This window comes from Ciconia boyciana, chromosome 1 (genome assembly GCF_034638445.1).
Source record: "Ciconia boyciana chromosome 1, ASM3463844v1, whole genome shotgun sequence".
In the NCBI taxonomy this organism is placed as follows: Eukaryota; Metazoa; Chordata; class Aves; order Ciconiiformes; family Ciconiidae; genus Ciconia; species Ciconia boyciana.
Window position 1 is genome coordinate 99,302,971 of NC_132934.1, and position 144,179 is coordinate 99,447,149.

Here is a 144,179-nt window from a genome sequence, read left to right on the forward strand (position 1 = left end):
CCACTAAACAAAAGTAGAAAACTGAATTTTTCTGGAATATTTTTTTCTACTACTTTTTTTAAATGAGAATTATCAATGATTTACTGGATTGATAATTTATGTATTTAAAAAAGAAAACAAAATATCAACATATCTAATGGCCTAAACTAACAACTTAGTGCAGAAACAATTACCATGGATATTTCTCCACACAGATACCATGACTGAGTTCAAAGGGGTAGGGGGGAGGCAGAGAACAAGTGTACCATAAGCATAATAAACCACCTAGCTTGCCAAAATAGCACGGTGAATGCGTAGGTGCTTAACAGCTTTGGTGTTAGCTGGAATGATACCAAGATGAAACATGAAGATAGAAGAGCCTTACTTTCTTCCATTAACTTGAGTGCAAATCATCCGGTGTGTTACGTGCAGCCTGAGACCTAGTACATCCTTCCTTTTCAACTGTGGTGCAAATTTTTAACCAAGAGAGAGCAGAGAGGCTTTACTCAGGCTTTACTACAGCTTGCTGCTGTAAACCTCTGGTGCAAATATCGCTAAGAGTAATTTTTAAGAGCATTATTTTGCAAGAGCAGATGCATGGTATCCAAGCTAGAGCTGAGTAAGTGGTGCAGAAGAAGGGCGTGAGCGTTCTTTTCAAACTTCAAATGGCACTTTGGTCTTTACATCCTTTTATCTTCTTTCCTGCAAACCTGAGCGTGAAGCATAATCACTTTTTTATGCCAGCGTTGGGAGGAAAACTTAGCATGACAAAGTTATACACAGTTATTTGTGAATAAAAATTTATTTCGACTGGGTTCAGTCACTGCTCATCATTTGTTATTTCCATTGATTCATCATGGACAAAAGCAATATACAGTAACTTAGCTAACCAATCATCCCACCAAGAGAAAAACAGTGTGCTATATTTCAATATTTTCTCACACAGTACTTGTGAGAATTCTTTGTAAAAGGAAAACAACCCTCTCCTCCTTCCCTGTCTTCCACAAAACACACACACACACACACACAAGTATTCACTTGATTTTGGTTAATAATAGCTTTAGACATTCATGGTGTTCAAAGAACTCAGCAAGGAGATAAACTGGAATGAAAAACTGAATCCTTGGAAGGATGTTCTTAGAAACTCAGAGGAAAATTCTCACACAAACATTCTTAGCTTTTACAGGGGAGAAATTAATTTGACTCAGTATCATCTTCCTCACAGATTCATTTTACATGTTTCTATCCTAGGAAAACCTTCCCCTTCTCCCCTTTGTCTACATTCAAACCGTAACCAAATCAAAGTCAGGCTAGAAGCAGAATCCTGAAAAAAGGAAAAATAAGAAAGCTGACTGTTTGTTTTTATTCCCCCATGTAAGAGACAAACACACAGTGCAAATACCCACCCATTGACACAGGCTGTGTTTTGAATTCTGGTGTTACAAAGGAGCATCCATAGGTTCTTCTTAACAAAAGGGAAGTTTTCCCAAAAGAGAAAGGAACAACATCCTGGAGGGAAGCTAAAACTGGGACTGCATGCAAAATGGTTGTCTGGAGAAGTCCTTGCCACATTTATTTATTTACATTAATGGAGGCATATTCGGTAAATTCATTTTCTACAGTTAGTTCCCTTCTCTGGCATCTCTCTGCAGAAGCAGAATGATTTAGTGCAGCATATGTGAGGCCATCTGGGCTTTCAAGTAAAACTGGGACGGAAGGAATAACAGGATCATCGCGAGGTGCATTAGGTGCTGTCCTCGGAGCGTTCCAGGGAGGGACACTGTTGTCATAAATTGTGTTGCCGTGCAAGGCCTGCAGTGGGCTAGCCATGGAGCAATAGTAAAGTGAGGAACTTTCTTCTGAAGCTGGAGCTGTCCCAGCAGTGTGGGATGGAGCAGCTGCTGGACTTCTGACCTGCACAAAACAGAACAGGGTACAGCTCTGTGCATATCTGGTTGTTGCCTGTGCTCCTGCTAAATAAGAGGCCTGTAAGATTTTGTTCAAGTTGCTTTATCCCCTTAAAACTGCTTTTGAGCACAGGTGAATTGGTCACTGGAGTTGATACTGATCTTTGAAATAAAATTAGAAACCATTCTTGTATCTCCTGCTTTTCTCCATTTCCCCTCCCAAACTCTCATGTCTTTTCTTGCAAGATGCCAACTTAAGGCAAAACGGATTTATCATTTTCTGAGAGCTCTTCTATGCCACTCATTCAAGGCTTTCCCTTCTCAGTTTATGAAATCTTTCTTATTTTCACCTCCAAACTCCAGACTACCTTTTCCTCACTGCCTTTGTTCTCCCATTTCCTGATCTCTTGCTTCTTACCCTCTTTGTCTTACTATTTTCCAAATAAATCTTTCTCCTTCTCCAAAATCTGCAAATTCCTCTATAAATTCATCTCTCTCTAATGAAGTCCTCTTTTGACATCCATTTTTCTAGCCACTTAGAATATACTGCTTTTAATTTTCTTTCCTCTAAGTTGCCCTTTGGGAGCTCTGCAACCTGTTTGGTGCCCTTTGATCCCCGCCAGCACTACCCCTGTGGTTGATAGCTGTCAGCTCTGGTCATATCTTTTGCGTTCTGCCTTCTGCCCACCTAATTTCTCTGGAACTGGTTGCAAGACCTGTGTGAATTCATGCTAGCCACATATGAAAGTCTTTCTTCTCAATCATTTTCCTTGCTCTGTAGGTCATTTTTTGTCTTACACAGACAGTCTGAACCAGATCAACAGAGGTGCTTTAGGTGCCTAAACTCTTACTGGAATGGTACTTACAAATTAATACATTTTAACAGGAATTTAGATGCCTGAAGTACCTTTGTGGCTAAGACCCTTAGTTCCTTCCCTCAGCTCAGCCATGGTGATATCTCACACCAGGGAAGCCATGCTGTCCAGGCACCAAGAGGGTCACTAAATCTGTCTCTGATCCTACGCCACTTTTTTTACTACACAAAGATTTGTTCTCGGTATGTGGCTATGCAGGATGTGGTCAGATTTTGATGATGGAAAAATTTAAACATACCAGGCTCTTTTGTCTCTGTTGGGTTAATGCAGTTCTCTTTTGCTTTGCTGGGAAAAAGAAAAAAAAGAAGATGTTTCAATAAATCAGCATGGAGAAGGTGCCTTTCTGCTTCTGGAGGGAATATTAATTACTATAGGAGCCCTTGCCTTGTTGAGTGGACCTCAAAGAATAAAAATCTATTCCCAAACTGGATTTGGGAATAGCTATTCTGACAAAAGCTAACCAACACAGAATGATATATTTATAGAGTGAGTTTCTGCGTTCCACAGAACTCCTCTGAACAGGAGCAGAAAAATTCCTAGTGTACTTGTGGCCAGTTTTCTCTGTGTTCAGTGAACTGGGTGGAAAGAAAAAAGCACGGAAAATCCTAAAGCCATCCTATGAGCAAACATGTTAAATTTTATTGGAAGATGAAATGATTTCATTTTCCTAAAATAAGAAAAAATCTATGGGATTATAATAGACAACTGCAAGATCATTTAAATTAAGATATGGGGGACTCCAAGTTCCATTCTTGATACAGGACACGGCAGCTGTGTAAGAGTTCCTGTAACGCAGGAGAGACTAATACTGTAATTATTTGATAATTTAGAGGGAAAACTAGGAATATAAAATGTAACTGGATAGAGCTTGACTGCATTTGCATGGCTAAAACTCCAATTTAGTTCTAACTTAGTTATTTGCAAAACAGGAGAAAAATTTCCAACTATTATAAAGCCTGAGATTTTTATTTGTTCTTACTTTACTTCCATCCCTCTGTCTCTGGAAAGGAACAACACATGGGGCAAATTAAATTCTTAAAGATTCAGTATCCTAACTGGTGCACTTGACAAGGACATCTCAGCAATCAGTTGGGTTTTTTCATAGAGCTTTGAATACAACTTCTGTGAAGCTGTGAAAAGGAGTGGAATCAAATGCATACTAGGCAAAGGTTAGATGGTAAAACTACTTACCATGGTACCTCCTTAGAGACCAAAACAGGCATACGATGATGAATGGACAACATAGACCCACGGATGCTGAAGCATAAATAATGTGCAATATCTTGGGGTTTCCAGATTCTTGGGACCCTTCTGAGATGCTAGTGGTATCTAAAATTGCATTAACATGTATTAGCGTAGATAAATATTTGACTGGCTTTTTTTTTATTTTTTAGCATTAGGTCTTTCTGATGCAACTGGCTTCTTAATATATCTAAACATTCTGTAACTTGGTACAGCATGTCATGAAATACCCTTATCTCCATGGGTGTTCTATGACATATGAAGATACTGGAAGGAAAAGTGCACGGGAAAGTGTAATTGATGAATGATGCATGGCAGAAGGCTGGCAGAAGCAAAGAAAGGGTCAGAATTAGAGCACTGCTCTGAACTTCCAATATATTTTTGCAGTTGTAATTGTGAACAATAACCAACCGTGAGTAAAAACCATACTTCAGGCTACGTTAAAGTGATGTTATAGCATGATTCCTAACACTTTGTAAGTATAAGCCACGTATCACTGGGATATTAAAGAGCATGTCAGAAGTGTAGAGTATACTGCCAGGAAGTAATTTGATTGGCTTTGTGCCTTTTATGCTGAACACTGGACAGTCCTGGCCTTGAAAAGTGTGACCCTGGAGAGACTTTATTTTGTTCAAGTGGGAAGAAAGCAGTTGTAGTTTAGCAATGAGTTTAAATTTGTCTTGACTGCACAAAACACTTTAACCAGAAATTCATAGCAATACAGATTAGTTCCTTTCTCTTAAAGAGGAAATAAGAATCATAACTTACTTTCTGGTGAAATTGTGATAATGTTTGCAGACTTTTCTGAAAGAGAAAAGTAAGACGGGGAAATGAAACAGCAACCTGACATTTTGCACTGCAGCTGTGTTCTCTGCACAGCATACTGAATTTTTCACAAGGCTCCCCTTCAATCTGCTGATGGAAAAGGGAACAAAATGCAACAAGCAAAGGGTAGGGTGTTTTGGAGGGAGGGGGAATGATGTGTTGGTCTCCCACTGCCAACAGAGTAATTCTCTTTCAGACCTCTTTGGCATTCAAATAAATAGATCGGCAGAGCATATTTCAAAGGAAACTTGCATCGTGAGCTGGACATATACTGTGTCTGCTAGCACATTACAGCCATGAATTTTGATGTTGCTCCCTCTGCTGCAGCATTTTGTGTGGCAATAAACAAGGTTTTAAAGTTCATTAACTTACCAGGAGAGGAACTGGCAACAGAACAATGCTACAACTCAGCTGCCTGGGGTCAGTAGGACACTACGGCCACACAGATCGCTTTCTAGCTGCAGAGCAACATTGAGGAGGGCAGATGTGGCTCATCATAATCTGGACTTAGCATCCCAACTGCCTAAGTCAATGTGAAGGCCTCACTTGCCCTTAAGATCATTTAAAGCTATTATAATCTTTCCTGCTCTTGAACTTCTTGGGGTAAAAAATTATACTTTCTCTCTGTTTGTTGCAAGAGAGATCATTCTCAACAAGACTCTTGAATTGCTTTTTCCTCTTTACTGTTGTGTGGCCTCATCGACTGCTATTACACGACCATTTGCATCCTGTCTAGTCCATGTGAAGTATAAGCAGGCTGTCCTCCCACAATCTTTTTTTGTTCCAATGATACTTTTTTATTCTCAAATAGTCCACTAATGGCTGTTTGGTGTTGGCAGCTTTGCTTTTCTCTTCCAGGTCCTCCTGTTATTTCTTTATTTTGTTCTTTCCTTTTGTTTCTATCCTACCAAGAGGCAGGATACAAGCATGAAGAAGATGGTAAGTACCAGCACAACTGTCCTACCAGTCAAACATGTTGGGAGAAGCCATCGTCCAGCCTGCATGAGCTTTTCTGTATGTGGCATCCTTTTGTTTAAAAGGGCTCTTTCATAACACAGGGGCCTCACCTTCAACAATAACCTCTATTCCATGGCTCTCACTGGAAAAGTTTTCCACTATTGCTCGACAACGATAAAGTCCGCTATCATTCTGATGAACTGAGAAAACCTCCAGAGTAAACACGTTGGCCTTCCATTCTGCCTTGCCCTCCTTCAGCTGCACACATGTAGCCGTCTCTATCTTGCACCATTGCATGACTGGCTTTTTCTCGCAGTAACGAACGGGACAGTATATAATCAAAGAGTTTCCAACACTGATTTTGTACCGGGAGTGTCTTTTAACTTGAATTTCAACTGCACAATTGGTGGCATCAGATCCTGGAAGAGAAGAAAAGCACAACAAAAATCATGGTGGTGGGGGTCTGCTATATACTACCCATAACACTCATCACAGCTTCTTTTCTCTCTCATTACTCGAGACTTCCCTGGTCTACTTGCAGCAGATCTGATCTCTATATGGGACAGTGATAGCAGATAACATCAAGACTATCAGTTCTTTCGTTTTTAGAAGGACTGTTAAAATGCATTTTCTCCCTCTGGTATGAATTTTTCCCTTTTTCTATATCTCAGTCAAGTTAGATATTTAACAGTTTAGAAAGAAAATACATAAAATATACATAGCAAGTTTTCCTGCGTCGTCCTTCTCACAGACCTTTTCTGTTACTTTTAGATTTACTTCAGATTATTGTTTACTTCACAATTCTTGTTAACTTGCAGAAGTAAGGGCTTTTCTTTGGTAGAGTTTTTTATAATTGTAATATTGAAAAGAGTTACATTTAATGCAAATATACCTTATCTCTATTTTTTAATTTTTGTTATGTTTTGATAAACTCAGTGTTCAAGCTATGGTATGTCACCTTAACTCTGGGTCTTGGTATTGAATGTCCTGACCATTTATTAAAGATTCATGTTTCTTGTGGTGCTTTATTTCTCTGGCTAGATCAAAGTAACAAAAAATATGTGATACCCACATGCTCCCTACTTCCCTACCCTGTCTTACAGTACGGTGCTTGTGCACTGAAGAAAGTAATTGCTCACAAGTCCGGAGAAAGACATTTTAAGTATGTCTATATCTTCTGGTTGATAGAGGCGAGTAGAAAAAATGGCAAAGTATGTTGAAGGCAAGTTTTGTAGGGAGGAGAAATGTATAGGGGAGGAAAGAGTAGTGCGGAGAGGGGAAGGATCTATCTGTCAGCAGCCAGTGCTGTTTCAAGGGACAGAGCCTCTGAGACCCCGGGCAGCCAATGCACATAACTGCAACACCGAACGCCTCACCTTCACCATCAGCCAGGATTTCTTATGCAGGTGATATAGCAATCCTTGTGAATACCTCAGGAGTATATTCAAGAGTTTGGCATGGCCAGATTAACAGTTTTCATTTATAGCCTCAAGTTTGCAAGCCTTTTCTCTACAAATCTCAGACTACTCCACACCATAAATAAATTGTAGAGCACTCAGTAATAATGAGTTTTAAGCATAAGTGTGTTCATAGCCTTCATTATGGCAGAGCTAATGCTTTGCTGCTCTTGATTTTTCGGTTTACTCTCTTTAAGGTGACTTTGGGAATGGGTGTCTAAAAATTAGGTGGCACTCATCTGCTTCTAAACCTAAATCTTTAATATTGTTCTCATTTTACCCTATCAAATGTGCATGATCTTGCTTGATAATGAGGAAGAGGCTATTCACTCTAAGGCTGTTATTTGCAGCCACTGCAAGAAATTGTGGTCTCTGATATATCTCTGTCATGTGCAATAGACAAACTAATCTGCTCACAGGACTTGGCATCCTGTGAATTTTCTGCTTCGAGGGGTCCAAATCTGAAATAATCCTTGTATACCAACCTTCCCTTAGTCAAGGTGGCTTTAAATGAGGATTGAAGTGGGGTGAGTGGCAAAAGCACGCAGGTAAGCAACTTGGACAAGGACTTTAAAATTGCTCCTTGCGGAAGGGGCAAGTGAAGGAAATTCAGGTAATTTGAGTGGAGATGAGAAAATTAACAAGGAGGACAATAGCTCTGGGTACAAACAATGTCTTTTTACTAATGAAAAAAGTCTGGATGAAAAACAAGGGGAACTAGAAGCCTTAATTCATTCAATATCCCTAAGAAGAGAAGGAAGGAGAGCAGCAGAATAAAAATAGTTGGGTTTGGCAAAGAAAGCTTTAGTAAGTTTGGAGACCTGGGAGATAAGAACTTGTCAGATGTAAATACAAAGGAGAACGACATAAACAGAGCTGGTGATCCATCCAGTAAATGATGAGAGTACAAGCACTAAGCATCTACACTACAGCAGTGCAGTACAAGACTATCTTGGCTAAATCATGAGCAAGCTTTTCACTGAGACAAGAAGGAAGCCTCCAAAAGCATAAAGAAGATCAGGTTATTAAGGAGGGGCATAAAAGAACTGAGCAACATTGGGAAAGTCATGGCAGAGAATGAGATGCGCTTAGGAAAACACATTAAAGGTATGTATATTGATTGTAAAACTAAGAAAGTATTACTTCACTAGTTAGTGGAGAGAGAAAGCTATCAATAGATTACCAGCAGTAAATTAGATTTACCAGATAAATTAGAGAAATTATTTGTAAAACGGCAGGCTTAGTTCAAGAAGATATACAGGGGACATGCGATAACCTTTGTGTTCTGCTAAGGACTGGTAAGTGTACCTAGGTCTTGTCCAGTCTTTTGCACTGCTCTTCAAGAAAGAAGAGGGGCGATGCTTGGAGTCTCTCCAAGTTGGAAAGCAGACAGCAAACACCATGAACATGATAAGAAGGCCATAAAGGAAAGCTTGAAATTCTTGGGGTTGTTTCACTTAAAGAAAAGCAATGAGAGGAAAGGACATAATAAAAACATGTAAAGACATAAAAGAAGAACGAAATAATCTGTTTTTTCATGTTTCTGTGTTGTGGTTTAGCCCCAGTCGGCAATTAAGTACCACGCAGCCGCTCGCTCACCCTCCCCCCCGCTGGTGGGATGGAGGAGAGAATCGGAAGAGCAAAAGTAAGAAAACTTGTGGGTTGAGATAAGAACAGTTTCATAATTGGAACAACAACAACAAAATAATAATAAATTGTAATGAGAAGGAAACCAACGAGAGAGAGAGAGAGGAACAAAATGCAGGGGAAAACAAGTGATACAACTGCTCACCACCGGCCGACCGACGCCCAGCCAGTCCCCGAGCAGTGATCGCTGCCCCACAGCCAACTCCCCCCAGTTTCTATACTGAGCATGGCGTCATATGGTATGGAATAGCCCTTTGGCCAGTTCGGATCAACTGTCCTGGCTGTGCCCCCTCCCAGCTTCTTGTGCACCTGGCAGAGTGTGGGAAGCTGGAAAGTCCTTGACCAGTGTAAGCACTGCTCAGCAGCAACTAAACCATCAGTGTGTTATCAACATTATTCTCATCCTAAATCCAAACCACAGCACTATACCAGCTACTAGGAAGAAAATTAACTCTATCTCAGACAAAACCAGGACATTCCGTTAGGTATGGGGAGAAATAATGGGCTAAAAGTGAAGTAAGGAAGGTTGATTACCTAGTTCAAAAAACTTCCTAACTGTGAAAACACTAATACTGGAACTGGTTTCTGTGGAAGCTTGTAGAGTTTGAATCACTGGTGGCCCTGAGGACTAGCCTACACTGACATCTGTCAGGATAATATAGCTGAATTTACCTTCTAACCTGTGAGTGTATGTGGTCATGTAGACAAGTTCATGGACATTGGGTCCATAAATGGATACTGAAAGGACTTGGGAAAGATGTACCTGCTGATGTCCCCAGTGCAACTGTTCCATTGCGGGGGGGACAGGAGGGCAATGGACCACAGAAAGTGGCCGTGCTCATGTGCTCTGCCTGAACAGCCTTTCTTCTTGCTGCCTCCAGAGACAGAGCACTGGCCTTAGGCAGTATGGCATTTCTTATGTCGTCTCCACTGATATACAAGTTATGCTTATGATCCACTTTCTGGCACAGCATTGACTCAATAGTAGCTCCTGATTATAAATAAATACGTGGTGTACAGGAAGAGATATTCTCCCAGACCATCCATCTGGATGCAGTAGCAATAGTAATATATTTAATACATTTAATACAACATTTAACATATTGTATGATATTTAATGTGAATAAAATAATTAAAGGAAGTATTTAATATACTAAATATACATAAGATATTTTTTTATTGCAATGTATATGATGTAGTAAATATATTGCAACAACAGCTCTAGCATGTAAAGCCTGGCCATGTTCACAAGGTAGCGTTTAGGTGTTAGTTCAGCATGCCCTGCCCAGTCATCTAGTCCCTTTTCTGCTCCCCTGAATAGGATCATTCTGAATTACATATTTTAGTTATGAAGCAGAATCACTTATCTTTCACTGAGACTTTTCCATCTCTGATTGAAAGAAAGCATGATTTGGTTTCAGACAAGTAGGTCATATCTACTTTGGTCATACCACAGTAGCAGCACATGGTTATCAATAGTCTGAAAATGGAAACCAAAAGCTCAAATTAGAAAGCAGAGGTTTCAATTTTTTGAGCAATGATTGCCATGGAAGATAATGCTTCAGGAGGTATCTGTACAGCTCAGATTGTACCCTGATAGCAGCCTTCTTTCTGACATAATCCTATGTAACAGGTGTTTCCAGAAGGATGTGCAGGTCCCTGCAGAACAGATATTTTCTGATGTCCTTCATCTAATTATTTTATCATATAGTTTTATCTTTTTCAAATTCTCTTTTGGAAGAAAACCAAAACAAAACAACAACAAACCCAAAACAAAACCCAAAACTTTTCTAGAAGGTCCAAAAAGTCCAATTCCTCTCAAAGTTTTAAAAGAGATTTCAGTGACACTCCCTCATTCAGCATGATTATTAACCAGGGAGAGGGGCAGGAATTGTTGTACCTCTTTCATTCTTATCTTTTTCCAGTGCAGGGATGTCATGTTTTCCTTGATTTTGAATCATCTGGTGCTTTTACAACAAAGTATACATCACTGCCCACTGTCACTTTTGGAAGAATCACCTGATCAGCACTGAGCAAATTTTGTACATCCAACAGCATTCACTTGGGACAGGGTTACCAATCCTCATGAATTCAGATGAACATGAGTTGTGTAGGTAGTCGGAAAGGAAAATTTCTTATCAATATTAAATATTGCTCTAAAGAAATTATTGTCTTGCACTGGTCAGTGTAACCTAGAGTAACACTCAGTGGCAGAACCTCCCAGAGAGAGGAAACAGGGGTGATACTGGGTGCACAGAAAGTTTTGAATTACCCTGCAGCCACATCCTGAGCAGGAATATATAAATTTCCTGAGCAGAAGCCTTACTGAGGTCTGGATATACTTCTGGAGTAGTTTTTGTGCAGCCCTTGCTCTGTAGGTGAAAGTTATAAGCAGTTCAAGTGTTATATGCTTGCACTGATATCACAACAAGAAACTTCTCTCCATACAACTTCCCACACTGCTACCAATTAAGTCATAAGGAGCTATTCCACTGCTAACAAAGGATTTACTTGGTTACAATTTGGTTTTTTTAAAAAAAAGTTCCAGTGGCATTGATATTACTTGTATTACTTTTGCTCATATAGTGTATTTTTAAGAGTTCAAATAAAATGTGCTAGTATGTCTCTCAGTCAGGTGAGCTTGAATAGTGTTTTTCCTTTTTTCCCAAGTGCCTATGCCAACATGTGCCACAGTTTTGCTCCTTCATCTTCTGGTGGTGATCATTCCCTTTTGGTGGTGATCATTCACTTACTAGTATAATTCCAATACAATCAGGTCTGGTTAAATTATGTTTCCAGAGCAAAATTCCCTGCCATCGAGCGGGCCTGACTCCGACACCCTTGCTTTCTCCAAAAGGTTACCTATGGAATATGCCACTGAGCTTTGGGAATCGCACGTGGGAAAACTTGTAGTGCACTTGCTGCCCAGCCCAATAGTGTCACTGCCTGCCCACAATTTCTGAGCAGCAGAGCCCTCCTGTCCCACTGACCCTCAGAGGCGCTTTCGGGTAGAAGCTTGCGTGACACCGGTCTACACACACCTGCTGGCCTTCATTTCTAGCTGCTGATGCAGGTGAAAGTGTTTGGCAGCCTGCTGTCAATTAACCCTAGGGTATAAATCCTCTTCTTCTTTTCCCTTAAAAAAAAAGTGGGGGTTGAGGTTACTGGGTTTCACTTGGGCTTCCATTTCCTCCAGTTTATAGTGCTTTCCCACCCACCCCCCCCCCAGTTTCTTTCTTCCAGTGTAGCTGTAGATGTGGTGGGAGAAATTTAGCTTACTGAAAATTGATTTAATTTTCTTAGTTATAACGTGTGGATCCCTTGGAAGAAGCCTGTGGGTCCTAGGTAAACACCGCTTTTATTCAGTGATTTTTTTTTTTTTCCTGTCAGTCAAATAGAGCAATCTTTTGAACTTCCTAACCAGGAGCTATACAAGCTACTGCTTGCCTTTCAGCGTGCATGAGAATTTGTAGACTGTCCTCAGAGCCTGCAAAAGGGCCTTCATTTCAGAGGCTTAAAGCAATTGGACTTCAGGTTACCTTTAATTATTTTTTTTAATTGTTACAATGCTTGGAGCATGAAAAATAATCACAATTGCTTTTGTGTGTTTCTGTGACTTGTTAATGACTGATAGCTGAATGACTTGGGCTTTAGGTTTTCAACTTTTTATTAGGAAGAAACCTAGTCCTTGGTAAATGTTATTAGAGTCATCGATTTGGGGACCTTCTAGAACTATATCATCAGAAGAGATGAGTGAATAAGAGTTAAATGTTTTTCTCAGGCTTTGGGAAATTCTTAGTTTGAATTATTTTGAACTTCAATAACTAAAAATCTGGGCTAGAGAAAGCCTTTTCCTGTAATCCAACCTTTTTTTCTCTAGTAATTAAGTAAGTGTGGGAATTAATAATGAACATGCCCTGAAATCTCTAATTAACCTTTCCTCTCTCCCAAATCACACCTCACTTGGCAAGAAACTTTAAGTGCATAAAAAGCAGTGGAGAAAATCTTTTTAAAAACAAAAATATTTTGGACCTTTTTAATATAGAATAAAATATTTAAGGCAAACTTTAAAATTATCTTTCACAGATTTCCTGTAAAGGCCATTTGGCAGGAATAGGTGTCAGTGAAGATTTAGGATTAAATAACAATATAAACCATAATATCCTAGAGAATGAAGGGTGTCTTTTTTTAACAGGGGGGGAAAAATCAACACACCTGATAATGAGAGAGAACCTTTTCTGTTTGTTGGTTGTCATTAGAAAGACAAACATGAAATAAACCTCAATTAATGAGTGAGCACAAACATGGCTTGGTGTACTTTTCCTGTGACAGTGTATCTTAACTTTTTTCTATCTGTTGCCTCCTGTGGCTTATGAGAAGTCAATGGTAGGGACACTGTCTGACAGCTATATTCTATATGTGCAAGCACTTTCCGAGATAAATTTAATTACCCTTTCTTTAACACTGTTATGACCTGAGAACTGAAACTAGTTACAAGGTCTTATGCCGAGTCTTAAGTTTGCAGTGTCACGTATATGGGGGGTCATAATGAATATCTGAATGTGCAGTTTTCACAAGGGTAAAAGAATCTGTAACATATGGAAGCTTTATACATCTGTTTCAAATTTATAGTCCTCGGTAAGATTCAGATTGTCTAAAAGTGCCTTTTCTTTTAGATCACTTGAGTGTAGATCACTTGAGTGTGTTCCTGAACAGGCTGTGGCAAGCCAGGCTCTGTTGCACCAAGAATTGATGTGCACAGGTAAGGAAAATCTTCTGTACAGTGTACTGCCAGGATAAGGATTTCAAATGAAAGCATGTATACCATAACTTGTACAACAGGGAACTACCCATGACAGTACTTTCTTTCATAAAAAACAATTTTAATTTTTTTTTTGCATTCTTATGTTCTAGAAAACATAGTCATGACATGACTCATTAAGCAAACAAAAGAGGTTTAATGGAGATGGCTTTCCATTTACCTAACTCAACCTATTAGTAGAAAAATAATAGCTAAAAATTGAGCCTTCTACTCTTTGAATTATAAATGGTGTCATTCACACCTGGTCATCTAAGAACTCAGAACAACTCCAGTAAACTAAGACTTATTAATTGAAATTTCTGAGGCATTTATTTTCAAAAGGATTTCTCTTTACTTTGTTTTTCCTTCTCTCCTCCCTTTAAAAAAAAAAAGGAACAAGGGATGGGGTAGAATACAAGACATATGTATCATTCCCCGAGGCAGGTAATGGCTGAGGTATAAAATGTCGATTATTCATGAAAAATAAATGTGTACCGTTAGTTTTGAATCCTACGTTTGGGTCTGTCTGTGAACACCGTGAAGCACCAGTAAGGGTTTTAACTCGGGTCCAATGTTCTGGGAAGATTCTGATTACGGCCACAGCACAAAAACTACACCAGAAAGCGCATTATTTGTTGGGGTTTCACATTTAACACCAAGATCTTCATTACTTTGTTAATTTTAACAATGAAAAAGGAAACAGGCTGTAAGGAGAACTCATGGAAAAATATGCTCCCTCCTTGAATTTAGGTAAGGTGTATTTAGAAAGAGAAGCACTTCAGAAGACATAGTTAATGATACCTGGATAGGCCTTTTTCAGACTTCTCCCAGCTTCAGAGAAGGCTTTTCAAGGAATGATGTACAATTGTATTATAGTCATTTTGCTTATTTATATCACAATTTGGATTTTTTGAAGAATGTCATTTTGCTAAGAGAAATTAATTTTAGACCTTTTCACTTAATTTTTCCCATGTCATCTTAAAGATACAGTAATGTACTTTTTCTATTTACTTGGTGTACAATGAAGGATTTTCTGGGTTTCTTGTTGTTTATCTGGGGTTTTTTTCTGGCAATGGTAGTATTTGTAAAGCTGACCTGCTTGCTGAGGTAGCTGATGGGAGTTGCATCATTTTTTAACTATTCCTTGATGAAAGCTGTGTAAGTGCAGAAGACATGCCTTTATATTTTGATGACTGAAACTTCAAGATGGAGCGTTTCTGTCTGGCTGAACGTTAGCACGTGCAGGCTGTCCCACAGGAAGGTCTAACTACAAGGCGTTATTTGAGCCGAGAACCGTGCCCACCATTAGTGAGCATGTGTGCACGTACTTAGTTACTGGCTGGGGCTTCTTGGAGCGAGGGGAGGTTTGCTGGGTTTTATTTTCATTGGGATAAAACGCTTCATTTGCTTTGTGTATGCTGTCCAGACAGCAACAAGCACTCTTTGTGAGACTGGATGGGAATAACCTGTTCTTTGGTGTTACAAGGAGACAGGGTCTAACTGGACTAAAATGACTGGGGTGAAGGGGGAGAAGGTCCTTCTGTTTGTGACTTATCAGAAACAAGCTTACTTCTCCTTTCCTAATTTAGAAAAGATTTGCTGGTTATTGACTTTGTATATGAAATCTGAGTGGTCGACTTTGTTTCTGTTAGGAGTAAGGGAAGCTTTGGATAGATTTGCAACATACAAAGCTTAAATAAGTTGGCTTCAATTTTCAGTTTACTTCAAATCAAAATAAAAACCAAACAAGCTTGGAAAGCATATGGCTAAAATGTAAATACATTAAAAAAAACATTTACATCATGGTTCTGTAGACACTGACTTGTAAAACTTTTCTCTCTGTAATGCTCCTATAAACATGATTCCGCTATTTGTAGTAATATAGGTGTATAGAAGGACATAGTATTGTTCTCAGAGGACCTCAAGTAGTTTTGATGTAGATCAAAAAATGAAACCTAGTAAAATAAGTTATGTGTAAACAAGATACCTGCTCTAAGCAGCATAGCAGAAACTACATTCTGTTTTAAAAACAGTATCTAGGAACCTGGCAGATGAGTATGGAGGGTTCGTCTGTGTATTAATGAACTATACAGGACGATGCAGAGGTGATTGTGTGAGGGACTGATAACACAGTCAGACTTAATGAAGTGAATAGAAACAGTAGTTAACTCTTACATGAAAAGAAGATACTTCTGTTTAGGGTATGAAGGAGGTTATCAGCTCTAGATAAACCCCCTTCAGAAGCATGTTAGTTTATTCATTTGTCAATCAATCAAATGTAAAGCAGTTCAGTAGCCTCCCTGAGCTCAGATCACAGCCTGATTAAGAAACAGCTGCATCTAGCTGACCTGGTAATTCATGTCTTTTAAGCTAAATGTTTGGGTTTCCCTTCCCAGGCAGATGTTCTGAATGCTTGTTTAACCTTTCCTATTAGTATTAATAAAGTGTTTTATTCATAAAAACAAGAAGTGTCAAAAGATGCTATAGATTTGCAGAGTTAGTCACGCATGTCAACTAGGCTTCACATAGGCAATTCAATTTGTTTGTGTAATTTTAGCGGTGCCTTATAACAAATGCTATTTTGATCAATTTATCAGTTGATATATCTGAAATGTATCAACAGTAGCTGAGTGCATCCATTACAGTAGCTATTATCCTTTCTGTATGACTGCCTTCCTTTCAATAGTAAAATTTGTCTCCTGTATGATATTAGCAGGGAAGAACTTGAAACAAAATGATCTCTGGTAAAAATATTAGGAGTATACTGGGCACAGTGTAGTTCACACATCAGTCCAAATTAGGAGAACCTCTCTAGTTAAAAAATGTGGAGGTTCAAAGTTGAAAGCAGGATGAAAATTAGATGGAGTTAAGCTAAATAATTGAAGGTACACTGACTTATCTGGTAAAGACAATTTTCTGGATCCAGTTCAGAGCTAGTAGGATTCCTGGATTTCAAGCAGAGGCTTGAATGCTGCCAAACCCCTTGAAGGCAGAGCCTTTGGCCACAAAGCAAGATGTATTTGGTCCCCAAGTGCTAGGGTTCTGGTCTAGACTGTTACCTAATATTTCTCAATTATTGTCATCATCATCGTCTTTAATCGAATTAGAAGCCTCTGATATGGTAATAAAACAAGGCACAGATTATATCCAAGGTACACTACACACTGCTTTGGTTTCTGTTCTCCCCCCACAATGTTTAATAACTACAGACAAGTTCAATTATAAGACCACATCTTACCGTAAACTTGATAGTTGCTCTGAGCCAGCATTACTAGAAGGATGTACAGTAAGAGCCTTTTTATCAACATGACTGAAGGACCCTTCATTCTCTGGGCATGGTAGAGAGAAGAGGTTCCCGCAGGTTTAAAACGTGCAGTTCAGATGGCCTCTGGCATCCTGTTAGGTTTACCCAGGGCATATGTCTGAGCTGATTCCCTTTTCTAGTTCTTCTGTCAAGACAGTGCAGATAGGGGCGGGAAAGCAACATATCTGCAAAAATCTGACGGGTTACGCAGTTGTCTTTTTTTTTTTGGTGTGGTCGAAATGTGAACTGCTTGATCCTTTCACATCATCTCAGAACTCCTCTGCAATTCAAGGCAAAACATCTTTCACCCTTCGCTGCCTGCCCTTACAGTGTAACAAACATAGCTGCAGATTTTTTTTTTGAAAGATGCTCCTGCAACTGAGGTTTTGATTTTACAAGCAGCAATATAGCAGAGAGAAGGGATGCACAACAGTATTTTAAACTTGTTCAGTCCTTGTGTATTACTCGAATTCAACATTAACAAATTAAGAAGCTGAACAAATTCACTATTCACAAGCTGGTAGATGTCAGAAACATGTCTGAATAGTCTTAATTTGCATTAGATTCATTTACAATAATCTGCACTATAAGAGATGATTGCTTCTGCTATTTAGTCTTAGCATCCTCATAAGGCCAAGTAATCTGGGTTTGGATTTTGTGGGTTCTTTTTCAGCATGTCCTCAACACCTTTTTCCCCTAAATATTTCTAAAACGCTGAACCTTCCCAAAAAATTCTGTCATTGTGGAGCTTCTTCATAGTTAGAACCAAACTAAGGTTGAACAGGAACTTTGTAGATAGCAATTATCACTTCTGCTTAGAATGCAAATACAACAACCACAAATAGAAACCAGGGAAGAAATTAATGCAGTTATGAAATCCTATGTTAAAATGGGAAGGTTTAGACTTGACATTAGGAAACATTTCTTTACCAAGAGGGTGATCAAACACTGGAACAGGCTTCCTAGAGAGGTGGTTGATGTCCCAAGCCTGTCAGTGTTTAAGAGGCATTTGGACGATGCCCCTAACATGCCCTGACTTGCGGTCAGGCAGTTGAACTAGATGATTGTTGTAGGTGCCTTCCAACTGAACTATTCTATTCTAAATATTTCAAGCCTTCTAGAGAAAATATATGCATATTATGCTCTAACAAAAATCTAAATTATCAGGATTTTTTCAAAGTAATATTTTGGAGAAAATAATTGAACAGCTTTCCAAAATTTTGTGGTTGGAAGTGTCTAGCTAAGTATGTGATGATTAGGAGAATCATACTGATGTTTGTGAGAAACTGAAATAGCCTTACAAAAATTACAATCCAGCCTAAATGGAAAATATTTATGAAAGAAAACTCCTTGAGTATAACTGCACACACAGCATGCTTCCACTTGAGACAAAATACTAGTACCGCAGATTGCATTTCTGTATAGTGAAGACATCTAGTGGCTGAATCCATAGCTAGCTTAGATAGTAAAATGGGTCATTAAGGGAAGCGTTTCCTGGCAGTGTAATTTCTGCTTGCGTTCATGCTGAGTTATCCAAAGTTTATGCTAGGAATGCAATATTAGTAGTTGGTACTTAATCTCTGTATTCTTATTAGAAGAACTGTTTTGGGCTGAGTCCTTTGCTACTGACTGATGCTTTTTAGTCAGATAAGGTTTTAGCTGTTCTCTATGGTGTCTTGAGATTGGAGACTGGCTTTCTAGGTGGATAATTCCTTGTTGATAACTTTGTGGAAGTATTCGCAACTGTAAGACAGGTACTGTCATACATTAGCCGTTCGGGAGAGGTGAGGTGGGTCAGAGTGGCAGGAAGGAGCACCTATTTCCTGTACCGCATACTGTATGTGGCTTGTGAGGATTCTTTACTTTGTATTTTCAATAGTAAATATCTTGGACACTCATCTATGTTTTTGGAGCACTTTTCTTAAAAAGGTGTTGGCAAATGTGACTTCTACTATCACTTCTGACACTTCATTATTTTCTTTATCTCCTTTCTGCTTAAGAGTAGGGTTGTGGGGGTTTTTTGAGAATCTGCTGGAAGATGGCAAAGAATCTGAATTTTTCGTGTTTTCTTGTTAAAATTTTATTACCTCCTTGAGACATTCCTGGGAGCTTTTTTATTTTTGTGATATTACTAAGTTATAAATGAGATCCTTTAGATCTCCAAATGGTAACTTATATTTTAATTTTTTAAGAAAATCAGTCCCTGAATTTGAGACAGTAAAATATTCTAGTTTTACTTTAAAAACATGTTTCAAAGCATAGTAAATACTGAGTAAATATAAAATAACTATTTACCAAAGAAAGGAATGAAAGTCCTAATCTAAAACTGCATAACTAGGAGAGGGAGGAGCATTTGCATTTAATTCAAGATGAGATATCATTTGAAGATGGCAGAAAAAGATGTCACTAGATGGCACTGATTTCCACTATCTGCAGTAACTCAGTAACTTATTTGCCATATGCAAATCAGACCTCAGCTGAATCCTAACAGATACCAAGTATTTAAAGAACTAAGAGAACTCAGTGCAATTCAAACACAACGATTAGCACAGTTCTGTGTGTGTTGGATACTATTTTCAGGAAGAGGCTCAAAAAATACGGAGTAAAACTTTTGGATAGTCTTAAACACCTGAGGATTGCTATTAATAGAAACTTTCTTCACTTGATTCAGTCCACTTTGTCATGTCTGCTGCTTCTTTACTGAACGCAAGTGATAAAAAAACCCCCTATGTAATGTTCCTTCTGTTCCACCTCAGTTTTTCTTCTGACAAGACAAGGTGGTGGTTTGGGGTTGCATTTTCTCTGTTTGCAGGTGCTTAGGCATTGGCCTCCAACCACACAGAGATACGGCATTTAGTGGGCTCCGGTAAGTGTGCTGAAAATTACCTTCATTGCACTACATGAAGAAGCTTTAGTATCTTCAAGGAATAACAACAACTTTGTCTCCCATCCAGCTCCTTGCCTGTCACTAGTAATCATGCAGCTTGCAGTAGCATGTGCTGCCGCATGAGCTATGGGTGGCCCCTGCAGCCTGTTCTCATGTCTTACTACGGTAGCTCCCTGTTAAAGTAACTGAGGGATCAGTTACTTCATTTCTATGCAAGTTCTTTCCTTTTTCCACAATATGAGATGCTCTGCATCTCTCTGCTTTTTCCTAAGCAATTCCAGTTTAATGAGATGAGCTAAGCTTTGTTAAATCAACAAACACATCTTGCACCAGCTTCTAAAGTGCAGACTGAGCATGGGCCCGGATGCTCTCACAAGGGCATTCAGTTCATTCATGTAGAATTGGTTAAGAATCTACTCAGGGTTTTGCTGTATATAAAACACTAAGTGTAAGCATGGGTATTGTAGTTATTGGATTTGTCTTGCAGTAATGACAGGCTTCAGAAATAAGGGGAGGGAGGAAGCAATTCAAAGCGAATTACAAAAGAATTAAGGTAAGGTGGTCTCATTTACTGCAGTGGAATCTAATACTGAATTTGGGAGCTATTCTGTACACTGAAGGACAGATTAAAAACATTTGAGGCAAACCAATATATAAAAACCCCCTAGAACCTCTAAAGCTCCCAACTGTTTTTCCTCCAGCTTTGAACGGAACTGCTGAACGATACCCTCTCTCCACTGCATTGCTGTAAGCTACTCTATTGGTTAGGAGAAAATGGAAGATTTCCTTATTTTCCTCGGGAACACAATAATGCTTACTGAACAGAAGGATCAGACAGGAGGAAAAAGTAAAAGTATCCACTGAAAGACAGTAGAAACTGCCTAATGAATGTGTACTCTTATTTTAGTGTGTTCACGGAACACATATAATATGAGAGTACTGGTCACTTCACTGCACTTAAGTAGCCCTCTGCTTTTACTTCCCCTTCCTGTGCACGACTAGACAGAAGACACAGAGAGAGAGCTAGGTAGTTAGATACATCTAAAACATGAATAAATTTACATTGCTTGTGCTTGTTTGGCTCAGCTGAACATGGGCTTTGCATACCAACTGAAACCAGTAATCTTCCTCGTGTCTTCTTCCAGGTCTAGCAGAAATCTTCTATCAAAATAGATGTTCTTTTGCAAGACTAAATCTTCAAATGTTTCTGGCTTCTGAAACCTAAAGTGAGCATGGAGTTGGGACGCTCAAAAGCTAAACTCAAAGGGACTGAAATAACCATTCAGCAATTGTTTATCATTTCTATTTTGTACTTAACTTTCTATTTTATAGAATAGAACTGTATTGGGTATAGTTAATATATAACGTCTAGCTTCAGGGGCAACACTGGTCTTGAGGCTGCCCTCTGTCAAGCCTGAGTAACAGTTGCAGTAGCTCTCTGTATCCTATCTCAGAGCCTGCACCTTGTGCTTTTGCTTGAGATGTGCTATCTGCTTTTGAATATGAAAGAGGTGGCCTCTACCACCAGAAGACCCACAAATTCCAAACCCCTTGTAGAAAGAGAAAAGTGGTGGGATGGGCAAAAAAAAATCCTTACCTGACTCAAGCAGAACTGCCACAGATTGTCTATCCTCCAGTCTCTGCTGCCCAGCCTATGTAAATGACAAATGTCAAACCTAATTATCGGTATAAATGTGGCCTCAAAGCAGTTATGTATACTTCATCCTACTGCATCTTGGATATGGGTTAAACAGCATGATTCACTTAGGAAAGTAAAATGTTATCGTTAGAATTTAGCATGGCCTAATTAATAAACTTTAAATATGTACTTCACCTGATTCTGCATCAGCTTCCACACAAATCCTTACTGATACGTTGATTTCACCAGTATACAGATGCTGTTTCAAAGAGGAATTGTCCACACAAGAAAACTTTACAAAAGGGTATGTTTATTTCTATTCTGCTTTTCCATTTGGTATAAAGGCAACAAAAAGCAATTTGATCTTAATGTGCTGTGACCTCAAAATGAGAAAGTAATGATTAATAAATTCATGAGTCAAGAGGTTGCACAAGTTTATCACTGATCCATCATGAGATGTCAAGCCAGATAAGAATTCAGGAAAAGGAACGTGTAAACAATCAAACCTACACTTGATAATTTTGATGGGCTGATGTTATTTCCTCAATTTTCATGAAGTCCCTAAGGGAAACAGAGATCAAACTGTCACCTTTTTGCAGATAGTTTGGAAAGACCTGACTCTTCCACACTGCAGAAGCCCTTCCTGAAAAGATCTGAAGCATAGGCAGCTGCAAGATTCTATATCTACAAATTGTTTTCTGCAATGTCAAAATGCATAATAATTATTTCACTTGGTGTTCACTTGCAACAGAAGGCATAATTAGGGAATTTCTGTCACCATTAAGAAAGCCACATACTTGACAGGGTTCTGTATAACCAGTCCTGAAACGGGTTCTGCATAACCAGTCCTGAAACAGGTTTCAGTGCGATTGTACAGATACATCAACAAACCGCTTCAACATACAGTCTGATACTACCTTAAGCTAGAAAAACAGCATGTACATTCTTTAATTTTTCCTGTCACCATCCATTTCTACTATCTTACATTACCATTATATGTGAACTACCACATGTGCGTTATCTGCTTTCTTGGCAAAATAAGAGATCATGCATAAATTCTATGAAAAAGGAATTCCTTTATTTTTAAAAAAGGACCATTTTTCCATTACCAAGTGAAAACTTTACAAAGTAAAGTATTTCTCTTCCAATAATATTTTAATATAAAAACTTAAATCACTTACTCTGGTGTTACTGTTCTAACAGGAAGCCTTGTGGCACTGCAGGACCCAGGTATTTTCAGCCTCACTCTAGTATCTAATCACAAGTTCACCACTTGTTTAAATGAAACCATTTCTGTGGCCACTTACCATCAGCAAAACATCCTTACCACCAAACAAAAAAAAAAGCATCTTCACTAGCCCAAAAGAGACTAAACTCTACTAGCATTATTACAATGAGAAGCTCTGTTAAAAAAAATTTATTTTGAAAGTTAGACACAACCTTAAAATTGTACAAAGACAACAAGCACTCAAATTACACAAAGAGTTAGCAGTGAGTACAATGTGAACACAACAACAGTGAGTCTTGCCTCTCTTTATATGTAAATATAGATAGAGATTATCCTTGCCAAACTTTCAGCCTTTCCCCTCCCCCCCTGAAAACCAGCTCATTATGCTGCAAAACCTAGCAGGGAGCATTTCACTGTTGAGTTCAACAGAATTGCTAAAAGGGCTCTGGCTACAAATAGTCCTTCTATCATGAGAATATCCCATACTTTGCAGAACCAAGTTTCTCTCTCAATTGAAAAACAGCTTTCCCTTTCATTATGTCGAATGTTTCACCTCCTCTAGGGACCTGCCAAATTACAGGCTTCAAAATGCTTAAAAATATTAGAACTCGCTCACGCTTTTTCAAGAACATGCAAGCTGAAACTAACATGGTGCATACATGTAAGTAGTCACAAAACAGAGAATGTTCCTGTTTTTATTTTACTCTTTGAAAGTGTTTTTCCAAGAAAAGCACTTCAGAGTAATTTCAGCTGTGAGTTGGCTAAACTAACGTAAGTACATGGTCAGAGAAGAAAATATTTCTTCTTTTTCTTTTTTTTATATTACATTTAGAGCTTCAAATATATTAATAAAACCACCTGGCAAAAAGTATCCCTTATAGCTTGTCCCTACGTATGTACGTAAAATGAAAAGCAGACATTGCTACCATCCTCCCTTTACTTCTGAGCTTACTCTTTACAGGAAATACATGGAAAAAGAATGCAGTGTTCTTGCAGAAAAAAGGAAAACCCCATGGAGACTGTTAAACAACTTAACCACAGCCTCTCTTCTAGGAATTAGTTATTACTTAGTTTTAGATATACCAGATATACCAGAAAACTTCCACTGTAAATCTTCCCCAAGATCAATAGCAATTAAACCAAGGTTACGTTTTATCCAACTATAGCCATACTGGCAAAATTATGCTCTGAACTTGAGTGTTTGCAGGACTCTGTTCCAAGACTGAGTGGAACCATTTTTACTTTTAAAGAAAATAAGTGTAACTGTATTGTTGATGATCTGGGTTATGTACATGAATATAAACTCACTTATTCATTATTCTTTCTAGATTACCTGGAAGTGCTTTATTTTTCATTGTTTTACTCCATTATGAATGTTTGTTGCAACGGATCAGTATCTTGATTTTCAAAAAGCTTGAAAAACGTTGTGGCTTTTTTTTAACAAAAATATCCTATTATTAATTCACCAGTGTCCTACAAACTGCTGTGCATTGGAATTAAGTTAGTTCCATTCAAAATCCTGATGACCAATTTTTGCTTCCAAGTTGTTATGAGTTGGTACCCTATGGATACACTGATAAGGTTCCTCACCAGGCTTGTACCCTCTGCAGTAATTCTGCATAAAAAATAAACTGGTACTAGAATAATTACTGAAAATACTTACAGAATTGTATTAATTCTGTAAATTGAGGCTCTGTACACAGACTGCTTTATAAGTAGAGTAAGTTTTTGAGAAACTAAGTGTTCTAATATTGCTTTGCTTTATTGAAAATGATTGGCTTTCTTTTGTTAACAAAAGCTGTTGATGTTGCTAACTTTTATTTTTATATAAAATTGTGTAAGTGAAAGTAACTTGATTGGGTTTTTTTCAGTTGTGCAAGAACCTATTTAACATTACCATTATGCTTTTCAAAATGTCTGTCAGTTTGCCAGTCAAGGGAAAAACATACAGCATTGAATCCTATATAAAATGGTTATGGGCTGCAGCCTGTGAAATCGCATGTTAGCAAGAACTGAGCTACCTAGTCCAAATTCATACCTTTTAATCATACCATCTTCTCTAGATGCTTTTGTTTAATGGAAGTCTGTTTTCTCAATACTTCCTTGTTTTCTATTTGCTTCAATTCTAAGATAGCATTCATAGGGTTAAAAAAATGTAAAAATTAAAGCAAGGATGTTGTTTCACTGTAATGAAACAGCTGCTGTAAAAGAACACTTTAAATTATTGTCAGGACAGAAAAGGCTATTGGCAGTGTACCTTTCATTTGGCTTAAGAAGATTTATAAAACAGTTCTAGCCCAAGGCAGCTCATGATCTTCAGCTAAACCCAAGCTTGTGCAATAGCAAATGATATTTTGGAAGGCCTATTTTGATATCTAGGATTAAAGAAAAAAATTGCTACTGTTATTTCTGTCTGACGTTCTGAACCAGCAACCAATATCATTGACAGGATTGCCATGACTGCATGGAGTCCTGCTAGCTTCAACAGGGACCAAAGGTGCAGCAGTGTACTGAGTACTTGTGTACTGGTACACATGGATAGGCAGCCCTCTGCTTTTTAGTTTTGTCCACTTATTCAAACGGATCTCATAGCAGAAGGCCACAAGACATGGTTATAATGTAACACAAGTGCATTCCTGTAGAAGCTAATTGCACAAAAACCAGTTGTCACTAAGTATGTAAGTCTCTCTCAATCCAGCAAAAGAGACTGCTCTAGAATAGCTAGGGAAATAGCTACAGAAACAAAATAAGCAGGTTATTTTGTCTCTTTTTAGCAATTACTTAGTATTGCTGTAAATATCTGGAATAAAAGAAATACTGAGAAACAGATACTGTGAAACTCTACTGGGGAAAGGAAGATGAACAGAACAACTGGCTCAACCTGAGGGAGTTAAAGCATGCTTACACCTTTGTATCCACCGAGTGGAGGATTTCCGTGCTGCTAGAAGATGCTTGGCACCTCCCTGAACCCAGAGCATCTCAAGGAAATCTAGAGCAGGCAGAAGTTGGTCGTATTCCAGCACTTTGCACAATGCTCCCTCATCCCATTCAAAAAATTCATAGAGCACTTACATCGAGTGGACTATTTGGCATAATAATTTGGAATAGCTCAGTAACAGTTTACTAGATTTCGGAGAGGGTAACGTTACTGAAAGTCTTCAATTTCCCATTTTACTTTTTGCCAGTCCAATAGATGGGGCCTTGGCACAGAGTAAGAAATACAGCCCAGGTCTGTAATTCCAGTATAGCTTCAAAGTATACACGCTTTCCTATTTGCGCTTACAGGTACTGAATAGCCTTTGCAGTAACTATTTTGAAATCTATTTTAATCACTTCACCTCCTTTGACTAAAAGGCTGAAGACAAGGCCAGGGATGTAGAGGACCTTCAGGGAAAGATGGAGGAGCCCCTTCTCCTGTGCACTGTAAAAAAGCTTTCTCAACTCCACACTTCAGTGCCTCCCCCACCCCCAATTTAGATTTAGCATCCTTTGTCCTGCTAGTAAGAAAAAGGCATTAATCCTCTCTACTAAGATCTTGGTCCAGTATAAGTTTCACTTGCCAGCAGCTGCACTGGAAACCACACTCAGTTAACAGGTTTGTCTACTCAGCTTTCAAAGATTGGCACTGAAACTGAAGGGGACATGGTAAACCGAGACAATGAAACAGTGATTTTAAAAAAGCGGGCATGGTAAACCTGCAGAACTCCTAGCTTCGTGAGAATAGTGGAGTTCAGAGGTCAATACAAGAGACCGGCTATTTAAGCTGATAATGAATACATCCACAGTTGCACCAAATATGATAAGAGAGTATTCTAGAAGAAAAACATTTCCCGTTTTAGAACGTAAACTGAACTTGAACAGGAATTTGCAACAATCCTCCCCCAACAGAGCAGTTATATTTTAACTAACCATTCTACAGCTTCTTGCATTTCAAATGTGCAGCACTTCTTCTTGGTCACTCATGGACAGGATACTGGACAAAGCAATCCACTGACATGATTAACAATCCCTATTGCAACATCTTCCTCGTATATTTAGATGCACAGTTAGGTAAGTGAGGTCCTCCATCCAAGTGCCTTTTCTTAGCGCCAGGTACAGCTGGACTGAACATAGATAAGGTGTATGCCAGGTGCGTTCCCTACATTCATCATGAGTTCTACATCAATGTAGCTCTGAAGTCTACAGCAGGGTTAGCAACAGTCTGTGGCATAGCACTAAGTTCACAAATAGATTGTCATTTCTACAATAATACAAAATAGCTTGTAAAACCAATATGTAACACTGTATATATGCATGAATATAAAAATAAACCACACCATCAATATGTAAAACTTCACAACGATGATGAAAACAGTTTTCTTCTCAACGGTCTTCAGTATTGATGAGTTGGTTCTCATTGTCATACCCATCAGGCAGGTATGCTTTCCGTAGCTGGTCTGACTTAGGTATCGAACTGCCATTCTTGACGTAGCGGGACAGGAAGGCTCGCACAGATGGATGATCAGCCTTCTCAAGTGGAATATTAGCTTCCAGGCACATTTTCACAAAGTCCTGGATGACGCTGGTTTTCTCTGTCTGGGCAGTACTGTTGCACTGAAGGGAGGCAGTCAGAGTCCTTTGCTTCTTCCTGACGTTCTGTTCTTCAAACTCTGCCTTTCGCTTTGTGTGTGTTTTAGACTTGAGGTGGTCATTGATGGCAGACTTGCGAACGTGATTCAGAACCACATTGCAGGAAGTACAGAAGAGTTTTCCTCCGTCTTCGTGCAGCTCACTGCCAAACTCAGTTACACGATCCTGAGGAGTCACATACAAAGCAGTCTTTGAGCGGTTACGTGATGGAGCGGACTTTACTCCAAATCGTTCCATTGTTGCCTTCAATAAACTTTACCTGAAAGCTGAAAAAAAAATTGCTGTTAAAGTGTGCTAATGATTTCAACCAAATAGTTTTGGATGCAGTCTATTCAATATCCCATATACCGCTTATTGACATCTAAAAGATAATTACATGTAAGATACATGTGTGAAACTTATTGAAACTTATCTTCATCTTGAAGTCCAAAGAACTTAGGAGACCAAAGTTCCTCATGGGTCAGAATAAAATACTTTTTAGTTTGTACAACTACAAAGCTCAACAGAACCCTCAAAACTCAATATGTTTGTCACTGAAAGTCAAATAGAAAGGTTTTTTGCTTTTTCTTGAAGACAGTTTTTATCCTTTACCCTTTAGTGTAAAGGGTGCTTTCTTAGTATTTTCGACATATTTGACAATTTCTTAGTTATGTTGAGTCAGTATTTTTCTGTTTACTTCCTGAAAAGGTGTATTAGTTCTGTTAGCAAAAACTTAGCTGTCCAAATATCAGGCAAGAAGGCCATTACTGTCACTTACAAAAGCCAGTAAAAAAACCCAACAAAACAACCAAAACCAAACAAAAACCACCAAACCTGAGCTTTGTCAGCACTCATTTGGGAACACCCCGCACTCTTCCCTCAGCTCAAACCACAACTACTAGATGGAACCTTAACTCAGAGCCAAAAGCACATCTTTTTGTCATTGCAGCTAGAGACTGGTGAAACAGCCTAACATGAACAGAAACTTGCATACATTTCAATTCAAAATAAGAACCTGTATTTTCCAAGATGACAACTTCTCTGAGGAAAGTAACTAAGAGAGTTGGAGACTTTTTAACATCACTCTGAATTACACTATGTTACCAAAGCAGGAAATAACATAGTCAAGTGTACTAAAATCAAAGAGGACCCATTTCTTTTTTTGTTGTTGAGAAACAGGGTAGCTGGTGTAAATCTCAGCCAAGATAATTTAAGCCCTTTTCAAAGTAAAGTTGAAGTCAAGAAACAGCTCTGTTCAGGTTTGAGGTTTTCTGAGCACAATGATCATTCATTACATTAACTACCCACTTCCTTATCAAAAAATAGGGCAACAGATGTTTATTAAAAAATGTATTTTGGCAAATATTTTGAGGAAATATAATAGGCCGCCTGGGCATTTACTTACAAGTATGAATGACTTTGAATAATTTTGTATTGCCTATGCTCACAAGGCAGACTGAGAGATTGGAATACCTTAGATGTATTATTCTCTGTACTTATTTTGTTACATATGCAGAGTCTGCTGTTGCAACATTTTAAAAGATCTGCCTTTAAAAGACCAGAATTTCCAAACTAACTATAAGTTGAGCTTGTCCAGCTCTAAGGACTGAACGGAGTTTCTGCTGTCAAGAATGCCTTTTGCTTGCTCTGGAAATAGAGTAAAGGAACACAGAATTCAGTCTTCAAAATTGTCTTTTTTCTTAAACCACTGCCACACTAAGAGATGACATTCTTTTGAAAAAAAGGAGACCAAGATCTTGCTATCAGCTATTTTCCCAGTTTGGTTTTTTTTTTTTTCACTATTTGCTGCTTTCCAGAACTGTAAGTCTTGACTGATACTGCACGACACTACAGACTAAGATAAACAATCTTTTTTCAGCATCGATGGAACTTTTTTCAGTCTTTCTGTTGCTTTATGCAATTTATCCCCGTGAGTTTCCTAAGTAACCTAAGTTAAACTTTCCTAAGTTTCCTGAAATCAAGCAGAAAACAAGTCTTAACCTATCATAAACTTGTTGCTTAGGCTTCTGAAATGTCAGAACAAATCCCCTAACAAAGTATGTGTTTGCACTTAAGCTTTACCAAAATCCGTGGGAATTCTGTGAGCTACTACTGAAACACAGGATGTTTGGTGGGGTTTTTTTGTCTCAAGTTTTGGCGTGGATTCTTTGACGCCTGCTAACGCCTGAACTACTTCTGGGTTCCCCAGTGCAGGGGAAGGTGTGCGTGCAGACAAGGCATCCGGGACAGACACCCGATCTACCCTCTGCTACCCCTTCGAGGGAGGCAAGCTCTTCCCGAGCGGCGGGAGCCCTGGGGACGGGGGATGCCCTCGCCTGGGATAAAAAGCGTCCGGGCAGTCGGAGCCGCTACGTGTGCGCGGGAGCTGCTGGCCAGCCCGAGGAGTGCTTCAGGTGAGGAGCGAAACAAGCCTGCGTTTCCAGCCGCCGAACTGGTTTCGCTGTGACCGGCAGCCAGAACTCGATGTATTTATTCCCTAGGGTCTGGTCACCGGATTGACGGCGCCATTTAACCCGTGAGGGCCTCCGAGGAGCGGCGGGGTCCGCGCTCCACCGCCCCGCCGGCCGCCTCTCTCCTCTCCCTCCTCCGCCCGGGGGGGCTGCGGGAACGGCCCGGCCCGGCCCCCGGGGGCGGCGGCGGCGGCGGCGCACGCACCCCAGGCCTCGCCGCCCTCCCCCCCCCGCGGCGGCAGGCGGCAGACAGGTGCGGCCCCTCCCGCCCCGGCCCCGCCGCCCCGCCCCGCTCCGCTCCTGCCCCCGCCCGGCACGGCACGGCGGGTGTTTCCATGGCAGAGCCGGGAGGCGCCTCCGCAGGCGCCCCCGCGCCGACCGGCCCCGGGACGCCACAGCCGGCGGAGCGCGGCCCCGGGCGGGCCCCGCTGAGCCAGCGCCGCCCGCCGCGCCGCGCCGCGCCGCGCCCCGCCGGCCCCCGCCCGCCCCTGCCGGGCGCCGTTACCCGCTCCGGCCGCGCGGCCTCCCCACGCCCCGCCGGCCGGCGCCGCGCCGCCGCGGGGCTGCCGCCGCTCCTCCGCGCCGCCGCTGGGCCCCGCGCCGCGGGCCGGACGCGCCCCTCCGCCAACGGCCGCCGCGCAGCCAGCGCCGCGCCGCAGCCAGACGGACCTACCCACCCTGGCGGCCGCGGTAGGCGGGACCTAGCAACCCGCCTAGCAACCGCCGCGCCCGCCCGCCGCCCGCCTCCAGCCCGCCGCCACAGAACGGTCGAGCGGGAGAAGCCCCTCAGTGATTGGTTCCCCCTGGCCCGGGCGCGCGGGGATGGACGGCACTTTTGCCCAATTAGAAGTGGGGGGCGGGCGTCAGCGCCCTGATGGAGGTGTGCTCAGGCCAGTCAGAGTGCGCGAGGGCGACGGTGGCGTCTAGCGGACGGGGGCTTTGGCCAGTCGTCGGCAGGAGGCTGCGGAGGGAGGTGTAACAGACGGGATGCGCAGCCAATGGCAAGGGGGCGACAAAGTAACGAAGAGACTTTTGCTCCAATCGAAGGACGCTTCGGCGGGGCCGGGTGGAAGGGAGGAGCCGGAGGTCAGAGGTCATGAGCGAGTGCTCTCGTCGTTGGCCGTTGATCGGCACGGCGGCTGGCCCAATAGGAGCGCGGCGGGTGGGCGTGGCCGGACGTGAGGCGGCGGGGAGGGGGTCGCCCCTTCCGGCGTGGCGGGGCGGGGGCAGGGGGGTGCTCGGTACGCGCAGGGCGGCCGGAGCAGCATGGCGGAAGACGAGAGCGATCAGGAGTCGGAGCGGCTCAGTGAGGAGCTGGAGGCGCTGGTGACGCCGGGCCTGCCCGCCGGCCTGCCGGCTCTCCTCAACAGCCAGTATTACTGCCGCCGCTTCTGCCAGGTGAGTGCCGCCCCGCCCCCCCGGCCCGCTCCTCGCCCCTCCCCCCCGCGGGCGGGGGTGGGGCGCGGCGGGGCTCGGGCCCCCCCGGCCCCTCGGCGTGGCGGGGGAGCGGGCCGCCGCGGGGCCAGGGCCGCTGCCCCTCAGCCCTCCGCGGGGCGGGGGTCGGGCCGCTCCCCGGCGGCCTGGGGGCAGTGCCAGGGCAGGGCTGGGGGGTTAGCGGGGGAGGGGGCCCGGCCCGGCCCGGCCCGCTCCGCTCCGCTCCCGGGCCTTGAGGCGGAGAAGGGGAACGGAGGCGACGCCTGTCCGCCCGCGGGGGGCGGCCGGGTGCTGGCGCTGGGTGCCCCCGGCCCGGGGGGAGGGTGGAGGCCGGGGCGGGCGGGGGCTGGCAGGGAGGCTTGCGTGGGGGAGGGGCGGGAAGGGGCCTGCCGGCGGGGGGGCGGGAGCGGGCGAGGAAGAGCCGGGGGCGTCTGAGGGCGGCGGGGCCCCGCCGCGGCTGCGAGTCTTTGCCGCTGCTGGGCCCGGCGAAGCGGGACACGTGCGGTCGCGGCGGGGCTGCGGGCAAAGCAATTCCGGGTGGCTTGGCCTGGGCTGGCGAGTTGGGCGGGTGGCGGAGGGAGGGCGCGCCTCGGAAACTGCTCCCGTAGCGGTGGCTGAATTAGACCGAGGGGGTTTTGTTGTTTCTTTGAAAAGCAGCGTTTCTTCGTGCGGGCCCGGAATTCTTGTGCTCTTTGCGACCTCTTTATGTATGCCTTGTAGAGTAACAAGCGACAACAGGTTGCTTTTCCTAGTTGCCTTCATTGGCAGGTGTTGAGGAAACATTTAGGTATATTTCAGCCACACTACTTGCTCTTTTCAGAAACACAGTCTAGAGGGGTTTTGTATGCATTTACTTCGTTTCATCAACTTCTTGGCTGCTTACCTCACTGCTACGATTGTTTTCTTCCCTTTAAATAAATGCGTTTCTGTGTTCTTACTTTGTTCTTCCTGGTTTAGCATTCAATAAAACATCTATTTGAAATATTATTTACTGTAAGATGTGTTTAAAATCATCGCGGGTAGCATACTGCTCTGTAAATCCACAGGTTGCTTTTTGGTTTTATCGATCCCTTTATATTTTCTTCTTTTTAGTGATTTCGCTAAACTTAGTATGTGTGAAAAAAAATTGTGGAGCCAGTAAAAGGAGAAGTGAATGTTTTTGGAAGTATGGCGTAAACGACAATTGTAAGAAATCACAACCATATTTGATTAAGTTGGTAGGTTGGAAAGACATTTGCTTCTGCTGAACACCGAGAGTTTTATCTTAAATTTTTCTAGCTACACTTACTGAGTGTTGAATTCGTTGTATTAAGGAGGAGGTGTGGGCAGGGTGATGGCTTCATGTACTAATGCCAATCCCGTTTTCCAGACAAAGCTAGGAATTAGTAGGGAAGAGAAGAGAGCAAGACCAGGGAAGGAACTTTCCTATAAAATAATCATATCACAGTTAGTAATGGTAGAGTATCTAAATCATTTGACCTTGACTTCTCCTGCAGTTTCTTTTGTGTAGAAAGATTGCCAAGCCCTCTCCCCTACTTTTTGTTTTGTTTTGCTTCAAGTTTATGAACTCTCCACATGGGCAGCCAATGTTCCGAGTGTATAAAAGGCCTTGTTTCTTTTCTCTTAAATTTTCTTTTTAGCAATGCATCGTTTAAATAATCCTGAAGAACGTGAGTTAATATATTAACATTTTGTCTACAGGGATTTTTTTTGTTTGTTTTGTTTAAATTTGACCTGGTGTGATCAGCAGTCATGTGCTCACTCAAAATATAGTCTTCCATGTTTTGTTTAAGCATGTTTTATAGTGATGGATTCTTCTACTGATTTAACTATACAAATACAAGATCTTAACTAGTGTAGTGTACTGGTGTATAAAAAGCTAGTAGCTGTGTGACATTTGTGGTTTGACAACAAACGAAGTTGTGCGTGCTCCACGTTAGCTCATTTGCCCTCATGAGATTGACAGTGGTGTAATTATACTGGTCGATACATACCTGTACATACAGAGGGCTGATAGGCCCTCAGCCTATGTAATAAGTGATGAAGCATATTTATATTTCTTCCTCAGAAAGTATCATGAAGTTTAGGTCACCTCTGTCTCGTAACATTTGTTGTAAAACAAAACTTTTCACTTAAATACTGTGTCACTTTATTAGATTTAGCTGCTTCTTTTTTTCCTCTGGATATGTCTTTTTTTAGTGCAATTTCTCCCTTTGGCTCTAGTTTTTGTCAGAGCCTGTTGCTTTGTACTTTTCTATCCAGATCTTCTGAAGGTCATATTTGGCAGATCAAGCCTTCCCACCTCATTCCACTCCACACTGATAACACAATTTTGCTTGTCTTAATGGTTATTTGGCATTTCTAAGTGTCCTAGTTTGTCTCCTATATTCCTGTTTTTGTGTCGGAAGTTGAACAGCAGTTGTAGAAATAGTTGCTTAGCAATAATACTGTGAGTTTGAACTACCCTAAAGAAACATTTTTATTTTCAGAATAACAACCTATTAAAATATATGTCTGTGCTTCGATCATAGTGATGAAGCTTGGTGTCAGCTGAAAATAATATTGTTTAGACTGCTTATAGTTATGCTGCTGTATGAAGTATACGCACATCCACATCTCTCAGTAAGAGCGATAGGAAAAATGAAGCAAGGTGTAAAGCCTTTTTCGTCGGTAGAGCCATTTTCTGTAGATAGAAGCAAAGACCTCTTGACTGATCTTAAAGAGTAAGAGGGTGGCTTAGACCTTGACAAGCATTGGCATGCACATGTCTTTCATCCTTGAAGTATGTTAGAAAGGTAAAATATTTCTGTAAACAGCCAGGTTCAGTACTCTTGAGGCCTGGAGTATTGCAGCTGAACTTCACTTTCAGATAGTAGATTAAGTAACAGTTACAAAAGATGACTGGATTATCAGAGCGTTTTCCTTAAATATATGTGTAATCACAATTTGATGATACACGATGAAGTCAGAACCTGGAGTCTCTAAACCCATGCGTAGTTTCTGGGATCTCTTTTTGTATTGTAGGTGTGCATGGTCATACAGAGTCATTACAGCCTGAATCTTCCCAGACAAAGTGGAATAAAATGTTTTCTTAGATTGTTATTTGAGATTGATAACATGGGTAAAACAAAAATCAAGATTTCTGTGGTTGGGAATGAAAAGGGACTGTTGGAAGATAAGTGCCCAGCTTATGCATCTCAGCAGCTGTTTCTACGTTACTTTCTAAAAACTACTGATCTGGTATTTCTTCCCGTTTGTGAAGTTTGCCGTGTGTTGAAACCACTTACATGTTGGGAAAAGCAAGTCTACTGTTCCCAACTTTGACAAGCAAAAGAACAAGGCATCTGTAACTACTTTGTAGGTTTAAAGAAATGTGAAGGGTGGTACCTAGCAGAAAGCCCCTCAGTCTAAACATTTGGAAGAGCTTCATGAGTTTCAACTTATGTTATATGCAGAATTTGAAATTCTTTCATGAGATATCTCAGAGACCAGAGCCATTGAGAGGTTCCTGTGTGAGTGCGATACAAATGATGAAGGGCAGAGAAAATAGTGTAGATGGTTGCTTTTTGGTATGAGGGTGGAGGGAGTACTTTTATAATTAGAAGGATGAATTTCCAAATTTACTTGATTTTCAAACAGACCTTAGCAGCGAGCTGGAAAATGGATATAGCTTACTTCATTGCACTTGAAGTGGGTATAGTTTTATCAACTAGCTTGAAATTTTCTCTTCAGAATCTTTTCTCATAACATCAAGTACTATCAAAATATTACAAGTTACTCCCAGCATTTCTGTCGTTGTCCACATGGCTGCGTGACTGTACTAGATGTTATTTTATGTTGTTCGGTACTGACTGAAATAAACACAAGGTGAGTCTGATCTAAAGTAACAGGGTAATACTGTGAGGGGTAAACACTACTCGATCTGTTCTTACTGTGGCATCAGCTTGCGGCCTTCCAGTATGATCTGACTTCCTGAAATAAAGATTACCTAGTTTGCTTACATTAATTGGTGGTATCTTGAGTCACTGCTAGAAAAATAATTCTTGGGTTTATAAACTCAAAAGCTGAGAAGCAAAATTTAGTAACACACTAGAGAAGATAGTGTTTCCTGGATTTATTTTAGTAGGCAAAAAAAATACAGGGGTGTATGACTCAACTGTTGTCTGTCTTGCTTTGTGGGGATGAAGGTAGAAAAAGAGACACGTCTTTGAATGTTTGTTCTTCTGATTTGGGGTTTAATACATTTTCACGCTTTTTGTGATGTGTTTAAATTTGAAAGTACTTGCTTTTGAACTTCAAGCCAACAGTTGTTAAGTTGCTTTTATAGTTTATACCACAAAAAAAAAACCCCACCCCTTTAGGTTATGCCAGACTTTTATTTTACTAGGTTTTGGACTTTTGGGATCCATATTTGATCTCCTTACATCGTTTTAAAGTTTAGCTACACGAATCTTGCTCCCATGGGTACTAGTAGTGGAAAGTGATCTCTTCAATCACTTTGAAGCTTAGTTCTCTGAGAAGGTATAGTTTGTAATTTTTAACCACCTATGTTCTCTTGTAATGATTTCTGGTGTTCTAGGGTGGTTTTTTGTAGCTTCCTGGATAAATATGCTTTATACTTGTTAATGGCTCAAATTTTGAGAACACCATTGAAAGTCTTTGACATTTGCCTTATTTGACTGACGTTTTTCGGGTTGTTTTTAAATGTGTGGCATTGCTAGTTACATGAATGCTTAAAAAAGGGTAAACCATACATTGCAGTAACTAAATTTATCTGTGTATCAAAGAATAACATAACTACTTGAAACCGTTTAAATTTAAAAATTAACCTGTCGTCGTGTTCTCTATTTACTGGGTCTTTTTTCCATGCTTGGCTGGTGAAAACAAGCATATTCAATTTGCTAGTTAGCAGTTTAGTATTGTGCTGCTTGAGATTCAAGTGAAGTCCAGGTTTGGAAGGAAATCCTAACAAAACAGCTGTGGCAAGCACCAGGTCGTGTTTCCTCCCAAACTGAATGCCAAGTGTGAGCATTCAGTTCTGTTGAGGATTACCTGCTTGCAAAGAAGGGTGTCCTGGGTTAGGTGGTGGCACTCTTTCCTTTGACACTTGATGGGAAACCTGATAAGCCACTGTCATGCAAGACTAGGTTGTGGTATATTTAGTGCATTTGGCTGTTTTCAGTCAGCTTCTTGGGAGAATTCACGATGGTATTTGAGTTGCAACCTCTTTATTTGCAGATGGGTAGGCTGAAGTAGTCAGTCTTCAGTGCTCTTGTCTTGTCATTAACATTATAAAGTCTTTTCTTATTCACATACTTCTCTCTCAGTACTGGCTTCTCCTCAGCTTTTGTGCCTGCTGTCCTTTTAGCTTTACCCTGAGAAATTATCTCCCTGTTTTAAAAGTGGAATTAAGGACTTAGTATTTTAAAGAAGGAAACATTGCACAGATGTACAAATATGTTGTATACTTTTGTTGATCTTTGTAACATTTTTCTCTTACCACTTGTTTGGAGCTTTTCTGAGTTTAGCTTGTGTATGAAAATAAGCTTTTGAGTTTTGCTCGGAAAAATATGTCAAGATTGTAACTTATAAAGGAGTTGCAGGTTTTTATACCTAAAAAGAAGGATCTCCATTGAATGATGCTTCTTGTAGCATAGTCTCTCTGATAGCCTTGCTATGCGGACTTTTTCAAGTTAGAAAAGGCACGCTTATTGCGGTAGGTAATGCAAAAATCAAAAAGTTAAGTCCTTTTGGGTAGCAGTAGCTCAGATGAGGGAAAGAAGTAATTGTACTTTTTACATGAAACGCATCTTGAGTTGTGTTTTACTAATATCACTGGTGAACTGGACATATGCATTCATGTGTGCGTTCACAAGATTGTCAGTTCTCTCTTCCATATATAATCAAAACAATTCCTTAAATCAGTTGACACTCACTGGGGGGGGGGGCAAGGCTAATCAAAAGGTGAGGAGGAATATTACTTCTTTTCAATATAAATATTTTCAGTCATAAAATCTTACACAGGCACATTTACTACAGTGCTACAGGTAGCCCAAACTGCTTTTCTAGGATTAATATATAGATTAATATGTAGTTTTCACTGTTGTGCAAGTGACAGACTGTAAATATGTATGGAAACTGGTTCTTTGGGTAGCTAAATGTAATGGGTATATGGAACCCAGTCTTAGATATTGTTCTTGCCTCAAGCAAGCTGAGGAAATGGATGAGATTTCGGTGATGAAGGGTTGGGGGAAGCATTTAGCTTTAAGGGTAGAGCTTTGGCAGAAACTTGTCTCATAGGATGTGTCATGCTGTTGCTGGGTGATGTTTTTTCTTTTGCCAGAAGTGTGATTATGTTTGGTTACTCCTTATGTAATATTCACATGTGAATTGCAGTAAAGCCATTGCTTACGTCCTTTTTTTTTTTTCAGTTACAAGTTTAAAATGGCTTTATAGGGTGTATCTGTTAAGTAATGTTTTATGTTATCTTAAAATCTTAAGGCCTTTTCTACTTTTTATTTGGATAATGGAATCCTTTTTTGTAAGGACACAGTTAGCTTGTTTGTATGCAGAAACAGAACAAAATGCTCGTCATCCACTAAATAGGTTAAAAAGACAGTAAAAAAAAGTGATTATTTCTTGTGATGTTTCCAGGTAGAGTAAATTTAGTGTTACTCAAGTTCTCTTCCAGAACTGAACTTTGCTTTGGTACTTCTGCTGAACAGGGAACCATGGTAGGTGTTGCTTTTAATTATGGTTTTTAATTTTCAGGAAACTCAGTTTTTTTAAACATGCCCCTTTTTTGCTTGGCATTTTAAATCCTTTTTGGTTTGTTCTATTCTGTGACAACCACTATATTTGCTTATTATAACAAATGACAACCACTATATTTGCCATCTAGCTTTCTTTTTCTGAAAACTATAAACAGAAGTGTTTGCAGAACTGTTGTGGTTTTAATCCTGTGGTGACTTCCTTTACTGGTAAATCTCACAAAAAGTTATGGGAATAACTTAATTTAAAATCCTAATCATGACAAAACTTTTAAATCGGTGGGATTTGTTTCTTTTTAGTTTCTTTTTTTGTTGTGGGGAGGGACAGGAAGAGCTGTAGCAACTTCAGGCCTAGCACTGCATAAAACATTTTTTTCTTGTGTCCTGCGTATTTGCAAATCTAGTTATTTGCAATGTTATTTCTCTTAAGTGTCTGGAATATAGTCAAATCACTATATATGTATATTTAATAATTTAAAATATATGTGTATATTTAATCAGTTAAAACATAATATACCAGGAAAAATTATTTTTTTCATTGGTTTAGGTCTTTAATTACTACATTTTTATTTTCAGGGTTGGCTGCTTTATCTGTGTGCTTAGCAACCGCTTATAGGAGACTGATAAGTCTGGTCTTGATTTTGCACTTAATAGGACACGTCTGAATCATGGATTTTCCTCTGAGTTACTCAAACATATTAAAGAAGGGGAAGTAGTGTATTGGTGTGGGAGAAAGGTGGAGTTTAATTGGGAGGGGGGTGTCAGAAAGATGCTTCAGCCTCCCTCTTCAGTATCTGAGTCTGCACTGAATGAGAAAAGCAAGACAAAAGGCCGCAGTTTCTTCATGGGTGGTAGTAATTTAAAAGGTAAATACAGACAGAGGAATGATGCATGGAGAGTCTTTAAGTATATAAAAATTGCACCCTAACAGAATTCTTGCAAGGGAATTGTTGCAGAAAGTCACATAAAAATGTCACCTCCCTTCTGGTTTTCTGCACTGTGTATTGAACAAAGAACAGGCCACTTTGTTTTGACAATGTTATGTGCTTCTTGTTTGGCTGACTTCATTAGTCAGAAATTAGTGTGCTTGTTAAAAATGTGCTGATAAACATAAACTTTATTTAAAGCATTTAGGACTCAAGCAGCGTAATCTATCTGATTTTCTGAAGTGCTCTGGTGATACTTCACAACATGAGGGTGAACATATGCATGTCCCTTTGAACGATGTCAGAAGTGGTAAAGTTTTTTGTGTTTTTTTATTTGTTTTGGGCGTTCTTTTTGGTATAAACCTTTACCTATGTTCTGGTTTACAGTCCTGTTTCAAAGCATGGCATGCTGAGTATTTTGAACAAAAAAAGGTGTTTGTAGTTAATAGAAAAAGCTATTCTATGAGATCACTTAAAAACAGACATTGAAGTATATGTAGAATTGTAAAACAAACATATGTTATTTTCCTCCACCACCACCCCTTCCATATAAAATGTGTGTGGAGTGTGGTTTGGAATTTATTTTGTGCTTAGTTTAGCTTTTTCTCTCCCCATCCCCCGTCCCCCCCCCATCTCTTACTGGTGATTGTTGCAAGTCTGCTGAGAAATGACCAATTTTAGACTCCCCCCCCCCCCCGGACTGACAAATGCATGATTTCAGCTATCCATACTCAGAAAAAGAGTAGGCTATTCATATTCTTCCTGACCAGTTTGGGGTGGGGGGGGGCTGTTGTCGTGAATCTTTCATGGATACATTTGAGTTGCAGACTAACTGCCTAACTAAGGCAATGTTGCTGTTGTGGTGTCTTCCGTTCTGTTCTGCCTCTGGCACTTCTGTGGCAGAGTGGCAGGCCAGTTCAGAGAGCTGATGCAGACAGTGACTGGTGGCTTTTTTTGGGAGAGGAGACTGTTCTCTGCCAGTTAGTTCCTGAACTAGTTTGCTTTGGGTTCAGATGAGTGCTGTAGGTGCAGCAAGGGCAACTAGTAGGACTGTATAGGCCTTTGTAAAGTGTGGGCAGTAGGGCTGCACCTTTCAGAGACTACAGTCTCTGCAGCATTATCGTCAGCATGAGCCTTTGTTGTATTGCTTTTGAATGCTGATTAGTTGCAGAAGCAATACACTGACATTAGGACCAGAATCTTATCAAAAGTTCGTATATGCCTAACCAAAGAGTGAGACGAGCAAATACAGTAACTTTCCCCTCTCTAAGTATTTTCAGTTCAGCTAATTTACTGCAGTTAGTAACTTTTGGTGTATATCTCTTTCAGCTCATGCAGCCTCTTTCAACTCATGTAGCCATTCAGCATCCACAGCATCCCTTTAGTAAGGAGCTCCACAGCTTAATTGCACACTGTGTGAAGAACTACCTCCTGTAATTTATTTTGATCCTGCTTGCCAACCTTGGTGTCCCCCCTGCACTTGTCCTTTCTTTGCAACCTAAAGTGTCCTAGTTAGCTGCATTGATCCTTACGTGAAATTTGTTTTGCTACTTAGCATTTATTGCCTTCCTTCGAAACTTTTTTTAGGCCTTCTGTATTCTCTTTTGAGATAAGAATGGGTAGGTAGCAAACCAGCATGCAATTTTATAGATGTGGGGATGTGCTATGGTTTTGAGCAGTTAACACTGTGCTTTGTTTTATCTTATTACTCTCCTAATACTTAATTTGCTTTCTTGGCCACTGTGGTGAGCATTGAGGTGATTTTTCACTAAAACATCTACCATAGTAACACAGTCTTGCTCTTGGTTGGTAATTGTCAGTTTGAAGGCCTTCATATTACGTGTTAAGATTGTTTTATTCATCAAATATCACTTGTCTATGCTGAATTTCCTCGCTCACTGTCATAGATCCTTTCTACAGTTCTTGACAGTTAGCACTTTATGCTACCAAGAAAAAAAGCCAGTATCATCACAAAATGTTGTCTCATTGCTTGCAATCATTTATGAACGTATCTATACTGTGCCTCTCAGGTCAAAGTGTTGTGAAACACCATAGTGGGAGCTGATGTTTTATTTCTACTTTTGTTTGACCATTTGGAGACTAAAAATCACTAAAGGACGTTCATTCTCTCTGTCTACTTTGTTTCTTCTAAGGCTTTTGTGTTTTCCTATACAAGGGACCTTGTTAAAAGTATTTCAAAGTACTTGCAATAGATGTGTGAGGCGGTACTATTTTATAAAGTGTTTATTCTTCCTTGTAAGAGGAAGAATATTTATCTACAAGTCTGCTAATTCTCTTCCAGTTGACCTAGATATTTGCTGCATTAAGCTAACAGATTTTTCAAATGGGAATTATTAAAATAAATTTGGTGGAAAGTCAAAATCTACTTACAAAATATAAATCAGTCTCAGTTGTTGTTGGTCAGGAGAAAAAATTACCAGTTCCATTATCAGTAACTGCTTTGCTTTGGAGCAGCTATAACCAAACTGTCAGAAATGGGACACGGGCCTGTTCATGTTGCAGAGCCTTAAACAAAGTTAGGCACACAGCTTTGGAACTAAAAATGTAGGCCACTTAACCTGACTTATAAGCCCTTTATTTGGTTCATGGGGAATTAGACAAATCTAAGTGGGATTCACAGACTTTTAAGTCAGAAAGGAATCCTGAAGAGGGATATGTCTGATTTTTGGTTTAGTCTATGCTTTTTTGAGATAGGTGGCCAGGTGTAACTAGGATTGGCACTTTATGGCTTTCTTGAAGCCAGGTACTTGTCTCTTCTGTATGCTATGGAGTGAGCGCTTTACTTTTCTCTTTACAACATGGCTGATGGCATTGTGTTTCCCCACCTGCTTCTCACTTGATCTCAGGACGTAGGAGGTCTCAGTTAGGTTTCCTCAACTGGAGAATAGTGCTCTAGGCCCTGCAGTGCAGCTAGTCCACTCTTCTGCTTATATTGAAGCTGTGCCATTATGATGAAAAAAATAAGGCAAGAGTAAGTGAGCAAAGGGAGCCTGACTGTAGTGCAATGAGATAAGCTATGTGCCAGAGCAAGGAAGAAATACGGTTTTCAGTCTGCTTAGAATACTGCTTATGAGTCACGCCTTAGCTGTTGATTAAAGGAGGAGAGACGACCCAAAGGGCTTGGCCTTCTCCTTGCAGGGGGACTGCGGCATAACGACTAGTCTGTCACAGAATTGGTGGGTGCCTTTAGAGACAACTGTTTTATTGCTGTGCTTTATGCTGAACTTGGTGCTGTGTGTTTTATACATGGAGTACTCTAAATGGACTGGGCCTTTCAGAGGACTTCAGCGTAGGGATACTCCTGTAGAAATATCAGATGGTGTTGGGTTATTGAGCCTCCCAATGTGGGCATAGGCAGTGCCAGAAATTTGCATTTATTAATACAAACAAGATTGACTGTATGACCAGGCAAGGATTTTTCTCCATTTTCTCCATTAAAACACCTATTTTTCACCTTCATGTTTCTCTATAAATAGTGATGCAGTTCTGTAACTGTAGATCATGGCATAACTAGCCTTAGTTCCACCATATGGATCAAAAAGGCCAAATTTACTTATTTGATCAGATAAGAAGGGGTGACTGGTATGTTTGTGCCTTCCTCTGCTGATGTAAAGTCTAGAGAGTGCAGGCTAGTCGTTCCCCTCTTTGAAAGTTTTAAAATGGAATGTCTGGATATTGTTATAGACTCTCTAATTTGTATCCTCTTGCAAAATAAAGACTTGTGTTTAAATGCAGAGTGTAATATCTGCTGTGATACTATGTAAGAAGAATGTATTTCCTGCCTTACCCTCTGAAAAGAATAGTTGAAGGTCCTTTAGTGGTATATCTTTTATAATATAAGTCATAAAGGTTTTGTTTGTTTGTTTTATTTGATAACACAAAATGGTCAGGTGTTTTGGTTACAAATCCTGCTTCTGAGGGAGAAGGAGGGGAGGTAAACTAGGTGCAATATTAAGTAGTTATTATTTCTGACTAAAGAGAATGTTTTCCACTGTAATATATATTTCAATGTTTTTGTTGTTAGGTTGTTGAAGACTATGCTGGAAGATGGCAGGTTCCTTTGCCCCAGCTTCAGGTGCTTCAGACGGCGCTCTGTTGTTTCACGTCTGCCTGTGTATCATTCCCAGCTGAATGTGAGCATGTACAATACGTATTGAGTAGCCTAGCTTTGTAAGTACATCTTTTTTTAATTATTATTATGTTATTACTTCCTTTACAATATAGACTGTCTGTGTTACTCTTATAATAGCAATAGGGTTGCAGAGATCATCAAAGCTTTTAAGAGTGGTTTTGCCAGGTGACGTAGCTATGTGGAACCAAGAATTGCTAACTGAGGATACAAAATCTAGAATTTAGTTTAGTCTTTTTATGTCCTTGTTAAATATTCAAGTCAGGTGTTTCAATGTTGTGTCATAAGGGTTTTCTAGAATAATCTAAAGAAATAAGTGATCACCTTACAGACGTCTTCTTGGAAAATCTTATTTTGGAGTATTTGAAGACCAACCTTTGTCAGTACGTAATTGCAAATAATTTATCTAAAGTTTTTACTGTTGTGCCTCTAGTGATGTAATAAGCTAAGTATTTGTTAAGATAAATTTCTTGTAGTGTTTAAGAAATTAGTCAATTTTAAAATGGATTTTTGTTTGAGTCATCAAAATGCTTATGGGAATGACTTGTTATACAGTTAACTGACCAAAAGTGATATTCAACTTAAAGAACTGCAGAATGTTAGGTCATAAATCTTGCTATAATCTCGATTTTCTTGATGCATTGGTGGTTTTCCCACATGAAGGCTGAAAGTGTCAGGGTAATGATTAGTAGATAAGTAAAAGTCCCATTTCTTTCTTGCTCTAAAAACCTACTTTCAGGTTTCAAAACCTCAATGTTGAATGGAAGCAAAAAAAAAAAAAAATCTTGAAGTGAGTTAGGTATACTTAGCCAAGATGCAATGTACTCTATCTTCGCTCAGCAGATGGGGACAAAAACCTAAAAGCTACCTTTATTGAGAGTTTGGTTTAAGTGAATGAGAGTTATTTGTCCAGCTGGTTAAACTGGTTTCTTGTTGAGCAGTGCTTTCAAATACAGCTCGGTATCTCAGTTCAGAATTTGGTGTGGAAATGTCTTGCTCCTGCCTCATCTAGTCATCAGAAGTGAATGCTCTCTTAGTCTTCCTCTCTTAGTTTACTTGGTCGGGAGGACTGGGTTGCTTATCCTTTCCACTGTTCTTGAGCTATTAGTACTTAGGAGGCAAGGCTTTATTCTGTACACTTAGAGTATATGCTATCTCTAAGTGTTGGTGAAACTTCACCAAAGAGATTTACTGTTTTTTGTGTGTGTGAAACTATTTGACATTGGGACTATTTATGGATTTCTAAGACCACGATTTTTTAAAACTGGAATGCCTAGGTATCAGAGAATGACTAGCAGTTGCATCAAAACATTGTGACCTCTTTTTTTACACTAGTTTTTAGAAAAAACTCATAAAGTTCAAACCACGCTTTTATATACTTTTAAATACCAAAGCTTGGGAGGAAAAAAGATAGAAATTCAGGTATTTGTTGTATGTAGGGTGGTCACTTCCTGGTAATCCAGAAGTGAATTGGTTGCTGAGTTCCTGTCACCCTTGTCTATCTTGGGTTTTGGAGCTGGGGCACTGGGATTTTCTTCCATTCTAGAATGCCAGCTCATTTTTCCTTCTGGAAAAACTATGCATGCTGGTTGCATGTGATATCATAAAGGGATCCTGGGACTTAGTAGTTGCAGTTACCTGGGAAACCTTGCTTGAATCTCTTTTGAAAATTTGGTGTATATTAAGTCTTAGTTCTTGGAGAGCAAAAGTCTGTCTGACTGTATTGTCATACTTGAGTAAGATTTCCTTCGTAACCAGACAATAAACTATTAACAATAATGACTGTTGCATTTCCTATGCTTACTAGCCTTGCTATTCATCACAAATGAAGCAGCATCTGTATTGCCATTAATATCAGGGGGGTTTAATAATGGTGCCATCATACTAGTGTTCTTAGGCAATCTTCTGATGCCAGTAATATCAAAGTAGTGATGTGATAAATCTAGAAGCACCATTATTATAAATGGGTGGATGCAAATGTGGATGTGCAATGCTGCAGACTGGTTTAAGATAACAGGGCCAAGCTGTAATTGACTATAGTAATTTCAACTGAATGGAGACTGGTGATGAGGAAATATAAATATTTTGATAGCTTCCTTTATTAGTCTGATAAGAGTGTGGAGCAGGTCCATTGAAAGGGAAGAAAACTGTAGTTTATACTTGTTCGCTATTAATTTCCAGATTTTTTTTTTTTGGTCAAGATCCTATTGTCTTTATATCAGTCAAAGCAAATAAAAACGGATGCATGCATCATTTGCTATAACTAGTTTTGTCTTATTATTTAAGTTCCAGTTTGGCTGCTTTCCAGATCGTGACATGACTCATGCCTGACCTCTTCTGAGAGTCAAGTATGCTGCAAAATTTTGTTTATCAACATGAAATGAGAGAATGTTTTTCAGAACAAAGTACTTATTTGGGTACTGGTTGTTTTTTCATTCCATATTTGAGTTGAGATTCAAGGACCTAATCTGGAGAAAAATTCTGTCATTGAACATAATGAATGTGTATCTTAAATTTTCTAGGTCTGTCTTTGGCATAGTTTGTCACTAGTTAGGAAAAAAATTACTGCAGCATAATCTAAAGGATTTTTTTATACTTTTGGATTATCCCCATACAAAACTTCATTTTGTTTATGTGAATAAACATATCTTTTAATGCCCAGTATTTCTGAAAATGTTACAGAGAGGAAAAATTGCCTTAAGTCTGCTCTTTAACTTCTTTTGAATTAGCTTTATTAAAAAGGATACATTTTGTAGGAATACTTTGAGTGTTAACTACAAATATATTGAAGTTTGACTTTAAATTTGGGGATAACTGCACTGAATTTAATTGTTCTGCAAAAGAGTTCTTTGTCCAGCTGTTCATGAAAATCTGCCTTTTGTTTTAAGAACTGTCACAACAAAAGACTAAGTGCTGTAGTTGGGAAAGAAGTTGCCATCAGTAAGATCTTGACTCAAAAACCTGTAGGTTGGAAGAGTGCTGGAACCTCTTTCAGGAGTCATTTTCCACCTTCTCCCTCTCTGCGTCCTTATTCTCCCTGTTCATTTGGAAAAAATGTCTAGAATAATCTTAAAGAAAATTATTCATATTTTCTTCTGTTATGAGACCAAAGCCTTTGCCGTTCAGTTCTGTTCCTAAAATGCCCTAGATGCATACTTTTCCTTTCAGTACTCTTTCACTACTATCTTTCCCTCTGAGAGTCACTCAGTTATTGCCTGCTTCTCATGACTTTCTCAACCAGCAATTGCAGATTGTGTTAGTGCAGTGCTTGGTAGTTACCTTTTTCCAAATAGAAATTAAATTTCTCAGAATCTTAAGGCAGAGCAATAGCAGGTGCACTGGAGCTGTCTGCAGATCCATGAGATCCAACTACCTAGTTTTTGGTTGAATTGGCTGAGTTGCAAGTATTATCTGAAAGTATGCTTCTGTAAGTGAAGACCTAAACTGAGGTCTGGAAAGCTACTTTTTACCACCCTCTCTGATTCTGCTATCAGGATTGTTTGTCTCAGTCACTGTGTTAAAAATAAATAAAATGCTAGACAAGTATTTTAAGATGATGGAAAACATGGAGGCCACAAGTCAGTTTGAATCTAGGCTGCTGTTGGAAGAATCAGTCCTGCCTTCTCCCTCATCTGCCACCTCTTTTGAGGTAACACTTGTGAATTCATGTTGCTGCATGTAGACCAGATTTGCTTAAAAACTTGTTGGTGGTAAAACTGAAGTTTTATCAATTACTTTGAATGCCACACGGAAGATGAATGTAGTTCCATTTGCATATTTGCACAAAAGCTCCCCCTTTGAAAATAATCTTCAAAGGCTTTTATTTGGAAATATGAAATTAATAGCACCTTTAAACCTGCATCTTCATAGAGACACTTCAATGGGCATTACAGCAAGACAGGCTGAAATGGAATAAAATGTGTTAGTAGAAAGTGCTTATCATACTTGAAAATATGAAATGTTGGGAATCTGCATTCACATTAAGTTACTATTCCTTGAATGTAACTCCTTATACACTGTGCATACTATAGTAATTTTACAGTTGTCCTCTTTCTTCCTCAAAATTGCTGCATATCTGACAAATGCTTTGGCTTTTGAGGAAGAGTCACTTTTGTAACGGTGAATGGGGAACAGCAGTATGGAGGACATAAGAGTTCTTGAGGGAGAAGATCAGGCAGGTACTGTCAGTCTAAATGTCCTGAACTTATGAAAAAGGTGCGGCAGAAGGGATTTGAAGTTGTGCTTAAGTATAATCTGTTTTATTACTGATTTGGCCTTGTTAGCTTATCTATAGCTGTATTGTATTTGTGACTTGATGCCTGATGAAAAAATGTGTTTGAAGTGTGTGTGTGTAAGTCTAACTGCCAAAATCCAGCACAAAATAACAGACCAACATAAAGTTTTTGAAATATGAGTTGCATTTAGAGAGTGTTGGTGTTAGCCAAACTTTTTAGAGCAACTCTGGCATGGGCACGGGTCTAGAACTTCTGCAAATCCTAATTTTGCTTTTAGTGCTGTGAAAACTAATAGACTTACAGTAGTTTCATTTTTTGAATTAACATTTTTAGTTTGGTTGACTTGTCACTACTTCTGTTTTTTAGGAGTTTTTTTGAATTGCTGCTGTTCTTTGGAAAGGATGAGTTCTATGAAGATCCTTTGAAAGATATTTTAGGTTCAATCCAGGTAGTGTTGCCTACTTTCATAAAAACCTTTAATATTATTTTAGTACATATAAAGACAGTTTTTGTGCATATATAACCTGGAGGAAACATGCCATTATAGTGAAAGAAGGTAGCTGCTTTGCTTACATCTATACCCAAAGGGGAAAAAAGAAGGGGGATATTTGAAGAGAAAGCCATTTATTCTTACATTTATCATCAGTATTGCTCTTTGAATCTACTTGGACTAAGTAAAATATACTTCTCTTTGTCTGTAATACCGCTCTTGTTAAAGGCACATTTTGTGCATTTCCCATGTGGAAGAGGGAAGCTTTGCTTGTTTATATCTAATTAGAACTTAATGTCATCCAGTGTTGCATACCAGTTCATTATGTGAAACCTCAAGTTTCCCTCTGCGGTTTTAAACAGTAAATTTGAAATTGAAGCTCTATCTTAATGAACTCTTCAGGTCAGCATAAACTTGCATTGTTTAAAACTGTTGTACTCTTGGCTAGACTGGGACAAGTTTTTGTATGGCTATATACAAATGCATAAAATAAATTATCCTGGGTTTAAAAAAAACTTACCTTTTTTTGCAGATAAGTCTTTTTGACCTGAACTGATTTTGAGAGTTGAGTTCACTGCAAGGGAACACAAGCACTTGTGCCACAATGAGAGGAGACTTTGTTGTAGGGGAAGAAAGGATTAAAAACAGGCTTGTTTCTCCTGTTAATACAGTCATGGAACTGCAGTTTGAAAAACATCTATCCCTTTGTTATTTTTATGTTGATACCTGTTTGTTACTGCTGCTACAAATTAATGTGTCAGCACTATTTACCTTAATTGTCAAACCAGCAGCAATTACATGCTTGATTAGAATTGGTGGACAAATGGAGTCAAGAAGTGGCTTAGCAGCCTCAGGAATGGGTAGGGTCTCTTGCAGAAGAGTAATGGGACATTTTGGCAGTCCTGCAATAATTGGTTTTCAAAAACAGTCTATGAACAAGAAAGAATTTAGGGAAAAGTGTGATGTATAATGCTTTCTTCTCTGTGCTTTTGTATTACAATTCTCAATTGCCTTGACTTTTAAACAATGAATGTATTAAAATATATCTTTACATAATTTTCTAGATAAAGAATTTCTGAATTGGTTGTGTAACCAAACTAGTAGTGAAAACCATTGTTTCAGTTACTTAACCATTTTTTACCATCAAACACATTCATCTGAATATAAAAGAAAAAAATTGAGTTGAAGCTAAAAGAATGTACAACAAAAAAGCATATGTGAAGTTGATTGTATGTGCATAGAAGCCATTCTTCAACTACATCTTTTTGTTTCAAAATTAGATACCTTTTTCTTGTGATTAAAGTTCTACTGTTGATTAACATTAATGTTGACGCTTTTACCAGCAAATAATGGGGCGGGGAACTTGGTATACATGAAAATCATGGGTGGCTAAAACATTCCAGATTATTTTAGGCAAGCATAATTTCTGTTATGTAGAGATTTGGAGAAAAATGGTTGCTTGAGGGCTGGTGACTCACATGGCTTAATTCACTTTTTACCTTGTAGAATTCAGACACCATCACTGGATCACAAATCCAGCGTCAACATGTCTAAATCTGTGCAGACTAGCATGAGGTGAAGACTTCTCCCACAGTGTGTGCCAGTAATATATCTAATTCAAGGAAAGGCGTTTTTGCATTGTTATGCAAATGAAAAACTCTTGCTGGGTGCCTGTAGAGGACTGAGCATTCTGACTTCCACAGTTCTGTATTACTGTTTTTAGAGAATATAAGTTGTTGCTTTAGGGCTTTGTGTAGGCCTGGTCAATAAAAGACTTTGTAGCTTGAATTGTTGACTGAGGAAATATTTAAACACGCATGAGTTTTCTTGTTTCTTATCTTTTGGATGGCTTAAATTTATTTTTAGACAACATTTTTTTCTTCTTTCTAATTGTTTTTCTTTTTACATATAGGAATGTCAGAACCTTCTAAATAGATACAGAAATATGAACCTGGAGCTAGTGACTCGCATCATCCGAGATGGTGGACCATGGGAGGATCCCGTATTACAAGCAATTCTTAAAGCAAAGCCTGTATCACAGGAATTAGGTATTTCATTTACCACGTTAATTTTTTAGAGTACTGAAAAATGTGTTGAATTATGCTTTTTTCATATTAGGGTCAGGTGTTGTCAGCTGGCGTTGCACAAAATCCAACTATTTTTTCTGTAGTAAAATGTAACGGTCCTTTTTTATTTGAAAGAAAACTACATTTCTTTGCTAGTAGTTTAAGTCTACTTTATAGTGTAGAGATTAGATTATTCAGATACAAGAGGCTACTGAGCAGTTACTTATAAAATGAATTTACCAAATCCAGGTGTTCAACCCCTGAAAGAACATGGAGAGTGACTTGACTTCAGTTAGGCTACTGAAGTAACATAATCGGGGAGGACCTGATGTGTATTTCTGTCTCATGGTACTCTGACTCATTTAATTTTTCTTTTAAATACTTGGGCTTGTGGCTTTTCTTGGTTCTGTTTAGGAATGAGACCTGTGACTACACCTGATAGCTGCTTTCTGATTATGTATGTGTAATTCCTAGAGTTGGGAGTAGGAGAAAGATTTCTGTTCAGGCTGCAGAGTAAACCAGCATTTTTGACAGTGTGTGGAAACAAACATTACCAGAATGTTAATGAAAGTTCATAAGGGGAAAATATCTAATCTACAGTAAAGTCTTTACTAACATGTTATGTGATCTTTGCTATCAGTGTTCACAGAGGACCTCTTATAGGTTGTTTCTATTTCATAGTGATAGAAAATACTAGTTTTTCTCTAGTTATGATGGTGTAATGCATGATTCAAATTCATTGCTGTGTTTACGACGTGTTCATTCTGTAGAGAGAGGAAGAGGACTATAGAGTCAGAACAGCTCAGTGAGCTGCCTCCTTAACCAGAGAAAGTATTTTGATAGCAAATTAACATGATTAAGTGGGTAGTCTTTGTCTCTCTTGTGAAGCAAGCACTTGAGCAATATAGTTTACCCATTATTTTTATTATGTATCTGATAAACTTCTAGTCAAATACCTACAGAAACAAAATGAAAACAAAGGTTATCCTTGTTTTGTTCTGCATTGCATGACAAACTCTAGAAGTTTTGGTGGTTATGATCTGAAGTTAGGTCTCAGTCTCTCCAGCAAAGAATTAGTTTAGTCCTTTGCCTTAATGATTCCCTTGATCATCATGAAGCTTTTATATGATGGGTAACAGTTTGAGGATTTTTACTTAGTTTTAACCTGGCAGAGTAGGAATGAGACTGCCTGTTGTCACTAGATGATCATTTTGTTTCCTTTTGTTGCAGGCCACATCTCCTTCCCCTCTGCTGAGGTATATTCTTCCTCCTTTTATCTTCTGATATCCCCACACACGCCCTTGACATATCTCATCTGTGATGACAAACATTTTATTTTAGATAATATCTTTTGGAAGCTTTTTCTTTCTTGTCTCACTTCCTCTAAAATCTGATTCTTGTGAAGTCTTACACAAAGCAAACATTCTGTGCTGCTTTAGAGGCTGGCAGTGTTTGGTGTATATTTTGAAACTTGGCCATATAGTTCCCTCAGGGATCACTATTTTAAATGAGGAAAACTGCCTATTATTGCTGAATCACCAACCATTACTTGCAAAAGTCAGTCTGATAAATGTGTACTGTGTGAACTACATAATCCTGTCTTGGACGCATTAATTACATGGCGAAGCTTACGCCAAGACAAACCTTGCTGTGTCTGTCTTGCATGACTTGTAATATACTTTGAGATGTTGGGGTCTATTTTGAGATGGCTGGAAAGGAAGGCAGTCTTTGGGTTTAAAGAAAGATAGCAGGGTTGAAACATAGGAGCAATAAACTTCTAATAGATTAGGGAGAATAAAACAGCCTACTGTGAACATCTAGAAGAGTATCGTAGACAGAGGTACACTCAGACGTAAGCAGTTAATTAGTTTCTAAGCTGATGGTTGGTATCTATCGCTCTAAAGCAAAGCACCGCACATGCTGCCTGGACAAGAATAGATGTTTTCCCCAAGCCGTTTTTAATGTATCACAGACTTGGCTAAATGCCACTATAGTTAGCAACTGTCTTTTGCTTGGAGGGTTAGAAGAGCTGTAAATGCTGCCTTGGGAAAAGAGGACATTCCACTACAGGGAGGGAGCACAGTCCTGCCAGTGGTGTAGCTGGAACTCGTAGTCTGTTTAAAAACAGTGATGGAGGGTATAGGAGACCCCCTTCCCTGGGAGCTCATGCTGTCAGAAGTGGGAATCTCATTTATGGAGCAGAGGGGCATACTGACCTAACAGTTCCCCACACAAAAAGTGGGAATGATATAACAGGTTAACCTGTATTGTGGACTGCAGCCTTCCCTCGTTTGAGGGAAAGGGATGTTACAGCCAGTTATATGTGCAGCATTTTCTTAACGTTAGCACATAACAAAAGCTAAGTATTTCTGGCCTAATTTTTCAATGTGAATATTCAGTAGTCTGTTGGGTAATGTTTGCATATGAAACTGATGACTGGGTTTATTATCATAAGTATGTTAATTCAACAGAGGAGAGGCCTAGAGAAATCCTGTTTCTGAGCATAAGGAATGCCTTTCGAACCAGACGTCCTTTAAAAAAAAAGTTCAAATGAAAGTTTGTTCTACAAGTAATCTTTTTATTTTGGGAAAAATTTTTCTCTTAGCTATTCAGATTGTGGTTTTCAGTAACCACTTCTATTTTTTTAATCATTTTAAATGTCACTTTAAGTTGCTTGTAACTTTCTTAATACAGGTTCCTTCTAAGGTATAAACTTCCCATGCTCACTTCTAGCCTTCATTGACTTTAAATTGACAGTATCTTTTCTTTTTTCTTTTTTTAAAATATGAAACACTGTACAGTACTACAGGGTATGCACTAGAAATTGTGGGGTTTTAACTCTTCCTTTTAAGGTAGTTGTTGAGAACATAAGAGGAAGATCAGGCCATACTGTCCAATACATTACAGAAATGTTAACACACTGTTAACACCTCAGAGTGTGCATTTACTTGACAAGATGCAAACAATTCTCAAAATAAAAGCAGCATTATTGCATTTTGTACCCTTGAGTAATTTTTTAATCCTAAGAGACAATAGAATCTGTGTGATCTTTTATAATAGAGATCTAAAGCATGTCTTCTATGTATTTCCCAATAATTTCCCAATTACTTAAATGTTAAGTATTTTGAGTATCTCAGTTGAAACAATTTCATTCAAATGTTAGCTTTAAGATTAGCTTTTAGATCTGAAAAACAGATTTCCAGAAATCAGGACCTAGAATTTAAAGGTATTTAGGGATTTAGAATTGTTCCCAGTAGCACTTTTAGAGGAAGAAAAAGTGTATTTTCCACTTCTCCAAGCAAAATCAAGGTGTTCAAAGCTACTTAAAGCAACAGCATGTGAATTCTAGTTAACTTTTTCACCACTCCAAGCTCTTCCATTTTAATGGATAATGAGTATCCTGAGTTGTTTGAAATATTTGTAATTATAGTGTTGGAAGTGATGTTGTACTTCTGACAATCACCCAGATTCCAGTGCTGAGAAAGGGAATTTTCTTTCTCAAAAATGTTCGTATCTGCTTCTATATAGTGTATATTTTACTGATCCTTTGCAGCACCTTGCGTTGATCTGTTAGAAACAAAATACTGAATTAGATTACTGGTGTAAGAAAAATAACAATTTCTGTTTTCAAGCAGAAGGACAGATTCTTGATGGTATTTAATTTAATATATGATAGCTTCTTTAGCAGAGCCTTTTTTATATTATTTGTTGACATTGCACTATTAAAAACAACATTACAATTAAATATATTTGTTGTTTGGACTTCATATTCTAATTGCCTTTAAATCTTTCTTTTCTGTACAGTTAACAAATATTTAAGCTCTGAAAATCCACTGTTCTTTGAACTACGTGCCAGATACCTTATTGCCTGTGAACGCATCCCTGAGGCAATGGCTCTTATCAAATCTTGCATAAATCATCCAGATATCAGTAAAGATCTGTATTTCCATCAAGCTCTTTTCACCTGTCTTTATATGTCACCATTAGAAGATCAGCTATTCCAGGAGGTATTGTTTGTCAGTATACATTTTTTTTAATGAAGTGGTACATTATACTTACTGTATACAAGTTGTCAAGAGGAGCATATGGAACTCTGTTTTTGTAGAACCAAATGTCATAAAATCAGGCAACTACACTGGTGTTGGTTAACTTAGTGCTGGCTTAAGCTTTGAAAAGTTAAATGTTAAGCACCTACAAATCTTGTTGACCTAAATGCAATTTTTTGGTCAAGTTTACTTGTAGATATATTCCCTAAATAACTTGAGTCATTAATATTTTGTAAGTTCAGTGTATTGACTATTTTACTGTTGACTATTATTCTAGCAAAAGCACTTGAGCCTAATTGATGTCAGTCCAGTGTTTTGTACATTATATAGTTTTGTTAGCTTTAAAGTTTTTTTTAATGATGCCCCAGTATGTAAAATGACACTCTGGCTGTATGTGGCCCTATCTTTACCACTGATAGTGCTTACTAGATAACAATGCTTTTCTTAACCTTGTTTTGATAACAAGCTACCATCATGCAAAAAAGTGCTTTTGTGTAGTCTTTCAATTTCTCAGACAATTACTCTGATTATCGTTACTCTAAGAAATATGAAAGAGATCTAAATATCTCCAAAATCTCTATTTACAGACCTATACAAAAGCTGTTCCAAAGAAATCCTATATTAATAGCAATTCCTGAAGTTTTCAGTAGCTTCTTTAATATAGCAAGGTCTGATAGGTTTTTATTTCATGTTAGCAAATTTATCTAAATTGATTTTATTTTAATTGTATAGCACTTGTTGAGGACTGATTGCAAGAGTGGAATTGAGATCATCTGCAACACTGAAAAAGAAGGGAAGACTACCTTAGCCTTACAGCTATGTGAATCGTTCCTAGTCCCACAGCTTCAAAATGGGGACATGTATTGTATATGGTAAATACTTTATTTCTGGTGAAGCAGCTTAGCAGATAATAAATGCTTATTGCCAAAATGAAACTCATCTAACTTTGAGATGTAGCTCAAGTTTAAAATACCAGATAAAAACATTCTAACATGATTTTTAAACATTCCTAATACATCTGTTATGCCTGTTGCCTTTTTACACACAGTCATGTATAGTGGTAGCCTACACAGTACATAACACTTACTGTTTCAAAGTAACAGAAGGGTGAGCCTTTACATACTTTAGGCTGTAAATACCTATAAACATGGCATTTATTATTAGCAATGTATAACAATATGCAGTCCGTAGACTCTCTGGCAATGCAGATATTTTACTGTTCTGCTAGTTAAATGACACTGCTTATAATAACCAAACTGTAGTATGTCACCAGTGTGTCTAAAAAGAGAATATATGGTTCTGAAAATGTGCTATGTATTATGCAAACTTTTACTTCATAAACAGAGCCATAACATAAATGGCGGTCCTCTAGAAAACATTTAAGTAAGAATGTCTTCATACACACTGAATCAGCTTGATAGTTGGATGTTTTTATGGCTAAGAAATGCTGTCAAAACAAATTTCATCATTCTGAGGACTGAAAGATGGCTAAGGAAGATAATCCTTCTGTTCGGCCTGTATAATTTCTGTACCTAAAGTAACATCTGCATTCCTTGATAAAGTATGCTTAACTTGTTTGTTTGATTATGTAGTTGAAGCAAAAAGGCATAGTCAGGAAGGATTTTATTTTTTTTTTTCCAATCAATAGAGATCAAATTATTAATCTTTGTAACTAATTTTAATATGGAGTTTAGAGTCTGTATAGGATTTCCCTGTTCCCAGATTTCAGGGAATTGAAAAGTAAGATGTGTCCTCTTTTTTTTTTTTCTTGAGGAAGTAATGAAGGCCAGACATGATAATGCTTGGTTTGTTAATAAAATTTTTCCTTAACTATTGAGGAGTAATTGATTGCGTTGAATCAAAACCTTTGGAATTATGATTGTGACATACATTTATAATACAATGTATTGGCATTACCTAGTGGCATTTTTCATTCAGTCTGTCCAGAAAAAGGTGGGCTTGACTGTCCCCATAGGACAGATGAAGAAGTTCAACCAAAAAGGTACATAGTTTATGTGAGCCCAGTGACCAGCTTTGGAATGGAATCTGACTTCGCTGATTCCTGCCCAAATGCTGCATCTCCTGAATTCTTACTCATCAGGAAATTTGCAGATGTAACCTGCACGTATTAGTCACATGATTAGTGCTTTCTGTTTTGGGGATTCAGTCTTTTAAGAAGTGCATTTTAAATATTGGAATTAAACCTACTTTTTATACCATTTGCTGTAGTAACATGTTAACCTTGCTCTTACCCAGTTGATCATTAAGTTTTCCATCATCCATTTTGAAAACTGCTATTCAAAACGTCTGTCCTTATGTTCTGACAAAGTGGGTGTCAAAAATGAAATTCCAGAAGAGACTAAAGTACTGTTTGATATCTGTTTATCAAGGAAGCCATTTTGGCATCTCTCAGTATTTTAATCTTCTGTTCAGAATATAGAACTTGAGGATCTTTGAAAGAATTCAGAGCAGTTATGCCTGTGCAGCTAGAACAGCTGTTTCATTCTTTACAGATGCTGAGCCTTAACAATTACATACCCAACAAGAGAAATCTGTGTAATGCTTAATAGATAATGTAAACTGGAGCCAAGCTTGTGAAGGCATGACTATACTGTAATTCAAATTTTTGAAGAAGTAGGAGCCAGCGTAAATTAACCTACATCATGTATTTTTCCCTGGAGAAGATTTTAGTGTCTTCAGCACAGCATAAATCATCTTGCCTTGTCTGGAATTGAGGACCTTGCAGATCTAGCAGGGATCTAGCAGCAAACACTACTAGCAAAGATAAGATATCAAAATAGATTAGAAAGCTGTAAATAGCAGATACTTGCTATTGCTTCATGTGAAGCAGCCTATTTGAAATCTTCAAGCTGAAACCATTAGCTCTCTTCTCAGAGGAAGATGGACTTTAAGCAGCTCTGTCACAAAACTCTTATTGTTTTCATTGACGTTAAGAATAAATTCTAGATTCAGATGATCTGAATTATTTTTCTGAAGTGAAAGCCCACTTACAAATTAATCACAAAGCAAGCTGTGCTTGGTCTTACTAGAAATATTTGTGTACAAGGTATTGGTAAGAGATCAGTCCATAATGATGTGATTAATGATACTTTCTAGTATCAAAAAGTGATGTCTCTTCCAGAAGACAGCCAAAATTTTGGTGGAACAGGCATAGCAGAATGGCTTGCATTCTCTGCCAGGCAACTTCTAAATGCTGTTTTGGCTATTTTCAAGTGGTTCCTATGCAGTAAATTCAGTAAGTCAAGGAATTTTTCCCACACATTCGATCAGTGTTTGGCCTTTAGGTAATTTTTGTGAATTGGATAACATTTTGGTAAAGTGTGCTATCTGTACCCAAGGAAAGATAGACTTTCTACTTGTCAACAATAGCAAAGGTTTTAGATCTAGCTAAGGTAAGGCGGGCTTAACCATTCATTTATGTTGCTGATGGAGGCACGCAGTGGGTTTGGTATTTTGCAGGGGGTTAACAGGCTGGAATACCTGGTTGCCTCTGGTAAAGAGGTACCGAGTTCTGTGATCTCACAGTAGCAATGTAAAGTGCCCCAACGTGTGTCCGTAATAGTTTAAGCACAGGCCTCAGTGTGAACTAAGTTATACTATCCAAGAAGTAAATGTCATTAAGTACTATACTACTACACCATAATAATCGAGCAAATAGAAAACTACCCCTGCCTACATTATGTCTTATAAGTTTATAATCTGTGCTGTGGTCAGTGACAGAGAAATATCTCAAGTGCTGTTGACTTCAGCATTAAAGTTGGTATCCAAAGCATTTAAGTGATTGAAATAGAGACCAGTCAGCTCTTCAAGAATGCTTTAATCCTTAATGATTATCAAAGTCAGAAATGTGCTTGAGAAGGAGAAGCCTCCATGTCTACATAAGACTAAAACACTATTTCACATCATGGTCTAGTCAAATGGTGGTTAAACTGATTTAACAGCTTGCTCTTTACCCATGGAGCTGTTCCTTTTACTTTCAGTTTTTTCCATTCCTTCTTCAGCTCTTTCCTTGTGCCAGCCGTCACACTTGTCTGAACACATGGCAAGCCACTTTAATCACTAATCTCTCAGAATAATAATTTGAGTTTTCTCAAATTCTCTGTGATTAGTGTTGAAATGGCTTGCTCTGAAGTGGTATGAGACAAAGCAGAGAATAAGTTGTATTATTTAACAGCTGTAATATTTAACAGCAAAAATGTTCAGTTTTCTTTTGTACTTCAGGTTGAGACTTTTACTGAATTTTTATGAATGGTTTGGTGCATGAAGACACTGCTTTCAAACTTGTATGTGAAGCTTGCAAAGACTTTCAAGAATTTAGATTTCCAGCCTGGTAAAGGCAGAGGTGGACAGCTTGTATCTTTAGAAAACCTGTAAGGCTAATTTTTTGTGGGTAGAGCTGCTTATAGAACTCCCTTTTCACAGTTTCCCCCATGTAAGCTTGATCTTTCTTTCGACTTCAGTTTTCTTGGGTTCTGAATGAAGGAAAACAATCAAGATCTCTTGTCTAGCTCTTAAAATGTCAAGCAGAATTGTAGAGCTGTCCTAAATTTAAAAGTGAAGTTGGTGTTTTGTCATAGGCAGTTCTGTCGCTTCCCTTCATGCAGGCACTGACCTCACTAGACAAGCTTAATCTCAAAAGGTCTGTCTGATTTGTATCTGGCACACACTAGAGCCTCTGGAAGATAAACCAAATATTTTGTCAGTAACAGGGTTTATGTTTTCTGAGGGAGGAGGCTGGTGGAATAAAAAAGTGTCTTCCTTCAGAAAATGAAAGTCAATTGATCCCCTGTTTTCACTGTAATGTTATAGTGGGATTTCTGCCTAGTCCTAACTATAGCTACTCCTGTGTAAAATCTTTGTGCTGGCACATTTTCTTATAACCTAAAGTTAAGTCCATTTACCTTTCCGAGTCTCTGAATTAAAGCACATAGACATTACAGGCTGTAAATTTCAATTAGCTATATTTTATAGACTAAACACGTTACCTGTGTAGGAGCTCTGCTGCAGAGTCTAGCAATCTATTCTTACGTTTTCTTGTATCAGTCAGAGATGTTATTTGACTGAAGATCATAGAGATGTATGAATAGCTGTAGAGCCTGACACTTTCATGTAACTGCTATTGGTTAGAAAGACCAGTGACGACAGCAGTAGCAAAAGAAAATTGTGTTGTAATATGCATAACTGGAGAACATCAATATTTCCTGTCAATGGACCATATCAGAAGCTAGCTTTCTACAACGCTCCCATTTTCCACATTCAAACATTTCTTTTCCTGAAGGACTCCTCATCCTTGCACTGAAAGTAACTTAATCCCAAGAGCACACAGAGCTTGCTGTTCAGCCTGACGTTTATTGCCTATGGTGTTAAGGGCTAGATGCTGTAACATCTGATTTTATTATGCAGTTCTCTGATACTAAGCTGAATACATTAATATTTTGTTGAATATTTAATTGGCTCAGTGATAGGAGATACCCTGAATGCTTTAACAAAGTAATTAAGTTGCATTTTCCATTGTGTACAGTTGTGGTGTTAATTAGATTGGCATTATGCCCTCAAATATGATTTTAGTTACAGAATATGCAAATAGTTGTTCTTAGTAATGCATCATGCTTAGTGACAGAGTTCTAAAACTCAATCTAATTAAAATATTTTGTTCTGTACTTATAGGGACCTGATCTTCATTTGGAGTAAGCTGCAGCTTAAATCTAACCCATCAAAACAAGTATTTGTCGACCAGTGCTACCAGCTTTTAAGAATTGCTACAAATGTCAGAGTAATTTTCCCTTTCATGAAAGTCATTAAGGATGAAGTAAGTTTTGTTTGTTTTACCCTACCCCCCATTCTTTTTGTAACTAGTTAAAGTAGAGAGAAGTGATGCTTATATTGTGTAATGGCCACTTTTTGTGGGAAGTTAAGCAGAGGTAGGGAAGGACACAATATTATCTTAAAAATTTTGTCAAGTTCCAGAATGTGCTTCAATATTATGATTGCCCTTGATCTGTTGTGTGTTTTTAAGATTTTTTTTTTTTGACTGAAATCTGAGTTTTTCTTTCTGTCTGCAATAAGTTTGAAGAATGTCATGCTCTATAAATAAATGGGGAAATTAATAATAATACATGGAGTAAATGTGAAAGATGCATCTGTTGTTTGTTTTTTTCAGCCTGGCTCCTTAAGAAAATAGGACTTGTGTAATGCCATTGTATCTGCCTTTCACCCTTGTTGAGTTCTGAGTCCTTAAACCAGTTCTAATCAAACCTGAAGAAGTGCTTAATGTAACATAAAGGAAAAGCTAGACTAAGATAGAAGACAGTTTTGCTTCAGAAAAGTGCACTGTTTCATGCTTCAGACATTAGTGTTATACTGTCCCATACAAACATCTGCAAAAGATGTAACATGCAACGCTTTGCACACAGGAATGCAAGTTGTTTCCAGACAAATGTTTTTTATCATTAACCTGACTGTGAACAGAGCTCCTTCATATTCTATGCCCTAAATGAATTACAAATTATTTTGTCATGGGTGCTGCTGTACAGTTCTAAATGCAATGATTTGCTGCTGTTCAAGATTTTAATTTTATATATTCTAAAATACTTCTGGTGACATGAATAACTTATTTATATTTGCATCTGAATTATCGTATTTTTTAATAACCCGCTACATATGGAGCATTGTATGTATTTGTTAACACACATTTAAATATAGGTAGGTATTAATTATTTCTAAACTTTCTGAAATTCATTTTACTTTAATCTGCTACCTGTTGGGCAGTGTGTTTCTGACCATCCCTCCGAATTTCATGTTGATGGCAGGGCCCCCAGCCTAAAGTGTGGAATAGGAATTCTGCTCATTGAAAGGCTGGTTTGTCAATTCTGAAAAAATCAAGCCTTTTAGAATGCTTGGCCATAGGTTCTTATGTTTTCCCTGATGGTCATTGTTCAAAATTGAGGGCAATATTTTATAGCTTGTATTTTTATGCAATGCAAGTTAAATGAGTTAGAACAGGGACAAAATACAGAGTAACTGTCCAATTATAGTGTGAAACAGCCTAGGTAATGAAGACGCAGACTTCAGAAGATACTGCTAGATCAGATATGATTTGCTACAGTCTTGTTTTATATCCCCAAATAATTAGTTGTCTTTAACTGTAGAACTGCACGTGACAAAAGTATCTGAAGCTTTGTTGACAGTAGCTATACAGCTTTCAGTGCAAACCAGATGTTATTTTTTGAGCATTTTTGTATCTGTATTTTATAGTCTTGTTTAAGCATTATTTTAAAATGTATGTGCCTTTAGGTGAAGTCTACTAGCAGGATGCTTTCTGAACCCCTAACTATTTTGCAAGTAGATGAATATAAATACATGGGATGTTGATGTCTGGGCATTGTTTATACTAGTTCTTTTTTTTTCTCTGGGTCTTTTTTTTTTTTTAATTTTACTTTCAAGCTGTAGACTTCTGTAAGCCCATAAGGAAAATACCATTATGCATACTCTATAATTATGTACACTGTAATTTCCCTTCTGCAGGTTGGTGAAGATGGTCTTCAGATATGTGTTGAGATATGTGGATGTGCCCTACAGTTGGACCTCCGTGAAGATCCCAACATGAAAAGTCTTATTTATAAAGCAATTGCTCATTTTCTGCCAAATGACTTAGAGATCCTCAGAATTTGTGCTCTTTCAATCTTTTTTCTTGAGCGCACCTTGGAATCTTACTACACTGTTGAACATTTATATAAATGTGCAGATGAAGAATACAATGAGTGCACTAGTTCTGTTCAAAACCGTGTACGTTTTGAATTGCTTCCAATTTTGAAAAAAGGTTTGTTTTTTGATCCTGAGTTTTGGAATTTCTTGATGATCAAGCAGAATTGTTTAGCATTATTGGGGGATAAAGCCTTTGTTGGCTTAAGTGAAAGTACACTGGAAAACTCTACTGCAAATACAGAGAAGATAACAGAGTATAATAGGGCTCTGAGTGAGGAATGTGTCTATTTAACAGATGTAAGCAATGGGGAGCTTGACCCTGAAGACCTCTCTGAAGCCCAGTCCAAAGGTAATGCCAAAAAGAACCATGAAGCTCTTGAGGCATCTAAAATGTTAGATCAAACTGTACCAAGGCACCGCTGTGTGATATGCAACAAGGAATTTCTTGGTGGTCACATTGTGAAACATGCACAAGCTCACCAAAAAAAGGGCAGTTTTTCCTGTGTACTTTGCACCAGAAAGTTCAGGCAAAGAGGACTTATGCTGAAGCACTTAAAGAATCATGTCAGGAAGATAGAAAGGCAACATCTTGCTGCAGTTCTTGAGGCTAGTCAGCAGGCTCCTGCTCTTAATGAACTAGAATGTTCTGATGTTTCTCCATCTCTTGAAAACGGGAATTCTGATGGTTCCAAAGATAATGAACCAGAGACTGCAATAGCTCCAAGTGTTGACCAAGTGGTCCAAGTGGAGGAGGAGAATGCAGAACAGATATTTGATGCGGTGGAAAACCATCTAAGTGACCAGGATGATGCTACTGAAAATAGTAGTGACAGCTGTTTTAATAATGTTCCTGATGCTTTAAGTACAGAAAGTTTGCCTGAAGATGACGAGAGCTCCAGTAAAGAGTCCCCTATTCTGCATAAAGTGAATGGAGCTTTTTGCCCTCAAAAAGACATTGATGCTATGGATGAGGAAGGAAGCTTTAAGTGCCCTGCTAATGGTTGTGCTAGAGTGTTTAAAAAGATAAGATTCCTCAATAAACATGCAAGAAAAGCTCATCCAACTGATTTGAAGGTGCAGCAGCATATAATGAAATGGAATAAAGGAAAATGCCGGTTCTGCCAGAGAAAGTTTGCTGATTCCCAACATTTTATAGACCACCTGAAGAGACATGTGTATCCAAATGTTTACTTTTGTTTACACTTTAATTGTAATCAGAGATTTAAGCTGTCAACTGAGCTTGCAGAACATACAAAAAGTCATAGTGTTTTTAAAGCTCAATGCAATTTTGCAGAGTGCTGTGAGCTATTCGAGGAGCTCCCTTTGCTGTATGAACATGAGGCTCAGCATTATTTAAATAAAACACCAGAATGTTCAGAAGATGCAAGTGAAAAAGATTCTTCAGATGATCCTTCAGAACTTTGTAATTACCAAGATGATGATGAATCTATTAATGAAAAAGAAACTGTAGATTTACCTATTCCAACTTGGAAGTCAAGGAAGGATTCTACAGAACCAAAGACATATATTCAAAGTGTTGAGAAGAAAGCAAATAATGTAATTCACAATGGAAATGAAAGTTCATCTGAGGGTAGCGCTACAGTTTTAAGTTTGATAGACCAAAAGACACCTGTGTTACAGCCAAATTCTGAAAACTGTAATGTTGTTAGCGACCAACTAGTCAATGGGCACAGTGACCTAGATCAGACATCATCAAAGTCATCAGAAATACCTTTGGACAGAGTTGCAGATGAAACAAGGACAGAAAATGGGTCAGTGTTACCAGTTTTACAGAATTGTCATGATATACCACAAAATAATGCTGCTGCCTCACAATTACCTTCTAAACCAAATCAGACAACAGAGAATACTTCATATGGTGTCATCTTAACAAAACCATATGTTAGACCATTGCCTCCAAGTTATCTTGATGAACGATACATTAGCATGCCAAAACGTAGAAAAATTTTGACTGATAAAGTAGATGCTCATTCTGAACAAGATCAATTTTGTAGCAAATCGACAGAAAGATTTAGATGTGGCAACTGCTTGACCATCTACTGTAATTCAGAAGCACTTGAGGCTCACCTTGCACAAAAGAAGTGTCAGACGCTCTTTGGATTCGATTCAGATGATGAAAGTAAGTTTTACAGTCCTTCTGGGTTGGTTTGTTTGGAGGTGAATACCAGCCAGAAAATGGTCTTTGAAATTGGGCAACCTGATGGAATAGATGAGACAGACACGACTTCAAAGCAATTGTAGTATGCTAGAACTTAGACGATTAAATCACAATACTGTGCTAAATTGGAAGTTCAAATTGGGCATGCTGTTTAGATTAAGAAAGAGGTGAGAACTGGTAGGCGACTCTAATGGAAAAGACTTCTCATAAAACAGAAGGGGGTAGTTCAGTCTGTCTTTCCTTGCATGTTTGAAACTAAACATGTTGAAAAACACAAGCAGTGTTCTAGATTAGAGTTATTTACATTGGTTAGTCTTCATTTTGATCCCAATGTATTCTCTTTTACAGGTGCCTGATTCAATGTTGTGGGAAAATGTATCAAACAAGGAGTGGTGTAAGAAAACACTACATGAAGAAGCATCAGTTCGTTTCCCAGTTGGCCTTAATCATAAAGCAGTCTCAAATTACTAAAGAAAAACATGACCTTGATAAAGACAAAGCACATTTTCTAGACAAAATTCACAGAGGAATAATAGGAGCTTTGCAGGTCTTGAGTCCAGAAAGGTTGCTACAAAATCCCCAAAGTACCAGTTATCCAAAAAGCCACATTCATTCCAAATGTGTGATTGAAGCTTAGCGGCACAGTCTTTCTAGCACAAAGGTTTAAGGAAAATAAGGCATACAGTTGAGCAAGCAGAGGTGTTAATTTCCTTATGGAAATAAAACCAGCCAATTCTGAAAGCTGCTGTAGTTGGAAAATGTGTGGTTAGAGGATATCCATCCACACAGCTGGGAAGGAATCATTCAAGGTGTTACATTATTATAATATGGGTAAGAAATGTGTAGAGGAACCATGCATTCTTTTATCAAAGTTTGAGTATGTGATTCCATTATCTGCTAAAAAGCATGGAGCTCATTTAATAAACTTATACTCAGAATCCAGAAAGAGGAATGCAGAAAGGAATCTAAGATGGAGGGAATGCTTGAATAGCCAAAAACTTGAAGTACAGAGCATGCAAGGAAAAGTGAGTTCATGTGATACTAAGGGTGAAAGTTATGCACAGTGGAAATCGGATGCATGCAAGAGAAGCCCTTTGCAAGGCTGTGGTAAACGTGTATGCTAAGAGTGTCCTGTAAAACATCTGTTTTAAGTGCAGGAAGACTAATACAAGCAGTACACGCACAGATTGTGTGGATATTAACAGAAGCAGACTGAAACAAATACAGAATGTGAAGGGGGTTAAGCTTGCATTATAGGGCAGAGTTAAACTAATTTTGTGCAAATGCAGAGGTCCTTCAGCTGTTGGTATGACTGAAAAGAACTTGAGATGGCTTCCTGTTTAAAAAAAAAAGTTTGAAAAACAAAAGGCAGACAAAAACAGAGCACATGTCAAGTTGGGAAAAAAAAGATCAGGAAGAGCCTGTTTCACATACGTGATATTGCTTAATGGTGGTAGGTCACAACTCAGTACTGTAACTACTTATTTACTGTCTAGAGGAAGGGAGAAAATATGTATCAACTCAACCTTAAGACACATTAAAACCCTATCTAGTAGCATCTCTTGAAAAGATAGCCTTTCCCAGAAGTTAGCAAAGGAGTTAGACTTAAATGTTAAGCACTTTATCCAAAATTTACTGTTTATACAAACAATCAGAATATGAAGACAGGAAATTTGAGTCATTCAGCTCTATATGTAACATTGAAATACAGGACATTTGGAAACCAAAAAGATGCTGTTGTAGTTTTTGGTCTTCCCACCCCAAACAGAGTTGTGGCAAAGATGCACGTTGTCTAACTACTGTGCTAATTTATCCTCTAATTTATCTTATACTGTCTTGCCACCTAAAAATGTTTTATTTGAGATCCTGTTCTATGCGGGTAGCTGAAAATTTTAATGTGATTGTAGGCATGGAAGGTATAGTGGTGAAAACTGGTGTGTACAGATGGAGTCATCGCAGAAATGCAGGACAGCAAAGACCAACTGTTCCTGCTCAGCTAGTTTGCTTACTAAATAGTTCATCACAGTGCACGTATGGCATAATAAGATCAACTTGCTTAAATCAACAGATATGTAAAAACTAATGGGTAAAAAATCAAGAGGTACATAAAAGATCTGTTCATTGTAGCGATGGCTCACACTTGCAAACCTAAGGGTTTCATTGTAAAATAGGCTGTTAAGTAGTTCTGGAACTTAAACTTAATAGTTCAGTAATGCCTCTGCTAATAATCCTCTGTGAAATTAAACAGATACTTGCATTAATTCTGCTTCCTTTCCCCCTCCTGGGAGGTAAAAAGAACACAAATTCAAAATCGTACTCTTAAATTCTAGAAAATCTTTGCCTTAACTTTGAGTTGGATTAAAGTAAAAGGTTATAAAATTATGATCACAGGTATATGTGCATTACATTAAGACCAATGACTGGCCCACTTTCAGAGATGTCTATGACATTTGAGGCACCAAAGAATTTTTTTTGCAGTGTGCAAAAAAATGGATTTAAATGCATCATTCATTATATATACATATATACACACTATATATATATATATTTACATATATAAATACATTAAAAGTTTTTAAACATAAAATTAATGGGGACCTTATCAGCCAAATGCACTTTCACATTTTTTTGTTTTCAAGTTACCAACTAATTTTTAAGGACCCAGTTATCATCTTGAATGTTCCCAGGCTCCCCTTTCTTTGCTTAACATTGTTAATCTAGTTCAATTTGCTTAAATATATTTGGAAAAAAAGGTTCATTTTAAAGTATTACAGTTCTAAAAATCTGAAAACTCGGTCAATAGATATGACAAAACTGTTTGTGTAAAGTCCTTTAAATGTACCTTTAATCTTTGGTGCTTTTTTGCCTTTTCCTAGAGCTCCATGTGTTTGAAGATGCTTTAAAAACATGATTGAGACTTGTATTTTCTTTGGTTTAAGTGTGTAGATAAATGCATCTATGTACATGCATAAACTGTGACCATAATTTTTTGTACCTGCATTAAACTCATTTTTGTTCAAAGATGCTTTTCTTGGACACTACCATTTGTTTTTAGCATGTGTTCAGTATATACACTTTGGAGAACTGGAAAACTGAATTCTTCCGTAGGTGAACATTAGCATCACATAACACCTATCAGAAATATGCTAAATTGACTTCAAGTAGCAAGTGGGTGGTAACATTTTTCTTTTAAGTAATGATTTTTACTTCAAAAGACATTGCATTTTCTTTAAACTACTCTGATACCTGTTGGTATTCTCAGATAGTTGCAGTATTAAGCAACTTTAATTAGGAGCAAAAAGATACTTGTAATGGGGGGGGGGGGTAACTCTATGTGCTTTTTAAGGATTCTTTAGTATGTTGAGTATTACCCTGTACTAAGCCTGCAACTTCTAGGGCTGAAAAAGGTTCCAAATCTAGAATTGAAAATTTTTTTTCCCAGGCATTAAGCATTGTATGATATAATTGGAAATACTTCTTCAAGATGTATCACTTTGATTCAATAAATACTGAAGTACATGTGTAATGTAAGCATGCAAATATCTTAAAGCTGCCTCAAGTTATACATGCACTTAGGAGCTTTGTTGGATCAAAGTTTGTGCATTTCATTGCTGATAATCATGTTCTAATAACGTTCCTCCAGGTGGCTATAGCTTGGATTTAGACTTTCCTTTTAAGACTGTCTACTCTAACCCGATCACAGTTCACTGTAAAGGTCATGTAAATTCTAATTTTCAAAGAGTTGCCGCTTGGTAGGCACCTTTCACAAAAAAAGAAATACTGAAAGTAGGTTGAAAGTGGTCATATCTGTGGGGAAAGGTCACTGGTACTTTGGTTATTTAGCCATATTCATTAAAACTATATAAATTGTATAGTTTGGATAATTTATAACATTAAACTTTGTGATTTTAATATCACGTTGAAGGTTCAGCTGTACTCATTTCTTTTATTGTTTAACACCAGTGGTATGGACAAAAGACTTAAAGGGGGTGGTAGTGTTACTATTTTCTTAATTTATTTGGTACTGTATAACACCTTTCTGATTAAATGCAGTGTATGCATTTTGGGACTCTGTCAATTTGTAAAATCTGTTACAGGTTCAGCAAGAAAGGAAATTTGTGCTTCCTTGTTGAATGTTAAATTATTTTACTTTGCATTTTATATAAGAGTACAAATTAAAACTGAGCCATCAAACTGCAATAAATCAACAGTAGTGTTTCATTTTAAAAACTTTTTTGTACTGTACATAGATTTGTTCAATAAAACATTGTCTTTGTTGTTGATAGAAATTGATCTTGTCTTTTGGGGAATCACTCTGAAAATACTGCTGCAATGTTTATAGTTATTGTGTTATGTTTGGTATACGATTATTGTTGCACAGCACCTGTGTAAAGCTGCCAGGTCGTGATATTCCAGGTGTGTGGATATTTGGATTTGGACAGACTAAATCTATCCAAGTATATCCAAGAATACCCAGGATTACCAAGGAAATTAAAACAGAATTCCTGTGTGTCTGTCTCTTTTTTTGTTTTGTTTTGGTTTTGTTTGTTTGGTTTCCCCCCCCTCCCCTTTTTCTTCCTTCTAGCTAAATAACTACCTGCTTTGGTAAATTTGGGACCTCTTAGTTAAATAAGTTTTTAAAAAGTCATAGTATTATTACAGATTCTTTGCAAATAGATAACTGCTGAAGAGAGAAGCATGTCTGTGTGTGAGGGAGAGGAATAGCGCTTTTGGTCATCAGTCTGAGACCTGTGAAGAACACGCGTACTGTAGAAAAAGCTTCCATCAGCATTTGAACCTTAGACACTCAGCAATCCACTCCTCAGGTTTGACTGGCTCTAACCATCTTCAAAACACAGGCAACTTTAAGATCATTTATTTAAATAGTCAGCCATGTGCACTGGGACCCAGACTTTGTAATTAGTGCATATACCTATGTAATTTACAAGCATCAAGTATTGTTCAGATGATACTCTCCCTGATAAAGGGAATTGATCAGAACACAAGGGGAAATGGGGCTCTGCTGAGTGATCAGCCCAGATCTTGGGCAGGACGGGCCTGTGAAGTTCCTGACCTGGTCATGGAGGGCTCATGTAGTGGTTTTTAACATGCATGCGGAGAACGGCATAAGGCTGGGGTTGGGAGGAATAAAGCTTGCAAGGAGAAGTTGTATGTGGTGTTTAAAGAAATCAGCAGCCCTATGTTCATTTTAATAGCTTGTATGCTTTTTAATAGCATTGGGGGGCAATGGCTTCAAAATGCGGGGGAGGTTAACCCCTCTGGAGCTATTGTGTAGGGCTTGAAACATGGGGCCACAAAGAGGTCTGGATGCAGCGGTTTTAAGATACCTCTGCTTCTAGCTGTTTGTCTTTCTCCATCATAAAATTGTTAAAGTTCTCTAGCAGCCCTGCGTTACAAGTACCAGTGCCGGCCTAAACCTCTTAGGAAGGTTGGTTGGCACTAATATGCAGAGCTGAGCCTCAGTTTTTGCCATTTATGAGCTTATGTTTGTTTCTGCTACTAATAGAAATAGCAGCTTCTGGTGTGATACACTTGTTTCCATTGCTTTGTTAGTCCCCTTGACTGAATGCTGTAGTCCAGAGATAAAGACGGTGTAATTGCTTTTTTTTTTTTCTTGAAAAAGTTCAGTACCATCATCTGAAAATGCTGGATTATTTAGATTTATTTGCAGTCCTGTAAATTCTTAATGTTCTTTGACCACAGATTTTGACTGTCTTCTGCAAAATTTTGAATGGTCATTTTTTGTGCAACTTTTGACTTCAAACTTACCTTTATTTTCTACCTTGTATAATTTTGACAAGGTTTTTGCCTAAGAAAGTTACTAAGTTTGGGCGTAAGGGTATAGGTTCTCAAATCTCTGGTACTACGGCATATGCACGTTGCAGGCAAAATATTTCTCAAAATGGCAATATATACATAAGCCATTTGATAAATTCATTGCAAAATATATTAACATACCAAATGTAAACTTTTATGCCCTGGATATTGTTTTAATTCCTTTGAAGTGCTAACATTTCAGGCAAAAGTAACAATTTCTCAGTAGAACTGTACCCTAAGTTGGTAGCCTAATGCAGCATTGTAAGTTTTCTCATCGGTGGCCCACTTCACAACAGGTTAGTGTGGCTGGTAAACTGGGCAGGAAAAGTTTGGTGTCCAGTGTGAAACAGCTGGATTGTGAGGAGTAAATATTGACCTTTGAGCCCAAGGGAAGGTTGGGGTGCGTGGATGAATGAAGCACCTAACAATTAGAAGCAGCTGGACTGACCAAAGAGGTGCTCAAGGGTGCTTGAAATAGTCTACATGAGTTTAAGACAAATGCGAACTTTGAGGTTGTTTGGTATACAGATGACTTTAAGTACTTGAATTTTGTATGTTGAAAAGGTCATATTGGGAATGATTTTTTCTGATTTTTCAAATTATGTAAAAAGATGTAAAAATATCAATGATGGCAGGTGGGAGGTATAAAATATCAATTCAAGGTTATGAAATGAAATTGCATGGGAGGTACAGTTAAACTGCATATGCTTCATATGGTAATTAGCTACTGTTGTCCATTATTATAATATATTCTTTCAGGCTGTACATGTCACCTTTGTCTATCAGCATAATCAACACTATATAAGCTAACTTGTTGGAAAATTTAGTGTTGGATAGCAGTGGTAAAATGAGTTAATGCAATGGCCAGTGTCATTTAAGTATGTATGTGAATACCCTTAAGTTGTTATAGTTTATGGCTGTGCCCACCTGTAAAACAGCTACTTCTACAGATGACTGTAAAATTTATAGCTGTGTTTGCTTGTGATGTAGTCAGTAATTTCTCATTTATTTTGCTTAGCTTTCAAAGGAAGGAAAAAGAAGTCTGTAAGTGGCATTTCAGTTAAGTTCAGTTCCTGCCAATCCAAATAACTTCAGATATATTTTGTGCTGTCTTGCTGGTGTCAGAGCAGTGCCTGTGTGACTTAGAGCAGTATCTAGCACTGCCTGAAGCTATAGTTCTATGTATTGGTATCATTAAATCCAGTACTTTCTGTATCAGTGCCTGACTTCTGCACTGTGCTCACAGAAATAAGAAGATGGCTGACTTTTTAGGGATATAATTTGCAGTAAATAAAATTCTGAAGAGGGTGGGGGGACGGGATGGGGGGAGAGGATCACTTGTAGTGACTCCTTGAATTATGACTGCAGTTTAATGTTGCAAGAATTCTATTCACCTTTTCTATATATAGGCTAATCATTTTCCTGTTTCTTCCCCTTCAGGAATGCCAGTTTACATTCCTTGTCAGTGATCAAAGTCAATTTTGAAAGTTTGAATAAAAAGTAGGGAATTCTGAGTTATGGGAAAGACAAAAAAATAAAACCCATTTCTGAGATTTTCCCCTTTCCCCCCACCACATCCAAAGGGGAAGCACTTACAAGGTATAGGTACAATCCTACTAAAAGTGCTGGCCTTTGTTTAAAATAAGGAAGGAAAAAAAAGAAAATAAAATAAGTGAGTTCTGAACATTAAAGAGGCTCTCCAATCTCTGTGATGACAGTGCACCTTTATTCTCTCACGATTCTCTCAACGGGAACATGACCATTCTAAGGCAACCTGCCAAAAAAAAAAACCACCTCACTGAAAACATAGCCAACGTCTCAAAATAATCTAATTTTTAAAAGTCATCTTGATTTTTTTTCCTAAATTCTATAATATTCAGTCAAATATTACTCCCCTGAATTCTGCAAATCTGAATAGGTTTATTGAAACATAAGCAAAATGAATGAAAGGCCATTTGTATTTCTCAGATGCTTTTTCTATTTTTAAGCTTGCAGGATTAATTTTAAGAAATTCAAGATTTTGGCAGCAAAATTACCTTGGTGGCAGGTAGGTTGTCCCATTTTTTGATGAACCAATTTTGCTTTGTAAACTCTAATATAGATATGCAGAATTCTGCACTGCATATTGTGGTGGGAGGTCTTTCTTTTACATGAAGAGCGTGCAAGTAACTGGTCTTACAGAATGTGTAATAGCTGTATGGCAAGGCCATGTATATTATATTATGGAGGCTGATCTTGTCAATAGAAGCTGTTACATACTGCTCTAACTGCTTAAAGAATATTAAATCATTGTACATGTGAGGGGAAATTTGGCACAGCAGACTAAGCATTATTGTGTTGAATCTTTCCAGATGCTATAGGACTGAATTTTTATGTGAAAGTTAGACTTAAAATTCATGAGCAAAATTGGTTCAGCTGGTTTTGGTTTATTTTGCATTCATTGCTATAGCTCAAGAGAATACTTATTACTCTAGCTGAACGTGTGTTGGTTTTCCTTCTGATGAACCTGGGAGATCTGCATGGACAGTTTTTTAGACCTCAAAGAGGAAACAATCATCTAAAACAAATGTATCTGTAACATGGGGGGTAGGGAAATGTTCTGTGTTCATGTAGACGTTCTGTCTTAGGTTTACGACATCTTGAGGGCAGGCATTTGTTACTACAGATCTGAACAGAGCCTACCATAAAGAAGTGTTCAGTTGTTTTGACACCTCTTGGTGCAAAAACATCACCAGTAATTTTTACTCCTGTCTTCAAGCAACGGTCTGCGTATCCTTACAGAATCTAGGTTTTGAAACCACAGGCAACTGTAGCACCAAAAGGTGGCCTCCTTATGCTACCCATATTAAAGCATGGGTTTGATGAGAGTGCCTGCTTTTTCTGCCACAGTCAGGTCAAGGACTCTTTGCACCTGTATTTTTCTCAGCACCAGCCCTCATGTAGCTTATGGTCCTTAGCTCAACTGAAGCTTCTGCTGTCTTCTTTTGCCTTTTTTGTTTATCTTTCCTCCTTTTTTCTCTTCCTAACCCATAAAGTGGCTGTCCCTGGTTATTCTGCCTTTGACTGAGAAAATACTGCCAAGTGGAGGAGCAGCACAAGGTTCAAGCCTTGCACGTAGTAGAAAAGCAGCTTCAGCTTACAGGACTTCATTTCCTCAGGCAGGTGCTGTGCTGTCAGTTTTCCCACTCTTGTGGACATGCTTAACTTGCTTGGCATTAGTTCCCAAGGCACGAGTGGAAGACTTACTCGATGCGACTGTGGCTGCGTCTCGGATCACAGTGGCTGCATCTCAGATACCCAAAGATCGGTCAGCCCAGCTGAAGCGACCACCGTAGACGTTACCACAGCTTAAGGCCTTATTGATAAGACTTCCAAAGGCTGTTTCCCCTGAGAGCATCTGCCTGCCCTCAGCAGGAGCACTGAGCCCTTCCCGAGGAGCCGGTGGTGGCTGCTGTGCACAGCTGGCTCCTGCCGGGAGCCTTGCTCGTGTACGGTCTCCATCTTGGGGCAGATGCGGGAGAGCTGCTTGGAAATGCTGAGGCTGGAGGTGTTGGCTCTGCAGCAAGGATGAAAAAACGTTGTTAAAGTAAACAGTTGTGGGAGATGTGCTTTCTGCTCTCCTTTGCATCCGCTGCTGGGCTTGCAAGTGACAAGGAGGGCAAGTCACTGCACAGCCAGGGGCCAGCGACGTAGGGCAGGCGGGGCAGCAGCACTTTGCAGCAGTACTGCACTGGCTTAAGGGGCGGGGGAGAGAAAATTAGCATGGCAGCTTCACGGTCTGATGGAAGGGAAGGGTGGTAATTATAAACTCTTCACATATATAATATATACATTTAAGTTCACTGTCTTGTGGCTTTCCTCCGCCTGTGGGCCAGGCCACAGCTGTTGGGTCCACCCCGCCTTGGCCCTTGCTCTCCACGGACACCCGCGGGCCGGCCTGGGCCGGGACACGCAACCCGGGGGCGGCTTCTCTCGCTGCCGGGAGGCGGCCGGCGGCCCGGCCTCGCCGCCCTTGCCGCCCTTGCCGCCGCCGACAACGGCTCCCGGACGGAACCTCAGTGCCAGCCGCCATTTCTACCCGGCGTCTATAGGCCGCGGCGCGGCGGCACCGGGGGGGCATCTTAGAGCGCCGTACAGGAAGCTGCCGTTGCTAGGGCTTCAGTTAGGGAAGCGGCGGCGCATCCGGCTCCGCCGGGCCGGGCGATGGCGTCGCTGGGCCTGAACGAGCGGGAGCAGGCCGGGTGCCGCGAGCTCCTGGAGCTTCTGGAGACCGAGGAGCTGATGGCGCTGACGGACACGGTCACCAACCGCCTGGTGCACTCGGAGAGCCGCCAAGGTGCGCGGAGCCCGCGACGGGAACGCTGACTCCTGCGGCGGCCTTCGCGGCCCGACCGCCTCCCGGCCCCGGGGCGGGGATGCTGGAACCTGCCCGTGTGCCCCGCCGGCGGGCGCGGCCGCCCGACCGCTGTGCTCCCCTTCCCCTGTTGGCCGCGGGCCCGGCGGCAGCGCAGACGCAGCCGGGTCGGACGTGGAGGCGGGGCCGGGGGCTGCCGGCGCGTCCCTGCTCCGGTGCCGCTGGCGTGGGGCCGGGCCGGCTTACAGCGGCGGGCTGGGGGGAGGCGAGCTAGGCCGGTGTGCTGGAGTTGCCCAGGAGGATTTTCGGGGCCCTGGAGAGCTGGCAGCGCCCTGCCCCGGTGCGGGGCGGTGGTGAGATGTGCAGCTGCGTTTCGTTGGGTTGTAGCTGTTGGGAGCCTTTTTCTCCAGTGGGCCTGCGTACCTCCGAACAGCACCGGGATTTGGCAGCAGGGAGTTTGGGGTTTGTTTTGGCCAAGGAACTTGCGGCTGCTAGTGGCTTTTAGCAGATTTTCAGATCTCAAGCACTTCTTTTTCTCCCTTAGACCACCCCCCACCTCCACCCCAGCCTCCCCCCGGTGAGCTTCGTGCACTGCTGTGCCCCTGATATGCCCTGTTAGTGTTTAAAAACGTATTTAAAACCCAAATGTCTCTTGCTGTTTGCGTTAATGACACTTGCTTTCAGGTTTTGAAAGGGTAAAACACAAATCAAATATTCAACTTACTTTTTTGTAGAACAGAGCACTTTCAGGTGTGACCATCCCCCATCACTTTGTAGATGTTGAGATTTGTTTTGTAAAATTGAATTTTGTATGTGAGTTACCTGAGGCCACTCAGCACACCGCCCTGAAATATACTAATCCAAAAACCTTGAATATGTTTCATGTGATGTAACTCAGACCTGTAAGATTTGCCAAACACATTTCTTAAAAAGGTCTTATGCCTGTAGTTTTTCTTCTTGCTTTTTTATCTACTTTTTGTAGTGGTTGTAGGTTAAATTAAAATATGTTAATTTTTTTTTACTTCAGCTGTTAGTCTCTTCTTGTTTAAACTTACAGTTTTTATAGGTAACGTGTTAAATACCCAGCCCCAATTCAGGTGAGAACTGGCTACCACAACTACTTTAAAAGTGAATTTCAGTTGATCTAATTTTGCCACAGAGCCTTGTAGCTGATTTTTTTTTTTTTTTAATGTTACATTTCAATACACCGTCATTGTGCTACAATGCATGGTGTTTTCTTATGAACTCAGGAGTAGTAATTTTATTAGTGTGGAAATAAAACAGGTTTAATTCCATTTCCGTCAGTCTTCAGGAACCTGGATGGAACCTCACTTTCACAAACTACTGTGTGTTGTCTGAAAAACTGCAAAATTCTGGTACTAGAATTCTTGTTCAGCATACGAGTAATCGGAGATTACCTTAGTTATCTCTCTCTCTCTGCATTTCTGTCAATTTTCGTTCATGGAAAACACTTGAAAACTTGCACATTCTTCAAAATAACAATGTGTTCTCTGACCGAATCATGTGAACTACCCATTTGATGCAGAAATTAAGATTCACGTTCCATATTCAGAAGAACCATAAAAGATTTGTCTGGTTCTTCTTTCTCTGTGTAATCTTGCTTCCAAGAAGACAGGTGGATGGCTTCTTTAGAAATATCCCAGAGCTTTTCAAATGGAGAATGAAACCAAGCTCAGCTTTTGCTAAGTAAAGGTGCTGTATGGTGACATGAAGCAGGAAGCCCTAAATGGTTTCATGTTAAATGAACTTACTTTGAAGTTAAGGCTAGCTGCATCTCAGGAAGTATAGGTGAAATACATTGTGTGCAAGAATCTTTATACTTCTTGAAGCACTTGGAGTTTCTAAACAGCTTGAAAATACTTGAAAAATATTAGTAATTTCATTTGGAAGAAAAAGTTGCATCCTTTTCATCAAGCTCAAATAATACATAGGAAGTTCCAAGCAGTCATCGGTACTAGAAGTAGGGATTACAACGTAGCAAAGTCTTCAGTAAAAACAGCATTGTTTTTTAAACATGTTCCCAAGTCTTTGGGAATCTTCTGTGTCTAATATGATTAGGTCAGATTTCAGTTTGCAAACAAACTTTTAAGTCTTTGCATGTCATTTAGGCTTGTCTTGTACTGTGTTTGGAGGTGCTGGTCAGGAGTTTAAGAAATGGCGTAGGTTTGGGTTTTAGTCACGAGAGAAGCAACTGCTAACTTAAATTTCTTTACTTGCAGAAGCCATTCATGCCATTTTGGTTTACAGCCAAAGTGTAGAAGAACTTCTGAAACGCAGAAAAGTCTATCGAGAAATAATTTTTAAGTATTTGGCAGCACAAGGAATTCCAGTGCCTCCTTCCTCTGAGAAACGTCTACTCGTTGATCGCGTAAAGCAGTACTGGAATGGGCAGCTCACAACACATGCCTCAGAGTCAGGGGAGAGAAAACCACATGCCGAGGTGAGTGCTGCTTTCTGAAAGACCTGAGGATGCTTAGCATTGCTTTTGTAGGATAACCAGTATAAATGTTCTAATGTACATCCAAGTGTGGCTCTTCACCTGTATTTAGGAAGGTACTGAATCTCTTCAACTCTTGGTTTGTTTGGTTTTGGTTGGGTTTTTTTTGTTTTTTTTAAATTACATCATTTAAAGCTGGCTATGCCAACGTATCACTTGCAGAGCACAGTCTTCTGGTCTGTCTTGCGAAGTATATTAGTGCATTTGAACTCTAATGTGTGGGGTCTTCTCTATGCTTTTAATTTTTAAGTTGTACTGTATGCTAAAATAGACGGTATTCACAAATAATTCTGTGGATTCAAGGACAACTGAAAACAGTGCTAATGGTACAGAAACTCTGCATGGCCCCTTGTCATTTTTTTTAATGTAGTGGATCTTAAATTTTTGGTATAGATCCAGGATTTCCAGTCATCCTCCAGCCAGACCAGGCACTAGCAATATCACTGGTAGGGCACATCCCAGAGCAGAGCAAAGAGATGCTGTCAATAGTAGATCATAGGGTGAAAACGTCTGTCAGACTGTGGTCTAAAATGTTGTGGGGGAGGGAGGGAATGGAGGGAAAACTGCCTTTTTGTAAGTGGCCTTGGTCTACTTCTAGTGACAGTGCAATCGAAGTAGCACTGTCTGTAAGCTGTTTTCCTTTTCACCTCTTGCAGTTGGGGTGCACAATGGATTTTGGCAAATTTTTGTATAGTTGAAATGTGAAGTTTGTAGCAGTGCCAGGTCTGTGTCTTTTTTTTTTCCCTTGATATTGGTAACACTTAATACAGTGTAACTAAAATGTGTTTTGGCAATTACAGGTTATTTTGAAGTTCAAAATTCTGACATTTAGGAAATCCTCGTGGTGTAATGAACTTTCAGTGTTTTGTTAGTCTTGGATCTTTACCATGTAGTTCTAAACAGCCACCTTGCTCTTTCAAGTGTTGTACTTCTGAGACCTAATGGGCAACAGCCCCACCAGCTGGTGTGTTAGAGCTCTGTAGCTGTTGATAACTACTGCATGGAGCTTTCCCTCAGGAATTAACTGATGAGAATTATGATTTAGCTGAGAATTGTTTTCATACCAATATTTTGTGTGTGTACTTTGGGGAAAAAAAAAATGTTACCCTTGCAAGAACACTTCCCAAGTATTACCCCATAGAGAAGTTTTATGATTGAAGGTAAGTAAATTAGATTCTCCAAAGTACTTAAAACACATTCACAAAGAATGAGAAGTTCAACTGGTTTATTTATCACATACATCTTTGTTTTCTCTTCATTCTTGTGGCCTTCACCCTTTTGAAGAAACGGGTAACATGAACCTACATAACAGCATTAGAAATTAATTGCAGTTTCTTGTGAAACACATACAGCATTTCTATATAGAAGTCTCCAAACTTTTCATACTTAATTACTTAATACTTACTTAAAACATACTTAGTTTAATACTTATTAGACTTCAATGTTAGCAACCTTGACATTTGATTTACTTCTAAAAGTCTTGCTATCAAGTTGCAAATACTGAGAAGCTCTACAAAATAACTGTACATTTAATTCTTGTTCAAAAAACACATCACACGTCAAATGTCTTTACATTGGAAAGTTTGGATTTTTCTTAAGTAAAAAATCTTACCTATTGTAAGGGAAAGCGGAGGATAAACAAACTACCTATGTACAAATTAAATAGGCTCACAGGACTGTTACTTGAGCATGCAATTGTTGCCTTTTACAGTGACGCTTCTTTCAGAAAGAACTGTCCTCTAAACCAAATATATTTTTATAATCAACTTAAAAACCTGTCTTAAATATCTAATTGCTAAGCAACTTATTTCCTGGATGTTTGTTCTTAAATTTTGCTGTTCTTCTACGCATAGTTGTAGACATACCAAGAATTCAACTGCAAGGAATAGATGTTTTTTCTTAGCTTGACCCATAATAGTGTCTAAAAATCCTTACTGCTTACTTTGTTGCAGTACATATTTAGTGATACAACACTTGGGAGTGGTTTGTCACCCTCATCTGATGTGGTTTTAATAACATGACCATTGTTTCCTCACTGATACTTGCTTTTGCTACTTACTGTGAATTTGGCTTCAAAACTTTATACCCACCACTCTGTTGTCAGTTTCAGCAACCCATCATTAAATGTAAATATTAGTTTGAAGTATTTCTTATCCCCCTACATCTTAGATGTATTTTAGGAGTGCGTGTGTGTCATTTCCTGTAAAACAAGGGAAAAAGGGCACAAGTGACTTGTCCATAACCTATGGGGAACTAGTGGAAGATGTTTTGTGTAGTTTCATGCTTTCACTGACCCATTCTTCTCTAAGGCTTCTAGACAAGACAAGAATCTTTGACTGAGCCTTTTCAAATTATTCTTTGAAGGTTTAGCTGTATGCTAGCAATGTTTACTTTGTCTCACTACTTAAAAATACTTTCTCGGCAGATTCAGTGTTGAACAAAGGATTTTATGATAGTCTGAAGGAAGAATTTTATGACAGGCAGAACGGAGTCGACTTTATTTCCAGAGTAAGCCTATGCTGCTATGTGAAAGTCCCTGCAGCCCTCCTATTCCAATGTCATATTGTCTTAGTCTGTTTTAAGTGATCAGTTGTACAACTAGAAAAGTAACTGAGATTCCTCAACACTTTTGTCTGTTTTGGAGGAGCAAAGGTAACATAAGTTATGGTTTTCTTTGATTTGGGCTCTTTTCCTATTAGAAATATGGTGGAGACTACAAACATCACTCATGAAAGTGACCAAGCATCTTTTGGATTATTTTTGGCAGTCTTACTGCCAAACAGGGCTAAATTCAGGCAGGTGATTGGTGGAGAAAACGTTCTGGAACACATTAATTCTTTGAATTTCAGTTCTTCCTAGATTAGTTGTGCATTTTGTTAGCGTATTCCACTGACATAGGTAAAATACCCCCATAAATCAGAAGTATTCAGTCAGCTTCAGGTATTAGGATATATTAGGATGAATTAGGATATATTAGGATGTATTTAGGGCCGGAAGGAGGATCCAGGGAACTACAGGCCTGTCAGTCTGACCTTGGTGCCAGGGAAGGTTATGGAGCAGACCATCTTGAGTGCCATCACACAGCACATACAGGACAACCAGGTGATCAGGCCCAATCAGCATGGGTTTATGAAAGGCAGGTCCTGCTTGACCAACCTGTTCTCCTTCTACGACAAGGTTGACCTGTTTAATGGGTGAGGGAAAGGCTGTGGATGTTGTCTCCCTAGACTTTAGTAAAGCCTTTGACACAGTTTCCCACAGCATTCTCCTGGAGAAACTGGCTGCTCATGGCTCGGATAGGAGTACGCTTCGCTGGGTAAAAAACTGGCTGGATGGCCGTGCCCAAAGAGTGGTGGTGAATGGAGTTAACTCCAGTTGGTGGCTGGTCACAAGTGGTGTTCCCCAGGGCTCAGGATTGGGGCCAGTTCTGTTTGATATCTTTATCAATGATCTGGATGAGGGGATGGAGTGCACCCTCAGTAAGTTTGCAGACGACACCAAGTTGTGTGGGAGTGTTGATCTGCTTGAGGGTAGGAAGGCTCTGCAGAGGGATCTGGACGGGCTGGATCGATGGGCCCAGGCGAGCTGTATGAGGTTCAACAAGGCCAAGTGCTGGGTCCTGCACTTGGGTCACAACAACCCCATGCAACGCTACAGGCTTGGGGAAGAGTGGCTGGAAAGCTGCCTGGCAGAGAAGGACCTGGGGAGGTGCTGGTTGATACCTGGCTGAATATGAGCCAGCAGCATGCCCAGGTGGCTGAGAAGGCCAATAGCATCCTGGCTTGTATCAGAAATAGTGTGGCCAGCAGGAGTAGGGAAGTGGTCATCCCCCTGTACTTGGACCAACACAAATCACCAAATTAGAAGGTACCAAAAAGAAGAGACTGAAGGCATGTCCTGGTTTCAGCTGAGATTGAGTTAATTTTCTTTATAGTGGCTGGTATGGGGCTATGTTTTGGATTTGTGCTGAAAACAGTGTTGATAATACAGAGATGTTTTAGTTGTTGCTGCACTAGCCAAGGACTTTTCAGCTTCCCATGCTCTGCCAGGTGCAGAAGCAGCTGGGAGGGGACACAGCCAGGAGAGTTGATCCAAAGTGACCAAAGGGCTATTCCATACCACATGACGTCATGCTCAGTATATAAAGCTGGGGAAGAAGAAGGAAGGGGGGACGTTTGGAGTGATGGCGTTTGTCTTCCCAAGTAACCATTACGCGTGATGGAGCCCTGCTTTCCTGGAGATGGCTGAACACCTGCCTGCCCATGGGAAGTAGTGAAGGAATTCCTTGCTTTGCTTTGTTTGCATGCGCGGCTTTTGCTTTCCCTATTAAACTGTCTTTATCTCAACCCTCGAGTTTTCTTACTTTTGCTCTTCCGATTCTCTCCCCCATCCCACCAGGGGGGAGTGAGCGAGCGGCTGCGTGGTGCTTAGTTCCTGGCTGGGGCTAAACCACGACAAGGCAACATGAAACAGTGTCCTGGTTTCAACTGGGATAGGGTTAATTTTCTTCCTAGTAGCTGGTATAGTGTTGTGGTTTGGATTTAGGATGAGAATAATGTTGATAACACACTGATGGTTTAGTTGCTGCTGAGCCGTGCTTACACTGGTCAAGGACTTTTTAGCTTCCCATGCTCTGCCAGGTGCACAAGAGGCTGGGAGGGGGCATAGCCAAGATAGTTGATGCAAACTGTCCAAAGGGCTATTCCATACCATATGACGCCATGCTCAGTATAGAAACTGGGGGGAGTTGGCCAGAGGGCAGCGATCGCTGCTCAGGGACTGGCTGGGCGTCAGTCGGTGGGTGGTGAGCAGTTGCATCATTTTTTTTTCCCCAGGTTTTGTTCCTCTCTCTCTTTTGTTGTTTTCATTACAATTTATTATTATGAATAATATTAATATTTTGTTGTTGTTGTTCCAATTATGAACCTGTTCTTATCTCAACCCACGAGTTTTCTTACTTTTGCTCTTCCGATTCTCTCCCCCATCCCACTGAGGGTGGGGAGGGTGGGCAAGCGGCTGTGTGGTACTTAGTTGTCAACTGAATCTAAACCACGACAGCCCTTTTTGGCACCCAACGTGGGGCACAAAGGGTTTGAGATAATAACAGATTAACCAGAGCTATTAAGGACTTTAGATCTGTTAATAGTTGCAGGTCATGATATTGATTCATCTGTTCTCGATACTGGTTTGTCTGATCTGCACCATGCTCATTTTTTTGCTGTACATGTTAAAGATCAGTGTTGGGTTTTGCAGTTTGCTGTGCTCTGCAGTGATTAGTGACGTTTTGCCTGGGAGATTTGTTATTAAAACACTGGCCTTGAGCTTAATTTGGTATTTCAGTTTTGTACTGAAGCCATTACTCTACATCGGGTACCACCTCTTGGAGACAATTAGCAATTCTACCTCTTCCTCTGAGAAGTTTTTTATGGAGGAAATACAGAATGGCACCTTCGCTACCTTCTTCTATGATGTTTCCTCCTTTGTTACAGTAACTTTTCAGTATCTTGAACATCTTTGGGTAATTAAGATACATCTGTTGGTATTGCTTGGGAATATTGTTTTGGTTTTGTTTAAGGTTAATAAGCAATTTAAGAATATCATCCAAAGATCTGCCCCAAGGCTGGATAGTTATGAGTGGCAGGGTGTGGGGGATAGCATGGGCAAATGCCTAGGACAGTGGGCACCTCCAGTGTTTTGGAATTTCACCCCTGAACAAGTGCAGAATCCTGAAAAATTAGTAGAATATTTGGAAAAAGTATGCTGTCACCCTGGCAATTCTAGGGAGATACAAATCACTGCAATGTGCTGGGGCCTGGCCCATGCCTACCAAGCCCTGTTCAACACTATTCAGAACCCTCAAGGGGAAGAGAAGGTCTCTGGATCTGACGACAAAACGACAGACACCACAGCTACTCCAGCCCCTGCTGCGACAGATAATGCGGTTGAACCAGGGAACCAACCCATGTTGGTATCAGTTGCCCCTATACACAAGAAAAAATATTGGAAGCGAAAATCAGCTTGTTTAGAAAGAGAAGATGAAAAAGCAGGGCCATCATGAGGAAGAACTCATGAACGAGATGGAAACCACCAGATCCCTATCCCTGAGTGAGCTGTGAGATATGCGAAAAGATTTCAGCCGTCATCGGGGCGAGTATGTTGTCACCTGGCTGCTCCGATGCTGGGATAACGGGGCCAGTAGCCTGGAATTAGAGGGTAAGGAAGCCAAATAGCTTTCTAGGGAAGCGGGCATTGACAAAGCGGTTGGAAAAGGGGCGTAAGTCCTCAGCCTCTGGAGGCGACTCCTGTCAGCTAGGAAGGAAAGATATCCCTTCAAGGAAGATGTTGTATATTGCCCCGGGAAATGGACCACCATGGAGAGAGGTATCCAGTACCTGAGGGAATTAGCCATGCTGGAGGTGATTTATGGTGACCCGAACGACGAGCAGTTATCCAAAGATGCAGATAAAGTCAGGTGCACCCAACCCATGTGGCGGAAGTTGGTACGGAGCACACCATCTGTCGTATGCCAGCTCAATGGCAATACTGACCTGGAAAGACGGAGAGGGTCCAACAGTGGATGCAGTGGCTAGCCAACTCCAGGAATACAATGAAAGTATCTCTTCCTCCCTTGTCTCAGTTGTGGAGAAACTGTCCCGGAAGGTCCAGCAACTTGAAGAGGATAGGTCCTACTTTCCACCTGTGTATCAGTGTTTCAGTATCTCAGCTATTAGGAGTCAGTGTTCCTCTGCTCAAGAGAGAGGATATAGAGCATACACACCACAGGGCACCCTATGGTTTTACCTGCATGACCACAGAGAGGACATGAGGAAGTGGGATGGAAAACCTACCTCGACCCTAGAGTCGTGGGTATGTGAGTTGCAAGGAAAAGCAATCACAAAGAGGAGTTCTTCCAGGAAAATTGCTGCTCCCGTTTCCAGTGGGCTGTTCCCCAGACAGAGTAAAAGGGCTGGTCTTACTCCTGATTTTAATGAAGGAACTCCTGACTCGTATGTACAAGAAGTGGGTAACCAATACTATGACCAGGACTAGAGGGGCCCTTCCTCCAGCCAGGTGGAGGAAAGGGACAACCGGGTTTACTGGACTGTGTGGATTCAATGGCCTGGCACATCAGACCCACAGGAGTATAAAGCTCTTGTAGACACCGGTGCACAGTGTACCCTAATGCCATCAAGCTATATAGGGGCAGAACCCATCTGTATTTCTGGAGTGACAGAGGGATCCCAACAGCTAACTGTATTGGGGGCCGAAGTGAGCCTAACGGAATGAGTAGCAAAAGCACCCCATTGTGACTGGCCCAGAAGCTCTGTGCATCCTTGGCATAGACCACCTCAGGAGAGGGTATTTCAAGGACCCAAAAGGGTACCGGTGGGCTTTTGGTAGAGCTGCCTTGGAGACAGACAAAATTAAACAGCTGTCTACCCTGCCCAGTCTCTCGGAGGACCCTTCTGTTGTGGGGTTGCTGAGGGTTGAAGAACAACAGGTGCCAATTGCTACCACAACGGTGCACCGGAGGCAATATCGCACCAACCGAGACTCCCTGATTCCCATCCATAAGCTGATTCGTCGACTGGAGAGCCAAGGAGTGATCAGTAAGACTTGTTCACCTTGTAACAGGCCAATGCGAAAGCCTAATGGAGAGTGGAGGCTAACAGTAGACTGTTGTGGCCTGAATGAAGTCACGCCGCTGCTGAGTGCTGCTGTGCCGGACATGCTGGAACTTCAATACAAACTGGAGTCAAAAGCAGCCAAGTGGTATGCTACAATTTATATCACTAATGCATTTTTCTCAATTCCTTTGGCAGGAGAGTGCAGGCCACAGTTTGCTTTCACTTGGAGGGGCATTCAGTACACTTGGAATTGACTGCCTCGGGGTGGAAACACAGCCCTACCATTTGCCATGGACTGAGCCAGACTGCACTGGAACAGGGTGAAGCTCTGGAACACCTGCAATACATTGATGACATCGTCACGTGGGGCAACACAGCAGAAGAGGTTTTTGAGAAAGGGAAGAAAATAGTCCAAATCCTCCTGAAAGCCAGTTTTGCCATAAAACAAAGTAAGGTCAAGAGACCTGCACAGGAGATCCAGTTTTTAGGAATCAAATGGCAAGATGGACACCGTCAGATCCCAATGGATGTGATTAACAAAATAACAGCCATGTCTCCACCAACTAGCAAAAAGGAAACACAAGCTTTCTTAGGCGTTGTGGGTTTTTGGAGAATGCATATTCCAAATTACAGTCTGATTGTAAGTCCTCTCTATCAAGTGACCCGGAAGAAGAACGATTTCAAATGGGGCCCTGAGCAACAACAAGCCTTTGAACAAATTAAACGGGAGATAGTTCATGCAGTAGCCCTTGGGCCAGTCTGGGCAGGGCAAGATGTAAAAAATGTGCTCTACACCGCAGCCGGGTAGAATGGCCCTACCTGGAGCCTCTGGCAGAAAGCACTAGGGGAGACTCGAGGTCGACCCTTAGGGTTTTGGAGTTGGGGATACAGAGGATCTGAGGCCCGCTATACTCCAACTGAAAAATAGATATTGGCTGCATATGAAGGGGTTCGAGCTGCTTCGGAAGTGGTTGGTACTGAAGCACAGCTCCTCCTGGCACCCTGACTGCTGGTGCTGGGCTGGATGTTCAAAGGGAGGGTGCCCTGTACACATCATGCAACTGATGCTACGTGGAGTAAGTGGGTCACACTGATTACACAGTGGGCTCGAATAGGAAACCCCAGTTGCCCAGGAATCTTGGAAGTAATTATGGACTGGCCAGAAGGCAAAGATTTCAGAATATCACCAGAGGAGGAAGTGATGCGTGCTGAGGAGGCCCCACTGTACAATAAACTACCAGAAAATGAGAATCAATATGCCCTGTTCACTGATGAGTCCTGTCGTATTGTAGGAAAGCATTGGAGATGGAAAGCTGCTGTATGGAGTCCTATACGACAAGTTGTAGAAACTGCTGAAGGAGACGGTGAATTGAGCCAATTTGCAGAAGTAAAGGCCATCCAGTTGGCTCTAGCCATTGCTGACCGAGAAAAGTGGCCAGTGCTCTGTTTCTATACTGATTCATAGATGGTGGCAAATGTCCTGTGGGGGTGGTTACAGCCATGGAAGCAGAGCAACTGGCAGCGCAGAAGCAAACCCATCTGGGCTGCAGCATTGTGGCAAAATATTGCTGCCTGGGTAGAGAACCTGGTTGTAAAAGTATGTCACATAGATGCTCAGGTACCCAAGAGTCGGGTCGCTAAAGAACATCAAAACAACCAGCAGGTGGATCAGGCTGCTAAGATTGAAGTGGCTCAGGTGGATCTGGACTGGCAACATAAGGGTGAATTATGTATAGCTCAGTGGGCCCATGACACCTCAGACCATCAAGGAAGAAATGCAACATATAGATGGGCTCATGATCGAGGGGTGGACTTGACCATGGACACTATTGCACAGGTTATCTGTGAATGTGAAACATGTGCTGCAGTTAAGCCAAGTGGTCAAAGCCTCTCTGGTATGGAGGACGATGGCTGAAATATAAATATGGGGAGGCCTGGCAGATCGATTATATCACACTCCCACAAACCTGCCAAGGCGAGCGCCATGTGCTTACAATGGAAGTAACCAGTGGAAGCATCCACTGGATGGCTGGAAACATATTCTGTGCCCCATGCCACCACCTGGAACACTATCCTGGGCCTTGAAAAGCAAGTCCTATGGTGATATGGCACCCCAGGGAGAACTGAGTCAGACAACGGGACTCATTTTCGAAACAACCTCATAGACACCTGGGCCAAAGAGCATGGCATTGAGTGGGTAGATCACATCCCCTGTCATGTACCAGCCTCCAGGAAAATCGAACAATACAATGGGCTGTTAAAGACTACACTGAGAGCAAGGGGTGCTGGGACATTTAAACACTGGGATACACATTTAGCAAAGGCCACCTGGTTAGTCAACTCTAGGGGATCTGCCAATTGAGCTGGCTCTGCCTAATCAAAACTTTTATGTACTGTAGAAGGGGATAAAGTCCCTGTAGTGCACATTAAAAATATGCTGGGGAAGGCACTCTAGGTTACTCCTGCCTCGGGCAAAGGAAAACCCATTTGTGGGATTGCTTTTGCTCAAGGACCTGGGTGCACTTGGTAGGTAATGCGAAAGGATGCGGAAGTTCGATGTGTACCTCAAGGGGATTTGATTTTGGGTGAGAATAGCCAATGAACTAAATGATATGATGTTAATTGCTATATAATACTGTATGTCATCACTTTTATGGTTGCTATATGCCATATCAACAGTATTACAGTAAGAATCTCCCAGATTAATGAAGAATGAATTTCGATGAAACCAAGCAAAGTGCAGTGGTGATGGAACCAGAACTGGCTTCAGCATGCAACAATCCAACACCACACACCATCTCTCCTGCCCAGAAGGACTGTTATGGAGCCCAAAGTCATGGACTAAATGAACTCAACGGACATTTTAGAGGGATTGCCCATAGACCAAGGGAATGATATCTGTATGTATATATCAAAAGACAGGGAAAGTGGTGGTGATTAGTTGGAATGTATTAGAAAGGGTAGAACTTGGGCATGACGTAGATGGTATAGAGTAAGGGGTGGATACTGTCCTGGTTTTGGCAGGGATAGAGTTAATTTTCTTCCTAGTAGCTGGTATAGTGCTGTTTTTTGGTTTTTAGTATGAGAATAATGTTGATAACACGCCGATGGTTTAGTTGTTGCTAAGCAGTGCTTACACTGGTCAAGGACTTTTCAGCTTCCCATGCTCTGCCAGGTGCACAAGAAGCTGGGAGGGGGCACAGCCAGGATAGTTGATCCGAACTGGCCAAAGGGCTATTCCATACCATATGACGCCACGCTCAGTATAGAAACTGGGGGGAGTTGGCCGTGGGGCAGCGATCACTGCTCAGGGACTGGCTGGGCGTTGGTCGGCAGGTGGTGAGAGGTTGCATCACTTGTTTTTTTTCCCCTGCATTTTGTTCCTCTGTCTGTCTCTTTTGTTGTTTTCCTTTTCATTACAATTTATTATTATTATTATTATTATTATTATTATCTATTTTTTATTTTTCCCAATTATGAAACTGTTCTTATCTCAACCCACGAGTTTTCTTACTTTTGCTCTTCCGATTCTCTCCCCCATCCCACCGGGAGGGGGGAGGGTGAGCGAGTGGCTGTGTAGTACTTAGTTGCCAACTGAAGCTAAACCACGACAAACAGGAAAAACATGTCAACATAATTGCTTATTTATAACCACTTTTTAGTAAATGGATATGCCTTAACATGAGATTAGCTGTTTAGGTTGGTTCTGTATCCTTCTTGTTTTTCTGTAACCTTCTTTTGGAAATGTAAAGGCCAATGAAAAGTTAGAACCCAGGCACTTTTTACTCAGCAGAAATTTTGTGTCTCTGTGTGAGAATCCTGGTCTCATGGAAGTTGTTCAAAAATTCTTCCCCTGCCCTTTTTCAGTAGAACCAGGATTTTCCTTATTGTTTATAAGTTGTAGACCAAGACAAAACCAAAAGACTATTCTAACTGTAATTCAAAGACTGTACCCTGATTCTCTAGATTATAAGATAATCATTATTTTAAAAATAAATGAGATTTTACTTTGTTGTTTTTCTTCAAGCACTCTGTCTCAGAACACTTGAAGAAGACTTAGAATGTTTAAAATAAGTATTTACATTATTTTATGTTGTTCTAAGTGGTAATCTTGCATGTTAAGGCTAAACAGTTCTAAGAAAAAATATGTGCTTGATTGCAGAGTCATGGAGAGAGGCAAGAGTCACCACAAGATGACATTCATGATCTAGGAGAAAAATTCTGTCAATGGTTCTTTGAACTCCTGAATTCTCAACATCCCTTGGGAGTAAAATCTCAAGAAAGATGGGGACCACAGCATTTTTGGCAGGATGCCAGAATGAAGTTCTGTTACAACACATTAGAAAAAAACATGGAAGAATATGTTGGTGCAGAAATGGTGAGCCTTCGTCTGCTCTCCTTGGTTAAAGAAGAATATCTTCTATTCAACCCTAATTTGCATGCCAATGGACTGAAATGTGCCGTGTCTCGACATGGGTTAATACTGGTAGCAGTGGCTGGCACGGTACATAGAGACAACACTTGTTTGGGCATCTTTGAACAAATTTTTGGACTCATTAGCTGCCTCGTTAGGGAGAATACCTGGAAAATAAAAGTTGTGCATCTTAAAATAGTTGGACAGAATGCTCTGGAGCCTGGGATGCAAATTGAAAAGCCCTCCGTAAAATACGAGTCAAACCAACTGCAAGAGTTGTATGATGGGAGAGAACTGACTGTGTTTGAACCTCAGAAATTCTGAACAATTCTTTCACAACTGAGTGACTGGGTGAGGGGGGAACATACAGCACTTGTAGTGCATAGTTGAATATTGAAATGGTTGCAGCCATGTGATGTTATCTCTTTTTTGAGTCAGATTTGCTGGATGACAAACTGAGATGCAGAGTCTAAAGTATTAATACAGGTAATGCTTTTGGGCACCTTTCCAGAGCTAACAAATGTTTCAGAGAATTTAGATTTTGTACTGTAGTTAGGAATAAAGATAGTTTAGTTATTCTTGGTTACAAAACATGGTTACATTTAAATATGGGTTGGCAGCAGTATGTAATGAACTAGATGACACAGGGTTCAGAAACTGCAGGTTGCTTCTCTTCAGGTCACCAGTTTAAACTCTTATCTGAGTTGTAACAGGAAGCCATTGCTTCTGGCTTTTTGAAATTGAGATTGGTGAGTGTCTAAATGGACATCTAAGTCCCAAGAAAACCATCTGCTTCTGTAGGAGTTTTTGGAGAGAACAGACAAAATAATGTGAATGCTGCCATTTATGTTCTAAATGTGGTTCCATCACTGAACAATGTAAGTAGTTTAATGGGACAATGCAGGGAACTTAGCATCATTAAAGTCTTTTTCTCCTTGGGTTAATAGCTTCCTTTCCTTCTACCTTATGGTTCCAACTTTTAATGAATACAGACAAACTCTCTGTTGTTCTATCTGTGTCCCCAGGCAGACAAATTTGAGATGGTTGCCCAGGCATCCATTTCTAGCACTGACTCTCTTGGATCACATAGTTGATTTCATGACTTACAACAGCACTGTATGAACCAAATGCTTTGATAATTATTTTGTATATACTTACAACAGAGTTTTTAATATAATAGTTGTGATTTTTATATGTTTTCTCAAAATAAGAATTTTATCTACTCTGAGCTGCTTTATTACATTGACTAGAAGTCAATTTAACACTGGGCAGTTACAACAACAGGTGATATTAAATAATCCAATTACTACTTAATAACTGAAATTATTGCCACTGAAGAACTTGACATTTTTTACTTTTTTTAAAATTTATTTATAAGGGATTAGAGGGTGAAACAAGATGAAAACTTCTTTTTCCGCAGCTTGCTTGGATTGTTTGCGAGTTTTGTTTTAATTCTATGGTTTCACCAATACAAGTTGTGAAAATGGAAACATTCCCCGTAACATGGGAACAGTTCTTTTGTTTTTGACATGCTTGTCAAAGACGACAAATGGTAAAATTATGGGTGGGTGAGGGGAAACAAGAAGATCCAGGTATGCACAGAACTGATTTTTATGAACAGTCTCAATCTCGAGTTCTCTCTAAAAATTTCTGAAATAATTTCTTTTCTAAGCAAAAGTTCAAAGACTGTGTTGGAATGTTCTTTCCTAATAAACAGTTGAGTTGTGGCTTCTTCAGCTACTGATGTATAATAAATAAAAATCAACCTGAATTTAAAATTTGGGAGAAGCAATGTCCTCATATGTGTTGAGAATTGCATTCTTCTTCAGGTGAGGACAAAAGCCTACCTAAAGGCCTAAATGGGTACCTTTTCAACATTCAGTATGACAGTCTGTAATCCAACTAAATATTTTGTCATTTGCAGAACTGTACTTTGTAACTGGCAGCATAGCTATTACTTTAATCAGCGTGTTAAACATGAACATGACTAAGGGTGTAGTTTTCATTACTGCTTTAAGCTGATGTGGTGCAGGCAGTCCCCTTCCTCCACTCAGGTACCTGTCCTTGCTTCCCTCTTGTATCAGCATTAATGCTTGTGCTAACTGTGAACAAGAGAGAGTGGGGACTGATCCCAATGAAAACTAACTCATTGTCAGAAACCCTTCAGGCTGATCAGCTCTGTAAGAAGGCTGGCCACACAAGTGCTAGTGTCAGTCTGAGGAACAGAGATGAGAATTTGCTTTTTTGGTGACAACCTGAATTTCTGTGGGATTAAGCAAGTGATCAAATAGCAGTCTTTGTTAATTCTTACATTCCAAATGTTTATGCTTGATAACTTCAAAATATTGAATGCAAGGAGCATTGTGGTAAATCAGCTTTTTACTAAGGCTAATACCTAATTAACTTGCTCTTACTCCTTCAGTTCTCCTACATAAAGCATGCAAGAAAATGTTAAATTGTCACAGCCGTGTGACCTCTGTGTAAATCCCTATTCGGTTGCAGAGTGGAGTAGGTGCTGTATGATTTACTGATGACCTGTTGGTGCAGTTGCTGTTCTTGCATTGTTGATCAGGCTGTTAAGAATCTGCATACATTAGTCTGTGCTCAATAGCTGCTGAATGATAACTGATTTTTGCAGCAGCTAATTTTGGTGTATGCTTATGGGTTACTTCAAATTGCAGTTACCAAGGAGCAGCTGGTATCAGCAGTTGATGAGCAGTTGATGGCTGCTGATGAGCAGCAGTTATCCCAGGCTGCTGCTGCAAAATGCAGGAAATGGTACAGTATCTGCTCATTACAGTCTCACCACCTGAGTATTTGGTAGGTACTGACAGTCAGCTGATGCTGAGTAACTGTGGTTTTGCAGTTATTAACTGGTATGACTTTTTATCCTGTGATACACCTTCCTCTTTTTCTCCCAGGCCTGCATTCTCTCTTTCAAAACCATACTTATCCCTTCTAAGTGCATTTTATTTCCACTTGGAAAAAAGGATTCCAGTTTTATAATGGCTCTTCAGGCTCTCCATCTTGCAAGGAGGCAGAAATCGGTTTTGAAAGCTGCTGCCTGACCAGTCAGCACCGGCTGACCTGTTTACCGTAGGATTGTAGGGGAGGCAGAGAGGTGGTGGTGCCTCTGCTCCTTGACATTTCATGTATGTAGAAGCATGTTCATTTTGTGCCTCATGAGAGTTGTGAGGTCGTAGCTGCAGTACTGCACCACATATTACAGACACTTTGCTGGTGTTCTGATTATTGTTTATAACAAGTATTGTTACTGGGAGTTCAGGATTCAATTTCAAATCATTGTCACATTCAGATTATTTTTTTTAAGAGTAGAAAAACACTAACTGCAGGGTAAATTTGAGAGGGTACTTCTAGCCTTGACTTTAATTAAAAGGTTAGGACTTTTTAAAATGAGGTACAGCCAAAAACTTTGAAATATTTATGGAAGTGATTTCATCGCTCCCTCTGGGTGCTGCTGATCAGAGCTGAAGTAACTTCTAGTGGTTTACCTTTGGAAACAATGGCCATTTTAGTTGCATTTAGGAGATTCAAAAAAATTAAATATAACTTCTTTAAAACTGTTTTCATCAATTTTCCTCTGTACCACTATTTAGTCAAGGCTCAAGACAATATTTTCAGTAACAATTTCTTACATCTATCACTACTACTTAAGCTGAAATGCTAAATTTATATTTTCTAGATCTATCTCTGGAAAGTAATGTGATAGTAAGCAAAATGCTGACTTGCAACAAAACAGGCAGAACTTTCTGAATTGTATAAATGTTAAACAGTGGAAATCGTGACCCTCTGGTTCTAATCAGCCGCACCAGACAGATTTAATTTTTTTGTCTCTGAAGGAGGAAGCTTGAATGTCTTAAAGCAATAAATGAGCAGAACCTCTATGATCATGCAGGCCAGCTACCTTACTGCAGGTTATGCTGTATTGCTTTGGCTGTACTTACTCTCCTTATGCAGAAGAAGAAAAGTAACCACAAGGAGACCTTACACAGAGCATTAAACGAGTTCTGACTTGTGCCTAAGGTCTAAATATCCAGCAGTGCTCAATTGCATGTTATTTTAGCAAACTTGTAATAGTAACAGAATAAACATGTTTTCTTTGGATGCTCACTTCCTCAATGATACTAAATTTTTAAGTGTATTTAGGAATTTGTAAAAGGTGTCTAACATTCATTTATGTCCTGCTTGCTTAGTAATCTAAGGAGGAAATAGAATCATAGAATGGTTTAGGTTGGAAAAGACCTTTAAGATCATCAAGTCCAACCATTAACCTAGCACTGAACCATGGCCCTAAGCACCACATCTACACGTCTTTTAAATGCCTCCAGGGACGGTCGCTCCACCACTTCCTGGGCAGCCTGTTCCAATGCTTAACAACCCCTTTGGTGAAGAAATTTTTCCTAATATCCAATGGAAACCTCCCCTGGCACAACCTGAGGCCGTTTCCTCTCATCCTGTCGCTTGTTACCTGGGAGAAGAGACGGACCCCCTCCTGGCTACAGCCTCCTTTCAGGTGGCTGTAGAGAGCAAGAAGGTCTCCCCTCAGCCTCCTTTTCTTTGGGCTAAACAACCCCAGTTCCCTCAGCTGCTCCTCATCAGACTTGTGCTCTAGACCCTTCACCAGCTTCAGTGCTCTTCTCTGGACATGCTCCAGCACCTCCATGTCTCTCTTGTAGCGAGGGGCCCAAAACTGAACACAGGATTCCAAGTGCGGCCTCACCCATGCCGAGCACAGGGGCACGATCACTTCCCTACTCCTGCTGGCCACACTATTCCTGATGCAAGCCAGGATGCTATTGGCCTTCTTGGCCACCTGGGCACACTGCTGGCTCACATTCAGCTGGCTATCAACCAGCACCTCCCCAGGTCCTTCTCTGCCAGGCAGCTTTCCAGCCACTCTTCCCCAAGCCTGTAGTGTTGCATGGGGTTGCTGTGACCCAAGTGCAGGACCTGGTGCTTGGCCTTGTTCAACCTCATACAGCTGGCCTGGGCCCATCGATCCAGCCTGTCCAGATCCCTCTGCAGAGCCTTCCTGCCCTCAAGCAGATCAACACTCCCACACAACTTGGTGTCGGCTGCCACCCTTCAGAGGCTAAAGACGAAGCGGCCCCATAGCGAAAGACGAATTGGTCCCAGAGTCAGGGAACGCGACTTTTCCTACGAGGAGGTGTATGTGGCTGGGGCGTGCCGAGTCGTGCAGCCCCCCCGCCTCTGGCAGGCAGCCGCAGGACTGGAGCCGCCGCAGGTTTCCCGCTGCGCCCGCAGCCCTCCTTTGCCTTGCTGCTGCCTCGCTTTTCCAGGTCAGCCTTTCCTCTGGCTGGGGTGTGGGGTTGAGCGCGGGCAGCAGGCAGGCGCCCCTGCTGCCTGGGGCTCCCTGCCCTCTCCCGTGGGAGGGGGAGGACAGAGCCAGAGGGCAAGAAGGATGCTGCAGGCTGCGGCTCGTGTCGGGTGAAGGAGGAAAGGCAAAGGTGCCCGTGCGGCGCTAGCCCAGGTGCGGCCGAGGCGATGGCGAGAGGCAGAGCAAGGTGCGCGGGGCCCCCGTGGCGGGCTGCCCGCGGGCAAAAGGTGGTGGTGGGGATCGAACTCGGTGCCCTGCGGACCAGCGTCCCGCGACCTGGCCGCTCGTCTAACGCCGATCCCCACCACCGGGGCGCGCACAGCGACCCCTACAGGCCTCACACCGCCCTGCGCCCCACCGCTCGCACCCGCGCCCCGCGCGCCCGCCCCGCGGACGCGCCGCCGCCCACGGCCGCGGGACCCGACACCGACCGCCTGACACCCCGCTCTGCTCCTCCGCCACACGCACACCCGCCTGCCCCTCCCGCGCACACCCGCCTCTCGCCCCCGCCTCCGTTTCCCCGCTCTCCACAGGCCCCCAGGCCCCGCACCGACCCCACCTGCCCCCGCCTCCAGCTGCAGCCGGGCGGCACCGCCGCGGCCCCTCGCCTTCCTCCCCGCTTCCCTGCCCCTGCTTCCCCTCCGGCCAGCTTCTCCTCTGCTGCCAGAGCGGAAGGCCTCCTGCTGCTGCCGGGTGCCTGCTCGGGGCCTCCCGGTGTCGCCAAACTTTCGCCAACCGGCCCGTGCCGGCCCACGAGAGAGGCGGCGACGCCAAGGACCGCGTGACAAGAGTCGTTCCGTCCTCATGGGCGTGAGGTGGCCCCTTCCCGTCGGGACACCCCGGCTGCGCTTTCACACTTGGTCCTTAGACCTCTGGAGCGCTCAGGTACAACGTGATTCGGCCCCTCGCTGCTCAGCCCGCACGCAGACGCGCACACACACGTCCTGCTGTTTTGCAGAGCACCTCGAGTCTACGGCGTCATCATCCGTCTGCTTCTCTCTTGATCGAAAGGTCCCTGGCGTCGCTCTCGCTACCGTCACTTCTCTGGCATGCCAGCTAACGGGAGGGTTTTGCAGCGGTGTGGCAGGGGCTGGGGTGCTGGCCTTCTCTCGATAGTCCAGGGGTGTCCTTTATTCCTCAGGGTGGGGGCTGTCCTTCTCCTCCTTGCAATCAGCTGGGCTCCTTCAGGCAGGCTTACCTGACCGTGACTACTACACAGGAGACAACGTCAACTCTCTATCTACCTACGCATCTTTATCTTAAGACAGTTCATCCGGGTTAGACTCGTAGGATCATAGAAGCCTTTGGGCTGGAAAAGACCCTTAAGGTCATCGCGTCCAGCCGTAAACCTGACGCTGCCCAGCATGTCCCGAAGCGCCACGTCTACAGGTCCTTTGACTACCTGCGGGGACGGTGGCTCCAGCACTTTCCTGGGCAGCCTCTTCCAGTGCTCGACAGTGCTTCTCCGGTGAAGAAATTTTTCCTAACGTGCCACGGAAACCTCCCCTGGCGCAACCTGAGGCCGTTTCCTCTCGTCCTGTCGCTTGTTACCTGGGAGAAGAGACCGAGCCCCTCCTGGCTACAGCCTCCTTTCAGGTGGCTGTAGAGAGCGAGAAGGTCTCCCCTCAGCCTCCTTTCCTCTGGGCTAAACGACCCCAGTTCCCTCAGCCGCTCCTCATCGGACTTGTGCTCTAGACCCTTCACCAGCTTCGGTGCCCTTCTCTGGACACGCTCCCGCACCTCAGCGTCTTTCTTGTTAGCGAGGGGCCCAAAACGGAACACAGGATTCCAGGTGCGGCCTCACCCGTGCCGAGCACAGGGGGACGATCGCTTCCTCTGCTCCTGCTGGCCACACTATTCCTGATGCAAGCCAGGATGCTGTTAGCCGTCTTGGTCACCTGGGCACACCACCGGCTCGTGTTGAGCCGGCTGTCGACCAACACCCCCGGGGCCTTTTCCGCCGGGCAGCTTTCCAGCCACTCTTCCCCAAGGCCGTAGCGTTGCATAGGGTTGTTGCGACCCAAGGGCGGGAGCCGGTGCTTGGCCTTGTTGAACCTCATACAGCTGGCCTGGGCCCATCGATCCAGCCTGTCCAGATCCCTCTGCAGAGCCGTCCTACCCTCAGGCAGGTCGACACTCCCGCACAACTTGGTGTCGTCTGCAAACTTACTGAGGGTGCACCCAATCCCCCCGTCCAGATCATTGATAAAGATATTAAACAGAACTGGCCCCAACACAGAGTCCTGGGGAACACCGCTTGTGACCAGCCACCAACTGGAGTTAACTCCATTCACCACCACTCTTTGGGCCCAGCCATCCAGCCAGTTTTTTACCCAGGGAAGAGTACACCCATCCAAGCCATGAGCAGCCAGTTTCTCCAGGAGAATGCTGTGGGAATTGGTATCAAATGCTTTACTAAAGTCTAGATAGACAACATCCACAGCCTTTCCCTCATCCACTAAGCAGGGCACCTTGTCGTAGAAGGAGATCAGGTTAGTCAAGCAGGACCAGCCTTTCATAAACCCATGCTGACTGGGCCTGATCCCCTGGTTGTCCTGTACGTGCCACGTGATGGGTACTCAGGATTATCTGCTCCATAACCTTCCCCATCATCGAGGCCAGACTGACAAGCCTGTAGTTCCCCAGATCCTCCTTCCGGCCCTTCTTGTGGATGGGCGTCACACTTGCTAACCTCCAGTCAACTGGGACCTCCCTGGTTAGCCAGGACTGCTGGTAAAGGATTGAACGCACCCTGGTGAGCACTTCTGCCAGCTCCCTCTACCCTTGGGTGGATCCCATCTGGCCCCATAGACCTGTGTGTGTGTCTAAGTGGTGCAGCAGGTCGTAACCATTTCCCCTTGGATTAAGGGGGCTTCATTCTGCTGTCTGTGCCTGTCTTCCGGCTCAGGGGGCTGGGTACCCACAGAACAACTGGTCTTGCTATTAAAGACTGAGGCAAAGAAGGCATTAAGTACCTCAGCCTTTTCCACATCCTTTGCCACTGTTTTTTCCCCCCATGACCAATAAAAGATGGAGATTCTCCTTAGCCCTCCTTTTGTTGCTAATTCATTTATAGAAACATTTTTTATTGTCTTTTATGGCAGCAGCCAGATTAAGTTCTAGTTGGGCTTTGGCCCTTCTCATTTTCTCTCTGCATAACCTCACGACATCCTTGTAGTCCTCCTGAGTTGCCTGCCCCTTCTTCCAAAGGTCATAAACTCTCCTTTTTTTTCCTGAGTTCCAGACAAAACTCTCTGTCCAGCCAGGCCAGCCTTCTTCCCTGCCAACTCATGTTTTGGCCCATGGGGACGGCCTGCTCCTGCACCTTTAAGATTTCCTTCCTGAAGAATGTCCAGCCTTCCTGGACTCCTTTGCCCTTCAGGACTGCCTCCCAAGGGACTCTGTCAACCAGTCTCCTAAACAGGCCAAAGTCTGCCCTCCAGAAGTCTGAGGTAAGCAGTTCTGCTGACCCCCCTCCTTACTTCTCCAAGAATCAAAAGCTCTGTCATTTTGTGATCACTCTGCCCAAGATGGCCTCCAACTGTCACATCGCCCACAAGTCCTTCTCTGTTCACAAACAAGAGGTCCAGCGGGCGCCTTCCCTAGTTGGCTCACTCACCAGCTGTGTCAGGGAGTTATCTGCCACACACTCCAGGAGCCTCCTGGACTGTTTCCTCTCTGCTGTATTGTATGTCCAGCAGACATCTGGTAAGTTGAAGTCCCCCATAAGAATAAGGGCTAGACATTGTGGGACTTCTCCCAGCTGCTTATAGAATATTTCATCTGCCTCTTCATTCTGGGTGGGTGGTCTATAACAGACTCCCACCATGGTATCTGCCTTGCTGGCCTTCCCCCTGATTCTTCTTACCCATGAACGCTCAACCCTATCATCACCATCATTAAGCTCTAGACAATCAAAACACTCCCTAACATACAGGGCTATGCCACCACCTCTCCTTTCTTGCCTGTCCCTTCTGAAGAGTTTATAGCCATCCATTGCAGTGCTCCAGTTGTGCAAGTTATCCCACCATGTTTCTGTGATGGCAACTATATCATAGTTTTCCTGCTGCACAATGGCTTCCAGCTCCTGCTGTTTGTTGCCCATGCTGTGTGCGTTGGTGTAGATGCACTTCAGTTGGGCTACTGACCCCGCCACCTTTTTGGGGGGAGAAATCCTAATTCCTACGTGACCATTCTCAGGCGCTTCCATGGTTTCTAACACATGCATAACCCTTGCATCTTTGCTGCTGCATGGATCTCCATCCCCTGCCTCCACTGAGACAGCAGACCGAAGGACCTTGCTAGCACACCATCCCTCAAACGTTGGTGTGCCTCCCCCAGGCTTGGCTCTAGCGAGCCTGGTTTTATCCCTTTCCCCCTTCAAATCTAGTTTAAAGCTCTTTCAATGAGCCCTGCTAGCTCCTGTGCAAAGATCCTTTTTCCCCCTTTGAGACAGGTGTACCCCATCTGTAGCCAGCAGGCCTGGTGTCGTGCAGACCGAGACATGATCAAAAAATCCAAAATCCTGCCGGTGATACCAGGCTCGGAGCCAGGTATTGGTCTGCTGGCTCTTCCTGTGTCTTCCCTCATCGTTCCCTGCAACTGGAAGGACAGAGGAGAATCTTAAGGTTGATGACTAGTCTTCATCAAAATACTTGCTAGGTTGTATTTTTTCCCCTCATAAATTGCAAAGGTGGATGAACATTGCCTCACTGTCTGTTTTTCTTCATGACTCATAATGCATGTACCATTAAGCAAGCTGTCAGTTTAACTTTGTTTCCTACATCCAGTTCCCTGAACTTAAAAACCCCAATGCTTATTTCAGGTACTATTTCAAAAGGTGTGGATTCTTCATTGCTGCTGGAAAGACTATTTCACATCTCAGATTAGCTCTTGTTTATTAGTTCACAAATTTATTGTAATATACTCTGGTGGTGGCTGCAGAAATAGCTCGGTTGTTAAACCACTGGATTGAGGAAAACAATTTGTTTGGAATTGTGATAGTTTTCTCACCTGAAGTGTTTGCAAGCAATAGCATTTCTCACACTGGCTGCAGAGTACCTACAGTCCTCTTCACGTATCTTAATCGAAATTAGGCAGGATAGAAGTGACCAAGTTTCCCTGCTAAGCACTCTGAAAGTGCAGGCTCTTAATTCTGTAGGGGGTCTGGGTGCCTTCAGAAGCATATAGATCTCCTAATTAGTAGTTGTTATTTTGAAATGGGAAGCTAACAGCACATCGGATGCTAAATGCTGCTAAGGACATTTCTTTGAGCTGAGGGTCATATTGGCTTTGTGGATCAGAAGTAAAGCCTGCTGTAGGAGGTGGGGGCAGGCAGATGTCTGCAGGAGAATCAGCTGTGCTGACCCATCTTCTGCTCTGTTGTTTGACCAGATGCTTCTGCTGTGTTTTTTCAGAACACGCTGTAGGAAACTGTCTTAATCCAGTAAACCTCGTAGGCATGGATTTTATGCTTTTGAAATAGTATGAATTTGACTTTATTTGTAAAATCTCTACTAACATTTTTGGCAGTTAAAATAATTTGCGTAAGTCAAATGCTTTTTGTGGCCTGTAGCTGAAAACTGATTTAGCACTAATTATATAATAGTTTAAAGAGAGCAACAGACCTAAAGATGGTGATGGAATGTGTAGAGTAAGTTTATACTCCAGAGTGATGCCAGGCAATACCTGGTAGCAGAAGAAATTCTAGTGTTAGAAAATGTGAAAGGTGATTGCAGCAGCAAGACCATTGCAGAGTACTGTATCTTTACCCTTTCTGTATATTTTATTAAATGTGAAGATCTAACTTTACATATAATGTGCAAATGCAGCTACTTTGCCAGCATGACGTTACTAGGAACTGCCGTGTTTTCTTGTACCAGTCTTCAAGCACCACCTGCTGCAGTATTTTTTTTAGCTTGTGACTGATTTCTTGATCTCTTCAAACTAAACTGAGAGAACTCGACAGGTTTAACTGTTATGTTTGAAGAACTGGAGGAGAAGAATGTTTGCTTGAAATACTGATTTTTCTCTAATTCCAAGTTATTTTGGACAAATGTCACATACTTTTGACAAATTGGTTTTAAAGAGTCTCAGATATTTATTAAAGTGGAGTCTAAAGATGGGTAAGTAATGCCATGTTCTTGTTAGTTGTTTCCTCTAATGCATGCTCATATTTGAAATTCAGTGTTGAGGCACTTCCAAGACCATGAATGACATAAGCAGCTAAATAAGGCATTCCAAGTGATGAACTTTAGCATTTCTTTATTGTTCTGCTTTTATTTTTCTCCTGTTCTAATTGTCTTCATTATGGCAGGAAATTTTCTATGTTCCCTTGGCACGAGACACTTCTGCTTCTTTTTGCATTGCTTGCTGTGTCTTGCAATCCCTTATCTTTCTTGATAGCTTGTTCTTTTTCCCCTAAGTGTTTGAGAAGGGTAAATTCTGCAAGGTGATCAAGTTCTGTAAAAAGAGAAATATAGGCCTTCAGTAAAGAGACCAAAAATCATAGGATTTGGCCTTTAGCTCATACAATGTACTTCAGCGTTCAAAGGATTTTGTTTTCAAAGACTTACTGCAGATTGAACGTTTCTTTTTTCAGGAAACAAAGTAGAAATCCTTAGTTAAACGTAGTGTTTCTCCCACAGCTTGGAATTAACAGGAACTTCTGTCAACAACTGTTTTCCCAGATACATTTCACTCTGAACCATCAGGCTCTGGTTTTGAGTCTGATGCATTTGCCAACACAGAACATAGGGCTCTCCTACCTTCTGTACAGTGAAGGCATACTTACAGTGCGGTTGGCAATTCAAATACTACAAGTAGCAGGGACCATAGTAGCCAGAAACAGGAAAGCGGTAAACTCATTTAGTCTGCCCATCAGTAAAGACTGATAAAAGATGGGTAAGTAAGGCAATTTATGTGGACCCGTGTGCAGGAAGGTTGGAGGACAAGCAGCTGGCAACTGATCGCTGTGACCACAGCAGTGCTTGCTGGAGTACCTCATTAATCGAGGAGGGGAAGACATTAAAGAGCAGAATTTTTACATATACTGACAACATTTCCACCGGTGTTAAAATCCTTAATCTGAGATTTTGAGTTTCACTTTGTGACTGATGTGAAGTTAAGCCTCTCTCTGGAAAGATTAATTAGCCTGTATGCCATGTAAGTAAACCTGGCATGCACAGTGGTGCCAGTCGATTGCAAGGAATCCTCTTTTTTAAAACTAATTTTCAGCTCTTAGTAGTAGCAAGGAACGACCTCATGTAACTGTAGGGGTAATAACAGTGCTGTAATCATCCCTGCCCTGTCTGCAGGAAATCAGAGGCTGGGTGTCGCCTCAGCAGGCATAATGGCCTTTTGGTGACATCTGGTGGCAGATTCATTGCTTGCCTGTAGTCCTACACTTGATTACACCGGGCACTGATGCAAGCACAGGCACTGGAGGCTTGCTCTGGAGACAGGGAGGAAGTGCCTGCTTTATCCCTTTCGTTGCTGGCAACGAAATGGCCTGACATTGCCTTGGCTCCCTTGCCTTGGTCAAAAGGAAGGCTTGAAGGCAATCCATCAGCCCTTGATAAGGATCTGAAAGATGTTTTAAAGACTTCAGCCCATCAGTGATGTCAAGCTGTGATATGCAGGAAACCTGTTGTTCTAGGGTCGTAGAGGGAAACATTATGGTGATAAGGCAGCTTCCTGGCAATAAAATTTCAGCTGACTTGTTAACAAATGCATTTCTTTTGGCGTCTGCTTCCCTGTTTTTTTTCCAGAATGCCTTGCTCGACTGGCTGGGATCCTGAAGGCAGCACAGTTTCTGTTTCTCAATATTGCTTGTAACTGCAAATCTTAATCACCTCGCAGGCCCAATGGGAAGAGGATCACCCTCATCCAGAGGTAGTCCGTAGCCCTCTGCGTCATGCTGAGTTCAGTGTTCCTTCTGTTTGGTTTTTTTTTCCCGATTCCCCAGTCCTTGTTGAAAATGCCAGGGAAACAGCCAGATTAAATATACTGGAAATTATATTGAAGCAGGGAAGCTAGACATGCCCAGCCCATCACATTTTGCATAGAGTAGAATGAGAAGTAAGAAACTTCCTGTCTTGCTTTGATAAACTTATACAGAGAACAACAAAAAAAAAGAAATTTATTTGGCTTGTTGCCAGTAGTAATTGCCCTTACAGGGGCTTTTTACAGACATGGATTCGAACAGAGCAGAGGGTTTTGTGATAGTCTTCTTTGTGCAGAGAGGCAATGGTTCAAGCTGTACTGGCTTCAGTTGTAAAATTGCAGTAAAAAGCATCCAGAAAGGCACTAACAGTCACTAGCTGTTAAAGCAGCTGTAGTTGTTTTTCATATAGGTAGTTGCGGAGCTTGCCGGGCAGGTTTATGCAGTTAGAAAGGAGAGGGGGAGTAGCATACAGCCCGAGGGTTCCTCCATTCTGCTCTATGGTCTGGTTGGCCCTGCTCTGGAAGAGGCAGGCATCTGCTGGAAGGAGCAAGGGACGTGTAATTCGTGCACACCCGCCTCTTCTCTGCACTCGAGAGCATACTTGCAAGGGGAATAACATCATGGTGTACATGCCACCATAAATCACTCATTTTAAAACCAGTAAAAGCCAAAGCTTCTCATCTAGATGAGGTTTTGGTGCCTTGCCAGCATTTTCCCACATGAGACTACTGAGAGAAAGGAAATGGCAATTTTTAGTAACTTGACCATGATTTAGCAAAACAAAAGAAAAGCTCATCCTCTGTCTCAGAGCTTTCTCCCCCTGAGCTGCTGAAGTCTGCCACAAGCCGGGTGGCTTGTGTCTGAGAGCCTCAAAAGAAGAAAAAAGGTAGTTACTGTCCCTAATAATGGGCAGGAGCAGCTTTCAGGGAAGGAATCAGTGAATAGACTAGGGCTTCTCCACTGGGAGAGGCGGCACCAGGGCAAGGTAACTTCCCACCTGCTCTGCTGTAAGAATTGGGGAACTGAGTAAAACTTGCAGGTGGCAGGTAGAAAACAATGAGGAGATGCTTCTTTCCACTTAGTTAAGTGTCAGGGAAGAGTTTTCAATCTTTGTATTTTTCCTTATCTTTTAACTTGTCTTCTACACTTTTGCCACTTGTTTTCTTTGCCTCTCATATTTAATTGGATCACAGTATCTCAGCTCTCTCGACAAGCATTTTCAGTCTTCAGATGTATTGTGACTTGTCTGAGGAGACCTAGGTGCTCTACATCCTTTCAACTACACAAACAAAGGGGGGGGGGATGTGCGGGGAGCAGCTCCTGTGGTAAAAATAATAATAGATCATCAGTCTATTTATGACAGCTGGTTTTTGCATGTTGGCATTTCCAGCTCCTTCCTCTCTCTCAAGTTACTCCTCAAAGATAACAGGGTGTGACCAGGTCTTCTCTTGTAGTATAGAAAGCTTTAATCTCCTGTGAAGAAGCATGTCCTGTGGCCAGTGCAGATCCCATCATGATGTGAATCTGCTCTTTGTGTTACAACTGAGGCACCAAGAATTCCCTTCTGTAAATTGCCAGATGTAACTAAGGAGCAGTGAAGACATGGATATTGGTGGGATTTGTCTCAGTTTGCATTGGAAGCCTATAGAAAATTTTTGCAAGCATCCATTAAAGCAGCCTGGCTAACTCCAAGTGCGCTATTTGAATAGCCATAATTCCGAAATAGCAAACCAAGTGTTTGATTTTTCCTCTTAGCAAATTGCAGAAGCTCACAAGCATATGGAAGAAGATGTTTTTATGTTCTGTCTCAACAGCTATCACAGCCCTAAAAGGTTATTTTAGATACCCCTCATTGTCATAGGGTCATCTAGGTAATGTAGGTGAGTGTTGTACTTAAATTTCTGCTGTGTCTAGCTAGTTCTGTCCTAGAGTGAACCATCTACAGCGTTCTGAGTGCTTCCACTGTATAAAGCTTTTTAGTCCAGGTCAGGAGGCTGTTTTTGAAGAAAATTTCATGTTTGCTGCCACACACACAATGGATGTGTTTTGATTCACATTACAGAGCACCCTTGGAGCATGCACTCTGGGTTCCCTTCGGATGAAACCAGAGAGATCCTCCAGCCCTGCACCTAAGGTACCCTGCTTACTGCGAGGCAGTCAGTCCACAAGACCAGCCTGGAGCTAGCTGGCAGTAACCCCCAACGTATGTATAGTTTGTGTGCTGGCAGCATCTCAGCAACAGCTGTTTCATGCTCCTGTTGCACAGCACTGTTTGCTAATATAAACACAGCTTAAGGGTGTTGAAAATGCTATTATAGCCTCCTTAGGACTAAATTAAATTAGTTTTCATCATAATACATTTATAAAATGTGTGTATATATGTACATACATATTTTTAACAAGTCTTTCTCTCACTTTCTAGCATTTCCCTTACTAGAATTACATTTCAAATGGAGTAATTGTCAGTCGCTCTTTAACAGCAATGAGCCTAAGACATCATGTCAGTACTTGTGCATCTATTCCTTTTTCTCAGTTCATTAGTATTATTTATTGCATGGCCGGATTTTGAGTATTAATGAATTCTTCTCAAAGCTTGCATTTTTTATTGAAATAAATTGATCTTTTTAATATCTCCTCAGTAATTATGGGTTTAGATATATTTGCACAGTACCCTAGCTCTAACAAGGTTAGTGGCGAGAAAATCCCATTCTGAAGATTAGCGTGATATATTGAGTTGAACTTTAGGATTTTACTCTGGTGTTTTCATTATGGAGGTTAATTACAGAAAACCACTTTGTCTTCAATTACTTGCTAGCTGACATGCATCTGAAATGCTCAGATAAATAGCCTTTTTTTTTCTGAAATGAGAAACTTCAGCTTATGAGATGCAAACACTTTAAACACTGCTATCAGAAATAGTTGTTATGGCACTAAAAGGATCTCAGTATTTTAAATTTACAATTCAGTTTTCAATTTTGTCTGTGGCATGCATTATCACATCTGGGACAGACTGACAGTGACTAACTATGAGCTCTCAGTACTTGCCTGTTGCAAAGGCAGATAATGGTGTGTGTATCCTCATCGGCTACAGTTTCGTCAGAGACCGTGAAATGTATGTGCCCTTTATGCCTCAGCTAGAGGGGTTATAAGGACTGAATTTACCTGTTGCGCCTTAGCCACTGACTACTAAGGTAATGTAAAGGAATGTGAAGTTGAAATACTTTACACACCTGCCTTGTTGATGCCTGAGGTTGTTGTCTAGTACTTTGTGTGTGTTAGATTTGCACCTCTGTAAAAGATTTTATACAATAGGATAAAATAAGCTGGAAGCATTCTAAGGTACGGGCAAATCTAATTCGGGATTATGTGTCATGGGCAAAAGTGTCTTGACTTGAGGAATTTTTATGTGATTGAATTTACTGCCAATGAACACAAAGTTTTAATTGCTGATTTGAGGCTGAGAAGAAAGAAAACAAATGAAAAAATGCACTTAGGGAAACCTCTTTCCTCCCCCTTCCTCAGGGTCAACTTCAGTCAAACACCCTCCTGGTCTCCCCTTTCCTTGCTTTTGCCATGTGTTACCCTCAGTCCCTCAGGGGTGCCCCTGCCCTGGTGTGGGTGGCCAGCGAGCCATGGTCCCTCAAGGCTGTCTCTACCCCAGTGTGGGCTGGCTGCGGTCCCTTGGGGTTGTCCCTGCCCTAGCAGGGGTCCTTCAGCTGTGCCCCCCTTTGGCATGGAGCACCTCCTTCCAAGTGTGTCTCCAGCTGTGTCCCCAACAATGTCTCCTTCCATGGGTCTCCTGTGTCTTCCAGGGTGTTGCCAGCCCCTTGCAGCTGCCACTCTCTGAAATGCGTCTGAGCTGGGGTGCTGTGAGGTCTCCTGGCTGCCTGCGGACCTATTTCTACGTTAAAACTGGTGTTGATGCTGCTGAGCCTGTGACAGAAACTGATAGATATCTAACTGAGTGCTACCATGGCGCATATGACTTCACAACTACTATAATAATCATGAAAGTCTCTTTCCAGCTGTCTTCAACAGCTGCTTCCCCCAGACATAAAGGGAAAGGACTCTGCTGGGGGCAGGAGAATAATATGCAATTTACTGGGATGTCAGTGAAGGGTTAACAGTGAGGACAAGGGCTGTTGGAGGAACAGAAGGGCAAATTCTTCCCCAGGTGAGCTGAATTTCAGTGCTAGTTGGTCTTCCATATTAGTGGCCCAAACTAGAATTTTCTTATGAATCTGTCAGGTTTTATAGTCGGAGCCCAGGACGCCTGGCTCGTGAGCTTGCTGAGTGCTGCAGCACAACTGAGAAGAAAGTGACTGACAAGGCAGCGCTTGCTTCAGCCCAGTGTGACACCCGTTTACAGCCCGCTGGTAAACAAGGACCCGTATGCGTAAGTGGTGTCACTGGTATACTGAGCGGTGACAATAAGACAATTAGATCATAAAAATATTCTGTTAAGGCATTCTAATTAAAACACAGTTAGAGGGTTTTGTATCAGGGAAAACCAACCACAAAAAATTTTGCACTGGGAACGCAAACATCATGTTTGCCCTAATGCTTTTACGTACATAACAGAGGGCTTTGATTCAAACCCAAAGAAAGTTGGATGCTCTCAAGCTATAGCTGACAAACATTGGCAGCCAGCTGACACTGCTAAGTATGATGTATGTAATTTTTTTAAACCCTGTCATGGAAAATATCTGGCTGCAGGCTCTGAGTAATCAAAGGCTCCACAGGGAGAAACTGCCTGTAGATGACTCCTTTTGGTGGTCCTGTGACACAAGCTCCGCAGCTCCCTTGAAAAGACCACCGACCCTGTCCTCCAACAGCCCCAGCCAGAGGTAAGAGTGTCTGGTTATCCTGAAATGTGTTTATCGGACGTGTGACTCCACATGTAGAAAGTTTGCTAAGCAAAAGTGTCCTGCAGCTTGATTGTAACATACTGGTTCCTGCTGCATGGAGAAGTAAGTTGTGATTTCTTGTGTCCTGGAAGGCAGAAGCACTCTATACATTTGGAAGTTTAATTAGTAACTATGCCACGTTGCAATCGCATGGAGATGGTGCAGTTACCTAGGCAGTGTTTTGGGACAGCTACGTGTGTCTAATTCATTTGTACACATAGCACCCTAAATCAACGCTTCACTTCAGAAAGCACGTTATATCCCACCGTGTGCTTCCCTTGGCCTCATGCACCCTGTGGAAGGCCAGAGAGAATTAGAGGCCTTGTATTTTCCTAGCAGCTTACAGTAACTAAAGCATTAAAAATTAGGGAATAGGCTTAGAAGAAAATTATTTTTACTTCCATTTTCTTCTGGTTCTCATCCCTTTAACTTGCATGCTGGATACATTTCCAAGTTGTTCTCCACACTATATGTTTTTTTTCTCCTCAACACAAAGATTTAGGTACAAAAGTAGGATAGATTAACCATTTAATCTTGAAACCCTGAGCTCTTTGCTTCACTTACAGATCCTTTCCACTCCCAGTGTCTCCACAAGTTAGTAATACACTCTGTGTTGACAAATCCCTAACGTTTTCAGTGTGCAAAGGGGAAACGGTAGTCCTGGAAGGTTGTTCCCCTTTCCCCACTCCCAGTGTAGTGGGTTGTTTAAAGTAAGTTTCTGCTTTTCTGAGCTGATTTTGTGTTCCTGTAAGAGGGAAGATGGCTCTGCGCTTCCTCCAGCCGCATCATGGGTGCTTAGAGCAGCATCATTAACATGGAGGGTCCTCTGTTGCACTAAGGACTGTAGTTCATTCCAGTAAGAAAATAGCTTGCCTATCTGACTTGGATCCGTTTGAAAATAAATCCTGTCACCTAAATGGAATATTCTTTTGTGCGGGAGACGGTGGTTGCTCAAGTCACCTGCCACACTTCAAATCTTCAATGCCTATTTTTAATGTGGCAAATCCTAACTAGGTTAGGTAGACTTGCCAGGTACAAAGGTGAGGACTATATGTGCTACTGTCTGTAGAGATATGCTTTTTGTAGTATTACAGTTGTTGAACAGAAGTAAAATTGGGCCGGAAAATTACAGCTTCAGATCCCAGGCCAAAAGTGAAGGGCTGCTAGATTGGATTTCTATTTGTAACTACTTTGTCGTGGTGTAGTTTGATCTCTGCAGGTGGAAGTTATCAGATGAACTTTGTGCTCCTGAATGTATGGTATTTAGTATGTTTGAATTTCAAATTCTCCTTTTCTTGCGTTCATTCTTTTCTTTGGATGTATATGCGGCCTGCTTTCAGGTTTTCTTATTGACTCGCATATTGCCCACTCTCCTACCCTCTAGCTTTGGTGCTCTGTGGAATATCTCAGCAGCTGAGCGCACACCAGGCAATGTCCTCAAGGAACAGTGCCTGACTGAATATTGCAAGCTCATTAGAGTTTTTTGGTTTTGGGTTTTTTTTTTTCCTTTTTGTTTTAAATCCAGAGGTGTATTGCAAAACCTGAGGTGAGCAGAAGGGGAAATAAGTTGTCTCTTGCAGTAGCGCTGGTGATTGCTGTCTTGGTTGTTAAGTCAAATGTTGTGTCTGAATGCGTTTATTCTCATATTTAATGTACAACCAGAAGTTACACTTTTTCTTTTCAATCGAAATTATATTTTGCATTGATCAAGTCACTTTCTTTTTCTAATTTCCCTGCTACTCCTGAACAGTTATTCACACAACTCCTTGCCTGACCTTTTTTCTCAGGGTTGCTGATCCATCTCTGACAGCACTGTTACCTCTGTATTTCCTTGGTGAGTGGGTTAGAGAGCAAAGAAAAACCTCCGTTCCTGTCCTTCAGCAGCATGTGAGTTAGCTATGTCTTGTGTATGCACCCAGGGCAGGAAACACTCTCACAGTGTTCCTAATGATCCTGCAAGATCTTTCTCACTAAGGTGAAGCTGCTTTGTGAAGGATGTCTGTTGATCTGAAAAACACCAGTTTGAATGCTGGAGTGAACCTGACTTTGTGTGACCTGGGCAGTACAAAGAAGTTTATATGCCTGTAATTGTAATATTCATCTAACACTATTACTGTGTCTGCAGATAATGCAGGGAGGTGAGGTCAGGAAAGCAACTTTTCAGCATGAACTAGCTGGCTTTCCTTCAAGTCCCTGGTGTGTGTGTAGGAGAGAACTGCTAAGGGCTGTCCCAAAAGTATAAACAGGCTTTGACATGCAAACAGTATGATAATGCTGTCAATAGCAGCTGCAGGGACTCCGTCTTCCCCCGCTGCTGTAGCAGGAGAAAGCACGCACACGAGTGCAGTCCATGTGTGCTTTCCTGGTGATGCTGGTGTACAAAGGAAACCAAGGCTTTGCCTGGAAGCAGGCTGCTTGGTCAAGGTGTTGATTACTCTAAATGTCTTGAAGGAAACAAAGTGACAGCATAATTGTGAGGGGACTGTGACCCACTGTGGGCCTGAGGGTGAGGGGATGGTCCCCTCTGCTCTGAGCTCTGGGGACACGTAGGGGCCAGGGAGATCTGTCTGCTTTGACATGCACCTGAGGAGAAAATGCAATAATACAAAAATATAATATAAAAAACTTCAGTAGGCACTAGGGACCTTGATTTTGAGAAGTCAGGGAAAATAATATTTTTCAGCACTTCCTTCCGTGTGGCTTTCTTCATACTTTCTAATTGATATGTGAGCCAAGATTTGGAATCCATAGCAACAAGTTGGAGGGGTAGCAGTTTTTTTCTTCTTTTTTTTTTCTTTTTTTAGGCTTTGTTTCTTGTCAGGACTTTGAACACTCTGCAGAGACACAGCTCAAACCTGGCGAAGTTGTGCTGATACCTTTGCCTGGTTCTGTTAGCTCCAGCTGGAGGGTGGGAAAGGGTTGAACTGTTTTCCGAGGAAACAGATTTTGCGGACAAAGTCCTGTAGGAAGAGGTGTGAGTTAGGAGTGCTGAGCTAAAACAGGAGTGCTGAGCTAAAATGTTTTGTTCTATTTCAGTTGGCAAAGTCCAACCAGAGGAAGGTGATGGCTTCCAGCTCTGTTGATGTGTAGGAGCAGAGAAGAAATGCTCAGTCTTCTCCTCCACCTCCAAGTAAAAATGGTACCAGAAGGAGCAAAACTGGCTTGTTCTGTAGCTCTTAACAGCAAAGGGGTTTGGCTTTTGCTGTGCCCCAACCTGTGTTCATGTTTGTGCAGCTAAAAAAAAAAATTAAAATGTTTTAATTTGTTGTTGGATTGTAGCTACAAACTTGCGACACTATCCTATTAGGATGGTGGCAAGTGCGTGGCTTTTGTTGTGAGGAAAGCTTTTATAAAAATCTCACGTCTGAAAAATGACGCTTTGAAAATCAAACTGCAATCCAGTGCAAGTGACTCTATATAGTGTAGCTGTAACTCATTATGAAAAAAAAATCAGTCAATAGGGTTATTAGCTGATACTAAACCATATCTCATAATTAGATGCGTTTCTCTTGTGTTGTATTTGCCTAGTAATGCAGATGACTGCATTCTGGTATGATCAAAGACTTTACTCAAAATTTACACTGTAAATTGCTGTACAGCATAAACGCTCCTGAAGTCTGCTTCCTTTGTCAGTAGATGGTAATGCTGACAAAGGATATAAAAAAATAGTTTAGTCATTTGCCTGGCAATGTTAGGCTTCTTTCTGCTCCTTGAAATTCATTCTAATGGCTGTGGCGTCAATGGCATTGAATGTGGCTATTTGGGCCAAAGTAATGGAAGTGTAGAAGCGGTAGCAGCAGAGGTATTGAGGAACTGGAAGGAAGACAGTAGGAAAAGATGGTGATGGAGCCGGGGAGAGTCAGGCGTGAAAAAATGGCATTTTCTGATCGTCCTGAAACGTGGTAAGTATCAGTGATCATGGGAGTGGTAGGCAGAAGTGATGGTTTTCTCAAACTGGGCAGCTTCCAAAAGATGGTTGGAAAAATACTCAGAGGTAAAAATCAGAATTCCTGCCAACATTCAGCTACATACTTATTCAGAGCTGAACTTCACAACAGCTGCAGTTATAATACTCTTTTGCAGATCTAACACTTCCAAGATGTGGAAAATAAAATTCGGGATGAATTTTAAGAACGTAATAGAAATAACTAGTGTGGCAGATGTAGATTTAGGGTATTCTGCACATTCTGAAGGATTTGTTTTTAATGTGAAGCATGTACCTTCACACTCTGTAACATGTGCTCTGATTCACTGACAGATTCGTTTTGCACAGTCCCGCTGGAATATTGGCACTCACGCCGTCTATAAACAGACAGTCAAGGTTTGTGTCTGTCAGGACTGTACTTCATTTTATTTACCACACGGTCTTTGGGGGTGGGAAGAAAGGGAATTAATCAAAAGAAGCATGCAATTCTCCCTCACTCCTTCCCTTTATTTATTTATTTTTGAACTTGAAAGCTTTCTGAACTCTTTGTTATCCGCAGAGTTCATTTTTTGTTCTTTTTCCCAATAGGAAAGCAGCTGATCTCAGCAGGTGAGAGGCAGGGTGATTAGCTGTTGGAGACAAAAGGCAATTCAAGAGGTCATCGCAGAGATAAGGAGCCCTCTGGTGATGACCCTGGCTGATAGGGTGAAGGGAATAGGGTGCAGAGGAGCTAGCAGGGTGAGGAGTATCTGGTTATCTGCTAACTGGGGGGGAGGGTGGAAGTTGGTACCATGCTGAGCTGGGCTGGGTGCTGGCATAGATAGGCACAGGGCATGGACTTCTAGGGGTTTGTAGCGGGGAAATTTGCCTTCGTACATGTAATGTATTATGCCCGAGCAGGGTGTGTGTATTTGTACGTGATGATTGCCTTCTGCCTGGCAAACGTCATGAAGACAGAAACCATAGTGTGTGTGATCTACTAGCAGTGTTTCTGTATGGGATACTTCATCTGTGCTAGCTTGTAAGTAATAAAAAAAACCCTACAAGCAGGAGTCCCTTGGCGCAAGTGGTAGGAGACAGCATGAAAGTCTTGATTCCGGTGATTATACATATTAAAGGTAATCTGTAATCTCTTTCAGGGCCAATGAACTAACACCCATAGTTCATAACCAGCAGCACGGAACAATGTCATGCCACATAGCAGAAGTTCACTTTGAGGTCGGGCCAAGTAACTGCCCGCAGAAAGCTTGCAATAGCCAAATTTCCTCTACAGAAAGGAATCTCTTTCCAGGCAAGCGCCTTTCAACTGCAATTTGCAAGCAAACAAGTGGGATTACAAAACGACAATGATTAAAGTTAGGAAAATAAATGTCCCTTGCAGTAAGGGGCAATTGAGAGACCCCTTTTGAACAGACGGTGAGCTAGTAAAAGGAAAGTTCACCCCAGTTACTAGTTGCTGTTCGTGATTTATTGAGGTTTATTGTAACACCGGCGACTGCAGCAGTTAAGCGGCAGTCAGAGCTGCGAACCCTTGACAAAGCAGATCTTTGGTATTTCCCCAGCCAGCAAAGACGCGAGCGCTAGAGAAAGCGGGGAAGAAAAGCCTGCGAGGGAAGGAGGCGCGGGGTGAGAAGGAGGCGCAGCGAGCGCACCCCAGCTCCGCTCGGGTTTCTCCCACCGCGGCCCCAGGCCTCGGGCTGCCAGCCGCCTTCCCCTCTCCCCCCGTGGCAGCGCCCGCAGCCGTGCCCGCGAAGGCCGGGCGGGAGAGGCCTTGGCGCCGGGGGCCGTGCCCCAGCCCCGCCGTCCTTGCCGGCGCAGTGCGGGCGGCGGGCGCGGCGCGGCGCTGTTGCCCCGCGGTGGCGGCGGGCGCCCGGCGCTTCCCCGCCCGGCGCTTCCCCGCCCGGCGCTTCCCCTCCCGCCGCCGCGCTGCTGCCGCGGGGAGGTGGCTGCGGCTGCGGCTCCCCGCGCCCTCGCAGCCCCGCAGGGCTGAACCCGGCAGAGGCGAGCCCCGGGGTGGACGCGAAGGGGTGCGGTGGAGCGGCAGGGCGACGCATGCGGGGGGCTGCGATGTTCCTCCCCCTGGGTCCCAGCGAAAACAGAGTGGTTATTGCAATTAACGTACGGACGGAACAATAACTCTCGCCTGCAGTGCAATTACGGCATCTGCCACCTACGCTTATTGATTAAACCGACTTCTTTGCCGTAAATAAGGAGGGCAGGAAATGGTAATGTGTGTTTTAAATCCCCGTGCAAGGGCAGTTGCTCTTAGAGCCGCTTCTGGCGGCGTTGCTTGACCCACTTAGGGCAGGAAGCGGCGGAAGGCGTGTGCGGCGGCATCTCCTCCTGCCCCCACTGCCGCGCCTTCGGCCGAGCCCGCCACCACAGCCCCCGGGCTTTCCGCCTGTGCCAGGACGACTCCCAGCAAGAGGGGACAAGTTTCGCAGCCAACATGTGCCACGGGGTGACAGCAACAGTACGCAGAGCAGCGTGCTGACATCCTCCCGCCCCGGATGGACCCTGTCGCAGGATCTCGTCCACGCGACAGGCATCTTCCGTGTGGCGATGGCAACGTGGGCACAGCTCACCTCCAGGGACGTTAGCAGAGAGCTGCGTGGCGAAGTGGCACCTGGCGCTGTGTGCTCCTGCCCGCATAGTTCAACCAATGCACTGGGCTTTTTTAGCAATCGTCCACCTACTGCTGCCTGCCATCGCCCGAGCTTGTCAATCAGCGTTGCGTGCGCGGCTTGGCTGCGGTGGGTGAAGCCTGTGGGAGCCCATGAGTGTATCTCCCTCTTCCCCTTCCTCACTCCAAGCGAAAGCAGGAAGCAACTGCGATCCTTCAAGGGGTGGGTGGCTGAAACAGTAAGAATTGCTGACCAAAAAAACCAGCCAGTTTTGCCCTAGAGTCTGGAGGCAAACTTAGGGATGAGGGTTGCCCAGGGTACAGATGTGTGATTATTTGAGCAACAGGTATCAGATGCACTGAAGAGGCGGCAGAAAAGCTGATGGTGATGCTTGTGGCATACTCACAGTGAAAGCCAAGAGAGGATTTTTGTTGCTGAGGTGACTGAGAAGGGCTTTGGCTCGCCAGTAAAGACACTGCCTGCTCTTGTGCAATTCCTCCTGCGCTTGGGGACAAGCTGTGTGAAGACTTTCCTGACTCCATCGCCTGCTTCCCCTCCTGAGGGACACTGCTGGCAAGACTCCACATCCGACTAATGGCTCAAGTTGAAAGAGTAGTGATACCAATACCGGTCATTTCTAATATTCCTGCTGAAACGCTGGCTCTACAGAGCTTCATTATTTTGCAGTGCTCACGCCATGCAAGGATATTTGCAACTCAACAAGTCTCGCTCAGGTCTGCTTTTCTTCCAGGGTCAATAACTTCTGACGCAGGGAAGGGCATCTACTCTTGATCTGAGAAATTTAAGCAAAACAAAACAAAAAGTGCCCAGCTTCACCCCCTGGCAGTTCATTTCAATGGGTAACTGTTAAAAATGTGTACCTTGCTTCTCATTTTAAATCACCTGGATTTAGCTGCCTGTGATTATACCTCTCCCTGCTAGGCCAAGTCACCCTTCACTACCTGGCATTTCCTCCCCTTGACGGCTCTTTACATGCTGTAGAGCAAAGTCACTGAGGATTGTTTGCATTAGAGAGAAATTGCTGGCCAAAACCTCGGACCAAAGTTTGTTTTCCTTCATGAAGAAACAATGTTTGTGCTGTTGGTGATCCCCATCCCACTGTAAAACCCTCGTCCCGCTCCTGCTGTGAAGATGACAGGCTCCAACCTGGGGCAAATCCATGGGAACAGTGGTTTGGAGGGCAGCAGCTCGCACTTTCACACTGGAAAAGCAGCATTTGCTAGAGGGAGTGAGGAGCTTTTACCTTGGCTCCGGCTCACAGGCTTTCTTCAAAATATTCCTTTCACATGGAAATTCCTGCCAAGTGAAGATTGCTAGCTCTGGCTGGCATGTCAGCCATGGCAAGAGACACAAAGGTTTTGTATCATTGGATATACGTGACACAAAGAAAAGGAAAGAGATTTGTTTTGTGCTGGCTACTGTAATCAGCCAGCAGCATGCAGGGAGTCTTTGTGGAAGGGGTGGGAGAAGGGGGAGTAAGTATAGGAAAAGAAAGCTAGATTTATTAACATTAATTCCAAATAATCAGTTTTCTGCTGAAGGCAGAACCGCTAATCTCAAATTTCCCTGCCTCAGAGTCACTGCTTGAGTCCCTTGCCTGTTCCACGTAAAGCCCCAGCCAAGAAAGCACACCTGCATTAACTCCGCTGCACGTAATTTATTGAGCCAGTTTCACTACAATACTTTTTTTGTTTCCCATCACCAGCAAAACAGAAGTCATTCCTAGCATGACCATCCCACACGTTGGTTTTTAATCAGCGTTACACTGTGCAGACAAGGCAGATGCTGCTCTAAGGTACAGTCCCTGCCTGCACCATGGGTGTCTTTGGAGGTTTTCTGCAGCCAGGAGACCCGAGCAGGAAGGTCTGACTTGCCCTGCTGCCTGGGAAGAAAGGACAGCAACGAATTTGCAAAGTTTCTTTCCTCCCTTTACAAATATTAGCCCCTTTTTTATTTCTTCTTTTTTTTTTTTCCTATTCTGCCTCTGTCTGCAGAACATCTTCTCCATGAGCTCCGAGGTGTTTTCAAAAATGTGGTAACACATGCAAAGCCTCATAGGAAGGACCAACAGCTACAGCTGCCTTTTGCCACAGGATGGGAGCAGAGGAGGGTGATGTCATGAACTAATATCATGGGTCCCTGGGAAAATGGGAGGTTTCCTATGTCAAATTCCCAGATGATCCTAGGAAATCGAGTTATACTGTATCTTGTGGAAGAAAGGTAAAACCAAAATGGCCCCACTCAGTCTCACCTTTGGGAAGACTCCTTACCTCAAACCTGACAATCAGGCACTGAGTATCAAATGCACATAATATGAGCACAAGAAAATTCTCACCTTACGAGTCTGGTCAGTCTTCAACACCTCACAGGAACCCTGAAATTTTCCTGAAAAAGCCAAGTTATGTATCAAGGGAAGAAATACAGTCCGTGCTGGACCCTGGGTATGACCACAATGCACCTGGAAGTGTGGAACCATTGCAGCACGAACAAGGGAGAAACTAAGAGTGATCCGCTTCTTCTGAACCTCCTTGGAAAGCTGTGGGGTGTCTGGTATCACCAGCTGAACTTTCTTTCTCTATGGATCTCTCTATTTTGTTGTGCAATCGCTTCATCAACTTATCAAACTTGAGCTAGTGCAGCAGAGGTTCCTTATAATCTTGCTTGACAGGCTTTTTGAGAACTTCGCTTTTCTGATTCTTAGAAACTTTGAAATGGTTACTTTAAAATTTAGTCATAAATAAGTTATAACAATCTGATTTTTGTGCGTGCATTGCCTTCAAATTAAGTGATTCTTATCTCTCCTTGAAATTTCTATTCTTGTAATTTTTCAAAAAAGTCATACTGAACAGAAAAAAGAAAGACTTATTTTGAATCTTTAGTATTTATTTTACAGTTTCCTTTTCTTCCTTCTTGAACACAAAGTGAATTTTATCCATATCTCATTTCAATTCTGTGGATGTCTGGAAATTGATAGAGAATGAAATCTGAGCTATTGAATTTGCGTGCATTTTAAATGTCTGTCAACATCGGCTTCTGGTCTTTGCTACAGGCTCACATGGTGCTGTGTCTCCATGGGCAGCTTGCAACAAGAGAGCTCACCACACCTGAAACCTTCTTGATAAGAAAAGGCAAATGTTAATGGGCACAGTCCTTTTCCTCTTTTCTCCTGATTCTTTCTTTTCCATAGATCTCTGCTGTCCTCACTTTTAGGCAAACATGCCTTACTCTATTTTCTATCATTCATATTTCCTTTCCTCACCTCCTTGTAAGGCCGTAAATATTTCTTTTGCTACATCTCACTGTTCATTAGGGTATTTAGTCCTCTTCCAGCTGCTCCAGCTGGATTTTTTTAATTGGAAGAAGGATGCCTGAGGGGGAAAAGAAGAAAAGAGAAGAGGAAGGAGTGAGTGGGGGAGAAAGGTATGGTTTGAAAGGGCAGAATGCAGACTTTTCACAGCTGGGAGAGGAAGGAGCTTCCCTGCAAGGAAGCAAGAGCTCAGCAATAGAGGGAGGGGAAATGGAAAGGAGGCAGCTAGGTGAGAGACAGGTGAAAGGAGTTTAAGAAATGCTGATTAGTTAATGTTTGTAAAGTGTTTCTGAGAGTGCAAAGTTATATGTATATGCTAATCTACTAATTACTATTTTGTGGAGTGTCTTGGTTTATGCAATCATGTATGATTAATTGCAGCTGACTTGTCAATAGCAATGAATGATGGGAGTGTAATACAAAAATTAAGCAGCAATTAAGGTCAAGCTCTTTCTTTCTTCCAGAGCAGAAGAGGATTTTCTTGAGGCTTGCTCTGAATTTTTTAGAAGATGCTATGTTTGAGTAGAGTGAGCTCTTCCCTCAGCAGAAGGGCCCCCTGGCTGTCCCTCAGTGTGCCCCCTGCCCCAGTGCAGAGAAGGTTGCTGGAAGTGGGTGAGACCCCCTCATGAGAAGGGGTGCAAGGATTATTTCTGTAATATTTTATACCAGTAATGGAACAGATGAAAATAACAGAGTACAGGACAACCATTGCCTGCACTTTTAAACAACCCTGTCCTATGGCACATGTCTCACATCAGATGGTATAAAATCTCATCTCACATGGTTTGTATGAATTGAATATAGACTGGGGAAAAAGCAGTGGGTGGTAAGAACGCTCTGTGTGGCCCATGTTGCCACCAGCATGGACCGTGTGAGCTGGCCACCTTGCACTTCTTGCTGCTCATTGGTCTGTCAGGTGTCTGGTGGGTCTGGTTACCAGAATTGACATGATGACAACAATAATGGCTAGGGAAAGAGGTTATTACTAGAGGGACCCTGTTTGGTCATTTTTAGAGGTAGAAAGAAAGACTAATTAGACCTTGTTTGTGGTGAGGTATTGGAGTAAAACTTACAAGCGTAGCTCAGCAAGCTGGTGACTGTACTGGATGGAGCGATGAACTTAGTCCTTGCTGACTGGGTCTTCATTGTCATGGTGAAAGTTCTTCCCAAAGAGAAGAGGCCTGATGATTAGCAGCTGCAGTAGCTTTTGTTCTCCCTCTATCTGCAGAAAAAAGGAAACTGAACAGTGGCTAGCAGCACTGAGCTGGGGTATTCTGAAATTACTGAAATGAAACTTGGTCTTGAAGTCTCAATTCTGTTGTATTCTAAACACAAAATATTGTGTTTAAAATGCTCTGAATTTGAGAGGTCTGAGGACATGCTGTGAGAGATAACTGCCTGGGAGTAATGACAGTAAAGGCTGCTATGGTGCTCTTGAACGCAATAAAGTTCTGGGTTTGTTAGCTAGTGGCTGCTGAGTTTTCTGCTATTGTCATGGTGTTGCTGAATATGAGGCATTTTTGATTACGTGCTTTGTTTAGAAATGAATATAGCCTCTGTTTGTGTTAGTGCTTTTCCACAGCTGCTGACCTTTCTGAAAAACCTTAATTCCTCTTATGTACCATCTATGAGAAGTCCCTTTGTAGAGTCTTGACTCTTTCTCCTGCTCCCATCCCTTAGTTTCTCTACTCTCTTTGTAACTTTAATTATGAGTGGTATTGCTCAAGATCAAAACTATCTTCGTTTTAAACAGAAAAAGGAATGAGAATCACTTCTTGGTGTAAGAGAAAGGTGAGAGAAATCAGAGTTGAAACTTGCATGCTAACAGGATAGTTAGAAACCATGCTGACCTTCATCTATTGCTTTTCTGTTTAAAGTACAAGCTGTGAAAACAGTGACTGAAATGCACATATCTTTACAATAGATGAAATATAACTCATTGTATTTGTGCCTGAAAGTTGTAAAATGTTCATCAGAGTAGAAGCTGCTCATGAGAGTTTTGGGGCCTTTTATCTTAGTCAGGTTCTGGCTGGTTTTACTGATATAACATCATGTTAGTAGCCTGGGAAGGTGAATTTAGTAGTGTAAGGTAGAAATCAGGACAAGAGTGGCATACACGTGGTAACAGGAAAACTGTTTTCTGTTTGTAGCAAACACAGATTTAAACAAAGCCATTTACGCAAGTTCCATTGTAAGGGTGTAACTGGGACACCCAAGTTTGAAGATCTACTAGAGTAGCTGAGTCAGCGTAGAGGAAGGTGGTAATGACATGCAACTTCATTCAGTGCTTCACTGGTAACAAGGGGGGGGGCAGGGGGGGAGAAAAAACAGCTGTCTGTAACTTTCTATTAAGTCTTTCTTCATGCTTGTAAATGCCTGTGATGCTAGCAGCACTGCTTCCTTGCATGTTTTCAAGGAGTTGTGAAAGGAAAGCTGTATGTTTTGGATATCGTGGTGACTGAGGTTCTCCCCCTGCCCCTAAAGAAAACTTACTTCTCTAGGGGAAAATCCTAAATGTGTCAAAGCAAAGCAATGAACTGTGGATAACATAGTTTTCAGACTCGCAGTGCTGAAGGGAACTGGCAGAGCTGATTTTCCTTTGGGGGGGAAAAGGTGGATGATTGACATAATTTCTAGGGAGGGGAGATGGAGAATGAAATATTCTTCTTTGGAAGTATCAGATGCAGGACTCCTGAATGATGACCAGAGCAAGAACACTTGGAGCCTACTAAGCCTCCTTGCTGGGGAAGAGCACTCTTCCCACAGCCTCCTCGGGTCCCCGTGTTCACTGACAAAGAAGTGTGTGTGAGGAGTCAAACTGAAAGCCCAAGATAGCCTGTCATGCCAGAAAGCCTTACCCTGCTGCAGTTCCTGATCAGCAGATAAGGATCACCTGCAGAGAAACGTTCACTGGTCTCTTGCTAATCTGCCTAGTTAGGCACTGCAGAGGTGAACCCTCAGCTGTAAGTCTATTGAATAAACATCAGCTGAACTAAGTATCTTCATCTACTTTGGCTGTGAAACTTAATTGGTAAGTGTCCAATGCCTTGGGTTTCTCTGGCTGTGGTACAGTGGAAATGGTCACTGATGGTTTTTCCCCACTGAAGTGGCAATAAAAAATGCAACCATGTACCTGTACTATTCTTCTGTTATACAGTGATACAAAGCTCTGTGGGTTTAGGCCATTTTGTTCCAGGAGAAAAGATTTACAAGATCTCTGTTCTAGCTGGTATTGATAGGAAGGCTGCTGAAGGTCACTAGGTCAGCACTTGTAGTTTCTATGGCTGATATCCAAGACTGAGATAGAAGAGGGCCCACTAATTGAAAATCACTATTATTGTATTTGAAAGATACTATTTTCTTCTGCTTCCATAGCAAAGACAATATAGGGCAACAAGGAAGCCAAGGAGGCAGGGCTGGTGGGAAATAGGGAGCCTTTCTACACCGATGCTCAAACATGTACATTAATGTGAGATGGAGTACAGGAGTTTAACCTAAGCAATCTATCAGATAAACCTTTGGGATGGTCTTGCTGTTGGAAAAATGAATTGCTGCAGGTAGACCGCCTAGTAGTACCTCTGGTGTCACGGTGATCTGGCTCACAAGTTACTTGCCCTACATAATATGACCTATATAGTAAAAGCTAAACCAAGATAATTATACACACTTGTACATATGATGTGGAAAACCAGGTTCTTCAACAAGTTCTGTTTATCTGGAAAACCTGAAGTGTCTCTGCTAAGATTATTTTGGGGAAGGGAGAAGATCTTAGAGGAACAACTTAAAAACCAGAAAGTAAGAGTTCAGATTGCATTCACTGTTATAGTAAATGCACCAATTTAAGATCAATTGAAGGAAGATGCACTCTATTCCAATACATAAGGCTTCATTCTCTTTGCTTACTGCATCTTCTCTCCTCTCTTTGTAGCTCTTCCCTCCAAAGCTCTGGCTAGGCTTCCTGCCTGGGGAGGCTGGTGCCAAGCAGGGCACTGCAGTGAGTCCCAGGGCAGGATGTGCTGAGGTCTTGCAGGTTGCTTGTATCGGTTCCTGGAGCTGAAGTCTGCCTGACTTCTGGCCTTAAGCAGCTCCTTCAAGCCTCCCCTAGCAGGGACTTAACTGAGACATTTTAAGATAATGTCTTTACAAAGGTAGATGTCAGCTATGTGTGGAAAAATGTGCAACTTATTCCCTCTGACCATCCTCCTATCCCTTCTCCCACTATTTCATATGAAAGCTAAATACTGAGATAAGAGTAAAATCTGTAAGATTTTACTTTGAAGGTGGTTTGGATACTGTTCTTGGGAATAACACCTTTTGACTTATGTTCTTTCTGCAGTCTCCTAGAAAATAGTTCTCATCTCTATCTCAAAATATACATTTATTAATAGAAACACTCATCCTGATTAATTTCTAGAATGGGAATGAATGTAACCAGAGTTTGTCCACCTGAAAGTATGCACACATGCATTTTTAACCGTTGCTTTACTTTTACATGATATTTTGGGGGAAATATTATTTAATATGTGTGGGCTTGTGCTTTTGTCTTTGCGGGGTTTTGTTTTTGTTTTACAGAAATACTTCATGTTTTTCCTTTTAACCATTTTTATGCCTAGTTACTTAAAAATGGGGGGAAGAGTACAAGAAAGCAGAAGGGGCAAATCTGTAGACTTGGGAGTTTCACCGCTATCTAATGGGGACATGATTTCATCTCAAATAAATGTTGAGGTTTTTCTCCTATCCTCACAGATTCTTCTCTAGCTTTAAAAAAAGTTATTGAATTTCCTCTTGGATGTATGGATTCTTCCTTCAAGTTTCTCCTTGCCATAAGCCACTGAGGGAAGAAGGGAGCAGAATTATTTTGTTTTTAGTGGCAATCTAACAATTGGACCAAAAAAAGTGCATGGGTATCAGTCATATGTTTCTTTTTCTCCAATATTTCACAGGGAAATATCCCTGGAATGCATTTTTCTATGAAGAAATAATTTAAACCCAAGTCAGGCTTCTCTTGTAGTGTCTGTAAGCAATCCAAGGAGCTGATCTTTTGTCTGTCTGTGCTGCCAACAACCTTGGTCAGCTCAGACATGCACTTTCACTTATTTCAGGTGATCTGCATAGTCTGTCTTAACTCATTCTGTCTCCTCCACACAGGATAGCAAAAAAGTTAATGTCACTTAGCACAATTTGACTGGTGCAGAATAAATAAAATAGCATCAGGAGAGAGACAGAGAGTGCCAGCAATTGCTGCTTGTGAAGCGTTTAGTGGATTGCTTGAATTCATTCTTTCAGCTTAACTTTTTGCTCTGGATTTCATGTACTTATTCTAGATGCAGCAGTAGCAGGGTCTGAGTTAGCCTTTACTAGGGTTTTAAAGCGTTGTTTGGATGACACAGCCTCAAGCCTCTTCCATAACTTTGTTGCAGGATTCAGGCTGTTTGATTTTGTACTAGTACATTTTTGGGGATTCAGGATAGATAGATAGATTGATTGATTTCTGGGACCAACAAATAAAGCTAAGAGACAAATGTCTAGGCAAACTTCAGGAACTTGGAACGTATTTTAACAGCTTATGGTTATGAATGTTCAGCTGCTCATCAGTAGTTTTGCATTACTTACTGCACATAATTACTTCCAATTCTGCTCCTGCATGTGACTTTTTCCTAAACCATTCCTGATATGCCATATTCTATGTTTGACTCCTTTTTTTTTTTTTTTTTTTCTTGTGGCCATATTGCATAGACAGCTCCCGTGTAATTTGCTGCCTGCCTTAATCTTCAGACACCAGCCATGCAATACAGCACAAAAGAAAAATGCTAACTCACCTTCAGTTTCATAATGAAATGGCTTTTTGACCTTCCTAGTACTTAACATCTGTCTCATAGTGTGAAAGCTGTTTTCTTCTGGGGGGAAATAAAGAGGGAGGGGAGATCTTGGAATTAAAATAAACACACACAGGTTTTGGGTTTGGGGTTTTTGTTTATCAAATGATACAACAAAAATTAATGAATTGGTAAAAGATAAAAATCAGTCTTTGACTGAAAACGTGTGTCATACGCTGCTTAAGTCACCAGAGCATCATCTAGTGATGCTAAATCATGAAAGCCAAGATTAGTCAGTGGGGACTTGATCATGAAATTGTAATTTTATTAATGGTTGCAGAATGTTATTACTGGTTTGCAGAATATGAAAAGTAGGCGGGATGGCTGTGGATGTGAGTGACAGATAGCTCACTAAGTTTTCATATGATTTACTTAAAGTCAGTAGTTTTTGTACAGTAGACTTTAGTGTTGGCTGTACAGAGATATGAATCTCTGAGCTTTGTACTTGGAGAACAATAATAGAATTATTGGCAATTCCTATTTGGGAACTGCAAAAAAAAAGTCAGGAATTATATAAAAATGCCAGTAACTTGAAAAAGCACATGCATTTTGTGACTTCTGAGCTATGAAATAACATAATCTCTAAAGCCTTAAATCCCAAAGCATAATATTAAAAAAAGGGGTTTGCCTAATGGGGACAAAAAAAAAGTCATGCTCTGCCACAGATTAGATCAGAGGCAAATGCTGAAGAGGGATCTCATCATTATTCTCTCTTCTAAAAGAAGAGAAAATTGAGGGACAGCAGCCGTGATCTTATTGAGAAGAAGATTGAAGTGAAAGACAAGGTTGGTTGTTCTCACTTCAGAAAGGTCTGAAAGCTGAAATTGCAAAATCAATTTACTATCGTTACCGTAATAATTAAATTGACATGATGAAAAGATGGAGGAGGAGGATGGATCAGATAATCCACCCCCACAAAATATCTGTGTGTGCAGGTGGCAAGTGTTAGAGCTGCCAAGGGTAGAGCTGCCATGAGTGTCTCTCCTCTAATGTGACAGGCGGCTGCCTCCTCCCCTTTCTCCATCTCCTCCCCAGGTCCCTGCTGGCTTCTCTGAACACCTCCGCTCGGCAGAATTTCCTGTGGCAATTTGTGGGTTTTTTAGCCCCCCAGTTGTGTTTCTTGGGTGTCCCTCAAACCCGAGTGTTTTCACTGGTTTAGGCTGCCATACTGCTTGTGTTTGTACAATATAATAAGACATCTGCTGCCCACCAGCACTCATCTGCGCCCCAGCGGAGTGCTGCAGTTGACTGCTATCCTATTTATATTAATTGAACATGCGGTATTCTGCATACACCGCTGATTACCCTCATTTATTTCGTCTCCTAAAGACCCAAGGATTTCTGCTGCTCGCCCTTACAGCATTGTTTTACTCATTTGGCTCCAATTAGCCTCGGCTAATGAAAATACATTATACTGAACCTCTTGTTACCCGTTGCTGTTTCTAATGACATAATTTGTGAGTTTTGAGCCTTTTCAAGTAGAGACATTGGGAATTATGTTACAGTTTCTTCGGTGGGGTGGAGAAATATTAATTGCAGGCATCTGGGCTCCTTCCTTTAAAGAAGACTGGTGATTTTTACTTAACTAATAAATGTTGACATAATCAGGGAGCTATCAGCACCATATGTTGGCCTTTTGTGAGATGCAGATCTTATCCCTGCCCGGCTGGGTAAGGAAATGCTTCAGTGTTAGCACTATGTCTTGGTATATTTTTAAAGCATCACTCAGCACAGGCAGATTGCTGTGAGAAAGAGATGAAACCTATTTTTAAAAACAGGTGGGCTGTTTCCCCAGCCTTTCAGGTGAGGTTATCTTTAATGATAAACAGATGCTAAAAGCTGCATATGCAACTGTGCTTATCTAGCATGGTATTTGCAAAGCCCCTTTTTGTTAGCAGAGCTCTGCCCCGGGGACTTTTCCAGCGGGGGTGGAGGGGAGCTAGATCCAGCAGTCAGATGTCTGTTCGTTGGGGGTGCGCTTGTCTCTTCTCCCTCCCTTCCCCTTTCGGGGGATGTCATGTGCAAACGTTGGGCCCTAAGGATGCTGTTGCAATTAATGAGATTTGAGGGTCAAATCTGAAGGAGAGGTGCGCTTCTGCTCTTCGTGGAGGGATTGATGTGACTCTCTTTCCCAAGCATGCCAAGGAATTAAATAAGAGCTTTTGTTAATTCAGGAAAATGTATCAAGATAAAAAATAAATTTCGTAGATATGACATGTACTACCAAAGGGCAACAGGCAACAATAATACTTCGTTGTGTCTAGTCCAAGCTGGGTTTTGGCACGGTACGCTTCAGCCTTGAAAGCTATGCGTATCCTCCCTCCTAGCTCCTTTGTTACCTGTTGACTAACTTTATCTCGGACAGGGAAGCTTCACAAGTCCTTCCTCCATCTTGCTCTATTCTTTGGAGGAGTTTCTTTGGCCTGGACTCCCTTGATTTTTCTGAAACCATTTAGTGGCTCTGTTTCTGAGAGAAAGTGGACGTGACCTGGGGGAGTTGGGTGGATAAGGCTGCCATACTTCGGGGATGTTTTTCCACTGTCAGTCTTCAAAGCGTGTAGAAAAGGAGGTTGTTTAGTGCATAAGTAGCTGTTAAAAAGGAAGGGTGGACTTAAGCGGGGGAATGTATGGGGAGGCATTATAAGCTGTGGCATGATTTGAGTGACTGCCTGGTAGCATTACACACAGACGTCTTTGTTTAGGGTAGTAGTTGGCCTCCTGACAAGGACTGGGTGGATCAGTTCTCCATTAATCACTGTGCTTTCCTTAGCATCGGTGCTGCTCCGGGCAGGGTCTCTACTGCCACTGGGAAGGATCGGTTTCCCCCAATATGAGGTGTCCTGTTTCCCCCATTAATGTGATCAATCAACCCTCCCTGGCTCTATGGGCATGAGGAAGCTGCGGGGTGGCAATAGCTGGCTGGCTGAGTCTCCTCCCGCTGACCACGGACGCTGTAAAGCAACACGGGCTCTGTGGCAGCACTCTGTCCTTGCCCCAAGGAGCCTACAGCTGGCATGGCTTCGAGAGGGATGCTGACTTGGTGGGAAGGACAAGTGGTACGGCTGGAGTAGGTTCCCAGGGTCATGAAGTGGACTGCCTTCTTGTTACCACCTTTGGTTTCAGATGTTTGCATCTTCTTGCTGAATTTATTTCAGTTGGTTTTGTGGAACAGAGAAGCCTAATGCTTTGCTCTTGACTCCCTTTAAATTGCTGTGGGTGCTCAGAAGAGGTAAGATGGTTGCTTCTGCATATATTCTGCTTCTGGTTTTGACCAGCAAAACCAAGAATTATTTAGGAAGCTATTATCTTTATGGACTCCAAAAGCACACAAAAAGATGTGTTTACTTGATTTGTTGGTTAATATTCTTTATTTCATGCCTGAAGGCAACATGGTAGCTGATACGTCAAGAAGACAAGCTGAAGAGCTGTCTGAGAAGATTTTTTTTTTTGTGAAATGGTGTCCCCTCCAGTAGCTAGTCCCATTTTTGCATTAACTGCTGGCAGTTCCTCCATATGCATCAGAAACCCAGGGAAATTCAAGCCTATAGTGTCCCTGGAGGTAATAAAATGACAATGTTTCTTAGTGGATGGGAAGTCTGGTTAGGGAACAGTCCTAACTCTAATCCCTTATATGCGGCACATGTCATTTTTTCAAAAAGAACTGCCAAAGAGAATTTGGTGGTATAAAAGTAACTTTTTACCTAAATAAGCTTTTAGGAGGAAGAAGCATAAACAGAAGCTTCATAAAAATCCTGTAATACATACAGCACTAAGATACTGAGCATGACAACAACCCCCCATGTCTTTGGTAGGTTTTCACTAGGTTGTAGTTATGTCCCTAACTGTCCTGCAAGTTTATCTAGTTTGTTGTGCAATTTGCATTTTGTTAATATTCAGCCAGTACACACTCAGTGAGAGTTTAGGCTTGTAATCTGCACAGCCCTTCAGCTCCTGCCCTGGGTAACCATGACTTACTGCTTTCCCCATAGGGCTTGTATTAAAAAGGCTGCTAAACTGCTGTATTAGAAAGGCTGCTAAATTGCTGTACTAAAAAGGCTGCTAGACTGCTTGGGGTATTTTCGGTCCAATCCCTAACTCCACCTGCAGCTGCTGAGCATGGCAGAGCCCAGGAGCAGGGCACGGGGAGCTCCCCCATGCAGTCCAGCTTTCTTCTCCACCAGTGTGCAGGGGACACCCTGACCTGTCATGGTGTGTGGTGGGTCTGGACTTCAATTCTGTCACTATGTCTCTGTGAGCAGCCATCTCCTTTGGTTTTATTGTGCATTTAAGCGTGTGCTTGAGGAAGATGCCCAGAGTGTGTTCCTGCTGACGTCTGCTTTTATCTGATGCTAGTCCCAGAGCACCTTTTGAGCTCCTTGCTCTAATGGGTAAACTTGTATTTTCCGGAGAGTTAGAGGAAGGACCGAAGTTGCTCACCCCTTCTGGGCAGTGAGATGCTCTGATGGCTTGAGGGGTAACGGTAAATTTTGTTGTCTTTTGTGGTTGGGGTTGTCCCCTGGATGAGGTGGATTGGTGTCTCTTAGCAGGGGTCTCGGTGGCCAAGTTTGAAGGTGGGGACCTGCTGGGGGGGTCTCAGTGGCAGGTCTGGCTTTGGAGCTGGGAGCGCTTTTTGCTCTTCTGGGTCTGCCAGTGGGTTTGCAGAGTGGTAAGTGACTCGAACCACGTGAAGGAGGAAAAGAAAGTGTCTGAGGTGCCACTGGAGGAGATTTGGCATGTGGAGGGGGGCAGGGAGCCAGGAGGGTTTGTTCTCCTCTGCTGGCAGTGCGACTCTGAGCACGTGGAGCGAGAAAATCTACTTGAAAAATGACTTTTTAGATAAGAAGTGTCATTTAAGTAAGAAACAGCATATGACTGCTCTTCTCTATTAAGATATGACACAGGCTTTATTCTACAAACACACTTTGGGGTGTCCAGAGCACCACGACCCAGTTTCTTCCTGATTTCCCCTTCCCCCCTTTTTTTTTAAAAAAAAGGGGAGACATAGAGGAGTACAAGAGGAGAACAGAAATCATTGGGCAGTCTTCAGTTAATCTATACCATGCCTTTAAATAAATCCACCCTGCCACAGAGTGAAAGCTAAGTGGGGCAGGAGAAAAAGAGCCTGTAAGAGGACAGGCTTATTGATCACGTAATGAATAGCCTTGCGTTAATCTTGCTGAGGCAATATCTAAAGACTTATGGCATTTGGCTTAAGGTAAAAGATGTGTGTGTGTAAATTAATGTTTCAATGAATTGTTCTAGCCATGTTTTGATGTGCTGGCTAAAACATTACAGCTAGGTTAAATCCAAACTGACTGCGTTGGTTTGCCTTCTCAAGTCCCACCACCCACCTCCACGTGTTTCTGTGGACAACAGGAGATTCTCCTTAGGGATATTTGATTGTCCCTTTTTGACAACAGAAGGGCATGGAAAATGATTATGGTAACTGTGTTGGAATAAGGTGGCTGAAGAAACAAGTTTAAAGAAACTTGTTTAAAGAAACTGGCTTAAAGAAACAAGTTTAAAGAAAAACAAGAACCTGAATAAAAGGCTTAGCCAGCTGCAGAGGCTGTCGCTGGTGTACCATGGAGCCTATGTTTTGATGACAACCTGTCTGTGCATCTGGGCCAAGACCTGATCTCTGTGCGATATCCCATATGACAGCTAGTAATTCTGAATGCAAATCTAAGACTGTCCTCCCTGCTCTTTATTAAGGGTGATGGCAAAATCCTTTCTATATTAATTAGCCAAAATCACATCCAGTGTAACTGGAGGGAAATCCAGGAATATGGTGGAGTTTATCTGCTTACTCGAGGCTAAAATCTGGCCTAATGGCCTTTATTTGAATGAGGATTGAGTAATGTCACCAACAAGTTTCAGTGCAAATGTCCTGGGGTCGCCTCCTTGATTAGATGTTGCATTACCCCTCCCTATTTCTAATTGAGGGTTGCTCTGTCTGGGCACACTTTACATTCTTCAGTGTAGGAATAAAAAAGTTTTGAAGAGTTTATTTTTCAGAGGTTTAGTGTCACTGTTCTTGCTGGATTGATAATCTTAATGGGATATGTTTGGAATGGTTCCAAATTCTAATTTTGGAAATTGAATTGTTTTAGTGATTAAACAAAGTAACTGAGGGCATCACCCTATTAAATAAGATATTTCATGCATGTGATTAATTGTAATCTCAATATAAATCCTTTTGATTTAGAGATTAATGTTGATTCTTTGCTTCAAATTTACTGTCCATTTGTTTTCTTAATTAAAATTAAAGGTAGAAGACAGATAGCAGAGGAACCTCTTCAGGATGTTGATGTTCACTTTGTTAAATAGAACATTTTTCATTAGGAGGCTCAGAAGTAATAGGCTTGGTATAACTATATTAACCCTCAGACAATAGAGGATAGATTATATGGGTTATCTATTGCTGGCTAAGCTTGTCATGCTTCAGATCACTTAAAAAATATTGGTAGCTGATCTCCTAGCTTGAATGCAGTCTTTTTAAAAATTAAAAGGTAGCATTTGAAAAATAGCTTCCTGCTTTTTAGAGAGGAAATTTCTCCATCATTCTGCTTGGAGAGTGTGTATTTCAAATTATATCATGTTCCCAAGTCAAAATAAAATAATGCATGGGGGTAGAGGGAACGTCTCCTATTCCCTATCACTTACTTTCACCCGGGGCATCTATACCTGGTCTTGGTCCAAATGGATCCAATATCATATCAGGTTTTATAAATACTTATCTTTTCATTACTCAGCTGTTAACCTAAATCCACTGGAGTGTGTTAATGCATTGTGTTATCTCTGGGTATGAAAGCTAGAAACAGTACAAGGGTAGTATTAATGCAATACTTGTGCTTCCAGTATGTGTTAAACAAAATGTTGCCTCTGTGTACATGCAATACTTTATAATACACAAAGAAGTCATAGAAAGTATTCGTTATGCTCACATAGAGAAAATATGGAAGAGGTAACTTAACATTATAAGCTTTTTAGTGCAAGGACATTGGGCTTTTCGTGAAAGTGCATATTACTGATAAAGGTACAAAGCTGCTTTGTATTAATGAGGTGTGTCATGATACACCATGATGATCTTAATTAATCTTAATAAGAATGCAAATTATTGTGACAGCAAAACGTTATTGAAAATCATTTGAGATCAAATAATGACAAGCAATTCCCATATGTCACCACTCTCATGCCTAACTGTAGCTTACAGCCGCAACATCTCATGCTTGATTTCTATAAGATCTTGAGATAGATTGATAGAAGTACAAAGATGGAGGGAACCTGAAAAAAAAGTAGTCCACCAGAGTGCAATCAAGTATACTGAAGTCATCCTTGATGGATGTCCGACTGATCTGATCCTTAGCTGCTGCTTGTGGGTTGTGTGGTGGTTTGGTTTTTTTGTTTGTTAATGGTGGATCTGGTTTTTATGTCTCTTGATGCAAATGAAAGCTTGTCTGCCCTTGAATGTGTAGACCACATGCCCTATAGCGTAGTAGAAGTCATCTGGCTAATGTCTGCAGCCTCTTGGATTGTGCCAAAATCCTTTGGTCTGCCTTCTACTGCTATTGAGGTGATACTGATGAGAGATCCTCTCCTTGCATAACTACTAGTGACCAGATGGTATCGAGCCATTTCGCAGTTGTAAGCTTTTGGAGCTGGTGTTTGTGAGCTACAGCTTTAATTAAATAATTTTTTCTAAGAAAAGGAAAATTACAGTAAGTATAAAGAGACTATAGTTATTTCAATAACAACAGTTTAAAGTGTAAAATTTATTAAACTGTGAATGGTTAAAAATTCAATTCTGATGCGCTCCTGACACTACGCATGCAGTGAACATTGTTAAGCATGCTTAAAGCATGGACTCAGTCCAATGTTTTCTACCTACTATCATGAAAGTATATTTCTCCTATGAAAACTGATTTAAGCTAATGTTTTCAAACAAGAAATACAGGGAAATCCTCTATCATTTTCATTTGCCAAAGAGTTTAATATTTGTTTAAAAGTTAAGGAGCATTTTCAGAAATCCTCTCGTAATGTTAACTGGACGTGCAATGCATTAACATAACAACATATAACTGCGCATCAGTGAGATTCAAGATTAAAAGCAGCTTCTACTGTCTCAAAATGTACTTTCTCACGTGTCCCATATGACTATAATTTTCTTAAAGATCTGTTACTGGTTGTAGTTTACCTCCCAATGCTGTTTAAAATTTTCTTCTTTGTTTTCCAGATGTGTGTATACTGTGTGTTTATGAGGCGAGTAGGGTTTGAGCTCTGGTCCTGAGTGCAGCCAGGAGACTGCATTGGGTCCTTTTCAGTTGTGCAAACACAGCTGGATTAGAGATGGCAGTTAAATGCTTCCTCTCTGTGATTTGGCTTCCCAGAGAAGTCAAAGATAATGATAGGGGAATGCTGTCCTAATTTAGGTTTTATTGGAGCAAACCTACCACTATTCTAACCACTACAGAAAGAGTTATGCGCTCTTACAGGTCCAAGCAGCATGAAATTTTCTAATTATCCTATATCAATGGAGAACTTCCCATGGAGATCAAATAGACACTGAAGAACTGCAGAGAAGTACCTGTCTATCCTTTCAAAGGCCTTGTATGGGAAGAAAAGGAGGAGAGAGGGAGCAAAGACTGGAAATGAGACTTTTATCCTATTGTTGCAATTAATTTAGGAATGTAATTTCTGCAAAGCTATCCAGCTTATCAACGGTTGGACCCTACCAAGTTAGTCAATTGCATTTTATCAAAGTGACATGCCTCCCTAACAGACCAGAGGTTGGTCTGCCAGTGGAAACCTGCCCCCTTTGATCACATCAGGCGCCGGGTACCGAGAGGTACAGGTTTTGGCAGAGCTAGGGTAGTTCTCGCAGTGGCATTAGGCTGGGCGATTGACTGTCTGCATACAAGTGGTGGGTGCTCTTTCCTCAACACAAGTTGGTGCTGTGTTTGCCTGTCTCCAGCCCTCTGGTCTCTCTCTGTACACTGTTGGCTTGTAAAGGGTGCTCCCGCCTGCTTTGGAGATCGCTTCCTGCAGCTTCTGATGTCTTCCAGGGGAACGTTGTCCATGTCTGACAGCTTGCGTGAAACTGGCCTATCCAGCCCTTGGTCTGCTCTCCCATTAGTCACCCCATGAGGCTGAGGACGTTTCCCCTTTTGGTGAAGTCTGTGGCACAAGGGAGTAAATGCTTCATCATCTTCTCTTTAGGAAGAAGGTGTTGCTTTCCTTTGTTTCCTCTTATCATATGCCAAGGAAGCTGTTCTTGATGCATTTTGTCCCTTTCTAGTTAGCTTTGTGTCTTGTCTTTAATGCACTTTGATTAATATTGGTTCTTTTGTATTCCTCAGTCATGTATACTTGGTTTTGACATATGATTTATGTTTCTTTCTGTTTTCAAGTGCCTTAAATAACTTCTGGCATGGCCCTGATGGTCTTGCTATGCATTCTGTTCCTCTATATCAGAAGAAAAGCTGTTTTGCTTAAAATAATTATGTATGTATATACACATACTTTTTTGATTGCTTTAATCCAAAGTGTTATTTACTATCCCCCATATGTTGAATTCTCAACTGCTACTCTCCTGTTGGTCAGGACTGGAGCTGAAATAGCTCCCCTCTAGTACTTCCTCTGCATTTTTTTTTTTTTGTGGGGGAAGATTATCCAGCTGAAAGGTTATCCCATTGAATTCCAATTTGTCAATGTGGTGCTGTGCTGCTTTACCAACATACCTAGCTGAAGTTCTCTGCCTTATGCATCAGGGAACAGTGGCTTATTTTCTGATGTGTTTTTGATCTAGCTTTTGATCTAGCCATGGTAAGACTCCTATAATGACATCACTTTGGGTTTTTTTCCTTTTTTCCACATTTCACTTTTTATATATGCTCTTGAAATTTAATGTAATAAATTCCTGCTTTCTTCCTACAAAGTAAGTTATGCTCAGCTGTACAGAGTTTGCCCAAGAATATCCTGTCTAGTACTGGTTCAAATATTAGAGCTTCTAATTCTTCCCTTTCTCTTTTTCCATGCTCATAGGGTTACTATATAGACATCTAAGTAAGTTTCCCAAAGTGTCTCACTGCTGCTGCTTCTGATAGACTCTATTACAGTTTCTTATCACTTCCCCAGATTTCAGCCCTCTGGGCCAGATCGTTGCTTTTAGAACACAAGAATTTTGTTATCCACCGCTATTCAATCTGGCTTAAAATCTTTCCCACTTGATAGGCAAGCTGATACTTCCTACCCTGCTCTTCTTATCTCTGTTCAGAGACACTTATTCGTGGGATAACATCCCCTAGTTAAAGAAGCCAAAGATCCCTTGCTGGTGCCATCTGTACAGCTATGCGCTTGTTTCCGAGAGGCATCTGTCTCTGTCACTAGCAACCCGTGGGCTTCGCGCCTGGGCTTCACGCCTGGCCTCCACCCAGCCACCATCAGTCGTAGGTGAGCGGGTGGCTGGTACCCTCCAGCTCCTCTGCTGCGAATCAGTAGGCTCGTTTGAAAGAAGTGGGGAGGGCGGGGGAAAGCTTGCTATAAGTATGGCTTCAGAGACTTCTGTTCAATATTAAAATTTGTAAATGGAGGTACTTTAATATTAGCACAATGTAATTAGAAAAAGTTTATCAATCAGAACATTAAGTCAGAAAGGAAATTAAACTCTTTTGAACTGCTTTAATGTGGAATGTCTAATCACTAAATAGGATACTGCTTATTCCGACCTGAAACCCTCCTTAACACTGCTTTTCTTGCATAGGAGGGAGAGCACTTAGAGTAGGAAAGCAGGCTTTTTCAATCAATTAAGCACAGTATATTTATATATATACATACATATATTTCTTTTTTCCTTATGTCATTGCTTATTAAACTGAAATCCATCATCATAATTTTTCAATGACTTGTAATTTAACCTTATGCTCTACATAAATATTCAGTTCTCCATATAGCAATCAGAAGAAAGCCCAGTGAAGCCATGAATAATGCAGAATTGAATGCAAAATATGTGCAGGAGATAATTGGTGAAATGACCTTTCATTTGTGGCAGTAACTTCATACTTCTGATTCAGAAATATTTCCCACCCTTCCACCTCTTTTAAGCTTGTTGTTTTGAATAATGAAATCTCTCAATTGGCAGATACCAGATTTGAAGGAAAGACAATTTTCAGGATCCGAATTATACCCCATAGACACACTTCTGCCTAGTGTGGAAACGTCTGAGAGAGCCTGTCTGTAAATGAACCCGGGCTGCGGCGCATACTCTTGCAAGTGCCCGAGCTGGCCATTTCAGAGGTGTGACCGCAGCGTAAGCGTGCCCTAGGACACTGTCTAAGCATTCTTGAACTTCTAAATCTTTGTAATGAGTAGGAACCAAAGGTGCTTATGGTGTTTCAAGGGTTGCCAAGTGCTGCCAGGCATCCAACTTTTTCAGGGCTGTCAGTGAAATAACCATGACAAGGAGTTAAATCCCAAGTCTGAAGACTCTTGCACAGGCACGATGTGCAGATCAGGGGGCAGGCGTCAATCGTGTGAACTGAGCGATGTGAAGTATGTCTGGAGATGGCTTCCAGCAACCGAAGCTTGGGTGTTTAGCCTGTCATGGGAACCCTCCTTCATAGGAGCCATCCTTTGCCAGCTGCTTTATCATGTGAATAGTACTCATGTAGGGGGAAGCAGGCATTTCTGTCGTCGACATGTCAGTGTGGAGGGGGGACAGCCTGTCTAGGAGTCAACGTGAGAGGTCCAGGGCTTGTTTCTGATTTCTGCAGAAGGAAGAAGGGAACCACCTCACCTCCTTGGTGAGCTTGGCACCGTCAACTGGAGTCACTGTGGTGAGAGATGGCAATTCATGAGACAATTTAATGCTTAAATGGTGGATGAGAGGAGTGTGTGTCTAAGGAAAGGCTATTCCCCACGTCCCTGGTTTTCTAGCTGTGTTAAATAGGGAACTCCTGCCAGGACTTCCCAAGAGCTAAGGTTCCTGTTCCAGTGGACAGCGCTCCAGAGCCCAGCCTGGCTGTCTCCTGGGGATGTGCTGGCTGCCTGCTGCCAGAGGACACGGACGCTGTTTTGTACCACATCTTGCTGCTGTGTCTCCATTTCCATGGCACTGTGTGTTCTGCTGGCAGTAGTCACTGTGCTTGGACAAATGTGATCCAGTAATGCTTACTGACCAGCTTTAATGAAATGCAATGAGACCTTTGTATAAAAGCAACTATACGAACATAAGCTCAGGAAATGGTGCATCTCATAGGCAATTAGTGCATTCAAATGAACCGAGACTTTGCGTGCCTTCTGTACTCGAGGAGATACTTGGACACTGCAGCTTGGATAGTCGGAGCTTAATTGTTCATCGCTACCTGAATATATATTATTGGAAAGCATATTTCTGAACTGCTTACACTTTGCTTCAATGCTGTAGGAAGCTGAATTTCAAAAAAATTATGGAAATGAATGTCTGAGTACCAAATGCCATAAGAACCCAAAAGATTACTTGTAAGATTAGAAATCTGACTGAACTAATTGAAATTACCTCTTTTCAGGGTTTTCAGATTGGCTTGTGTGATAATATGTTTTTGTTGTTGTTAGGAAGAAAGGTAAAAGCATTTGTTTGTTTTCAGTACATTAAATTTATTTCCACTGTCTCAGCCTTAGACTCTGCTATTCTTTCCTTATCTTTCTGTTACCACGTATGTAAAAATAACCTATGTGATAAACAGTTGTTTCACAGTGGAGAGAGGCAACCAGAAAGCTTCCTTAAATTACTTCTCCTATTTATGTTACGTCTTGATCACTCCTGAACACTGCAAATGACCATTCTCATACCACAAGCAGCAAAGCATGGAGGCCAAGTGCCAGCGAGGGTGTACGGAGCTACAGAAATTTATATCACCTGCCTGTTTAGTCCCAGAGGTGCATTACGTGAGAGTGGAAAGGGATCTTAGCTTACACAGTTTAAAATACTCTGGGGCTGAGAATTGTTTGTTCTTGCTTGTGAAACATGGTTCATTGAAGGAATCCATCAACTTCTCTGCAACTATTTGGAGTAGGGGCTTCTCCTTGATGCTTTATCCTAGCATCTGACTAGGTCTAATGTATATGAAACTACAGGATCTAATAAAAAGATGATATTTCAAATTTCTGGTGATACTATTATGGTGTGCTTTCTCCATATATGTCTAGGATGCTCTTCGGAAAAGCAAGACGGATGTGATTTTTAGGGATTTAGGACAAAGTTTCAGTTCTTGATATTTCTCCTTTTGAGAGTAGTGAATTGAAAAATTTCCCTGTTGTACTTATGCCTCATAGGTAGTTAAACAGCAAGCAGAAAAAACTGAGCAGTTTTGTGCTCCTTTTCAGCCATTTACTAAGCATATCTCTTAGTTTCTGCCTGATATTAGTATGCTGTGCTTTCTCTCTTTCTTAAGAAAGATGAGATCTTAGGGGTTATGATGAAGAAAAGCAGTACTGGACTTAAAATCACAGTTAGAGACAGACAGACCTGTTTCCAGGTGATATGTTTGCTGAGCCCTAAAACCATTGCAGAGAACTGGGCCAAAGGTTTATATTTTTATGGCTCTATAGAAAGCTTTAGAAGACACATTGTAATGTTTTCTTTGGAGCTTTTATGATGGCTCACATCTAGGAAATAGCTGCAGCAGCTCTATACTGCTGACTGCCTCCCTGCTCCATGGGAGCTCTGAGCACCCTTTGTTGCAGCAGCAGTTGTTACTGAGTGTGCTACGAAGGCCATGTGCTCTAGAAAAAGGTTGAAGCTGTGTATAATCTCAGTAGAAGCTGGCCTTCACGATATAATTTTTAACCCATGTGGTGTTCTATGTAGGTAAAATGGTATTTGCCTTCTGTTTCCACGAGAAAAAAATGGGAAAGGTTGTATGGCACGACTTGAATGATTTCTGTATCACTTGCTTTATTTTAATAAATCATGTCCATCTAGCCTGAAACCTGTTTTATTTTCCATGCTGTTCGGGATCTTTAAAGCTGTACTCAGCATACTTTTTCATGTGAGATGTTTTCTCATCAGAAGCCCTAACAGATTTGGAAGTGGGTGATGAACATAAAATTGGCCACATGTTCTTGGAATATGAATTTTGTGTGCCACTTACCCTGGCCTTTTGAACAAAGGGGCTAGATGTATTTGGTTTTGTGGGATTAATTTTCCACTAGAGTGTTAGCAGATTATTACCATGTCTCAAAACACATGAAGGTTCCATAATATATGTAATTCCCATAAAAACATACCAGCTATGCACAGATTAACAGCAGGGCAGAAACAAATGTAAAAATAATTATTAAAAGTCTTATGGAAATTAGCTACATCTTTTAGTTGTAGGCCAGCTCTTTGAGAACAGACATTTGTGGAGAGGGTGAACCTTGAGAAGGCAGGGAAAGGTGGAGGTCCACTGCTGGGAGTGCTTTAGAAGGGATTTTCTTTATTTACGACAGCATTTATTTTGCATTTTTGGAGACTAGTCAGTACTATATATTGAACATGTGTGGGAAGGACTCTGGGTTGTTTAAGAGAAGAAAATGCAGACCTAAATGGCATAGGTGAGCAGACATGATTCTTACGTTATGACTGGTGGTTGTCTCAACCAGATTTTGCAAGTCGTGGCGTCTGTTGTGTTCTCCCCCCTGCCCTTCCCCTTCAGGAAAGTACTTGGGAAGAGTGTGAAAACTGTGGCCATTTGTCTAGGATTTCTCAGTGTCTGCTGGTCAGAGTACCAGTCTATACTGTGGATATTCAGAAATGCTGAACAAATGACCATTGCAAATGTACACATCAATTCAACTGCTAAATTGGTTTTTCAGTGGTGAACAACATTGCTCAACATAGAGAATACCATATGGACTGGAGCATTGCATCAGGGAATTTAGTAGTGCCACACCCTGCTGACAGAGCAGGTAACTAATCTGGCTAGATGGGGGAGGGGGGAGAAAAAATAGCTTAAAGTTGCTTACATATATAGCTGTCCTGTTGAAGTGATATGATACCCATTATTTTTTTTTAAGTGGGTGGATGCTGCTTACTAAAGAGAAGGATACTTTGCTATCATATCTGTAGTTGTTCATGGCATTTCTTAACTAGTAAGATGTGTGGCTGGAAAGTTTAAGGTTACTGCTATAAAAATGTCATCCTTTGTTTAAAAAAAAAAGTAAAGTGATACATTGCTATATGATAATGAAGCACTTTGATTAAAAGCATCCAACAGCCTATGATGTATGGGAGCTAGCTGGAAGACCATTGGAGTGTAATTAATTATTAGCTGTTCTTTATAAGGTCTAGTTGCTCTTCACAGAATTGATTTTGAATGGTGACAAAGAAGCAAGCTCTTGTTTGGAATGCTACGCAATTAATATATGGATGTTGGCAGGAGCAGGTGGTGTGTGATGGGTGATGGAGTACAGAGCCTTTCACCTGCAAGCACTTTCTTACGCTGAAGCCAGACGAGTTGTGGAGGTGACGAAGTTGTTGCTGATGGACTGGTTGGAAGCCAACACAGCTTGTACGTGGTGGATGTGTAGTTGTATCTTAAAAATTATGGTGGTGTGCAGTGGGAGTCTCTGCAACACCGAGTCTGCATGGGCACTCAGCTTTACCTAATGGGCTGGACGCAGTCTCTGCCACAAAAAGACCAAGGTGCATTTGCAGAGAGTTGTGTACTGGTTACTATGCCCATCTCCTCTGCTCTGTGGGTAAATAAAGGAGTTGGGTTAACATAGTTTGAGAACTATATGTGCCTTAAATGTAGAAGAATGGGTTTTCAGAAGGGGAATGGTGCTTTTTTACTGGAAGATACTTGTTAGAAACTGACCATCTAAGAAGCTGTTAGATACTGCAAAGAACTCTCAAGATCCTTCATTCAATCATTTGATTTAATGAAACTAAAGCAAAGTAATAAACCTTTTTTTTTCTCCTTCTCCTCTCTACAATTTAAAATCTTTGTTTCCAATGAATGCTGCTCTCTGCAAAGAGGAAAACATTTCATTCTAACACTAAGTCTGGAAGCATCAGAAAAAATAAATGGAATCAAAATTTTTGCATAGAGAAAAGACCTCACAAGAAGTTAAAGGTAAAGTAGACAGTGTTACTACGGATGGGGTCTTACTATCTTTGTCTTACCATGGCTGTTTGGCTCATTTGGCTACCTGAGCTGTCATGTGCCATTCAGGTCAGCTGGTGGGAGTGAGCTGGTTAAGGAGCTGTGTCCTCCTCTCCTCCTCTTCCGAATGCTTCACTTGCACTTGTACCCTAAGCACACCTAGAGATAATAGATAGGCATTCATACAACCACAAGTGGGGGGAGAAAAGGTAATTTGCAAGCATTCTTCTGCCAAATGTACAAGTCCTTTAAAAAAGCATCTCTATTTGTAGAGAGGAAAACCTGATCCAAACCAAAAGAACAGGATGAGAGATGAGAAACTCTTGGAGAAAACAGCCTGAGAATACTGTAGGATCTAATTTCAAATGCAGATGAGAAACTTAACTTGTAACTTGTTATTTTTATTATTTCAGTCTGAAATAATTTAAAGTTGTCAAACAATTTTCAGATGTACTTTTGCTGAATGTAACTTGAAGAGACAAATCTGATATTATAAATGCAGATACCCTACTGTTGAATTCCATGAAAAGTAAAAATAAAAATCCCCAAAACAACAACAAAACACAACCGCAATCCTAAAAGAATTTAGTGATAGTTTGAAAAGCAAATTGAAAGCTTTTGTGAATTGCATCAGATCCTGGGAAGCATGTGACAAATCCATGCTAAGTATATGGATATCCCATGAAGAAAGAGGTTAAATTTTGAAATGTTGAAAATCTATGTACGTCGCAGCACTTGCTACCCTTAGTCTAGTACTAAAAACTGCTCTTATATTATGCCCTGGCCTATATCAAAAGAAAAGAATGGTGCAATTAGACTTAAATGTTGTCCTGTTACTTTTGGATGAGAAACTTTGTATTAGAACAGTTTTCTTGAAAAGTAATGTTAACTGAAGCAAGTGAGAAAACCGTTGGTGTTATTTACCCAAACCGTCCTTTGCACAATGAATAATAACAACCTATGCAGTGGCTGTCAGTCAGGATTGAGACTTTTTTTTCCTTTTTCTGGAAACATCTATTTGGGGCAGCTGTAAGGAAAAGAGTCTGGGGAAGGAGCAAAGCAAACGTGGCTGGGAATAGTTTTTATTAAGTACGTGAAGGAATGAAAACCTGAGCACCGGCTGCCTGAGAGGCTCCGCTCTGCACTGACGATGTGAGGGTGAGTTTTCAGGACTCTATTAACAGTGCAGCTCCACGTGTGGCTTTACTGGATGTGGTCAGGAGTTTCTAGTCCTTCAGCTGAAACCTGGAACCATTTGGGCTGCAGATCCCCAACATATCTCAGTGGTTCCTGAAGGTCTAGCCTTGGGGAGAGATGATGTTGGGGGGTGAGGATTTCTTTCCCTTCCTGTGGCCAGGAAGGGGATCTGCACTTGGAGGGGGGGAGTCTCTTCCTTGCTATTCAGTTGGGAGATAAAGAGAATTCAGCTATGGTAATACACAACGTCTTTTCTTCCTAAATGTAGTTTTCTTTTTCAGTCGGTGCGGTCCCAACTGCCACTTACTATGTAGCTTATTTCATATATGAAAATAATAGTTTGTAAAAGACATTTGTGGTTAACTTTTGCTTATATGTCATAAAGAGAAATATCCTATAATTATTATGGTCCCCTAGTAAATTCACTGTTATTACCTAGTTATTTTGGCCATATGGATTACACCATATTTAAGGTCCCAGTTCAATAAAAGTACATCTGGTTCCTGTGCTGCAAAAACCTATTAAAGATTGAGGAAACCATGCAAATAGATTTATATGGTCTTTTGTTGGATTTTACAGTGTTTAATTGGCCTTTCTATTGAGGGTAACCATGACAAACTCCAAATTCTGGGAGTAGCTACTATAAGCTATAGTCCTCAGTTACTACAGAGTTAACATCTGCCATTCTTCTGCTAGTACACGTTTTAAGGGTCTCACATGTCAGAGTCTCCTCCACTTCCTTTGGGAGAATATTCTACAGCCTCATAGATCTCAATGTCAGGAAGTCTTTGACCACAATTTATGTAATTGCATATGTTTCATATGGATTCCTCCTTGGCCCATGTAAAATATGCCATAGGGCTTCAGCAGGGATTAAAAAAACCCAAAAACAACAACAAAAAACCCCCTCTAACGTGAGTGGCATTAAGAATACTTTCTATACAGTCTATTAGGCTGGTTTATTAAACAAAGTTGAAAATGGGTCGAAGTGATATTTTTCGGAAGAGGGATTCTGCAGCTGGAATGAGCAGCAGACCTGTTACAGTTCTGCTCGGGGAGAAAAGTTTACCAGGAACAATGCAATAGGTGAAATATTTTTGCTTCCTCTCCCCTGATGGGCTCTTGGCCAAGCAGACTCTGTATTGTTACCGCAATTTTCTGATGTTCTTGCACTTCAACCAACTATCATTTGCAAAGCAGATTCCCCCCCACCCATTTTATTTTAATTTACATATTCCCCCATATTCAGAACTTTTAAAGAAGCACTTAGCATGTCTAAATTTGTTCTGCATATTTACAGCAAATTTCAGGCTTGCTCCTAGTTTAGGTCAAGATATTGAGTTCTTGTCCCCTACCAGAAATGCGTGGGCTCATGTGAACTTCTGCCAATGCCTGTGAAATTGTGTGTGGTCTTTGCTGTCAGATGTGAAAACCACACTAGAGCCCAGAACTAGCACTTCTGTGTTATAAATGGGTGAAGACCGATTGTTTCTTAGGCTCTAATCTGCTGCCTGGAAGTTTCTTTGAAAAATCACTGCAACAGTTTGCCTCAGCTCTTCTCTTCCCTTCCTTCCTCACAAGTAAATCTTTAATGAGGATCTGACTAATTCAGTATCTCCGTTTCTAAAGTGAGAAAGGAAAAGTTTTACTTATTAAGATATTTGTCTAAGATGGTTCTGGATCATTTTCTTGTCGGTATGATGACGACTTTTTTAGCTTTAGGCTCACTCAGCTCTTATTAAAGTGTGAAATGATAAACTCCCTTTATCTGAAAAGATGTTTGAGACTTAATCACACAAAGTACTGAGATAACATTAATTTCTGCTAACCAGTTTTAAGGAGTGAAAGTTGAAACTTTTTATAGCATTCTTTCCCTTTCTGCAGGAGAAAAAAAGCAACTTCGGAGGAAACTTGATCTGGTAGCACATGTAGAAAGTAAAATTATAATGCATGAATGATACCCTGCACAGCACAGCTGAGTTTCTATGCAGTCAGCTTACTGTAGATGGAGGCAAAATAAGAGTAGTGTCCATACGACTCACTGGCTCTTTCTTTGGGACCATCAGTTTCCTTGGGGCTGTCTTCCAGGGACATGGACTATGCTATACACTCAGGAGTATGAAAAACAAACGAACAACTTATTTCTTATTCTGAAAACAAATCTTCAGACGACATGCCTCTGACCTTTGATTGTGCCCAAAGTGTAGTTCCTGTGTACAGAGGGGCATGACTAATTTTCCGCTGTGTAGCCTGAAAACAGTTATCTGAACTTTTTTTTTTGGGGGGGAGAGTAGCGCCTGTGAACATAGACTAGTTTTGCTGTGTGAAGGCTCATTTCACTTGCAGCTACTGCTGGCAGAGTGCTGGGGGGGGGGGGGGGGGGGGGGATGAGAGAAGCTGCAGTCAGAAAGAGACTTAAAGAAAGCGGGAGGGGAAGTTTTGTAGGCAATCTAGCTTCCTAGGAAGAAAGATAGATGAGAGCGCTCCAGCAGCAGGTTGCCCAGGAGCCAGGCTGGGTGCATTGCTGTGAGCGAGGGAAATCAGCGGAGGGGCAGGGGAAGAAGCTCCCAGCTGGGAATTGTGCCACTGAGAGCAGCTGCTCGCCCCACTCACGCTCCAGCTTCAGCTCCGCAGCTTTCGCGAGGGAGGATGCCTGCCAGGGGAGGGGAAGGGGTAGCGTTCAACACATGCCATGCTCCCGCTTTCAGTGCTTCCCACGAGTCGCGTTTCATGGGAACACACAAATGCTTGCCTCCCCTCTGTGCGGTGTAGTGGCAGGGACGATAGGAAATTACGGTATTTAGTAGAACTGACCGGACCAAAAAAACCTATCCAAACATGTTATTTTGCTAAAATGTAAATGTCTTGCAAAAACAGTGGCCTATTTCCTGCCCTCCAACTCCCCAAATATGTCTGGAATGAAATGTTTCCTTTCTTTTCAGGGACAGGAGTTTGAGGGTTTCTGTAAATCAGACAAAGTCATTGTTTGGATGAAAGAAGAGGGTAATACAAATAAGTAGAATAAAATTCCCCATTAAAATGGTCATGTAAAATTTATCTTTGTGTTAGTGTTGTCATTCTCTACATTCAAACTCACATCTTTGAAGCATCCAGCTTTAGGTGAAGTCTATCAAATCCCTTTCACTTACCTTCTGTGCTATGCACAAGAAATAAAAGGTACTACCACATTTGTTTGCTTGGGCTTTTTACTTTGTGTAAAATGTACAGGTATGCTTGACAGAATAAAACAAAAAATGATCCTTAGGAAGGCAATATGTTTAGGGTCAGAACATCTGTCTTTAATGTAAATTGGACTGTCTTCAGGCGTTTTCTCATGCGCTGCGTTTGCACGTTTTTGTTTATTATTGTCAGATGAGCTGCCTTTAGGAAGGACATGATCTATTAACTATTTACATACACACATCTGTCTTGTATGGAAATCTACTGGCACAGGAAAATGTGTCATAGCTTATAAGTATGCAGGTTCAACACACTGTTGCTCCTGTGAACTGCAAATGGCTCCCTTATTAACCAACTTTTTAGCAGCTCTCACAAGCAACGTTTGCTTAGCTTTGCAGCTGTCTTCTAGATAGTCTCACATACATATTCTGCCAGGCTGTAGTTGTGGTCTTCACTCTTTCTAGGGGAAAGTTTACATTAGGATGCTCAAAAAATGAAGCAGGATTAAATTTTAAAATGAAATAAATCCTGACCAGATGTAAACACGCAGAAGTATGCTAGCCTGGTTCAGCAGTTCCAGGTTTGGAGTCCAGGAATTACAAGAGACTCTTTCCTTTCTGTTTTTCTTTTGAGTAGGTTTCTAGCCCTGTTCCAGATCATGGTTTTCAGGCTTTTAATTGTAAGAACGTGACCAAAAGAAATTAAAAAGAGAAAAAATAATTTTCAGTGGAGCCCAGGATTTCAGGTAGGTCTACCTGATGCTTCATTAACATTTGGGTTTGACAGCAGTAGGGAGGCTGAAGTGCAGAACCTGAAAATCAATGTTAGATGGTTTCTTAAGGTAATATGCTTGTTGCTGCATACTAGACATCACTTCACGCCTAGATACATACCATCACTGGGCAAGAAACATTCTGCACGTTGGAGAATAACAATGAGGAGAGCAGACTGGAAGTGAAAAAAGGTGTCGCTGACATTCAGAGTAAAAGTAGAAACACCAGCAGCACATCCATTGGTGAGCCGTGTAGAAACGTGACAAGGCATCAAGGCAACAGATCTCTAAGTTCAGTCTCCCCCCTCAGCAGCATGAATCCAGAGTTGCCTGCAACGC

At 41.4% G+C, this 144,179-nt stretch overlaps 3 protein-coding genes across 9 annotated transcripts; 2 read left to right on the forward strand and 1 right to left on the reverse strand.

Annotated features, from left to right (window-relative positions):
- Positions 1-793: 793 nt before the first annotated feature.
- CGGBP1 (CGG triplet repeat binding protein 1) lies at positions 794-30,518 on the reverse strand. Of its 6 annotated transcripts, none has more exons than XM_072885035.1 (8): positions 26,658-27,113; positions 21,479-21,533; positions 11,931-12,025; positions 5,896-6,204; positions 4,772-4,807; positions 3,953-4,090; positions 3,000-3,046; positions 794-1,893 (listed from the first exon to the last, which is right to left on the reverse strand). In XM_072885035.1, exons 4-8 carry the CDS (start codon positions 6,080-6,082, stop codon positions 1,552-1,554), a joined length of 750 nt encoding a protein of 249 aa, XP_072741136.1. In that variant the 5' UTR covers positions 6,083-6,204; positions 11,931-12,025; positions 21,479-21,533; positions 26,658-27,113; the 3' UTR covers positions 794-1,551. The 6 variants fall into 6 exon arrangements, 5 of the variants coding, with proteins under 5 accessions (XP_072741136.1, XP_072741111.1, XP_072741119.1 ...); XM_072885010.1 differs by lacking the exon at positions 11,931-12,025 and adding an exon at positions 16,929-17,274; XM_072885018.1 differs by lacking the exon at positions 11,931-12,025.
- A 521-nt stretch (positions 30,519-31,039) lies between these two features.
- ZNF654 (zinc finger protein 654) lies at positions 31,040-68,313 on the forward strand. 2 transcript variants are annotated; one of them, XM_072884993.1, is made up of 9 exons: positions 31,040-31,225; positions 43,003-43,148; positions 47,709-47,790; positions 49,745-49,880; positions 53,703-53,905; positions 54,677-54,816; positions 59,633-59,774; positions 61,490-63,809; positions 64,197-68,313. In XM_072884993.1, the coding sequence occupies exons 1-9, from the start codon at positions 31,094-31,096 to the stop codon at positions 64,202-64,204; spliced, it is 3,309 nt and encodes a 1,102-aa protein (XP_072741094.1). In that variant the 5' UTR covers positions 31,040-31,093; the 3' UTR covers positions 64,205-68,313. The 2 variants fall into 2 exon arrangements, with proteins under 2 accessions (XP_072741094.1, XP_072741101.1); XM_072885000.1 differs by lacking the exons at positions 31,040-31,225; positions 43,003-43,148; positions 47,709-47,790 and adding an exon at positions 48,905-49,407.
- Positions 68,314-73,846: 5,533 nt separating this feature from the next.
- On the forward strand, positions 73,847-89,540 carry C1H3orf38 (chromosome 1 C3orf38 homolog). Its single transcript, XM_072885061.1, has 3 exons — positions 73,847-74,022; positions 76,281-76,501; positions 88,349-89,540. Exons 1-3 carry the CDS (start codon positions 73,890-73,892, stop codon positions 88,922-88,924), a joined length of 930 nt encoding a protein of 309 aa, XP_072741162.1. The 5' UTR covers positions 73,847-73,889; the 3' UTR covers positions 88,925-89,540.
- Positions 89,541-144,179: the final 54,639 nt, after the last annotated feature.

Excerpts from the sequence above, each read along its gene's own strand:
- ZNF654 (XM_072884993.1), top strand. The coding sequence starts at position 31,094 with ATGGCGGAAGACGAGAGCGATCAGGAGTCGGAGCGGCTCAGTGAGGAG. Across the intron at positions 31,226-43,002 it reads ACTGCCGCCGCTTCTGCCAG|GTTGTTGAAGACTATGCTGG; the intron begins GTGAGTGCCGCC and ends TTTTGTTGTTAG. Across the intron at positions 47,791-49,744 it reads ATATTTTAGGTTCAATCCAG|GAATGTCAGAACCTTCTAAA; the intron begins GTAGTGTTGCCT and ends TTTTACATATAG.
- CGGBP1 (XM_072885010.1), bottom strand. The coding sequence starts at position 17,016 with ATGAAGGGTCCTTCAGTCATGTTGATAAAAAGGCTCTTACTGTACATC. Across the intron at positions 3,047-3,952 it reads GTCTCTAAGGAGGTACCATG|CAAAGCAAAAGAGAACTGCA; the intron begins GTAAGTAGTTTT and ends TCTTTTTCCCAG. Across the intron at positions 1,894-2,999 it reads AACAGAGACAAAAGAGCCTG|GTCAGAAGTCCAGCAGCTGC; the intron begins GTATGTTTAAAT and ends TGTTTTGTGCAG.
- C1H3orf38 (XM_072885061.1), top strand. The coding sequence starts at position 73,890 with ATGGCGTCGCTGGGCCTGAACGAGCGGGAGCAGGCCGGGTGCCGCGAG. Across the intron at positions 74,023-76,280 it reads GCACTCGGAGAGCCGCCAAG|AAGCCATTCATGCCATTTTG; the intron begins GTGCGCGGAGCC and ends CTTTACTTGCAG. Across the intron at positions 76,502-88,348 it reads AGAGAAAACCACATGCCGAG|AGTCATGGAGAGAGGCAAGA; the intron begins GTGAGTGCTGCT and ends GCTTGATTGCAG.